The sequence below is a fragment of the Phoenix dactylifera genome, chromosome 14, assembly GCF_051530095.1.
Source record: "Phoenix dactylifera cultivar Ajwa chromosome 14, Ajwa_hap1_PhDact_Kaust_v1.1, whole genome shotgun sequence".
NCBI classification, from domain to species: Eukaryota; Viridiplantae; Streptophyta; class Magnoliopsida; order Arecales; family Arecaceae; genus Phoenix; species Phoenix dactylifera.
Window position 1 is genome coordinate 17,756,614 of NC_143203.1, and position 121,767 is coordinate 17,878,380.

Consider the following 121,767-nt stretch of genomic DNA (forward strand, 5'->3'; position numbering starts at 1 on the left):
GATATAGCACATGCTGTGAGTGTCACGAGCAGATATCAGTCAAATCCAGGCGAGGAGCACTGGATAGCTGTGAAAAATATCCTTAAGTACTTGAGAAGGACTAAGGATCTGTTTTTGGTCTTTGGGGGAGGCACAGAGTTAAAGGTAGAAGGATATACTGATTCAGACTTCATGACTGACCCTGATGATAGAAAGTCTGCATCAGGATATGTATTCTTATGCAATGGAGGATCGGTAAATTGGAAAAGTTCCAAGCAACCGATTATTGTAGATTCTACCATGGAAGCAGAGTACATTGCTGCATCGGATGCTGCGAAGGAAGCGTTCTGGTTCAAGAAGTTTGTCGAAGAGCTAGGAGTCATGTCATCAGATACCATAACCCTTTTCTGCGACAACAACGGCGCCATAGCACTGGCTAAGGAGCCGAGGTCTCACCAGAAGTCCAAGCACATAGAGCGGCGATTTCATCTAATTCGCGACTACCTCGAAAAGAAATATGTAGAGGTGCAGAGAGTAGACTCCACTGATAACGTGGCGGACCCATTCACTAAGCACCTGAGTCAGAAGAAATTAGAAGTCCATCTTGTAAAAATGGAACTTAAATATATGTCTGATTGGCTTTAGTGCAAGTGGGAGATTGTTAGAAGTATGCCCTAGAAGCCAACGTGGCTGACGCATATTTGTAATCTGGGGCATAAATTTGTAATTTGACACTTATTAATAAATAAGATTGGGTAATTTATTTTTCATTCATGTTTGTATGTGTCCATGAATCGTCCAAGAAAAAAATAGATGATGACACATAATTTCAAGAAGTTGAGAATTTGAGGCATGTGTCATTAGGGATTAATTTCTAAATGCTCCTGATCAATGGATCCATCACGAGGGACGGTGATCGATCTGCTGAGATTAGTGCACAGATCACTTAGTCAGATGGACGAGTCTCGAGTCCACGGTGTAGAGACACTGGAGTGATTATGCAAGTACTTGTTAGAGAACAAGGTACTGAGCGTGACCAAAGATAGTAGTCACATGGATGTCTATCTACTCGTCAGTGACTACTTATGATGCAGTTGTATGACTGGTCCTTTGATCTGCAATGTCTCAGCTATTCACTGTGAGGTTGCTGTAGTTTGACGAGCATGTGAACTTGGGCCCTAATCATTCGGGTTCTTGTAGTGCGAATTGACTGCAGTAGGTTCATTTTGGAATAGGGTTGCATCTAGATGGGATCTATCGACCTTAATAGATTAGGAGTGATCCTATGTGATTTATGAGACTGAGTTCGATAAATTTCTGGCCAGGTATTTTGGAAAAAGAGTTTTCCATATCTCGAACTGGAAGTCGTATAAATTTGACATATGACAGATGATGGGGTTTGACGAGATATCCATAACCTTCGTCACGTCGGAATCCATGATAGAGGGACTGTATCATACGCTAACTGCACCAAGAGGTTCAGATATTCCATTCTGCTGGATTGCCACCACATACTGCTAGGTGTCACTAGTGAATTGTGAGACTCGAAGGCATTCACTTGGTGATCAGTGAACCCTAAGAGTAGAACTGAAATCGTTTCAGTCCACTGAAAGGAGTTTCAGTGATAGATGGAGATCTCAATATTTCTCACTACCAGTCAGAATAGAACCTACGGGGTCACACACATAGAGGATTTAATTAGTCAGACTATCATAATTGTGATTTGGAATCATAATAGAAATCAATCATCAATATGATTGGTGATTGAATTAACCCACTAAGTGTTAGTGAGTTAATGGAAGAAGAATTAAGTGGAATTGATTGCAATTGGATTGCAATTGGGCTGATTTAATGAGCCAAATCAAATTAGGTTCGATCCAAATTGATTTGGATTCATGATTGGGTCAATTTGATTAAACCAAGGTTTGTGCGGATTTTAAAGACCACATGTCGTCGTAGAATGAATATGACTTAAGTCATGTTCACACTATGCGGACTTTAAAGTACACATGGCGTCACAGGATGCATGCTCCCAAATCAATTAATTCTCCTAATGAGATTAGGAATCCTAATGTGATTAGAAAATTAATCAATTGATTAAATAGACACATGTCATGCATCTATGAGCACAAGGATTGGACACTTGGCATTAATCCAAGGGTGGGTTCTAGTCCCATACTCCTAATAAGATTAGGAGGAGCCCTAAACCCAATCTATAAAAGGGTAGCAAGGGAGAAGGTATGAATTAATTCTCTCCTCTTCCTCTCCACGCCTCCTCTTCTTTCTTCCTCCTTCTCCATGGCAGCAAGGGGTCTTCATCCTCATCTTCTTCTGCGGTAGCAAGGCAAGGAAGATCCACGTGCAAGGTTCCTCCTTCCTCTTCCTCCAACGCGAGCAAGGTTGAAGAAGAAAGGGTTCTTTTAAGAAGGTATGTTGCAGATTTTTATCTTCTAATCTATATGATAGTCATGAGAGGTCTTTGCAAGGAGCTAGCACTCCGGTAGGACCCTATCTCAGATGATTAGATCCTCGTATGGATACCTGTAGAGGCCGGACAATTGTATGGCTCAAACAGGAACCTAGATAGATCATCAGGCTGCGGTGTTCTTCACCTGCAGAATTTTTGAAGATGAGATCTTCAAATTAATTTATTCTGATTTTAGTTTTAGTTTTATGAATCTTAATCAACCTTCCTCAGATCCTAATCTCCCTCTCTAATTAATTCAAAGATCTTCTAGATTTGGATCCAGAAAAATTTTTGAATTCTACGATCCGAGGCGCGTTCATGCGATGAACGACGTCCCGTTCGAATTCCGCTGCGAACGTCGCATCGAACGGGGCGTAACTCAACAACGACGCCTTGTGGACTTTAAAGTCCGCATAGTGTGAACACGAATTAAGTCATATTCATCCTACGACGACATGTGGTCTTTAAAATCCGTACAAACTCTGGTTTAATCAAATTGACCCAATCATGAATCCAAATCAATTTGGGTCGAACCCAATTTGATTTGGCTCATTAAATCAGCCCAATTGCAATTCAATTGCAATCAATTCCACTTAATTCTTCTTCCATTAACTTACTAACACTTAGTAGGTTAATTCAATCACCAATCATATTGATGATTGATTTCTATTATGATTCCAAATCACAATTATGATAGTCTGACTAATTAAATCCTCTATGTATGTGACCCCGTAGGTTCTATTCTGATTGGTAGTGAGACATATTGAGATCTCCATCTTAATATCACTAAAACTCTTTTCCATGGACTGAAACAATTTCAGTTCTACTCTCAAGGTTCGCTGATCACCAAGTGAATGCCTTCGAGTCTCACAATCCACTAGTGACACCTAGCAATATGTGGTGGCAACCCAGCAGAATAGAATATCTGAACCTCTAGGTGCAGTTAGTGTATGATACAGTCCCTCTATCATAGATCCCGACATGACGGAGGTTATGGATAACTCATCAAACTCCATTGTCTGTCATATGTCTAATTTATTCGACTTTCAGTTCGAAATATGAAAAACTCTTTTTCGAAAATACCTGGCCAGAAATTTATCGAACTCAGTCTCATAAATCATATAGGATCACTCCTAATCTATCAAGGTCGATAGATCCCATCTAGATGCAACCCTATTCCAAAAATAACAATCATCTATTAATTTCTTGGACGATTCATGGACACATGCAAACATGAATAAAAAAATAAATTACCCAATCTTATTTATTAATAAGTGTCAAATTACAAATTTATGCCCCAGATTATAAATATGCGTCAGCCACGTTGGCTTCTAGGGCATACTTCTAACAATCTTCCACTTGCACTAAAGCCAATCAGACATGTATTTAAGTCCCATTTTTTCAAGATGGACTTCTAATTTCTTCTGACTCAGCTGCTTAGTGAATGGGTCCGCCACGTTATCAGTGGAGTCTACTCTCTGCACCTCTACATACTTCTTTTTGAGGTAGTCGCGAATTAGATGAAATCGCCACTCTATGTGCTTGGACTTCTGGTGAGACCTCGGCTCCTTAGCCAGTGCTATGGCGTCGTTGTTATCGCAGAAAAGGGTTATAGCATCTGATGACATGACTCCTAGCTCTTCGACAAATTTCTTGTACCAGAATGCTTCCTTCGCAGCATCCAATGCAGCAATGTACTCTGCTTCTATGGTAGAATCTGCAATAATCGGTTGCTTGGAACTCTTCCAATTTACCGATCCTCCATTGCATAAGAATACATATCCTGATGTAGACTTTCTATCATCAGGGTCAGTCATAAAGTCTGAATCAGTATATCCTTCTACCTTTAATTCTGTGCCTCCCCCAAAGACCAAAAATATATCCTTAGTCCTTCTCAAGTACTTAAGGATATTTTTCAAAGCTATCGAGTGCTCCTTGTCTGGATTTGACTGATATCTACTCGTGACACTCACAGCATGTGCTATATCAGGTCGAGTACATAGCATGGCATACATGAGGCTCCCTATTGCCGATGCATAAGGGATCCTACTCATGCGCTGAATCTCTTCAGATGTTTTGGGGTACATCTTTTTAAAGAGATTTATCCCATGCCTTAGAATTTTCCATGCTGAACCTCTTCAGCACTTTCTCTATGTATATTTTCTGTGATAGGCCAAACATCCTCTTAGATCTATCTCTATAGACCTTAATCCCCAAAATATAAGATGCTTCACCTAGGTCTTTCATGGAGAACTACTTAGACAACCATAACTTGACCGATGTGAGCATGGAAATATTATTCTTAATCAGGAGTATATCATCCACGTACAATACGAGGAATACTATAGCCCTCCCATTGACCTTTTTGTACACATATGGTTCCTCTTCATTCTTGATGAAATCAAACGATTTGATCACATCATCGAAATGAGTGTTCCAACTTCGAAATGCTTGCTTTAGTCCATAAATGGATCTTTGCAACTTGCAGACCTTGTGATCACCATCACTGGAAGTGAAACCCTGAGGTTATGCCATATAGATATCTTCCTCAAGATATCCATTAAGGAATGCAGTTTTCACATCCATCTGCCATATCTCGTAATCATGATAAGCTGCAATGGCAAGCAACGTTCGAATGGACTTCAACATGGCTACCGGTGAAAAGGTATCCGATAGTCAATGACTATAACCTTTTGCCACCGACTATAACCTTTTGCCACCAACCTTACCTTATAGGTCTCTACCTTGCCATCCAAACCCATTTTTCTTTTGTAGATCTATTTACACCCAATAGGTACTATACCTTCAGGCGGATCTACTAAGGTTCATACTTGGTTGGAATGCATGGAGTCTATTTCTGACTTCATCGCATCTATCCATTTTTTGGAGTCGATGTCTAACATCGCTTCATTGTAGGTCTTGGGATCATTACTATGATCTCTTTCTCCCATGAGGAACTCTTCCTCTATTTCCTCTGTAAGCATACCTAATTATCTTTCAGGAGGATGGGAGATCCTACTGGATCTACGAAGTGGATGAGGTTCTTCATGTATTGGCTCAATGTGAATAGGTTCACTAGGCTCAATTGCTCGTTGCTCGTCAGAGACTTTTTCTTCGAACTCAATTTTTCTCCCACTGCCTCTATCAAGGATAAACTATTTTTTTAAGAAGATGGCATGTCGGCTCACAAATACTTTGTGATCCTCTGAGATGTAAAAAATTATATTCTAACGACTCTTTAGGATATCCAATGAAACGAGCACCAATTGTCCTAGCTCTAACTTGTCTTGAAAGTAGAAGCTAGCTCAGCAGCGAGAACTATGCCCCTTGAACCTTTAAAGGCTCCCTCAGTTGTCACCAACATATTCAACAATTCAAGCTTGGTGCATTCAATTTTATTCACATGGTAGTTTATAATAAACTATCCATATGAAGATGGCAACGATTGTAGGATCAAATCCGTTTGTAAATCCTTATGCATGGTCATGCCAAGCTTCTCAAGCTCCCCAAGATCCTTGATCATGGTCAAACCATGTTCATGGACGGACTGCCCATCGCACATCTTGGCTTTGAAGAGCCGTTTGGACACTTCAAACCTCGCTGCGCGACTCTGTTCACCATACAACTCTTGTAGGTGATCAAGTATGTCCTTAGCAGTCTTCATTCTCTCATGCTGGCATTGCAATTCGTTGGACATGAATGCCAAAATGTAGCACCTAACCTTATTGTCGTCATCCAACCATTTTGCATGCGTCTCACACTGCTCATTGGTTGCACGGGCTAGTAACACCGGAAGTTCATGGTCAAGAACATAAGCTATCTTTTCGCAACTCAGGACGATCTTTAAGTTGCAGAGCCAATCTTTGTAATTTGGTCCGGTCAACCTATTGTTATCTAGGATTCGAACTATCGGGTTGGAAGCTATTGACATCTGCAGAGAGTAAAGATTCTAATTAAAAATTTGTATTTGACATTAATTTGTTTTAGAAACTTTTAAAATAAAATTGGATCAAATTCTTTCACTATTTCTCAGATCTCTCACACTCCCCTGGTAAAGATATGGAAACATGCGACTTAGAATTTCGAGTGGGGTGCTGCGGTTCCACCAATCTACATGTCACCTCACCTAATAGTTATTGGAGATACATAGACAATGAGTGTACAACTCTTGTAAAATGCTTCGTAAGCATATTGAGTTGACCTAGTCTCCAAGTCATAAGGACCTCACCTAACAGTTATTGGACTTGTTCCTTGGTTAAGTCAGATCCACCGTATATCCCGCGAAAATAAAGCTGTGATTGGATCCTCACCTAACAGTTATTGGAGTCCAACCCCATCCTTACCCCACAACATCTCATGTTAATAGAGAGGTCCAATCCCCCGATGCAACTAGCTCACTGTATCGAGCCGAGACTAATCAATGCCGGAAAGATCTTAGCAACTCTACTACAGTGGAAGACCAATCGACTTAATATTGGATAATCAGATCTTAGTGATTTCAACTTTGACCTTTTCATAGGAGGTAATCGATCAATTGGCCAGGTAAGCAGGTGGGAGGCTCCCCTTACTCAGAGAGTAAGGTCCTAATTAAGTAACCACCTTTAAGCTTTTCTAGACACCAATTTGATCAATTAATCAAATATGGCTAGCTCAATGTATCGTTCACTCTCGATTGATTTAGGGAGGTTTTAGGTCTCTTGGGATTTACATCTAATGTAACCATCTACCCCATATCATATGTCATTCGATTTACATCTTATGTAAATATCACATTGGTTCAGGTTTACATCCTATGTAATTATGAAACCCTTTCATATATTATGTGATTACATCTTATATAAATGGCATAATTATTTCAGTTTACATCTTATGTAAATGTTCTATTGTTTAAGAATTTTATTTACATCTCATGCAAATAAATTTTGTTTAACTAATACATACATCTCATGCACACATTGTTTTAAACATAACCTTAAACAAGTATGAACATTATGATTACCACATGCATCTCATGTATACTTTTTTAGATCTAAAACTTTAAACCTATTATTTTAAACCTATTATGCTATTCTCTAGATTTCAGATCATGCATTACTTGATTTAAAATATTATAATCTAATTACAATTCTAAAATAATTTGCAAGATCATAACAAATAAAAATCTGCATGCTGAAAATTTCAGCAACCTGAAATTTCAACATGCAGAAAATCCAGCAAGCACAATTCCTTTAAAAATTAGATTAAAAATATGGTAATCATTCCTTAAGTCCTAATCATGCTTTCTAAAACCATGGCTCTGATACCATTGCTGAGTTACGCCCCGTTCGATGCGACGTTCGCAGCGGAATTCGAACGGAACGTCGTTCATCGTATGAACACGCCTCGGATCGTAGAATTCAAAAAAATTTCTGGATCCAAATCCAGAAGATCTTTGAACTCATTAGGGAGGGAATATTAGAATCTGAGAAGGGTTAATTAAGATTTATAAAACTGAAACAAAAATCAAAATTTTTAGATTTGAAGATCTTATCTTTAAAAATTCTGCAGGTGTAGAACACCGCTGCCTAATGATCTATTTTAGGTTCCTGTTTGAGCTGCACAATTGTCCGGCCGCTACAGGTATCCACACGAGGATCTAATCATCTGAGAATAGGTCTTACCAGAGTTCTAGCTCCTTGCAAAGACCTCTCATGGCTATTATAAGTTGGAAGAAATTCTGCAACATACCTCTTTGAAGAAGAATGCTTTCTTCTTCAACCTTGCTCGCAATTAAGGAAGAGGAGGAGGTAGCTTTGCACGTGAATCTTCCTAACCTTGATGCCATGGAAGAAGAGGAAGAAGAAGCCCTCTTTCAGTCGTGGACAAGGAGGAAAGGAAGAAGCTTGACGTGGGAGGAAAAACTCCTTCTTCCTTGGGCTGATTTGATCTCTCTTCCTTGATCCTTCTTCTTCTTTGCTTTTCAACACCTAGGAGGAAGAAGAAAGGGGATCCTTCACCTTGCTGCCATGAGGAGAAGGGGTCTCCATTTGCTGCCGTGGGAAGGGAAGAGGAAAAGAGAAAGGGAAGCGTGGAGAGGAAGAGGAGAGAATTAATCCATAATGTCTCCCTTGCTACCCTTTTATAGATTAGGTTTAGGATTTCTCCTAATCTTATTAGGAGTATGGAACTATAACCCACCCTTGGATTAATGCCAAGTGTCCAATCCTTGTGCTCATAGATGCATGACATGTATCCACTTAATCAATTGATTAATTTTCTAATCACATTAGGACTCCTAATCTCATTAGAAGATTAATTGATTTGGGAGCATGCATCCTATGATGCCATGTGGACTTTAAAGTCCGCATAGTGTGAACACGAATTAAGTCATATTCATCCTACGACAACATATGGTCTTTAAAATCCGCAAAAATCCTGATTTAATCAAATTGACCCAATCATGAACCCAAATCAATTTGGATCAAAACCAATTTGATTTGGCTCATTAAATCAGCCCAATTGCAATCCAATTGCAATCAATTCCACTTAATTCTTCTTCCATTAACTTACTAACACTTAGTGGGTTAATTCAATCACCAATCATATTGATGATTGATTTCTATTGTGATTCCAAATCACAATTATGATACTCTGACTAATTAAATCCTATATGTGTGTGATCCCGTAGGTTCTATTCTGACTGGTAGTGAGACATATTGAGATCTCTATCTCAATATCACTGAAACTCCTTTCAATGGACTGAAACCATTCTAGTTCTACTCTTAAAGTTCACTGATCACCAAGTGAATGCCTTCGAGTCTCATAATCCACTAGTGACACCTAGCAGTATATGGTGGCAACCCAGTAGAATGAAATGTTTGAACCTCTAGGTACAGTTAGCATATGATACAGTCCCTCTATCATGGATCCCGACATGACGGAGGTTATGGATAACTCGTCAAACCCCATCGTCTATCATATGTCTAATTTATTCGACTTTCAGTTCGAGATATGGAAAACTCTTTTTCCAAAATACATGACTAGAAATTTATCGAACTCAGTCTCATAAATCACATAGGATCACTCCTAATCTATCAAGGTCGATAGATCCCATCTAGATGCAACCCTATTCCAAAATGAACCTACTGCAGCCAATCCGCACTACAAGGACCCGAATGGCTAGGGCCCAAGTTTACATGCTCATCAAACTACAGCAACCTCACAGTGAATAGCTGAGGCATCGTAGGTCAAAGGACCAGTCATACAACTGCAGCATAAGTAGTCACTGACGAGTGGATAGATATCTATGTGACTACTATCTTTGGTCATGCTCAGTACCTTATTCTCTAACAAGTACTCGCATAATCACTCCAGTGTCTCTACACCGTGGACTCGAGACTCGTCCATCTGACTAAGTGGTCTGTGCACTAATCTCAACGGATCGATCACCGTCCCTCGTGATGGATCCATTGATCAGGAGCATTTAGAAATTAATCCCTAATGACACATGCCTCAAATTCTCAACTTCTTGAGAATATGTGTCATCATCTATTAATTTCTTGGACGATTCATGGACACATGCAAACATGAATGAAAAAATAAATTGCCCAATCTTATTTATTAATAAGTGTCAAATTACAAATTTTTGCCTCAGATTACAAATATGCGTCAGCCACGTTGGCTTCTAGGGCATACTTCTAACACTAGGGATATCGAGCTCAATAGGATAAAGACTACCGAAAGTTGCACCAGTTTGGCTCTATGGCTCAGTTGATGTCTAGGAAAACTTTGTTCCTCTAAGGGAGACACTTCTCTGTTCGAGGAAAGTGGTTCTTAAGTGGGACCTTTGCGAACACATCGTGACCCACCACTTACCTAGGAGCTTACCTGGTCGACTCAGTTCATAAGACCGGATTGGAGGCTTAGGTGTCTTCTTCCAACCAGTTAGGAGCTGTCTAGTGATTTTAGGGCAAACGTAAGGATTTGGTGTGTTTTATAGCCTACTTGACTGCGCTTAATTGATCAAAAGAGTTTTAGTGTATGCAAGAGTATCGTTATAGATCTCCTAAACTATTACCTTTTGACCCTAAAATAGAGCGCTCTATTAGGGCTCTTTGAGCCGAAATCCGCACGAATAGAACCTTAGGATCTGCTCCACCTATCAAAATGGCTGAAGAACAACCCAAGTTGCTTAAGGAGTACTTCACTCCTTCCATTTATACCTCTCCATCTTGTATTCGGTTACCGATGTCACTGCTGTGCAGTTTGAAATCAAGTCTAGTGTTATCCAAATGCTTCCTTCTTTTTATGAGCTCAACAACGAAGACCCATACAAACATCTAGATGAGTTCCTTAAGATCTGCACTACTGTCAATAGAGCTAAGCAGTAGCTCAAGTCATTGGAAGCCAATTCTATTCTTTCATAGGCCCAAATGCAACACGAATTTCTGAAGAAATACTTTTTCATAGAAAGAACAAATCAATTTAGGCGTGCTATCATGAGCTTCTTCCAATCTGATGGAGAAGAATTTTATGAAACTTGGAAGAAATTTAGAGATCTACTCTGAAAATGCCCGCATCATCAAATACCCAAATGGCAATTAGTGCAATGCTTTTATGATGGGTTGTCTGAACAAAACTATCAAATGGTTGATGCTTCTTGTGGAGAAACTTTCATGCTTAAGAGTGAGCATGAGAAATAGCAGTTGTTTGAAAATCTCAATGAAAATTCCCTCCACCATGCTTCCTCCTCTCATCAAGTACCCCTAAGTTTCCAAAGAAAAGGGACTATGTATGAAGTTAGCCACTCCATAGGTCTGTCTGACAAAGTGGATGCACTGTCCCGCAAGTTGGACCAATCAATGTCTGGAGGATAGTTTACAAATTTTCTCCAAGCACAAGTGTGTGCCCTCTGTTCTAGCCCGGCCCACCTTGTTTATAAGTGCCCTTTAGCATCTCAATTTTCTGAATTTGTGCAAGAACATGTTAATGCTACCCAAGCACAGTCCAGGCCAGGTAATGACCCATATTCCAACACTATAACCCGGGATGGCGCAACCATCCAAACTTCTTTTGGAAGCAGCATACTTCTAGTACTTTCCAACCTGATTTCTAAAATTTTCAGTCCTTCCAGAATGTTCATCCCTACCATCCTCCTACTCACTATCTACAATTTCAACATGCCCCTCCTCCACCACCCTAAAAAGATACTGCTTTTGAGGAGAAAGTGTTGACCGCCCTTCAAGGACTAGAAGCTAATACACAATTGTTGCACTCTCATACTCAATCTATTGCCAAACTAGAAACCCAAATAGGGCAACTCATTAATGCACTGAATAGGAGAGAGGAAGGAAAGCTTCCAAGCCAACCAGTGAGTAATCCTAGGGGCAATACATGGCTCAAGAGACTCACCCAAATGATATTTATCATGAGAAAGCTAACGTCATGACTACTCTAAGAAGCAGACGTATAGTGGATAATAAGATTGGGAAAAGAAAGCATAAGAAAAGTGAAGACAAGGGTATGACTGTGTCTAAAGAGAATCTAAACCCTTCTTCTCCATCTAGTCCATTTTCGGCACACCTTATACATTGAAGGTGAAAGAGTAGATACCCTATAAGCCAATCATTTGATGGGTTTCTCTTTGTAATCCTCCAAATCATGTACTTTGACACTCGATATATATCAATAAAGGCATTGTGTTTCATCATTTGCCGCTTATCTATTTTATTATTGGATGATGAACCCCATAAATTAGGACATTGGTTTTAGGGTTATGATGAGATCATACCAGTGAGACCTAAAATTCTAAAATCCTAATTTAGAATATTCCCAGTCAAATTGGTATATTGAGTCGGGGATCAATATTACCGGAAAGACTGGCACATCTTATGTATGCTCAATGTAGAGGGTGATTGATCTCACAATCACTTGTGTGAGACACTAATATAAAGATGTGGGTGCTCATTAGAGGAATGAGTTCACTGAAATGACCAGCAATGAGAACATCTTATGGATTCTTACTTAATTATCAAAAGATGGTTCTCATAGTGGGAGTTGTGCAAGTGATCCTTAGACCTGAGATCACCATGGTACCTTGTGCACTTGAAGCTATGTTTTGGTTTACCCTCATTCACGACATTGCGTTGTGTACGGGGTATTCTGGATATGGTGGATTTTATACGAAGGTTGTGAGTAGGTCAACAAGGAATCAGTCACTTCTAGTAAGAGAAGGTAACATCCTACTTACTCTAATCTTATGATGATTCAAGAAGCCTTTGATCAAAGCAAAATGAATATTAGAAAGAGTTTCTAATGTTTCATTGTTTGAATTATCATATAAAAGATTGAGAGAGACATGAATAAGTGATTGAGTTTGATATTGATCCATACTCATGCACTTATTCAGGATGTAGTATGACTGAGGGATTGAACTGCACAGTAACTTGCCACTGAAGGGTATGTTTGGATTTGTCCAATATATTCCTCATCTTCCGGGTAGACATGATACGTTGCTAGACGTCAATCATGTCTTGTAGGTTGATCGGATCAAAGAGTTTGATTAGATCAAAGCATCAGAAAGGTTCTGATTGCTAAGTCAGGTTTAGCACTAAATTGAACCTAAATTGGATTAGAGATATTCTAATCAGGTTAGGTCAACTTGCACCTGCACCTACTGCTGGCTAAGATAAGGAACCCAATGGGTCACACACAAGGGAATTGATCAAGGGTCTAATTGGATTAGATCATGTTTGCAAGATGAACATGCTAGCACGTGTTGCAAACCCTAGCTCCTGATTCAAATTAAATTTGAATCTGATTCTTAGGTTAGGTTGATCTAATATGATTAGATCATGACCTAATATGGGTTAGCCAAGAGTTGGAACCCATTTGGCTTTAATTAGACCTGATTTGATTAGGTTTAATGTTTTCTTTAAGTTGGTTAAACCCAATTGGATTGGGTTTGATAGGGCCTTCACTTCTGGACTATTGGATCACTCCCTGGATGAAGGATCTGGTCCACTGGTTGGCGCCTTCATCTGGACCATTGGATGGTTTTCTGGATGAAGGATCTGGTCCACTGGTTGGCGCCTTCATCTGGACCATTGGATGGATTTCTGGATGAAGGATCTGGACCATTGGTCAGCGCCTGAATCTGGACCACTGGATGTCTCTCTGGATGAAAGATCTGTGTGGATGGGATGCATCCCTTTATGATGCATCCCTCCATCTCTTATAAATAAGGAGGTGCCTTGGGGTTCTAAAGATCATCAAAGAAAAAGTCTCTCCTTCTCTCTCCCTTATCCCTTCTTTCTTACAAGCCTCTCTCTTTTGTCCTAACCTAAGACAAGAGGGTCTTCTTTAGGACAAAAAGGCTAGTGAATGTTTTAGAGGTAGAAAGGAAGAAGGAAGTGAAGGAAAATCAGCCAATTAAATCCTTTGGAAGGATTGAACAATTAGAATCAAGTTTTGGTGGAGCTAGAGTCTTGAACCCATTCCTGTGTGGATCAACATCGGAGGGTGAACATTTGGGCACCTTAGGACATCTTCAGACATATTGGATATAGCGTGATAGGTATTTTTCTATACCAAGATTATATTTTCTACATTATTTGGTTATACTATTAAGGCGATCTTGGCTTATTAGGATTTCATATAATGGATTTTATAAGAAAATTTTATAATTCCGTATCTTCCGCTGCGCCCTAGGGCACTGGGAAACCCAACAGTGGTATCAGAGCCACCCTTAATCAGTTTAACCAAATGATAATACATGTTATTATCTTGATGCTATGAGATAGCTAGGTTGTTTGTATGCATGATTAGTTTATGCCATGAGATAGTGTTATATTCATGTTGTAGCATAGTATAATTGCTAGTGCTAAATTATAGAATGTGCAATGAGACCAATATAGTAGTATGAAAACTTTGGGCTGACCCATTCTGGAACAATCGACTCAGTTAGTGTCTAGGAAGGAAGCCACAGGTGGTTACTTAATTAGGACCTCACTCTCTGAGTGAGGGGTGCCTCCCACCTACTTTTCTGACCAATTATTTGATTGTCCTTTATGGTTGAGCTTAATGTTAGTAAGATACTACTATTTGAAAGCCCTCACTAAATTCATAATTAAGTCGTAGTGTTAATTGCTTTAAGCTAAGCCATTCTGAATCAATTGACTAAGTTGGTGTCTAGGAAAGAGGCTACAGGTGGTTATTTAATTAGGACCTTACTAAGTAAGGAGAGCCTCCCATCTGCTTACCTGGCCAACTATTTGATTGACCTCCATGGAAAAGCTAATTGTTGATATAACACTATAAAGGTCCTTCCTTCATGCTTAGATATTATTATGTCAATATCTACGCTAGCTTGTTGTGATTCCCACAAGGCTAGTATTAGGGATTGATATTGTAATATCTTGGTGCATATGATGCATATGGCATATTTTAATATGTTGCCTTATTGTGATTCCCACAAGGGAAGCATTATTCAAATATGACTGTATAAAAATGAAGGGTTTGACTTAACTAGACACAATAGTTTGTTGTGATTCCCACAAGACTATACGTGTGCTAGAGGACAGAATAAAGTTGGGAATTACATGGGATGCAATTGGAAAGAGTTTCCTACCTTTGAACTTATAAGGGCTTGTTGTGATTCCCACAAGATCTTTTATAAGGAATTTGGATCTCAACCCCACTAAAAAAATTAGTATTTTCTCGTTCATCATACTTGAGGGTTATGATATTCGATAAAAATAGTGGGAGTAACAATTAGATAAAAGTCCTTGTCTGATTGAATACATGTCATCATGATTGGTCTGCTTATATTAGTGTTCTTTGTAATTATAGATTAATTCTGCAAAAATGACATCTTCACTCTCACTTAGAGGTATCTTAGATACAAACAAATTGACTGGTCCCAACTATGTGGACTGGTTGAGGAATTTAAAGATTGTTCTTACACAAAAAAAACTTTCCTACATTCTTGAAACCCCTGACCTTGGGTCAGCAGGGGAAGATGCAACTGAGGAGGAATTGGCCACATATCGTATGTGGAAAAATGACAGTTTGACTGTCAAATGTATCATGCTTGCTTCTATGAATAATGAGTTGCAGAGACAGCATGATAGCATGGATACTCACTCCATACTCCTTAACTTGAAGGAGTTATATGGTGAGCAGAGCAGAACTGCTAGATATGAGATATCTAAGCAGTTGTTCCGTGCTAGAATGATCGAGGGATCATCTGTGCAAGACCACTATTTAAAGGTTATAGACTTGATCACTCGATTGAGTCAACTTGGCTTTGCTATGGACAGTGAGCTCAGTCAGGATTTGATCCTGCAATCACTACCCGATTCATTCTCGCAGTTTGTTGTGAATTATCACATGAACAAACTGAATTTCTCCCTGCCTGAGCTTCTAAATATGCTGAAAACAGCAGAGTCTCACATCAAGAAGGACAAGGGTCCGATCCTTCTTATTGGTGAGAGCTCAAAGAAGAAAACGGGCAACAAGGGTTCAAAGAAAAAATTAAACCCTAAGACTCGCATCAAAAAGAAGAAGGAAAAGAAAATCTCTGGACCCGGTACCTGTTTCCACTGCGGCAAGACGGGGCATTGGAAAAGGAACTGCAAGAGCTTTCTTGCAAGTGTGAAGTCTGATGCAAGTGTTGCATCAAAAGGTATGTTTTTATTACATGCCAATATGACATTAAGTTCTTCTGATTCTAATTCATGGGTATTGGATACCGGTTGTGGTTCTCACATATGCAAATCTTTGCATGGACTGCAGAAAATTAGAAGTCTGAAGAAAGGTGACTTCGAGCTATATGGCGCTGGAGGAGAATCCATTCAGGCTGAAGCTGTTGGCACCTACATACTAGAGCTACCCTCCGGAAAGTTCTTGAAGCTAGAAGACTGTTATTTTATGCCAAAAATCATTAGAAATGTAATTTCAATTCCTTTGTTGCTTAAGAAAGGATTCGAAATAAATGGAAAGAGCAATGGTTGCTCTATTTCTTTATCTAATGAGTATTATTGTCATGGCACTATGGAAAATGGTCTTTTAGTATTATGTCTTAATAATGTTATGTTTCATATTGGCAAAGATAATAAAAGAAAAAGAGAGAATATTAATAATATCCTCCTCTGGTATTACCGATTAGGTCATATTAGTGAGACAAGGTTACACAAGTTGTATAAAGATAAATTCTTTGACCTTTATGATTTTGAATCATTAGGAACTTGTGAATCTTGTCTTATGGGTAAAATGACCAAGTCTCCATTCTCGGGACATGGAGAAAGGGCAAGTGAGTTGTTAGAACTCGTACACACTGATGTGTGCGGTCCTATATCAACTCCAGCTAGAGGTGGATACTCTTACTTCATCACATTTACGGATGACTTATCAAGGTTCGGTTTTGTGTATCTAATGAAACATAAATCCGAAGCCTTTGATAAATTTAAAGAGTATCAAAGTATGGTCGAAAAACAAACTGGAAAGTGTATTAAAATCTTTCGATCTGATCGAGGAGGAGAATACCTTTCTAGTGAATTTTTAGACTATCTTAAATTAAAGGGTATACTCTCTGAATGGACACCTCCATATACGCCACAATTAAATAGTGTAGCTGAAAGAAGAAATCGTACCTTATTAGATATGGTACGGTCCATGATGTGCTTCACAAATCTTCCAATTTCCTTCTGGGGACATGCCCTAGAAACTGCTGCATTAGTATTAAATAGAGTACCATCTAAGTCTGTATCTAGCACTCCATATGAGATATGGAAAGGAAAGAAACCTAATCTTAAGTATCTTAAGATATGGGGTTGTCATGCTTATGTCAAAAGAAATTTTGGACATAAGCTAAGTGCTAGATCGGACAAGTGTACATTTGTAGGTTATCCTAAAGACAGTTTAGGATATATCTTCTATAATCCTACCGAACAAAAGGTATTTGTTGCTAGGCATGCCACTTTCTTGGAAAAAGAGTTTTTCTTAGAAAAGGGCAAGGATAGAAGAATTGAACTTGATGAAGTTCAAGACCTACAAGGTGAGACACATAATAATCCTCAACCCGATGTACCCATGAAAGAGGTACAGCCACTACACACTACTCCTCTCCGAAGGTCAGAAAGAGTGCGAAATGCACCTGAGAGGTATGGATTTATCATTGAGAATAATGAAGCCCACATCATTGATAACGATGACCCTCTGACCTATTCGGAAGCTGTCAAGAGTAGGGACTCTGACAGATGGCTAGACGCCATGAAATCCGAGATAGATTGTATGTATACAAACCAAGTGTGGACTTTGGTTGATGCACCTGAGGGAGTGATTCCAATAGGGTGCAAATGGGTATACAAGAAGAAGATAGGAGCTGATGGCCAAGTAGAAACCTACAAGGCCAGGCTAGTGGCAAAAGGTTTCAGGCAAAAACAAGGTATTGATTATGATGAAACTTTTTCGCCAGTAGCTATGCTCAAATCTATTCGGATTATGCTTGCTATAGCTGCATACTATGATTATGAGATCTGGCAGATGGATGTCAAAACCGCCTTCCTTAATGGTCACCTTGAGGAAGAGGTTTATATGACACAGCCAGAGGGATTTGTCTCAAGAGGGAGAGCAAATCAAGTATGTAGGCTTAAGAAATCTATTTATGGATTAAAGCAGGCATCTAGGAGTTGGAACATCTATTTTGACATGATAGTCAAAGAGTTTGGCTTCATTAAAAATATAGATGAACCTTGTGTGTACAAGAAGACTAGTGGGAGTGCTATTGTCTTCTTGATATTATATGTGGACGATATATTGGTCATTGGAAATGATGTTCCAATGATGCAATCGGTCAAGACTTGGTTATCAAAGAAATTTTCTATGAAAGACTTGGGTGAAGCATCCTATATACTTGGTATAAGGATCTATAGAGATAGATCTAAAAGGATGCTAGGTTTGTCCCAGTCTAGGTACATTGATAATGTGCTGAAGAGGTTCAGCATGGATGGAAGTAAGAAAGGTTTCTTACCCATAGAACATGGCATACAACTCTCTAGGAAGATGTCTCCTAAGACATCTGAAGAGAGAAATAGAATGAGTTCTATTCCCTATGCTTCGGCAGTAGGATCGATCATGTATGCTATGTTATGTACCAGGCCTGATGTAGCTTATGCCTTGGGTATGGTAAGTAGATTTCAGGCAGATCCCAGGGAGGATCATTGGAAAATTGTGAAAAGCATTCTCAAATACTTGAGAAGGACTAGAGATGTTTTTCTGATTTATGGAGGATCAGAATTGAAACTAGAAGGCTATTCAGATTCTAGCTTTCAATCTGATCCAGATGATAGCAAGTCAATCTCTGGATATATCTTCACTTTGAATGGTGGAGCTGTGAGTTGGAAAAGTTCCAAACAGCAAACTGTAGCTGACTCAACTACTGAGGCAGAATACATAGCTGTTAGTGAAGCTGCTAAGGAAGCAGTCTGAATGAAGAAGTTCATCACAGAGCTGGGTGTAGTTCCTGAGATTGACGGACCAGTCCCAGTTTATTGCGATAACACTGGAGCTGTTGCACAGGCTAAGGAACCAAGGTCTCATCATAGATCCAAGCACATTTTGAGACGCTTCCACCTTGTTCGAGAGATAATCGAAAGACAAGACGTCAAGATTGAACGAGTAGACACAAAGAACAATATAGCAGATCCATTTACTAAAGCTCTACCACAGCAGCAATTCAATCGTCACCTCGATTGTTGGGGTTAAAATATAAGGGCGATTGGCTTTAGTGCAAGTGGGAGATTGAAAGAGTAGATACCCTATAAGCCAATCATTTGATGGGTTTCTCTTTGTAATCCTCCAAATCATGTACTTTGACACTCGATATATATCAATAAAGGCATTATGTTTCATCATTTGCTGCTTATCTATTTTATTATTGGATGATGAACCCCATAAATTAGGACATTGGTTTTAGGGTTATGATGAGATCATACCAGTGAGACCTAAAATTCTAAAATCCTAATTTAGAATATTTCCAGTCAAATTGGTATATTGAGTCGGGGATCAATATTACCGGAAAGACTGGCACATCTTATGTATGCTCAATGTAGAGGGTGATTGATCTCACAATCACTTGTGTGAGACACTAATACAAAGATGTGGGTGCTCATTAGAGGAATGAGTTCACTGAAATGACCAGCCATGAGAACATCTTATGGATTCTTACTTAATTATCAAAAGATGGTTCTCATAGTGGGAGTTGTGCAAGTGATCCTTAGACCTGAGATCACCATGGTACCTTGTGCACTTGAAGCTATGTTTTGGTTTACCCTCATTCACGACATTGCGTTGTGTACGGGGTATTCTGGATATGGTGGATTTTGTACGAAGGTTGTGAGTAGATCAACAAGGAATCAGTCACTTCTAGTAAGAGAAGGTAACATCCTACTTACTCTAATCTTATGATGATTCAAGAAGCCTTTGATCAAAGCAAAATGAATATTAGAAAGAGTTTCTAATGTTTCATTGTTTGAATTATCATATAAAAGATTGAGAGAGACATGAATAAGTGATTGAGTTTGATATTGATCTATACTCATGCACTTATTCAGGATGTAGTATGACTGAGGGATTGAATTGCACAGTAACTTGCCACTGAAGGGTATGTTTGGATTTGTCCAATACATTTCTCATCTTCCGGGTAGACATGATACGTTGCTAGACGTCAATCATGTCTTGTGGGTTGATCGGATCAAAGAGTTTGATTAGATCAAAGCATCAGAAAGGTTCTGATTGCTAAGTCAGGTTTAGCACTAAATTGAACCTAAATTGGATTAGAGGTATTCTAATCAGGTTAGGTCAACTTGCACCTGCACCTACTGTTGGCTAAGATAAGGAACCCAATGGGTCACACACAAGGGAATTGATCAAGGGTCTAATTGGATTAGATCATGTTTGCAAGATGAACATGCTAGCACGTGTTGCAAACCCTAGCTCCTGATTCAAATTAAATTCGAATCTGATTCTTAGGTTAGGTTGATCTAATATGATTAGATCATGACCTAATATGGGTTAGCCAAGAGTTGGAACCCATTTGGCTTTAATTAGACCTGATTTGATTAGGTTTAATGTTTTCTTTAAATTGGTTAAACCCAATTGGATTGGGTTTGATAGGGCCTTCACTTCTGGACCATTGGATCACTCCCTGGATGAAGGATCTGGTCCACTGGTTGGCGCCTTCATCTGGACCATTGGATGGTTTCCTGGATGAAGGATCTGGTCCACTAGTTGGCGCCTTCATCTGGACCATTGGATGGATTTCTGGATGAAGGATCTGGACCATTGGTCAGCGCCTGAATCTGGACCACTGGATGTCTCTCTGGATGAAAGATCTGTGTGGATGGGATGCATCCCTTTATGATGCATCCCTCCATCTCTTATAAATAAGGAGGTGCCTTGGGGTTCTAAAGATCATCAAAGAAAAAGTCTCTCCTCTCTTCCTTATCCCTTCTTTCTTACAAGCCTCTCTCTTTTGTCCTAACCCAAGACAAGAGGGTCTTCTTTAGGACAAAAAGGCTAGTGAATGTTTTAGAGGTAGAAAGGAAGAAGGAAGTGAAGAAAAATCAGCCAATTAAATCCTTTGGAAGGATTGAACAATTAGAATCAAGTTTTGGTGGAGCTAGAGTCTTGAACCCATTCCTGTGTGGATCAACATCGGAGGGTGAACATTTGGGCACCTTAGGACATCTTCAGACATATTGGATATAGCGTGATAGGTATTCTTCTATACCAAGATTATATTTTCTACATTATTTGGTTATACTATTAAGGCGATCTTGGCTTATTAGGGTTTCATATAATGGATTTTATAAGAAAATTTTATAATCCCGTATCTTCCGCTGCGCCCTAGGGCACTGGAAAACCCAACAGAAGGCTCCTTTCCCTCAATGTCTGAATGCACCTTCTTCCTTTGGCACGAAAGGAACTTCACTAGAAGAAATAATGGAGGTTTTCAAATAAGTCAAAATCAACCTCCCACTCCTTGATGCTATAAAATAAGTTCCGTCCGATGCCAAACTTTTCAAGGACCTTTGTACCCAAAAGCAAAAATCTAGAATACATGTGCCTAAAAAGGTCCTCCTAACTGAACATGTGAGCTCCATTCTCCAACACAAAACCCCTCCTAAGTTCAAGGATCCTGGTGGTCCCACCATCTCTTGTGTGGTAGGAGACAATTCTATTGAATGAGCACTCTTAGATTTAGGGACAAGTGTGAATCTTCTTCCTTACTCGATTTATAAAAAATTTGGATTAGGTGAATTGAAGCCTACTTCGGTGTCTCTGCAATTGGCTGATAGATCTGTGAAGATACCACGAGGGAGCCACCAAGGTGGTAGCCTAGTGGTACTGGGCGGGGATTCTAACCTCATGGTCCCAAGTTCGAGTCGCTGCGGCGACGATTAAAATGTGGCTTCGGCCACTGCTTGGACATGGGATATAGGACCGCTCTTGGACCGCTAGTAGCCGGGGTGGTGCCAGGTGTGACGTACTCACACTTGGGACTCGAGCCAGAGCCCAGAGGGGTAGCTGAGCTGGGCCCATGGGTGGGGAAGGCATGAGTAAAGCCGGTCGGGGTGCCCAACACACGGCCATTTCTGCCCGCATCGAATATTCTCTTGTCGGGACGGGGGCCCAGTGGGGGCTGCTATGCGGGGGTGGGCTTGTCCCTTCCTCCCCCCTACCCCTTTTTTCAGCAAAAAAAAAAAGATACCACGAGGGACAATTGAAGGCGTTCTAGTCAAGGTGGACAAATTTTATTTCTCAGTCGATTTCATTGTCCTTGATATGGAGCATGTGCCTAACCTTAGGCAACAAATCCCTATGATCCTTGGTCATCCCTTTTTAGCTACAGCCAATGCATGTATCAATTATAGAACTGGGGTGATGGATATATCTTTTGGAAACATGAAGGTCAAGTTAAATGTGTTCCATGCCTTTGATCAACCCACAAGAAAAGATGAGTGCTTCCTAATAGACAAAATGGACGATCTTGTAGAAGAAGCCATTCCCTATATTCTAGAAGATGACCCTCTGGAGGCATGCTAAGCCCATTTTGACATTGATAACTTTGATGTAGACAAGGCCATAGAAGAAGTCAACTCCCTGCTCGACAATCAGTCTCCCACAAATTCCCTTTCTTGGAGAACCCGACATGAACCTCTTCCTACTCTTTCTAGTGCACCACTTTGTCCCTCTATTGAGTCCCCTCCCGAACTTGAGTTAAAGTCACTTCCGGCAATGCTTAAGTATGCTTTTCTAAGACCAGAAGATACCCTGCCTGTAATCATTGCGACTGACCTATCTGACAAATAGAAAAGTCAACTTTTGAGCGTGCTCAAAGAGCACAAACATGCAATTGGATGGTCCGTAGCCGATCTGAAGGGGATTGATCCCTCTATTTTCATGCATCGAATTCACCTCAAAGAAGATGCAAAACCTACCCGTGAAATACAAAAGAGACTCAATCCTAACATGAAGGAGGTAGTCAAGAAAGAAGTAGTAAAGTTGCTAGATGCTGGAATCATTTACCCTATCTTTGATAGCAACTGGGTGAGTCCTACACAAGTGGTACCAAAGAAGTTGGGCATTACTGTAGTTGAAAATGCGAAAGGGGAGTAGATGCCAACACGCACAACCACTGGTTGGCGCATTTGTATTGACTATAGAAAGCTAAACTCCATGACTAAGAAGGACCATTTTTCTTTGCCATTTATTGATCAAATATTGGAAAGGTTAGCCTGTCAGGGTTTCTACTATTTCTTAGATGGTTATTCTGGATATAACCAAGTGCCTGTTTATCCCGATGATTTAGAGAAAACCACCTTCGCATATCCATTTGGGACATTTGCGTATAGGAAAATGCCATGCGATGCACTCGCGACATTTCAATGATGTACGATGGCTATTTTCTCTGACATGGTAGAGAAATTTCTGGAGATATTCATGGACGATTTCTTAGTTTTTGGTCCCTCATTTGATGATTGTCTCAGTAATTGGATGCGTTGTGTCTGGCTAAAAATATTAAACTTAGTGCTTGTTGGAAGGCAACCCAATTCTCATAAGTCATTTTTGCACATTTTTCTGTTGTATTTTTTAACAGGGACTCTCATACTGCTGATACAACTAAGGTATAATGCTCCTATCTTTCATATGCATCGCATAGTTTATTTTCTATTTATTTAAAAAAAATGAATGAAAGGCTAATTTCTGTGCATTAGTGCTAGAATGATAATACACAAAGTATATAAAATCTAAAAAGCCCAATGACTAGTCGGAAGTAAGACAATTTGAGTTCTTTTTATTAAAAGTTCTTTTAGTGAGTTGTATGATAATTTTTACTTTGAAATTTCACAACACACATGGCCTGCACTTCTAAGGGTTAGGTTCAACATTATGTTGTTAAGTCTGGTAGCAACCTTGAGTCCTGATGAATCATACCTATCTAATTCACTTTCATCTCAAAAAATAAAAAAAATAAAAAATAAATAAAAAAGGAGTGGATTTAGTCAGGTTCATCAAAAAGGGCTACCTATTGTCAAAGCTCAGCGGGCTTGTGATGAGCAACCCGAGCATAGGTCCATAGGGGAGTCTTAATACCCAATACCTTACGCCAACTGGTATGGGAGTTGTTGACTGAATGCTTGCTACATGGAGGAATCATCACAAGAGTAATAGTGCACAATATATACAAAAAAAAGAAGAAAAAAAATAATATGTATATTGACCTTGAAAAAGACAATAGTGTGAAAGCCATCGTTGTAAAAATTCGAGTAAACTAGAATATTACAGATAAAGCCCATGAGGTATTAAAGTAAACATCCACAACTCTCAAAATCCTATAAGATAGGATGATTTTGAATCAGTGATTAGGGTCTATCCGACCAATTCTTGGAAACTACTTGCTTTAGCAGTATTTTGGAGATCCGAAGCCCTAGTTTGTGTATGGTCCAGATTTCACCGAGCACTCAAGTATAAATAAGTCTTACAACTTTCTAACAAAAACTTAATGACTTCAACTTAAATTGCATACTGACCTAAGATTTAGGCTGACTTAATAATTAAAACTTTGTGTACTTTTGAAATTCTTGTCATTTATACATTTGAAATTAGATTTTAGGAAAAGATAAAATAAATTCTTTGGGTAGAGATAGAAGTTTGTGGGTCTCTTTGCTGAAAACCCTCACGAGACAAAACTCGTCCACTAGGGCTACCTAGGGGTTTAAAGCCATATTGCATACGGTAAATGCAATCGCGATTACTGCGAAAGTGAGCTATTTTTTTTTAAGTTTCTATTTTTAGTTTGCTCGAGGACTAGCAAAATGTGGGTTGGGGGTGTGATAAGTGATAAATAATGCATAAATTAACCCCTTTCTCATTGCACTTATCATTATTTTCATGCACATATTTTGTAAATTTAACCATGAAAAGATGTATTCTCCTTCACCATTGCATTTTAATAAATTATCAGAAGTGATTCCATCTTAGACTAATTTTTTTGTCATATTGGTCGAGTCTAATGTGTGCAGGTCAAGTCGAACCCATTCCATCTTAGGCTAAGACCAAGTCCAAGGTGAAAGGAGGACCAAGTCTAAGACTCCCTTGTCATCATGGACTCTTGGAGGCATGCATGATCAAATTAAGAAAGGGTGAGGCGTGATCCCATCTCTAAAAACGTAACAGCTAGATTTGGAAATTATCAGTCTGTACAAGTATTGGTATTCTGCCCGTAACTTTTGACATACATCTCTGATTAAGCTAAAATTGGATTCGTTGGAAATTAACTTAGAAAGGAACAAAAGTGTATCTCACGAGAATTTCAAAATTCAGACATTTCCATGGTCAAAAGTAGACTGCAATCAGAGACACGAAATCAAGGGCGGATTCTAGGGTGATTCTATTCCAAATCAAACTCTGCTTCGTGGATATATTTTATTAATTATTCTCCTTTTTGTGGAGGACGAGGAAGCCACCCCCTGCAGCCTTCCTCAAAGCCCTAGCAGCCAAATTAGGCATGGACTCTTCTAATTTTGTTCAAATCAAACCGTGATCTCCAAAAGATGTTGTGCTGATTTTTCTCTTGAAAAATTAGTTGATTTCTTTCCACAATGGGCCAAACCCGCCCTATAAATTGAGGGGCGCAGAAGCAAGAAGGGGACGTGAGAGAGAGGAGGAAGAAAGGAGGAGAATCCAGTCTTGATGGAAGAATCCCTCTGCACTGCTATTGTCCACATCTACATGGAGGGCTAATCTCTTCACTAGGGCAGGATGAATCCCTAACAAAGGCAACAACGGTTTTATATTTTTAATTTCTGTTCTTGGAGTTGTATGAACTTCATTGATCTTAATGAATATCTTTTTATCTCATAGTTAAATTATGTGATTTTAAGTATGATGTTTGATGCGTCACAGAAATGCTCTCCCAAGTGCAGGAGAATCGCACAAGTAGTAAATTCTCGAAAGTCCGAGGTCGAATCCTCAGGGAACGAACTATTTATGAGATTATTTAGTATAATTTTAGATGTAATTTTCAGTTGATTTTCAAAAAAACAAAGAATAAAAGGTAATTAAACAAAGTTCAATGAAATAAAGATGGTTAGGGATCTGGAATCTTCCTTGATGATATTATTTTCAACAATTAAATTCTGCGATTCTTGATTAAGGATCAATCAGATAGAATAGTTCTAATTATGGAGTATATAATATGAAAACATGAATTTAAGATCTAAGTATTTATCGTGCCAATTACGTCTACGACAAATCAAACATCGAAACAATCCATGCATCAATAAATATAAACCATGAAAGATCTATTTAATAGATAAGTATGCAAGAATCAAAAACATATTAATAGATGTAAATCAAAAAGATCAATCGTTCAGAATTTACTTGAAAGAAAATAAGACATTAAAGGTTTCTCCATCACCCTTCACCTAAGAAATCAGCCCTCCATTAAAAACATTAACCTCCCCATATTTTATTCTTTTTTTCTTTTTCTTTTCGAAAACAGGGCATCCCCTGTTTCCCTTTCTCTTTTTTTTTTCTTTTCAAATGGCTGGAGGCCTCCTCTGTTTTTTCAATGAACACCCCAGCCGAGAGGGATCCTCATATAGTTCGTGAGAGCCCTAATGCTCACAGGGGAATGGATGTGGATGGCTATGATGAGATCGCGAACTCGAGGCCTGCTGTGATGCTCGGATGCGCCGTGAACGGATGGATGGACGGACGCAGATGAGCTGGAGAGATCGCGAACTCCGAAAGCTGCAGATGCGGGATCTTTGGATGCGGACGGCTGGGTAGCGCGGATGGAAGCTGAGATTCGGGATGCTGGGAGGTTGCACGCTGGGACACGGACGATTGGGTGCAGAGACGCTCACGAACGGCTGGAAGGAACTGATGCTGGCTCATGAACGCAGGAGATGCACGGAAGGAAGGAGCATGGACGCGAACTCACGGACGCGAGCGAAAGCTGGGAACGCGGACGAGATGGGCGGAAGAAAAAATTCTTTGCTAGGATGCGGGATCTTCGGACACGGACGGATGAACTCTGAAGCTGTGAATGCGAGAGATCAGATCACGGGATCTTGGCTGGGAACTGAGACGCGGATGAAAGAGGCTTGGGTGCTAAATTGCAAGATCCTTCAAATGAATGCCTGAAATTGTGCATGAGGGCTCTATCGGGCTGAGATGCACGAGCTGCTGGCTGGGAATTGGTTGCAGTGAACTGGATGGCTGAACTTAGTCTCCTTCTAGTGTGCAACTAGAGTTGACCCATGCGGTCGGTTGGTCACCCGCAGTGATGCATCTTTTCTAGACCCAATGCGCATTTTAGCTTTGATTTACGATCACCCGCACCCCACAAAAATATAATATTAATGCAACACTTTTAGCAATAATACTAATTTAAGTGATGTATAGATCGCACTTTTGTATAGATCGCACTTTTGTGCTCTCATCACACCCCCCAACTAGCTTATTGCTATACTCTAGCAATTAACGAGCAAATAATAAAATGAGAGTGTAAAAGGTGTGGTTTAACCTATGACTTTTTGTTGAAGCTAAAGACATAAAACTAAGATATGTACCCACTTTCGTAGGGCATCACGATTGTACTTAGCACGTGCAACAAGCCGTTAAACCCCTACCCTAGTGGACGAGTGTTGTCTCGTGAGGGTTTGCAGAGATGTTACCCACAAACATCATGAATGATATAACATGACATGAGAACCTAATAAAAATGCGAAATATATTCTAAGCTAATACACATGTAATTAATTAATATATATTTTCAAGCATGACAACTATCAAAGTAAGAAAAATATAAAAGTGCAGTGTGCATAAAATAGTATGACTTTCTCAGAGTACTAATACTTCCACCACAACAGGGCACCGTCTGAGTTTTAGGTGCACTACTCAAATCCACAAGTGTTTTCTACAATTTATTAGAACTTGATCCATCAAATTTTCAGAATATCACATGTTGTCTAAATTTGTCAAGAATGGTTCGCATGTAATGAAAAAGCTATCAATCCCAACTAAACAACCCAGGTACACAGAGGTCCAACACAATGGAGTCAAACCAGTCATTACCACATGTCACTAGGTTCAGTCCGACCAACCCTATTCATGCTTATTTTTATTTTTAAACACATATAACGATTACAATAGTCCAACCCCATTAGGCTCTAGTATGGTCCATGTAGCGAGCTTTCAGCCAATGACCCCCGATCCAGTTGGCTCAAGACATTAGGTGAAACACCCCTCGGACTTAATTACTCGAACCAGACTACGCCACAAGGCCAAACTTGTCATCATACGGATTTTTTTTTTAATAATAATTATGCAAGAAAAGAGAAGGTAGACTGAACCATATAGATAGTTTTATTATATATGTGACTGCATCGTGACTATAGATCAACCAAGGTTGGATCATAAGGCACCTAAGTAATCTAACTGGGATATTCAACCTCTATCTGTATGTGAAAACCAAATCATGAACCTTATGGTACGAACAAGGATACTCGTACTTCTTTTACGGATAAAGCTAACAAAAATGCAGTTAACAAATGTGAACTCCTGAGGCCTTCCTATTATCATTAAGTACACGTGTGGGGATCTAATAATAGGTCTCTGATCAGTTATAGTATGGATGTGTTCCCTGCCTTAATAGTTGCACAAACTCGATATGAAAATACATGTGCATTTGCTCAGAAAAGAAAGTAATAGAATAAATCAAATGCAAAAACAAGTTTTTTTTTTTTCAAAATATTTCCCTCCCCCCAACTTAAACAATGCATTGTCCTCAATGTAAAAGATGCAAGAAAATTATATATGAGAGACAATAGAGAAAATAATATTGGAGAGAAGAAGAATACCTTGAGCTGTTGATTTTCAGAAAAGAAGACCTACAAAATAAGAAAAAAACTAGAAATAAAAGAAAAAAAATAATTCTAACTAATATACACGTACCTTGGCCGTCATGCTCAGTCATAAGAAGGCTCCCCAAGGGAAAGGAGTCCTCTTCTTCTGCAAAATTCTCAAGAAAAGGTTTTAATCTGTGTCCATTTACCTTAAAAATTTTGCCATCCTGTGGATTCTCAATCTCAACCACCCCATGTGAAAAAACAGTTTTTACAATGAAAGGATGTTCACCTTAATCGTAACTTTCCAAGAAATAGATGTAAGCGAGAGTCATAACAAAAAACTTTTTGTGCAGGTTCAAAAGATTTTCTTAGAATTTATTTATCATACCTAATTTTCATTCATTCTTTACAAAGTCTAGCATTGTCATACGCATCCCGACGAATTTCATTCAACTCACTTAATTGTAATTTTCTAGCTAAACCAGCATCTTGCAATTCAAAGTTTAATTTTCTAATGGCCCAATACGATTTATGCTCTATTTCAATAGGTAGATGACATGCTTTTTCATAGACTAGCCGATACGGGGACATACCAAGAATAGTTTTATAAGCAGTACGGTAAGCCTACAATGCGTCAGAAAGTTTTAAAGACCAGTCTTTGCGTGATGGATTCACCGTTTTCTCTAAAATTCGTTTAATCTCCCGATTGGCTAACTCTACTTGGCCACTAGTCTGCGGGTGATAAGGAGTTGCAATTCTATGAGTGATACAGTACTTCCATAATAGGATCTCAAACGGCTTATTACAGAAATATTTTCCCCCATCACTAATTATAACCTTGGGCATCCCAAACCTAGAAAATATGTTTTCTTTAAGAAAATTTTAAAACTGGTTTGTGGTCATTTGTTCGACAAGATACAGCTTCTACCCATTTGGACACATACTCAACACCAACTAAAATGTACTCATATCCAAAAGACGGTGGAAATGGGCCCATAAAATCGATGCCCCATATGTCAAAAATTTCAATAGTAGTAATGGGCTGAAGAGGCATCATTTGCTTATGAGTTAGACTCCCAACACGTTGACATTGGTCACATGTCCTACAGAACTCGTGGGCATCTTTAAATAGTGTAGGCCAATAAAAACCACATTGCAACACCTTAGCTGCCGTTTTCTTAGATGCAAAGTGTCCTCCGCAAGCACCGGCATGACAAAAAGAGAGTACACTTTACATCTCATGATCCGGTATGCATCTTCTAAAGATTTGATCATTGCAATACTTTAACAAATAGGGGGCATCATAATAATAACTCCTTACTTCACGCAAGAAATTATTCTTATCATTTGATCTCCAATGCTCCGGCATCCGGTTCGTGATAAGAAAGTTTACAATGTCAGCATACCATGGCATAGTAGAAAGTGCAAACAACTGCTCTTCGAGGAATGAGTCCTTGATGGAAAACTATGGCACCGAATCATTAAAAACTAGCTGTGATAAATGGTCAGCAACCACATTCTCTACTCCCTTTTTATCTTTGATTGTGATGTCAAATTCTTGGAGTAGAAGTATCCATCGTATTAAGCATGGTTTGGCTTCTTTCTTATCCAGTAAATATTTTAGCGCTGCATGGTCCGTGAAGATAACAATAGGAGCACCGAGGATATAAGAACAAAATTTGTCTAATGCAAATACTACTGCAAGCAATTCCTTCTCGGTGGTGGTGTAATTCATTTGGGCATCGTTTAAGATTTTGCTTGCATAGTAAATGACATATGGCTTATTATCCTTACGTTGTCCCAGGACAGCTCCTATCGCATAGTCACTAGCATCGCACATAATCTCAAAAGGTAATGACCAATCAGGTGGTCACACGATGGGCGCAGTGCTAAGCATAGACTTCAACTTTTCGAATGCCTCTTGACAGGTTTCAGTCCAATTGAACGGTGTATCAAGGGATAGGAGGTTACATAATGGTCGAGCTATGACACTAAAGTCCTTGATGAACCTCCTATAAAATCCTGCGTGACCCAAAAATGATCTAACATCTCTAACTGTCTTGGGTGCAGGTAGCTTGGCGATTAGGTCAATCTTAGCTCTATCAACTTCCATGCCCTTCGATGAAACAATATGTCCTAGGACAATTCTCTTTGACACCATGAAGTGGCATTTCTCCCAATTCAGTATCAAATTCTTTTCCATACATCGAGCTAAGACTGCTTGTAAATGTGACAGGCAATCATCAAATGAGTCACCAAAAATAGAGAAATCATCCATAAACACTTCTAAAAAATTTTCGTTCATATCTTCAAAAATGTTGAGCATGCATTTTTGGAATGTCGTAGGTGCATTACACAACCCGAATGGCATCCGATGGAAAGCGAATGTACCAAAAGGATAAGTGAAAGTAGTTTTTTCTTGATCCTCGGTGAAATTTTGATTTGGTAGTACCCGAAATAGCCATCGAGAAAACAATAGAATTTGTGTCCTGCAACTCTTTCCAAAACTTGGTTTAGGAAGGGTAGGGGAAAGTGATCTTTTCTAGTGACCAAATTTAATTTTCGGTAGTCAACACACATGCGCCAACTCGTCAAAACGCGAGTCGGGACTAACTCACCCTACACATTTTCGACTACCGTCAGACCTGCTTTCTTTGGCACGACTTGAGTAGGACTCACCCACTTGCTGTCGGAAATCGGGCAAATAATACCCACATCAAGCAATTTAAGGACTTCTGTTTTAACCACGTCTCTCATTGTAGGATTCAGCCTACGCTGCATTTGCCTTGTGGTTTTTGCATTATCCTCCAAATATATCTGATGCATGCAAATCAAAGGGTTAATCTCCTTTAAGTCTGCAATCGACCATCCAAGCACTTCTTTATGACTCTTTAGGACCGTAAGTAATTTTCCTTCTTGATCATTATCGAGCTCAGTCGAGATAATTACGGAAAAAGTGTTATCGGATCCAAGAAAGGCATACTTGAGTTCCCTTGGTAAGGGTTTCAGCTCAAGTATGGGTGCTTGTTTCCGAGATTGTACAATTTTTGTTCCTTGTGAAGGCAACTGCTCAAATTTCTCTATTCTCGGTCTCCACCCATTGACCATCATGATATCCGAATTATCTAAAACAGGTGGGACCACATCATCAGCAGTACCTTCGGAACACCAATCTATTAAACCATTGTCGGCCGATTCAGTAAATATTTCTTTTAACAGATATTCTTCCGCAATGGTTTCAACCCATTCAACCTCTTTGCTTTCTTCATGATCACTGGGTTGTTTGCCTATACTAAAGACGTTCAGTTCTAAGATCATATTGCCAAAAGAAAGCTTCATGACACCATTCCTACAATTGATCAATGCATTAGAAGTTGCAAGGAATGGACGTCCTAAGATGACCAGAATCTGAGATGATGAATTCGAAGCCGGATGTGTGTCCAGTACGATAAAGTCAACAGAAAAATAGAACTTGTCTACTTGGACCAACACATCTTCGATAATCCCTCTAGGGACCTTCACTGACCTATCAGCTAATTGTAAGGTGACAGTTGTTGGCTTCAGCTCACCCAAACCGAGTTGCTCATATACCGTATATGGCAACAAGTTCACACTCGCTCCTAAATCTAGCAATGCTCGCTCAATCCTAAAATTGCCAATGATGCACGAGATAGTTGGGCAATCTGGATCCTTAGATTTAGAAAAAATGTTATGCTGTAAAATTGCACTCAGATTTTCAGCCAGAAATGCCTTCTTCTTAACATTTAATCGACATTTGACAGTGCACAAATCCTTCAAAAATTTTGCATATGAAGGCACTTGTTTGATTGTATCAAGAAGAGGTACATTGATTTTTACTTGCTTAAAAAGCTCAAGAATTTTAGAGTTTGGTTCAAGCTTTTGCAAGGGCTTTAATCTTTGTGGAAATGGTACTGAAAAAGGATATTTGATTTTTTCAGCAGATGTTGGTGCTTCGGTTTCTTCGTTATCCTTTTCTTTTGTCTTGGGAGGGTCAGAATCAGGTATGACTTGTGTTTGTTCTGCGACTGGTCGGTCAATAACTTTTCCACTTCGCAAAGTTATTATACTCTTCGCTTGTTTTTTACGCGAAGTTGAAAATGATGCATTGCTACCGCCATAGACTTGAGGGTTAGGTTGTGGTTGAGCTGGTAGCTTATCCTTCTCTTGAGAACTTAAAGCAGTGGTCAGCGTTGTCAGTTGATTTCTTATTTCATCATTGATTTTAGCTTGACCTTGCATGAAAGATTGCAAAGTTTCTTCGAGACTGGGTTTTTGAGGGGGTGCGTGTGCATAATGAGGTTGCGAAGGTGGAGGAGTTGGGTTATATACTTGTTGAGGTTGGTCATTCCTCCACCTGAAATTTCGATGGTTCTTCCATCCAGGGTTGTAAGTACCCGAAAAAGAATTATTAAAAGATTTTTTATATGTATTCATAACATTGGCCTGATCGTTCAAGACTTTCTTGAATGCGGGTATTGTGGGGCAATCAGTGGTGAGATGGCCAGGCATCTCACAAATCCTACAACACTCGCTGTTATGTTCTACGGTCTTGACGGGTTCAATCCTTCTAAGTTCAATTTCCTCTACCTTCCTAGTAAGGGCTGTCATTTTAGCCTGAATATCATCCTAAGTACTAAGGTTGTAAAGGCCCCCATGTCCAATGCTAGTAGGCTTAGGCAAAGGTTTATTCACTCTATCTCCTGTATCCCATAATTGTGCAGTCTCTGCGAGAGAGTCTAAATAGTCCCATGCCTCATCGGGTTGCTTTTCCAAAAATAGACCATTGCACATAGTCTCTATAAATTGTTTTAATTGTGGAGACAACCCTTCGTAAAAGAAACTAATAGTTCTCCATGTTTCAAACCCGTGATGAGGACAAGAGAGAAGCAGCTCTTTAAATCTCTCCCAGCATTCATAAAATGTTTCATGGTCTTTTTGTTGGAAATTACTAATGTGCCTTTTCAAAAATTTAGTCCTTAGTGCGAGAAAGAATTTTTTCAAGAATTCTCTTTGCATATCATGCCATGTTCCTAACGATCTAGGTCTCAAGGAGTTCAGCCATGTTTTGGCTTTATCCTTTAAGAAAAAAGGAAACAAGGTCAATTTAAGGACGTCTTCCGATACATTTGGCACTCTAAATGTGACGCTAATTTTCTCAAAATTCTTAAGGTGAAGATAAGGGTTCTCGAATTCCATCCCATGATACTTGGGCAGCAATTGAATTACCCCTAGTTTGATTTCAAAGTGTCCAACGTTTTCAGGAATAATCATGCATGAAGGTTGACTAGTCCTAGTAGGGTGTAAGTATTGTCGAAGTGTCATAACTGAGGGTCTACCTTCATCACCATGGTGACTTCCTACATCATCATCAGCCATCTCACCAGATCTGAGATTTTGCGAAAAAGTTTCAATAATATGATCTAAGAAATTATCAAAAGTTTTTCAATTCAAACGCCCAGTGTTGTCCCTATTCCAACCTAGCATACAAAATTTAATTTTAATTTTTTTAAATGATCATCCTTGATCTTTTCTTAAAGTTTTTATCAATTTTCAATTAGCAACAAGGGTTAATAAGGTATGATAACAATAAAATTCTAATTCTAAAAAAAAATTAAACATAAAAAATTTAAAACAGACAGCAGCAAGGTTTCATATTAATCTAATGGTCTTAAAAGTCTCAGAATGTCAAGAAGACCGTTCAGATGAAGGAAACATGCATCCTACACCATCCGACCAAATTTGAGTTCAATCAGACGGTGAATTACTCTGATATCAGAGTTTGATGCAGACTATGCAGGGAATAAAAAAAAAGCAGTAAAGATTTTTTTTATTTTCAGTTTTAATTTTAATATAAGGTTCAACCTAGCTACTAAGATACTAATTAAATCTAAAATTATACTAATAACTCAGCTCCCCGGCAACGGCGCCAAAAACTTGATGCGTCACAGAAATGCTCTCCCAAGTGCAGGAGAATCGCATAAGTAGTAAATTCTCGAAAGTCCGAGGTCGAATCCTCAGGGAACGAACTATTTATGAGATTATTTAGTATAATTTCAGTTGTAATTTTCAGTTGATTTTCAGAAATTAAAAACAAAGAATAAAAGGTAATTAAACAAAGTTCAATGAAATAAAGATGGTTAGGGATCTGGAATCCCCCTTGATGATATTATTTTCAACAATTAAATTCTGCGATTCTTGATTAAGGATCAATCAGATAGAATAGTTCTAATTATGGAGTATATAATATGAAAACATGAATTCAAGATCTAAGTATTTATCGTGTCGATTACGTCTACGACAAATCAAACATCGAAACAATTCATGCATCAATAAATATAAACCATAAAAGATCTATTTAATAGATAAGTATGCAAGAATCAAAAACATATTAATAGATGTAAATCAAAGAGATCAATCGTTCAGAATTTATTTGAAAGAAAATAAGACATCAAAGGTTCCTCCATCACCCTTCACCTAAGAAATCAGCCCTCCATTAAAAACATTAACCTCCTTCAAATGAATGCCTGAAATTGTGCACGAGGGCTCCATCGGGATGAGATGCACGGGCTACTGGCTGGGAATTGGTTGCAGTGAACTAGACGGCTGAACTTAGTCTCGTTCTAGTGTGCAACTAGAGTTGACCCATGCGGTCGGCTGGTCACCTGCAGTGATGCATCTTTTCTAGACCTAATGCGCATTTTAGATTTGATTTACAATCACCTGCATCCCACAAAAATATAATATTAATGCAACACTTTTATCATTATTTGTTAGCAATAATACTAATTTAAGTGATATATAGATCGTACTTTTGTGCTCTCATCAATGTTTATACAACTGTTCTTCATTATCACTAAGTAAATATAAGATACTCGATGCTTAAAGAAGATGTGGTGTGCTGCCATCCTAGATTAGGATAGACATTCATGCCAACTGAAGATGGATTATTTTTAAATTACTTTTGTGAATTTCTATTTGAATGCTTATTAGGCTTGTAGCCAATTTGCATGTTAATCCAAGCACAAAGTAAAATTCAATTAATCATTGTTGCTATATTAGTGGTGAATTTCTTATCCTAGGTTCTTCTAATCATATTATTTTCAAATTGCTCTTCTTATTAGATTACCATAGTTTAATCTTTTTCACAAGCTCTTTTTCATATATTTTTAAGAAAACAACTGTACTCCAATCTCTATGGATCGATATCCGTAATCACTATCCTACAAGATACGTGCTATTGTGTGGTCTTTAAACGTGACTATCAGGTTCGTCGCCGAGCCGGTCGCCGCTCGGTCCTACTCCTTTGTCGGCACCCATGAGTACGTCGCCCCTGAGGTCGCCGCCGGCCGCTCCCACGGCAGTACCATCGACTAGTGGGCCTACAGCGTCCTCCACTACGAGCTTCTCTATGGCCAGACCCCCTTCGCCGGGCCCAGCAATGAGGCCACCCTCCGCAACATCGTCAAGCAGCCCCTCACCTTTCCCCCGGCTCGCGGCCCGGCCATCTCCGCCGCCCGAGACCTCATCTTTAGTCTGCTCGTCAAGGACCTGGCCGACGCTTGCCTCCACCTACCCCCCCCCCCCCCCCCCCCCTCCCTCCTCCCGCCACGATCACAGGTTTGCTCCCTCCCCTCAACCCCCCCTCCTTTTTTTCTTCATTTTCTCAAAATTACGTTTTCTTTGTGATATGTTTAATTTATCATCTTAGGATCTTCCAAGTTGAGTTCGTGGGTGGTTTTTGGGTTGGGATGAGAAAAGAGGCTCTCTTATATTCTGTTTTTCGAGGAGTGGAGTCATTAGGAAACGGACCTAGCACCAGGCCTGAGGTAATGCCCAAACACCTCTTCTTCTATTCGAGTCTCCTCTTCTTAAGCGAGCAGAAGCAGCAGCCAGGATCAGTTTCCCTCTCGATAAATTACTCTCAACCAAGGAGGAATGGGGATGCTAAAGAAAATAATTTAAAAAAAAAAACTGAAGGCTAAAGCCGACGCTTATAAGCCTCAGCTTTGAGGCTTTTAGCGATGCTTTTAAAAGCGTCGCTAAAAACTGACCTTTTACAATGTTTTCCAACAGCGCCAGAAAAAATTTTTTCCATTCAAGTATCACCGACGCTTCTGCGACGCTTTGTTTAGCGTCGGTAGAATTTTAACCGATGCTTATAAGCATCGGTAAAGGTCATAAAAAATGTCAGAAAAGATATATTTTCTTATAGTGTCGAGACGAATCAAAACTTGTGCAGGTGTGAGTTAGTCTGCTACTATTCCAAGAGTCGAGCTCCCTTTTCAAATTTTGCATTCAATTTTTTCTTGGCTCTTCTTACTTCTTCTTCCCAGAAAATTGAAAGATTCCATTGGGTTAGACCTCCCTGCGATCAGGCTCGTGATAGCAAGCTTCGGGCTAACCTTGGGCTTGTTATATGCAAGAAAAGATTTTATCATATACCTGCATGAAGAGGTAAAATTCATTCATAGGATAGTGTTTCACATCTCATTCCAGATATGCTTTTCAATTCTTTTTTAAGTTTCATGTATTACTTATTTCTCTAATTTTTGATATACGTTGAATTTTATTATATGCAATTATTAGTGATTTTAACATAATTTCAAAATTAGATTCCGATAGACTGGTCAATAAGTCTCCTCGAGCTCTGTGTTAAGGTCATTATGCCAAATAAATTGGTTGTAACAGCAGTTATTGTTAGAAAGAAGACAAAAGTTATTGTTGCCTGCCAACGGCTAAAAAAAATCTCTATGTTAACCATATTGTCTACAAAGATCTCACCCAGTCATTCACTTGGCCAGATTCCTTAACATATAATTTTCCAAGCAAACTCTAAAAATCATACAAATAATTGATAAAAATGCTAAAATCCTAGAGCACTCATGACTTTAAGCACAGTCAAATCGTTTCAAGCTCTCGTGAATCTACACATCAAAGTCGCCAAATAGAAATCCGACATTGATTTTGGGTGCAAAAGGATTTCGTTGGTCTTTGAAATTAAGGTGGGTGGTGGTTTTCTCTCTCTTGACGAAAATAACAAAACAATTTTTGTTGAGATTTTTAAATGCTTGGAGATTTACCAATTAATATTTCACCGACGACCATCCTAAAACACGATGAATTGAAATGGTAATCTATTGTGATAGCTTATCTAATTCTGTCACAAGTTTGTGCATTATCTTGTAAGTTCACTAATCGATATGTTTTAATTCACACAAAAACTAGAAAAAGACTGATATCTAAGGCTGCAAATGGGTCAGGTTGACCCATAACCCGTCCCAACCTGACCCATTTTGGAGGACCCGTGGAGCCGGATCGGGTCCTTAAATTAAACCCGTTCTATTTTTTGGATCGGGTTTGGGTTTACTGAATTCAAACCCAACCCAACCCGACCAGGGGCAGCCCAATGCATTTGAAGACCTATGGCAAAATCACTAAATAGGCCTTTTTTAATAATAAAAAAATAATAAATGTAAAAAAATAATAAAATGCACTAGATGAGTCATGAGACCCTTAATTGGCATCAAGGAATTAGTTATGGATTCTATTGGGACTTAAACTCAATCAAGAGATGTTCTCCTACAGAGCTTCTTATCCCAACATGATCCACCAATGAGAATTGATATGGCATGTGAAGAGAAATACTTGATTAAGGCTTTAAATAACATTAACAACCCCATATGGGAAAAGTACTCTCCTAGAAAAATCAAATTCAATCAATTAAGAACCCTATTTTACAATTTACCATTTCATTTCATCAAACTCAAATTTGTCTGTAGAGACAATTTTAAAGATGACAAATTTTCTCCGTATCAAATTTTTTTAATAAAATATTGCATAGAACAACCACTGATTGCATACCAACAATAATGCATGCAAAAATTTTCTTAATTATCAAAGGCATGTGCAAATGTTCCATGTCTACTGGAAGTAAGATTTATTGTTTCAAGGAGGAAAGCTAGGATTAAGCTATAATTATCCTTTTCATTATTTTATTATTTTCCTTTTATCAGTTTACGTTACTGTTTTATTACTTATTTTATGAATTTACTATCTTACATTGACATCAAACTTAAATCATTAGTGAGTATCGTTGCTCGTTAGGAGTTACCGAATAAAGAAATCCCCTTCCTCCTCCAAAAATTATACAAAAAAAAAAAATCCTTCTCGGCAGCAAAAAAAAAAAAAAAAAACCCGGAAGGCTCCTGTCTTCCTGAATTCTGACCCAAAAATCCTTCTCGCTAGATTCCGGAGTCCCCGGCCTCTTGCCCCTTGGTTGGCTCTGCCTCTCCGGGAAAGTCAATCAGAAGTCAGAAGACTGGACGCTGAAGTCAAAAAAAAAAAACAAAAAGAAAATCAGATCCAGAAGTCAGAAGCTCACCTGGAGAGGGTGGAGGGCCGAGAAGGAGAAGAGACGTCATCACGCCGGCAACGCCGCCTCCCTGATCCCTCTTCGGCCGAGTGTGGACTACGAAGTGCCGGCCCGATGGGGAGGTCCGAGGACGGCGAATGGGTGAAGCCACGAAGGACGGAACTCGGAAGAACTAAGAAGGACCGACTACCAAAGATGGACTCCGGACTCGACGGAGGAACTCAGGAAGACAAGAACCGAGAAAAAGAAAGCCGGAAGGAAGAACTCAAGAACTGAAGAAGAAGAGCTAAAGAGTTTAGAACTTTAGACTTTAGAGGGCCCTCAGCCCTCGTGACTACGGCGGATGGTCGGAACTCGGATGGAGAAGATGGGCTATGGTCCCAGGTCCTATCATCCTTTGGGCTATGGACGGGGGACGGCAGACGAGCAGATGACTAAGACGTCTTGTCCCGTTACTCCCGTAGGCCGTATTACATGCCTGGATGCTGCCATGCTTGATGCCTACGAGCCTACGCTGGTCGTTGGAGCCTAGAGGCTGGAGCGCTGAGTAGCTCTTTCGGAGCCGGAGGCCTTCCTTTGGGCCAAGGCCTTAGGCGACTGCCTCGGCTCTGAACCCGACCCGACTCATTTGAAATATTAGATAATTTTGGATTTTCAATCCTATGAGCTGCCCCGACCTGATCCGATTCAACCCGAATCTATAAAATTATTTGGCCCGTGAGGATGCAAACAAGTTATGTTAAGGCCCACCCCAAGCCCTGTATTCCTGTGAAAATTGAAATCGTGCCCAGGCCTCGTTGAGTTAGAGGCCAAAGGCCTAAAGCCAAGCGGACGTTTATAAAAAGAAAACGAGGCCCGCAACTCGCGACTCACGAGGGTTTCCAATACCATGGAGGCAACTCAGGCGAGGGGGACAGATGGACGGATGGGCGAAGAGCCGAAGAAGGTGCGGGAGAGAAAGGGAGGGTGGAAGAGAGAGAGAAAGAGCTAGTAGATGGAACCTGGCTGGCCTGGAGGGCATGGGGGCGATGGAGGTGGGGAGGCCGGTCTCCCTGGCTTCGGCCTTCATGGTGGGATTGCGGCTTTTATGAGGTGGAAAGAGCCCATGAGGTTCATCTCAACCATGAAGTGAACCTCCTCCAGCAACTAGGCCTCCACACTACAGGAAAAACTACCTTTCCCGACTTTTGGCTGCCAACACTAAGCAGAAACGTCGGTAATTTTGGCTAAGTGCCAAAATTTGCCGACGCTTTTAGGAAGCGTGAGTAGGTATGGGCCTACGACGACGCTTATAAGCGTCGCGAATGCTCTAAGGCTAAGACGACGCTTATAAGCGTCGTCGGAAGCCATTTTGGGCACAGACCTATCCTGGGCCGACGCTTTAAAGCGTCGGCGGAAGCGACCATTTTTTTCCCCTCCCAACGACGCTTTAGAAAGCGTCGTCGGAGGCCATTATCCCCCCTTCTCCCTCCAAATCACTAACCCCTTGCCTCCCGATCCCTAACCCCTCTAGCCGCCCCCCTCCCTTTCTCTCTTCGCCGCTTGCCCCCTTCCCCCTCGTCTCTACAAATTCCTAACCCCCTACCTCCCGATACCTAACCCCTTCAGCCGCCCGCCTCTTCTTAACCCCCTCTCCTTCTCTCTCCGTCGCTCTTTCTTGATCTGAGATCGATCTTCCCTGACCAAATCCTCCTCTTCCTCAAATCCCCCTCTTCCCTCCCCATTTCCGACCTCCTCTGCCTCTACTACTCTTCCTCCCTCTCCATCACCCCAGGCGGTGGTGGGTGGGCTGGTCCCGTGGAAGGCGGCCTCATCATCGGCTCCCCTCCTCTTTTCCCCGCTTCTCTTTGTGGCATCGAGAAGCATCACGCAGAGAACGTCTCCGGCGATGATGCCTTCGCCCACCCCTTCGCCGCAGTCGAGTCCGACATCGATGCCGCCCTCCAGGTCCTCCTTCTCTTTCTCCCTTCCAGGGTTTCTTTTCCCTAATTTTCCCCTAGTGGCGCTTTTTTTCCCTGATTGGTGGATCTGTTGTGTAGAAATCGGAGATGGCGACCTGGAGAGAAAAATAGGGCGGCGGCGATGGCGATGAATGCTGAGATCCGGCGCACCAAGGCCCGGTTGATGGAGGAGTGCCCAAATTGCAGAGGTTGACGCTCAAGAAGGTCGGTTCCTCTGTGCTTTTTAATTAAATATTTCCTGAAAATTGCAGAGGTCGGCTCCTTTGCAGAGATTCTTGTTTTAGTTTCTACTTTTTGAATTATAGATTGCTTGTTCAAGAAAATTCGGATGTTTCTTGTCCGTCTAGGGGATCTTCTCCGTCTGAATTTGGAAGATAGAATTTGCCAGCACTATGTCGAATCAGTAGACCACTTATTTTCTGAGTGTAGTTTTTTCTCTACCATCTGGAGATCAATATGCTTCTTGTTTGGTGTGCTGAAATCTCATTGAACCTTTGAAAGATTGTGCTTGGACTGGACGAAAGAACTTTTTGGAAAAAAATATTTAAAAGAAAAAAGTCTTTTTAAATATTTTTTTTCTTTAAAAAAATTTATAACGACGCTTTAAAGCATCGTTAACTTGGATCTGTAGTTGACGTTGAGTTAAACCCGACGCTCTAAAGCATCACTAGATTGATTTTAGCGACGCTTAAAAACGTCGCTAAAAATCCCTTTAGCAACGCGTTTCAAAAGCGTCGATAATTTTTTTTCCACCCCGACATAGCCGACGCTTTGGCGACGTTTTGAGAAGGGTCGGAAATAGTATTGTCGACGCTTATAAGCATCGGTAAAAGCCTAAAAAAGCGTCGCCAATTAAAGCCTCTTTTTCTTGTAGTGCCAGCTCCTGAGGCACGAGCACGCCCTGGTTGCAGATGAGAACGTCGACGGGGTCGGTCTCCTCGGGGGCCCGAGCTACGACGGCAGGTCCCGGACATCAGCGGCAAGGGCGGCGGGGTCGACGCCGGTGGTGAATTGGATGGCGTCGTGGGCCTCATGAAGGCGCGTGGGGTTGCGTGCAAGGATGGAGATGCAGGCGCCCTCGGCGGTGGCGCAGCGGGTGAGGGCAAGGCCAATGCCGCTAGACCCGTCGGTGATGAGGATGTGGCGGCCCTTGATGGGGATCCGGACGTGTCGTGGGCGGACGACGACGGCCAGGAGGAGGATGAGGAGGGCGGCGAAGGGGATGACGGGGAGGAAGAGTAGGAAGAGGGAAGCCATGGATGGGTTGATGGAAAGAAGAAGAGATTTCCAAACAAACATACAATATGGCGTTTTAGTTGCCGAGACTCTTGTGCACTCCGCTGCAAATTAAATTGCTACTCTAATTGTCGTTCCCTATGCTTCCCCTTCGCACGGAATTCCTTCTGCAAGTGGACAGGGCTGCAAATGGGTTGGGTCTAGTTAGATCCTGAGTGACCCCGATCCGACCTAATTTCTTGTTCGGATCTTAATTTGGATCCAGACCCAACCTAGTTAAAAATCGGATCGGGTTGGATTGGGTCCATGCCTACAAATTTTGACTCGACGGGTCACTCGGGTCGGGTTGGGTCTGGGTTCGAGTCCGGATCTATGTATTTTTATATTCAAAGTTCCATTATATAATAGTAAATAACATCAAACAAAAAAAAATGCGTCGGGTCGTGTCAGGTTTGGGTCCAGGTCGAGATTGGGTGGACCCAACCCGACACAAAAAATAGAACGGGTCCAAATTTAGGACCCGACCTAGCCCCACAGGTTGTAAAATTCGGGTCGAGTCGGGTTGGGTCACGAGTCGATCCAACTCATTTACAGCCCTACAAGTGGACCCTCTTTTGCCTCCCTCCCCCCGACACTTCGGAAACCCTACCTTATCTCTTCCACCTCGCCATCCCCCGAAACCTCCTATTTTCTAAAACCATAGCTGGCTATTCCGAAGCTCATCGACGATGATGACAAGCGGTTTGGATATGGCCTTCGTTGAACTCATTAAGAAAAACAATAAGTCAGTCATCGGCAACGGCAACAGCCAGAGGAGGGGAAGAGGGTTGAACTCCTCTTCCTCCGATTCTCCAACCGGCCTAGGAACCACCCCGCACCAAGCTCTACATCTCCAGCTTGGATGAGGTGTCTCCAACGAGGACATCAAAGAACTCTTTTCTTATGTTGGTGACCTCAAATGTTGCTGGATCCATTATGATAGGAGCAGAAGATGAAAGAAAATGGCTGGAGTTTTTTTTTCAAGGTGAGTGGATACAGTCCTGAGGTCCCTTGAGCAGCTATTCAGGAACTTTATTTGGGGAAGGTGCAGTGGCAGAGGTGGAGTCCATTTACTGGCATGGGATGTTGTGTGCCAGCCAACTAGCTACGGAGGTCTGGGGGTGCAGTCCCTGATGAAGACGCGGGAGGCCCTAGCGGCTAGACATGCAGTTAGATTTGTGCTTGAGCCCGAGAGTATGTGGTTCTCGCTAATGAGGGCCAAGTATGGTGCCTTGGCTCCCGGGGTGCAAGCTGGTCGTCACCACTCACCGATCTGGAGGGAGATTTGCACTAGAGCAGGGGTGGTGCTTCCAGAGATTAGATGGATCATAGGTGACGGTCGGTCTATTAATGTGCTGGAGGATAGCTGGGTGACCGAGCTGCCGATCTGTCGCATGCCGACCATGGTGGATTCAACGAGATTAGCAGGCTGCAAATTTAGCTAGCTATTGACCTTAGAGGGGGGTCGATGGAGGGAGGAGATGATTCGGAAGGTTTTTGGGGAGCAACTGGCGGAGTCGGTTCTGTCTCTTTCGATTTCCGTCGGTGGGGGGGCGACAGGCTAGTATGGGTCCCGATGGGACGAACGCGGGTGCGTGCTAGAGATCTCCATGCCTTGATCGGTAGGGAGCCAGCTCGTCAGATTGAGGGTGGTTGGATATGGAGGTTACGGATTCATCCGCGAGTGGCGTTATTCATCTGGAAGGTGGCCTGGGGCTGCCTTCCTATGAGGAGCTTGTTAGTCCGGCATGGCATGGCGGTCTCTTAGTGCTGTGAGGAGTGTGCAGATATTGAGGAGACGAACGAGCATGTCCTTCTGCAGTGCCCCAGAGCCAGAGAGATATGGAGGAGGTCACCGGTCCTACTATTCGACTCGATAGTCTCTGCGCAGGATATGATTCAGATGCTGAGAGCTTCCACGCAGAGTCCCCGATATACTGAGGTAGGAATTTTGGTGGCATACTTGTCCTACCACATCTGGTTGGATAGGAATGCCAGCCTATTTGAGGGGAGGAGGTCATCCCCGAGGAGGGTGGTGGACAGAGCGACGCTATATGCGAGGGAGGTCCTTGCGGCTACCATTCGATTTTCTTCTGGGATAGTCAGGGACATCTGGGGTACTTTCCACGCTGCTTCAGCGCCCCGATTTGCCCTTGTTTCTTAGGTACCCCCACCCCTTGGCTATCTCAAAGTAAATTTCAACGGCAGTCAGTCAGTGGATGGTGTGACTGGAGGGATTAGATTTGTGATCAGGGACTATCTTGGTAGGTTGATAGCAGCAGGAGGGCGGCGCACGCTAGGACTCACAATGGTCAGGGCAGAGCTGCGAGCTGCTTGGAAGGGTATATCCTATGCGTGGCAGGTACTTGGTGTGGAGCGGGTCTGCCTTGAGGGAGACTCATCTGTGGTTATCGACTGGCTCTGAGGGGTGGATCGGTTTGGGGATGGTCATCCCCTCATTCGGAAGATCCGTAGGGTGGCGCGATTGATGGGCGGTGCTCAGATAGGACATGTGTTCAGGGAGGCGAGCAGAGCTGCAGACTAGGTCGCCTCTTTTGTTGCTCGGCATTCCGGGGATGTTACTTGGACGTCTGTCTTCGACGTTCATCCTTATTTGCAACTTTTACTTTTCCGCGATTTAGCAGGCTGTACTCATGTTAGAGTTATATGAAATGAGTAGCTGCTTTTACCACAAAAAGAAAAAGGGTGAGTGGATACATGCTCTAGCTATTGTAAAGAGGTATAGTTTACGGAGGGTGTGTACAATAAAAGTGCTAGCCTTTAATTTTGGAATAATAGTTGTTATTGTTACAATAAGAGCTATTATCGTTACAGATAATATGGAATTTTTTATCAAGATCTGAACCCGAATCAAACCCAAATTTTTTGGGTTGGATTCGAGTTATACAAGGACCTGACCCGACCTGAATGACCCGTTGGGTCAAAAATTATAGTCGTGGACCCGAAACGACCCGACCCGATCTTCTATTGGGTTGAGTCTAGGTCTAAAATTAGGATCCGAACAAAAAATGGAATTGGGTCGGGGTCATTTATGATCCGGTCCGACCCGACCTATTTACACCCCTACTAATATCCTCTGCGTCCATGGCCAAGCTAGCTTTTAAGAACTAATAATAATATAGAATCAAAGGGTGGTAATATATTCAATATGTGTGAGAATCGGTCCAATTGGCCTATCCTGGATTGAAGTCGGCAATGCCCATCAACTTCAGTCGAAGAGGATGCATTCCTCTGCCCAATCCTCCGGCTGTTGGATAAGGCCACAGCAATCGTGACCGGTGACGACTTAGCCGGGCTGGTAAAAACGGTCGGCGGCCGTTGGGGCCGCTGCAACTGACGGTCAGCCTTGTCCTTTTGCCGACCGAATTTAAACCATTCTGAAATCATTCAAATACCTCTTATCCCTTGCAATGGATCACCACCGAGCTGCCTCATCTTTTCTTCCTCACCTCCGACGGCCATCGTGTCGCCATAGCCGAGCTCCGCCACCCCCAAAACTCTCCTTCTTTCTCTAGCTCACAGGTTCCCTGTTCCAAGCTTCATCAGCCTCTCTTCTTGCCGGAATCCGTCGGAATACGCCATGGTCGGCCGAATCTGCCATAGTTGTTGCATGTCGGTGAGTCCCTTGCTCCCTCTTTGAGGTACTTTGGCCAAGGAAACTGCCACAATGGCAGCTAGAGACGCTGCCCCTCTCTTCACCTCCCTCACTCTATTTTCTATGCAGGCGATCGGAGTGCCACTGCACAACGGAATCGCGGCCATCTCACCGGAACACCATGCCGCCTTGCTCCACCCTCTCCCTCCTTCTCCTTTGTATGGACATGAACTCAAGCATCTCTCTCTGTTTTTGGGCCAAACCGAGATCTTTTTTCTCAAATTTTTTTTCCACCTCTGCCAGCCGTCACCGCAGTCACCACCACCACCATAGTGGTCGTCGCTGCCGGCTCTTCAGTGTTGTGCTACCAGATCTCTGCATCCCCTCCCTTAGCCTCTCTTCTTTCCTCTCTTCCTTTTCTTCTCTTCCTCCTTCAAGTTTTCTTCTTCTTTTAAGTTTTTCTTCCCATCTTTTACTCCCTTATTTATTAATTTCTATAAAAGAAAAAAAATTCTGATTTTCTTCTCTAGTTGTTAATTTCTTTTTTCTGCCCATGGTCCAAATGAAGTAATGATTTATGCCACTGATAGACTAGACCCAGACCCTTGACTGAACCTGAACTAAGACTCTCCCTTCTTTCTATTTTATCAATGGATCCTAAATTGAGTTAGAATCCTTTTAATTAGTCTAATTTTCTAACTTAGGAACTATGATTTGATCAGGTGGAAACCCGGACCCAAATAGTGAAGAGGTGTGAATGAGACCACTTTATTTACTTTAAGAAACCAAAATTCCTACCTCCTAGTAAAATTCATGCTTTGATCCAAAGGATGGTCCAGAACTGGAGATGTTGGTCTAGTGTCGATAGGCTAGACATGGACTGGACCCTATCTTAGGACCTTTCAAGTTGTTGTATGATGCTTTATAGAAATCTAAGAAGATATTTAATTATTTTAGGTCTTTGGACGATTTTCTGAATTGGTGGTTTTCGAGAGATTTAGGGAGGAACTTGTATGTTACCTCTACCACTAGTGTTTAATCATGATCCAATTTGCACTATTTGAAAATTAATCTATTGCTATTATATTGTGCTGAAATTAAGTATCATATACATGTTTCATGAAATTGATTTGTAAAATATTGGATCAAGTATGATATGAATTACTTGGGCATGTATCATATTTTATTGCATAGATAAATATGTTGATAATATTGTATTCTAATTTTGCCACTCTCTTATCTGACTATGATCACACGGGCTTAGGGTCTAGTCCACACGGGCTTAGGGTCTAGTCTCCTTTCGAGCCTCTAGTAGGGCGATCACTGGCGCATGCCGGCTGACGGCATATTGTAATTAGGAGTTAGTTTTCTTTTGGCCTAGCCAGTCAGGGTTTATCGCTAGCACATGTTGATATAAGCATGTTCTCCATGTGATTTCAGAATTAGTTTTCTTTCGGGCCTCCAATGGGGCGATTATTGGCACATGATCGGCGGACAACATGTTGTAATCAGGATCTAGTCTCTTTTGGGGTTTGCCATAGGCCGATTGTGGCCATAGTCGTAGAGACTAGGAGAGTGGAAAGGACGGTCCAACCTTGGTTGATTTGAAAATGCCAAATGCATTATTTAGTTTTTGAAATCTATATATATATATATATATATATATATATATATATATATATATATATATATATATATATATATATATATATATATATATATATATATATATATATATATATATTTGATATGTTTCATGTATTCTTTGGCATATTGTTATTTATGGAAAACCATGCAAAATTTTTTCTTACATAATATACTTGATCTTACTAAAGATTTTGGTAATTTACTAAGCTCTGAAGCTCATTATCTTCTTCTATTTTTTTTTATAGATGTAGTCAAGTAGACGGTGCTTGGGACCCAGCAGTAAGGAGCTTAGAGTTTAGAAAATATTTATGTAGTATGTTTTAGAATAATTTGATGTATTCTTATTATTAATAATTATGGACTATTAAATAAATTTATTAGATTATTTATTTCCATCACTATCTGAGTTTGAAATGACATATTTGTGTGTGAATAAAAGATAGGCCTCGCATTATCTCCTAGGCATTCCTCTGGGATTCATGTTGTCGTGTCACACGGTTAACTCAGATAACATGCTCGGAGGCATGACAGTATGGCTTAACTTGATTCTTTGCCGAGGACAAACAGATACAGTCAGCTACATATCATATCTGGTAGCATCTTTTAATCTGTATATCGATCATCTAAGTGGGCTTTATGTTAACAAACTTTTCCCTACCTGTGGGGTAAGATCCGAAGAAAACCTTAATCATTGTCAGTGTTGTGGTTCAAATTTGGCCTGAGGGTGACCACGCCGGAACAAGCCGAGAAGACGCCGGCCGGGATGGAGAAAAAGGGCCACCTCGTGTGCTCCAAGGTACCTGCACAAAGCCTTGGCCGATGATTCCGGTGCAGGCCCTCCAATGGCTAAGTTAACCGGGCATTTAGAGAAGTATTTGAGTGCCTTGGATGGACTCTTGTAGCTTAAAATAGCTTATAATAGCTTGCCGAAGGCCTTTTCCTATTCTCTTTTTATAGGGCAAGGGTTTTGGCCGTTACCTGAAATTTTGGGTCGGTTCGTGATCAATTGGCCATCAATTAGGGGCGGCGTAGAGCACGGAGGTCAATCCTATGGGTGGAGAATTCGGGAGATATCTTTCTGAATTTGTTCTGAGAGTCCACCACGTCATTCTAAGCGGAAGTGGTTGAGAGAGCACTCACTCCGAGGCATTACCTAGTGGTATGCGAGGGGCCAGTCATCAATGCCCTACCCCCTGAGGTGGCCGTCATAATGACCGGCCTTTAACACCGCGATCCAGGAAGATCTGTTGAGGGAGCTTCTGGGTCTACCATGTGACACGATCTGGCCGCTTGGCCGCCTGGGCATTGAATATGCGGGATCTTCGATGAGATCAAGGTTGACAGGGCCGAGGTTAGCTCGACCTTCAATGGGGTCTAAGGTCGGTCTGGCCTCTGGCTGAGGTCGGCTTGGCCTTCGGTAGGGTTTGAGGTCGGCCTGGCCTCTAGCTGAGGTCAACTTGGCCATTGGCAGGGTCCGAGGTCGGCATGACTCTTGGCGGGACTGAGGTCTAGCTTGCTCGGCTCTCTAAGGTCTGCTCGGCTAGAATTGGGTGACTCCACGCCGGAGTAGGACAATCCATTTTGCCTCTCATCATTTGCCCCCCAACTTTCGAGTTCGAGTCATTCTTTATTTCGAGCGAAGGAAGTAACCAAGTTGTCGATCGTCCTATGCTACAGCAACATGTCTGTGAAGGTGTATATGTCGTGTGGGCTGCATCTCTCTTATCTTTGGAGCTAATCGACTTCAGGCCGAGCTTGGATGGTTCGAGCTATCACGTCATTTCCAGCGGAAGTGGTTGAGGGAGCTCTTCAATGCGTTGTACGCGCGCTCCCTTTCGAGGTATTATCTGATGGTATGCAAGGGATCAATCATTAATGCCCCGCCCCCCGAGGCAGCCATCATGATGATCGGCCTTTAACACCACGATCCAGGAGGATCTGTTGAGGAAGCTTCTGGGCCTGCCATGTGGCATGATCTGGCTACTCGGCCGTCCGGACAGGCCAAACAGAGCCGTTGAGGTAGGCTATATAAGGCGTTCGGGATGCCTTAGGGCCCCCATCTATCCTTCATTGCTCTCACTCTTCTTCTTCCCGGCCGTCGTCCTCAAGCTCTTCTTCGAGTATTTTTGGTGCTTTTCGGTGAGTTTTGCAATGGACTTTTGTCCTTCATCTTCAATTTCGGGTGGTCTTTCTCTTTTTTCAGCAATCATTTTTAGTGAAATCTTGGGTAGGGGTCTTTTTCCTTCTCGGTCACGCGGAGAGTTATTCCTTTTTTCTTGATTTTCGGTGAGCAAGGCGGAACCCTTGATGTCAGATGCAATGGGTTCTCCTGCGAGAGCTCCTGAGCCCGATGCAGATCCATCCCGAGCTCAGACTTCTTCGGATGTGGAGGAGGTCGAGCTCGAGCTAAACCACAGTCCGGGCGGGATTGGCTCGAGTCTGACCGAAGAGGAGCTGGGCTTGGTTCGGGCCCGATTCTTCTTCCCATGCGAGTTCACTCTTGAGCTCCCAGGGCCCAGGCTCGAGTCACTGACCCTCCTCGAGGTCAGATCGGGGCGTATGTGGAGACGCTCCAAGCCGGGTTGAGGTTCCCTCTTCACTAATTCATGAACGAGCTTCTAACGATTTATCGCCTCGTACCTATGAAGCTCGCTTCGAATTCATGGAGAATAATCATTGGCTTCCTCTCCCTTTGCCTTGCTCATGGTCTTCCCACCTCGGTAAACATCTTCCGAGGTTGCTTTGTGTTAAAGGCAAGCTCTGTAGACAAAGAGTGGTGGTACTTCTCTTTTTGGAGAAGCCACATACTCCTTCGAGGTACTCCCTCCCCCATTCATAAGTGGAAAGATAGATTTTTCTTCCTTACCTCCAAGCGGCCATGGGGGTTTGACCTAACCTGGAGCTTACCACTGACCACGGTGAACAACAAGGCCCCCAAGTTGTCACAGTCCGAGCAGGAGACTCTTGACAAGCTGCTCGGCCTGGGAGGTACTCTGAGGCTTCCTGACCTGCTCAGCAAGGAGGCCTTGTTGAATGTCGGTCTGAGCTCGGCCCATCTCGAGGGTAAGGGCAACGCGGTCATTTTTCTTTCTTTTTCTTTTCTCCTTTCTTATACTCAATTTTCATTAAGATTCCTGCTATCAGAAATTGCAGGAATGGTCTTCAATGATGAGACCTTGATGGCCAAATACAACAAGAGGATGGCCGCCTTGGGTGGAGCTCAGCCTGAGTCGAGGTCAAAGAAGCCGAGGGCTACATCTCCCTCCGGTGCCGTGCAGGGCGAGCCCGCTCGTGTCGACACAACCGGACCTACTTGGCCAAAGAAGAAGAAGCCCCAATGGCCCAAGGCAACGAGGGCCTCGCCGACCAGGGCTAGGGAGCCCTCATCACCTGGGACCAAGCAGGCCCCACCGACTGAGGCCAAGCAGCCCTCGCCTATGGAACAGGCAGTCGCAGCGCCTGGTGGCAGAACTCAGAGGGCCTGCAAGGTCATCCGATCATGCATGTTAGGTTCCGACCCGAGGAGTGGACTCGAGGTCCCGACCTCTCTGGGCCTCCGAGCTCATCAAGAGCTGACCCCGCTCCCTCCGAGCCTAGGAGGACACCATTCCCACATACGTACGTATATGCATATAGATATATGTATATATATACGTACGTATATGTATATATATATATATATATATTAATATATGTATATGTATGTATCTACACGTACGTACATGTATATATATATCTATATGTATACATACCAGGGAGAGAGAAAGTATTAATTGGGGGGTTGAGAGGGTGAGTTAATGTGGGATTGTAAAAAGACATAAAATACCCTTAAGAATTATAAAAAGTAAGGATATTTTTTTTACGAAAAAATGGATAGATTGATAACCTACCATAACAGAGAGTAGGTTATCAATCCCCTATACATACGTACGTACGTATATGTACGTATAGATTCATACGTACGTATATGTACGTACATATATATATATATATGTGAGAGAGAGAGTATTAATTAGGATGTTGAGAGGGTGAGTTAATGCGGGATTGTAAAAAGATATAAAATATCCTTAAAAGTTATAAAAAGTAAGAATATTTTTGTCCAATGAAAATGGGTAGATTGATAACCTACCACAACAGAGAGTAGGTTATCAATATATATATATATATATATATATATATATATATATATATATATATATATATATATATATATATATGAATGGAACGATTGCGATTCTCTGCTCGTGCGTTATGGGGCGGAGACTTCGTGGCCTTGAATGAATGGCCTCCGATCTCGCTCAACCGCCGCGAGCATCGCGGCGGTGAACGGGCCACAACCATTTCGAAGACCGCCTATAAAAAAAAAAAAAAGAAATAAAGAAAGAACCCCGAAAGGCTCACTCGTTCCGGGAACCCCCTCCTCGTTGTTCTCTCCTTATCCTCGAATCAGGATGTTGCCAAATCTGGGCACTCCGGCAACCTGATGTTCGCCGCCGTCCTCGCTCATGCTAGCTACCTCCGGTATCCTCCGCCGGTGCCTCTCCTCGCCGGACTTCACCACCCGCACCCCCTACTCTCATTAGTGAGGTAAGATCCGTCTATTCCCCCTTTCTTTACTGCCTTTCCTCCTCCCGATCCACTCGGAAGAATAGATCAAATATAAGAAAGAAAGAAAGAAAGAAAGAAAGAAAAAGAAGAAAAAGAAGAGGAGAAGGAGGAGGGGGGAATGGCCACTCACCGGTGGATCCTTGACCGTGGCGTCGCCGGCCTCGGGTCAGTCCTCTCCCGAGTATCCCTCTTCTCTGTGGGGAGAAGAGGGGGCTGGCCGCCGTAGGCGCGGCCGCGGTTGCTGCCGGCCGCAGCCCGACCCCTCCCGAGAGGGGGAGCTTGCCCTCCTCCCTTCGTGAGAGAAGAAAGGAAAAGAAAGGGGGGATCTCCCCTTTCCCTCTTCACAGGAGGAGAAAGGAGAGAGGAGAGGTTTTTGAAGAAGTTGGGAGAAAAGAAAAAAATATGGTAGGCCAGACCATTTTAAGGAAGAAATTATATGGATCATAGTTACATCTAAATGTGAAATTAGGTTATTGGATTCAAGACCCAATAACCCAATCTAAAATCAAAAAACCCTTAGGGCTCGTTTGGTTCGCGGGAAAAGAAGGGGGGAAAGTGTGGTCAACGGAAAAGTAATTAGATGCCTCTTGTTTGGTTGGAGTTTTCAAAGAAGAGAGAAGGGAAAGTTGAATTCCCATGGGAATATGATTCCCACATTTCATGGGAAAGTCTTTCCCATGAGAAACATGGGAAAGTTACTTTTCCATGAGGCAGGAATTACTCCATTTTTACTTTTTCCCAAAAAGTCCCTTCAGCATTAAAGAAGCATTAAAGAGACATTAAAAACCTAATTTTTATTAAGGGCATAATAGGAATTATACATAACTTTCCTAGGAAAGTGGATGGCCAACCAAACATAAGCATTTTGGAAATTTGTCACTTTCCCATGGTCAACCAAACATGCCAAAAGTACTTTCCTAGGCATCCTCTTCCTAGGAATTTGTTTCCCAGGAATCATATTTGTAGGAGGAAAAATGCTTTCCGCGAACCAAACGAGCCCTTAGTATGGAAGAAATGACCTTAATAGGCCACGGGCTGAATTATTAAAATAGGCCTGTAATCAAATTGGGCTCGGTCCGAGCCAAGTAGTTGTGAACTCAAAACTAAACTAGGCCTAAAAAGCCCAAATCAGATATTAAAATAAAAAAAAGGGTGCTTGTGACAAATTTTTTTTGGTCCCACTAATTATGGCATGGTAATTTTATCTCCAATTGTCTTCCCTAAACATTGTGACTTACACCAAGCACCTTGCATCACATGGCGGAACTTTTCATGTCTATGAAGTAGAATCTCTAAAGCATTACTCAAAAACAAATGCATAATATGACCATGATCCAGTGGACGTCAGGGTCAAAGGCACATGATGTTTGGGTGCAAACCAACTACACAGAGTTGCTGATGGGTTTGGTCCGCTCCTAGTTTGGCATGAACGTGAGCAAATTGCTCATGGTCTACATTCTAAACATACCCAACACACTAATTGAGCTTGGTTCAGATAGGACTACATCGGACCCGATATTTGATTCTGTTCGCATCGAGATTGAAACTTCTAGTTCTCTTTAGGTGGGATTGGTTCATTGAGGTTAGGTTCCATCTAGTTGGGAATTAAGCTGCTGTGTAGTTTAGAGGCCAAATCCAATACATTTAAAACTTATATTGGAGATCAACTCCATGGCACGGTTGAAAGGGTATTAAAATAATAAGAATGATATTGAAAAGACTGTAATTACACATGTTCTAGTGAAAAACGTGTTTACACCATATGTGAAACGTAAAGCATACATTTTTGAATACTGAGCTCCACATCAATGGATGAGCTCTGTACGCATTGATGGTAATTTTTCTTTTTTTTTTACTAAGTTGATATTATGACAAACCTTTGAAGAAGAACTGTAAGCCATCTAGTTCTCCATGAAGCCGATGCGAACAGTTGCATGATGCTATGTTCCAATTTTCCATTTGCTCGATTGGAAACTTCAATGAAGATGATGCATCAAGTAACAACTTTGCTTTCAAGTATTTGCAGATGTTTCTCTTATTTCGCACTTAGTGGAGACTCTCTCTCTCCATCCAATCACTCGAGTGAAGGAAGGATTTAAACCCAAATCGTTAGATCTCATAATCTATTAACTATACCGATTGTACTAGTTGATATCCAGACACATGTTAACGAGAACAATATCTAGTGAAAATACATATGATACTTCTAGCTCCGAAATCGAAACGAGAACAATATCTCTAGGTCTATTCAGTGGATGGGAGAGAGAAAGCCCTACCCCTCCAAAATTTATAAAAAATCCTAATAATCATAGAAAACTTGAGTATGTCATATCGTGAAAAGTATTGATTGGACTCTTCTTGATAGTTTATTTCCCAATTGAAAATTGTTTCCAAGTATGCCATATATTCCATTAATTAGGAAGGTTTATTATGCTCAAGTTTTATTCATTCCATAGTTTTCATTTTTTTTCTTTTCTTTTTCTTTTTTGTTATAGTTGTACTAAGACCTACTCCTAGAGGCAGTGCAGTAGATCTTTAGTAGATTATTTGATGAGGAGTCAGAAAAGAAGAAGGCAACGACGAAGAAGAGAGCATTAGAGGGAAGAACAACAGAGGCGTTACAGATGCAATTGTGCTAAGACCTACCCATGAAGGTAGATTGTTCGATGAGGAGTCTGATAGAGAAGAGAGCATTGGCGGGAAGAACAGGAAGGGTGGTGCAAGAATCGAAGAGGAGGGGGATGGGTAGTTGCCAACTTGCCATTCCATCTGGATGAGGATTCACCCACCAACGTTCTATTGAAGTGCGAGCAGAGCCATGCACCGCCGTCGTGGTAGTAGGACTCCGTCCTTGACCCTTGGTGAATGCTGCTAACCACAACCCACCATGGCTGGGTGGCGAAATCCTGAAACCACCTAATGAGCTTATTGTATAGTGTTGCGGGGCGGGAAGGGGCCTTGAATTTAGTCCCACATCGGCTAGTAGTACAAAGGTTCTGTGCCTTAAATGGAGGGTGGAAATCCTTTCCTCTCGAGGCGTCTTTTGAAGGACAAAACCGTGAGGGCAGTGGTCTCCCCCCATCTGCGCTGGATGCACGGGCCGGAGCGCCCAAAAGGCAGTGGTCTCCCTCCGTCTGCGCTGGATGCGCGGGCCGGAGCGCCCAAAGCGGACAATACCTCGGGAAGAACGCAGTCCTCTTTCTCTGCTAGCTTAATGTGGGCTATGCTGTTGTGTGAGGCTCCGGCCAAAAGTCGTCCCCGCAACAGATGGCGCGCCAGGTAGGGGGCGCCTCCTCCCACCGTTGACTACCCCTTAGGATTGCGGAGGCTCAAGAACCTTTCCGCTGGGGGGGGCTATGTTGCGGAGGAGGGAGGGGGCCTTGAATTTAGTCCCGCATCGGTTAGTAGCGGAAAGGTTCTGTGCCTTAAATGGGAGGTGGAAATTCTTTCCTCTCGAGGCGCCTTTTGAAGGGCAAAACCATGAGGACAGTGGTCTCCCCCCATCTGCGCTGGACGCATGGGCCGAAGCGCCCAAAGCGGACAATACCTTGGGAGGAACACAGTCCTCTTTCTCTGCTAGCTTAATGTGGACTATGCTGTTGTGTGAGACTCCGGCCAAAGACCGTCCCCGCAAAAATATAGTACTAATATTAGTAGCAGAAATTAGCTTTCTCTCATCTTTGCTTTCAAATTGATCGATATTTTTTGTTTGTTGATATGCTCTATTTCATATATCTCCTATTTGTCAATATGTTTTTATGCTTCTTATTTAATATTTTTATGTAAATATCTAAGAGTTTATAATTATTCCATCATTCGATGTACCTCGAGTAAGATTTGTAACAAAAATATCAATTAATAGGAGTCCGTCACATGTGAAATCACAATTCTAAATGGATTATACACGAGAGCTGTGGTTGTCTACAATTTCAGGTCTAGCATCTTTGCCCTTTTAGATCTTTTATTTAATCCATGCATCTTGAGTTATACCAGTAGAATTTGGGTTGGATACAGTGATAGATATTCGAAACATCACCATGTGGGGTTGGTTGATGCCCTTTTTCCTCTCTTCTATCAATTAAATTAGTCATTGGCTCTTGTTTTCCATCCTTCTATGAATTTTAAGACATTTTTTACTTCAATTAATTTTAAATTTTTATTATTTACAATATATTTATGCCAATTAAAATTTCTTGCTCGGCTATTAAATAAATTTAATTTAAATTTTTATTATTTTCCATGCATCGTACAAGTATCATACTTGTTCTCTATTATTTGGATAGATAGACAAATACTCAAAAAGTATAAAATGTAATGCATACTCATAATTTGTGGACAGCAGCTTATTTAATAATCAAGCTTAGATCATCCAGCATCATGACATAACAAACTAATAATATGATGCTACCACATCATGTTGAAGATCAAATTGAATCTTAATTGGATCACTCTGTTCAATAAAGAGAACTTTAGAAGTGTCTAAACAACAATTCATGCACCTTTTCATTTTAGAACACATTGAAATAAATCTTTTTATCAATTAACAAGTGAAAAAATGTGACCAACTTTAAGTGGTTCATAAATCACTGCATTCACTGCACTAACCATTTCCGTTGGTGATGTGAATCCATCATTTTTCATATAAAAGAGGTGCAGTATTCTGCTCATCTTCCAAAATAGGTCCTTGCAAGCTCTTGGAACCACACTTCCCTCATTCTGCAACACAAGCCTCAGCAGTTCTGCTCTGCTAGAGTCAACAATGCTCTGAATCTCCATAATAGCCTCTTCTTCAGAAGCCGAACCAGAACCATGAGCAATACGAAGCAACACACTACTCAGCTTCCCTTCTTTGCCTTCCCTCTGTCAATATACTCATTAGTTTCAAAATGAAATACGAATCCACAAGCATAAGAAGAGCTTCATAGCAAGGATATTAACCTCCACTAATATCGTAACGTAGAATCAACCCTAAGCAATATATTACCCAGAACTAGAAAACTACACAGTGGTCAATAACTCAATATAGTAAGTTCGAGGTTAGTCTAACTCCTAGGAGGCAATCCCACTTTATTCCATTTTAGCTGCTGCTATTTGAACATGCCTTCACTTGTCCTTGTGATCAAAAGAAAGAACACTATAAATTTTTTTAAGACATCTTGTTCTTCAAGGGAGCAGGTATTATTTAGTTATATGAAACATAAATAGAATTAGGAAAGATAAAGTCGAAACTATTGGGTAGGACAAAATAACAATTGAGGCTATAGGGAGAAAGGTTATTTATAAGTAGAAATTTAAATAGTTTTGTTGGAGAATTTTGTTTATTACCATGTTCACTCTCCATACTTTCTCAATATTTCAACAGTTGCTTGATAGCTTCGCTTTCATCAAGGTCATCCCTATACTAAACAGCAAGTGCAATTGTTTTTCATGTACGTTTTCTATAACACCGAAGGGCATTGCAACAAATGGAGTAACATCCACAAGTTCTAAGAATTTAAAGATGCAAATGATTAGACAAGATTCTAGAGTGATGCTGGAAAAATAGAGGGGAAAGACAACAACAAACACTCCAACACCAACTAGTAATTTGAGAATAGTTGTAAACCCAAAATTCCCAAGAACAAGAACAATGGATAGATAAAAACTCACCACCCAAAGAAATCCACCCAAGGGATACAGAATTTGATGGAAAAAGAAAACTCACCACCCAAAGATATCCACCCTAGGGATATAGAGTTCTAGTAATCACCACTCACAGATAATCTCCTCGAGATACAGTGCAAGAATACGCTCACCACCCAAAGAAAAGCATAGAGATACAGAATACCCAAAAGAAGAAAAACAAGCCAAAGGCTTAATTTCTGAATTCATTCAAACTCGAATTAAATTCTCTCTGAAAACAAAACATAGGGCATGCTTTTATATAGACACGTTTGGAATGTTTTTCAAGCAATTACAATCAATAATCCTAAACATGAGGAAAAAGAAAAAATACCATAAGAAAAAAGATCATAATAAAAACGTGAGAAAAAGCATCCTAAACTTGGGCAAAAAAAAAAAACATCATAAATAGGCGTTCCAAAATTGGCCTTTGCCTAGGCATAAACTAAAAATAAATTGTAATAGAAAAAAAAAAATTTGGCTCCCCCAATTGAAAAGGACTCTCCTTAGGCACCTATGTCAAAATCGCCATAGACAAAATATCTTTTTGGCTCCTCCGGTTGAAAAGGACTCTTCTTAAGCACCCGTGTCAAAATCACCATAGACAAATTTTTTTGTTGGTTCCCCCGTTTGAAAAGAACTCTCCTTAAGCACCTATGTCATGCTTCCCCGATTGAAAAAGACTCGTTCTCGAGTCTAGACCAGCTTCATGTTCATCTCCATGATAAGGGGACAAGTCAGATATACTAAATGTAGCTGAGACACCACAGTCTCCTAATAGTTCAACCTTGTAAGCATTCTTCCCGACATGTCGCAGCACTTTGAATGGAACATCATCTCTTGGCATCAACTTTCCATACTTCTTAGTTGAAAAACGCTCCTTCCGAAGATGAATCCACACCAAGTGCTTCATAATGTCTCGCTCCATTTTAGGCCAATAGAAATGAGACGCCACCAACTAAAGAGTTTTGTCTCACCCAAAATATCCAGCTAGGCCATCTCCAAGAGCTTCTAGAATAATTGCCTCTCGCAATGAGCATTGAGGAATGCATAACCAATTGTCCTTGGAAAGAAATCCATCCTGCAAGACAAAATGATTAAATGGCCCTTTCATGCATTCAGTTAGAATAGTATCGAAATACGGATCATCTTGATACAACTCCTTGAGAACTTCAAAGCCAAAGACCTTCACTTGCATGGTAGACAGCAAGGAATATCTTCGACTTAGGGCGTCGGCCACTTTATTCTAAAGTTCGGACTTATGCTTAATGGTGAATAAAAAGATCTGCAAAAATTCCGCCCACTGTGCATGTCGTCAGCTCAACTTGTGCTGCCGATTGATGTATTTCAGTGCTTCATAATCAAAAAAAGAGAACAAATTTCTTGGGCAAAAGATAATGGCTCCAATGATTTAAGGCTCGCACGATGGTATGGAATTTCTTGTCATAAGTAGAATATCGCCTCCAAGACTTACTCAACTTCTCGCTGAAATAGGCAATAGGCTTACCTTCTTGACTAAGGACAACACCAATCTCCACATTAGAAGCATCACAATCTACTTCAAATAGGCCTTCAAAATTCGGCAATGCTAACACAGAAGCTTCAGTTACCTTTTTCTTCAAAACCTTAAAACTCTTCTGAGCTTCTTTAGTCCACAAAAAGACTCCCCCTTTCAAGCAATCAGTGATAGGAGAAATAATAATACTAAAATTTTTCATAAATCAACGATAAAATATATCTAACTCATGAAAACTTCGAATATCATGAATAGACTTCAGAACAGGCCAGCTTGTGATTGCCTCCATCTTGCTTGGATCCATCTTAATTCCATCACCTGAGACCACAAAGCCTAAGAAGATGAGGCTAATCATGCAAAAGTGATACTTTTTCAAGTTCGCATGCAACTTTTGCTCCTAAAGCTTCTCAAAAACTTGATGAAGATACATCAAGTGCTGATCAATGTGCTTGTTGTACACTAAAATATCGTCAAAGTAAACCACAACAAACAAATATGGCGCATAAAAGGTTTAAACACATGATTCATAAGGCGCATAAAAGTGCTAAGGGCATTTGACAATCCAAATGGCATAACCAAGGTCCGCCGTACCGGTACCGGTCGGCGTACCGGTGGCCGGCCGGACCGGTACGGTACCGGTCCGGTCCGGTACGTACCGGCCGGTACCGGGTGGTTTCAAAAACCACAACGCGCGGCGCTGTGGTTCAAAAAATAAAAATAAAAATAAAAATCGTACCAGGTGCCGGTTCGCACCGGTACGAGGCCGGTACGGATAAAAAACCGGAAAATACCGGTTTTTTTGCCGTTCCGGTACCGGTCTAGGACCGGATCGGTACGTACCGGCCGGTACGGGCCGGTACAGCATTCCATGGGCATAACCATCCACTCATGCAATCGATTTCTTGTCATGAATGCAGTCTTCCACTCGTCTCCCAGCCTCATTCGGATCTGATGATAACCGCTCCTAAGATCAATTTTCGAAAATGTAGAAGCACCATGTAATTGATCAAGTAGGTCATCAAGACGTAAAATTGGAAACCGGTGCTTTATTGTGATCTTGTTCACTGCTCTACTATCAATGCACATACGCCAAGAACCATCCTTTTTAGGCACAAGAAGTGTGACAACTGGGCCTGGGCCACCAGATGGGCCGACCTAGACCCATGTCGGCAGCCCATCTGGAGGTCGCCACCTTTTTCTTCGGAGAGAGTGGGCGGTCCAGCTGCCGGGCGGAAGGGGCCACAGCTGCCTAGCTGCTGGAGGTGATGCTTGGAGGCTGCCACCTCCTACTTCGGAGAGATCCAGCTGTCGGGCGGAAGAAGCTACAACTGCCCAGCCGCTGGAGGCGATGCCTGGAAGCCACCATCTCCTACTTCGGAAAGGAGGGTGGGCAGTCCAGCTGCCGAACGGAGGGCTGGACAGATGCCCAGCCAATGAGCGGTGCCGCTGAACATGATATTCACCGCCTAGGAAGCCCCAAAATCCCCTATAAATATGGATCTCACTGTTCTCCTCCTCCCTGAGAGCGAAGTCCTTGAACCAGAGAAGCTGGAGCGAGGGACGTCGCAGCCACTCTCCGGAGCAAGGTAGACCCTAACCCCTATTCCTTTACCTTTTGATAACGAAAAGAAAGAAAAGAAGAAGGAAGGGAGAAGAGCCTATCGGGGTTCTCGGCCACAGATCTTGCGTGGTGAGCTTGGCCGCAGTCGTGGTCGCAGCCGTCGACGGCCGGAGGCCCTTCCTCCCCTTCCTCGGGCGCGGTGAGCTCGACTGCCACCTTCCTTGGTCGCGGCAAGTTCGGCCGCAGCCATGGCCGCGGTGGTGGGTTTCTTTCCCCCACTGCAGTAGGGAACGAAGGAGCAGCCGGCTTTGACCGCGGGCTCGGCCACGAGCGTCGGCCGCAAGTGCCGCCAGCCGTGGCTCAGCCCCTCCCGAGTTTGCCTTCCTCCCTTTGCAGGAGAAGAAAGGGGGAAGGAAAAGAGGGATCGGGAGAAGAGAAGAAAGAAAGGAAAAGAGAGAAGGAAGGAGGGAGGAGAAGAGAAAATAGAGAAAAAGAAGATTCGAAAAGAAACAAGGAAGAAAAAGAAAAGGAAAAGAAAGAAAAAAAGAAGGGAAAAAAAAAAGAAAAGGCCCGAACGGGTCGGATCTGGATTCGGATCCGAAACCCATTAAGCCCAATAAAACAAAATGGGTTTAGCCAAATTTGACTAAACCCAAGCCTAATTAGACTGGGCTAAGTCTAGATGAGCCCAAACTGTAAATTGGGTCAAATCCGAACCCAATTAAGCTAGGTTAGTTCCAGCAAACCCAATTGAATATGAATCAGGCCCAATTCAAGCCCAATTCAACTAATTTGAGAACAAATTGGCCTCAGGCTGACCCTGACTCAAGCCCAATCCTTTAATTAAAAGCCCAATTGACCTACGTAAACCCAATTTTGTTCTAAATCGAGCCCAAATGCTTCAAATTAGGTAAATTGGACATAAAATCCAAGCAAGTAAATTCATGTTATGACAAATTTAGAAATTATGAATAAATAGGAAATAATGTGGTCCCTATGTTATTAATTTAGGTGATCAAGGATTTGTCGCCCAGACGTAAGAAATTTGAAAGCGAATTTCGGTAAGTGACCTGTCTTAATCTTATTGTAGATCATGTATCACGTTTTATAAGATGAACAAATACTATTCATGCAATTTGAATTGTATATATGATTTGTGAAAAAAGTAAATAACATGCCTTAATCTTATTATTTTATGGATCATGTATACGCTTGCTTACATAATTTATAAAGTATTATTTATGCGTTTGAATTATGCATAAGATTAGTTGTTTGAAATACTGTTAATGAGTTTTCACTCTACCTATGAGTACTATTTGCGAGAAGTACTACGTACGGGCTCTCATATGCTATGGATTGGCCCCACCAGTGGGTAAGAATAATTGAGCATATAGACCCCGCCAGTAGGGGAGAATAACTGGCTAACGATCTTTGCTGTGGGAGTTAAATACGGCCATAACTATAAATCTGAGAGTATAGATTTATAAAACTTTGTTTATAAAGTATTATTTATACTTTCAAATAAGGATCAAGCAAATATGCATGATTTACCAAAGATAGCATGATTCATGATATGGTGTTACAAATGCATTAAAATGATATTTATAGCAGGATCATGAAAGTAATGGTTTGAGGTGCTATTAATCAGTTTTCAATCTACTTATAAAGTATGATCTATGAAAGTTATAATTTATGAACTCTCAAATGCTATGGATGGCCCCCGCCAGTGAGTAAAAATAACTGAGCATATGGACCCCGCCAGTGGGGTTGAATAACTGGCTAACGATCCTTGCCGTGGGAGTTAAGTACGGCCGTAGCTATAAATCTGAGAGTGTAGATTTCAAATCATGGAATAATGGCACAATTTTATGATGAATAATCATATTTATGAAACTGCATGATTGTACATGCATTGATTTATAGCTCGGTTTGAGTATATATTATATATATGAAAACTTGTATTTGATATATATGTTAGCTTCTCAAACCCTGCATAAACATGTTTAGCATTAGATTGATCCGGTAAGATTATACATGATTACTTACTGAGCCGTATAGCTCATACCAATTTATTTACATTTTTCTTTCAGATCACCGCCAGTGATAGAGGCGAGAGACACTTTTTGCATCAAGGTTTCTTTTTGGGTAAAACATACATTTGTGTACATAAACTGTTTTAGAAACTCTGTACTTTGTACCATCTAGTAAGTTATACTAGAAATGTTATATATGAAAGTTAACCAGTTTGACTGCCCTATTATGTGATTATGAGGTTTCGTGCTATTGTGGACGGTAGTCTGCAATAGCATGGCCGTGTCACGGATCAAGGTCCGAGTCGTGACAAGAAAAGCTGGAACCGCACATGGACTCATGCTTTCCCTCACTAACCCCTTAACAATTAACTCATCTTCTTGCCTTTGTAACTCTTTTTGCTCCTTAGAATTCATCCTATATACTGCCTTGTTTGGGAGACTAGCACCGGGTATGAAGACAATGCAATGTTGTATATCTCTCATAGGTGGTAGTCCAAATGAAATTTCATCGAAAACAATATCAGAAAATTTATGGAACAAAGTTTTCATGATAAGGGGCAACTTACGCTTCTCCTCATTCTCCTCTAGAACAATAAGGGCATAGGTTCTACAAGATTCCACTATGGCCTTTTCAATTTCAATCTTGGACAAAAGATTATTTCTCTCTCCTTTAGAAGGCTTGGGACTGCTCTCTATCTTAACACAATCTTCACCCCATCCTTTATAAAGGAATACGTATTTTTGAACCCATCATGTATCACTTTTCTATCATATTGCCATGGATGACCAAGTAATAAGTGACATGCATCCATAGGTATAACATCACAAAGCAACTCATTGGAATATTTCTTGCCAATAGAAAATTCAACAAGGCACCGCTTATGAGCCTTTACCTCATTACTCTTGTGAAGCAAAGAAAGCTTGTATGGTTGAGGATGATCTTCTGTTTTAAGCTTCAATTTCTCCACCATTGATGCTGCCACAACATTCTCATAGCTCCCCCCATCAATGATCACATCACCGACTTTGCCAAGGGAAGTACATCGTGTATGAAAGATGTTGCGAAGCCACTCGTCATCCTCTACATGTGCTGCGCTCATGCTCCTACAAACCACCAGAGATTCTCCTTAATCGGCATAAACCACTTCCTCTTCTTCTACCTCATCATATGTTGGTTCATCCAAATCTTCGGCTTCGACTTCGTCTTCGCCTTCGTCTTCCTCCACAAGAGAAGTAATTTTACAGTTACGACAATCAGATGCAATATGGCCTATACCTTGGCATTTGAAGCATCGACGACCGATAGGAGGTAAGGAACGACTAGAACCAGCTGTTAGACTTTCTGCCTTTGAAGGAATTTTTGACAAGGACACCTTGGTGGAATTAATCTTGGAAAGTCCAGCATTCCTTCAGTTAAAAGGAGTGTCTCGACTTGTAGGGCGAAAAATCTCTCCCACGTGGCTCCTTCAATTGCTTCTCCATCTTTACTACAAGCTTGCATAGCTCGTTAAAAATCCAATAAGGTTGCAATTGTACCACGTCACAAATTTCACAACGTAACCCGCCAAGATAACAGGCTATGGTTTGCTCATCAGGCTCCACAACATCACACCACAACATTAGATACTCAAACTCAGCAGTATAATTGATAAGTGCTAAAAATACATAAATTAACCAATTTATCATAGCACTTATCATTATTATTATGCACATATTTCATTATAAAAAGATATATTTCCCTTCAACGTTGCATTCTAGTAATTTGTCAAAAGTAATTCAGGTTTGTTTGATTTTGGGTCGAATTCTACGTATGCAGGTTGGGTCAAACCCATCATCTGGTTCATAACCATGAAGCCTGATCACGCTAGAGCACACGTTGCAACCAATCCGAGTCCCTCTCTAGAGCCCGTTCAAAGAACAAAGCCGGGATCTCCCGCGCCTCACGAATCAGTTTCTCATCCCATGAAGCATGCTCTTATCCCCTCATGAATCCAGCCTTACCCCTTGCTTCGGAACAAAGTCTCTAGTGTCCACATCCCATGTTGTTCTCATACCTTCCACGTCATTCCTCTTCCGAACCAAGCCATCTTCCCTTCCGTCCGCATGAACCTAGCAACCGCATTCATCCCACGATGCGACTTCATCCTCCCAAGCTTCCCAGCCTCAAAACAGAGCAACCCATCTTCTTTAGAAGCTAGCAGCCGTCCGCGATTCAAGGCCCCTTCCAGATCAGCTGCCAGCCAAGTCCCAAGCATCCAGCTTCATCTCTTCCGCATTCCAACTCCCTAGCCCTCCTTCTATCTCGGTTCATCCTTATCTTCCCGTTCACGTATCCTCCAGCTCATCTTATCTTCATCTTCCGAATCAAGCTCATCCCAAGTTCACGTGCTCACCTCCCCTATTCCGAGTCCATCCTATATCCAAAGCAGCCTTATCCCACGGACCAACCATCAGCCGAATCATCTACGGATTCATCTCAACATCCATGGTCTCCTCCAAATCCCGAGCTTATCCTCCCAAGATAGAGCCAAGATCCCATCTTCTCCGGATTGTTCGCGACAGCCTCTTTCCTCTTCTTCGAATCAAGCCAGTGAACCTTCCCAAATTTCCCTTGCGGACTCAAATCAACTTCCGGATCCCCTGAGAACAGAGCTTATCCTCTTCCTATCGTATCTTCACAACAGTCTCCACATCCCAGCCATCTTCTGGACTAATCCCAGCAAACTTCCCACGCCTATCCTCTCAGGTCTCCCACGAATAGAACCAAGTCAACCGAATCCAACATTCTTTCAGATCACCTCTTCCCAGCCGAGATTCTCTCAGCCTCACACAATCCTTTCCTCCCCTATTTTAGCTTCAAAACAGAGCCAATCTCCCATGTCATAGCTTCCAATCCCTCTTCCCAGATTTCACGAAAACAGAACAGAGCAAGGGAGCTTGATCTCTAGCATCCATGGATTCCGAACTCCCCGTTAGGATCAAATCACGTCCTCCACAGCTCTGTGATCGAGTTTATCTTCCCAGATTCACGAATCGGTTCCTAGCTTGCATCCAGCCATTTCATCCCCCTGCGTCCAGCTCTCATCCACAAGTTCCTCCCAGCCGTGAACATCATCCCTGTTTTCAGCCAAAGGATTCCCAGCTTTATCCGCGATCTAGCTTCATCCTCCCGAGCTTCACGAACCGGCAAACTCGGCAACCATCTCTTCATCACGGATCAGCTTCTTCCGGATTCTTCACGTCCGTGGATCACAGCCAGCAGTCGTCCGCGATTCAAGGCTTCTTCTGCATCATCTCTCAGCATGATTCACCGAATCCAGCTCCTCCCAATCTCCTTGCTATTCCCTGCATCCAAGGATCAATCGGCATCCAGCTTATCTTCTTCCAACTTCCGGATCGGCTCCAATCTCGTCGTCCAAATCTTCCATGCACGCGTCAGTCGTTCCTCTACCCTTATCTCTTCACTCAAGAAGCTTATCCTTCGCACAATAACAGAGGCTGGTGAAGCTATAAAAGGGGAGGAGACGAACCCCATGAAAGCATCTTTCGGAGGCTGAATCCCATAGAAGACAATAGGGAGAGAATACTTTTGGGTATTATGGGAAGACTTCCCATGGAAAGAAAAAAAAAATGAAATGGAACGAAGGAGGGGAGGGGGAAACAGAGCTTCTTCTACCATCGCATCATCACGCTTCCTTCTCCGACTAAAGACACCAGCCATGCCGTCTTCCTCCTTCACTGCCGTCGTCCACCACTCCATGGAAGGCTGAACCCTTCTCTAGGGCTAGATGCAGCCCTAGCAAAGGAAGACGGGTTTTGTTTATTTAATTTCATATTCTTGAAATTGTATAAACATTCTTGTTCTTAATAAATATCCTTTTACCTCATGCTTAAATTCTGTGATTTCAAGTATAAAGTCTATACAAAAGTTTTTCATGATCATTGAAGTAAAAATAAGATAGTTCATGCTTAAGAAAGATGCGATGTCCTACCACCTTAGATTAGGGTAGACATTTCATGCTAACTAAAGATGAATTATGCCTAAATTATTTTTGTGAAATTTTATTCAAATGCTTATTAGGCTTATAGCCGATCTGCATAATAATTCAAGAATAAAATAAATTACAAATAACCCTTATTCCTGAGTTAGTGGTGAATTCCTTGCCCTAGGTTCCCCCAAACTGATATCATTTTAATTGTATTTCTTATTAAATTATTTAGTTTAATAGTCTTCACAAATTCTCTTTTTCAAATATTTTTAAGAAAACAACTGTACCCCAATCCCTGTGAATCGATACCCGTAATCACTATCCTACCAGATACGTGCTATTATGTGGTCTTTAAAGTTGATTATCAATAATCTTCCACAGATAAATCTTTTTGCTTAAAATTATGAAATCTAAGAAAAATATTTTTTCTGTAATTATTTGAAAGAAATTTCTGTCTTAGCACCTTTCTCATCTTTTTTCATGTCACAATTTGTTTTTTCCCTTCACGTGCCCTCTGCTTCTTAAGATGCTCCCACCAGACAGAGGTGTGTTTCTTCAACTTGATAGCTACAATTTTTATCTTGCGATCTTCTGGTACATCTTTTTATTCAAAGACACGCCCCACCATATGCAACCAATCAATAAACTCATCAAGATGTGCCCTTCCTTCAAAATTAGGAATATCAACTTTGATGTCGAACTCTTATTGAAACTCGCGACTCCTTCGAAAATGATTAGATGTCAGGCTATGATCATGATGAAAAGGATTGGTCTCTTCTCCCTCATCATGTGAATCTTCTTCCTCTAATTCATGATTTGGGATATTATGTATCAAAGTGTGAAGACGCGCCAAATTTTGTTAAAGCCAACGCACTTCTCTCTACAATTCTTCATTCGCAGCATCACGAAGATCCCGCTCGCGGTTTGGCCCTTCAACTTCCTGCCCTCTTCGACCACGACCTCGAGTACCATGACAACTTGGGACACTCTAATACCAAATCTGATGAAAAAATAGAGGGAAAAGACAACGAACACTCCAACACCAACTAGAAATTTGAGAATAGTGATAAATCCAAAATCTCCAAGAACAAGAACAATGGATAGATAAAAACTCACCATCCAAAAAAATCTACCCAAGGGATACAGAGTTTGATGGAAAAAAAAACTCACCACCCAAAGAAATCCACCCTAGGGATACAGAGTTATAGAGATCACTACTCATAAACAATCTCCTTAAGATACAGAGCAAAACCGCGCTCACTGCCCAAAAAAAAACCTAAAGATACAGAACACCCAAAAGAAGAAAAACAAGCCAAAGACTTAATTTCTTAATTCACTCAAACTCGAATTAAATTCTCTCTAAAAACATAATATAGGACATGCCTTTATATAGGCACGTTTGGAATGCTTTTCAAACAATTACAATCAATAATCCTAAACATGAGGAGAAAGAAAAAACACCATAACAAAAAAAAGACCATAACAAAAAATGTGAGAAAAAGCATCCTAAAGTTGGGCAAAAAAAAAACATCATAAATAGGCATTCCAAAATTTGCCTTTGCTTAGGTATAAACCAAAAATAAATTGTAATAGAAAAAAATTCTTTTTAGCTCCCCTGATTAAAAAGGACTCTCCTTAAGCACCCATGTCAAAATCGCCATAGACAAAATTTCTTTTTGGCTCCCTCATTTGAAAAGGACTCTCCTTAAGCACCCGTGTCATAGAGGCATCAGTAGGTGAAAGTGATACTTTAAACAATCAGCAAACATGTCTTAGGTTAAAAGATCTTCTTATTAGAAACAAGCAAGATATACTCAAGAAATTTGGTGACTGAATATTAAGTCATATAGCCTAATGAAGAAAGTTCTATATCAAAGCAATATGCAAATTAAAAATTAAATGCCATTATAGATTTAAAAAAAATTGAGGCCTCACAAGCGTCAATGAATCTCAGGAGTATGGGTGAACCAAGAATCATCAGTATTAACATAAAATGTTGTGATACTTGACATATCCAAACTATTTAAAAATGTAGTTTTATAAAATTTGCTTCCATAAATGATATTATTGTTGATATTTGGAGCTTAGAACTGTTAATGTGGTGTAGAATGTGTACTTTTACAGTGGGGAGTAAAACAAAATGCACATCCAAAATCTGAAGTTATTATGTTTATTAGAAAAAGAACATATATTTTAAATGATCAATACTTGTTTATTCATAAACAGAAAACTATCTAATATAATCTTCAACAGGAAATATTTCTTTTTATTTCACATCTTTGAGCATCTATCCACAGCAGCATTCTATGTACTGACATATACCGGATGGTACAGGGCATATGGTACTGACTTGGTATGGTATCAATAGGTATGAAGGCTCAGCCTGCCCAATTTGACATATGGTACAGGTGGTATGCCAACTCCAACAGGGTACCATGTGTCAGTACGGGAGCTACCATAGCATAGCAGTAACATAGTAGTATGGGGTCCAATAGTGAGACTTAAAATATTGATTCATAAAGTTGAAATTTCTCACATCAAGGTTTACCAAGTGTTGGCACATATAGCACCTTGTACATATTGCATAGAGCCATCTTATGTGTGTGCAATACACAAACCTTGCTTCTCTGTCTCTGAAGAAAAGTGCATGTCAGGGTGAAAACTATGGAATGGTGAAAAGGCAAGGCAAGTAGTTTTGCTAAGAATGGTGGAATGAGCTTCCATTTGTAGTGGGTTTGCACCTGACAGTAATAAATTCTTATCTTTCCATACTTGCCTTAGATAAACCAAAAAATATATGAAAGAGTCCGCATTATTCATTTGTCAATCAATAGATTGATAAAACATGAGTAAAAAAAAAAAAGAAATTGGCATACAGAATAAGATCTTAATGGCAGTAGAGTGGAAAAATGCCCCTAGAAACTTGATAACATAGAAACTGATGGCAAGATATGCCCAAAGTGATCGATACCTAACCAGATATTGAATATTAAAAGAGAGGAATAGATGGAGAAGCATCCAACAGAATTAAAGTGGATGAAATGAAATGTAGTGTTGTTTCTAGATAATGACTTAGGAAAAACATTGTAAGATAGCAGTAAGCTGGCATGGTCAATAGTTTGGAATATCAGCACAGAAGGAACCAAAAAAGATGTTTTTAATAGGTGGAAACAAGTTTGCATATATATTTATGATTAACAGGCATAACTCCATGAAACAGCAAATCAGAGATGTCTATTGGTAAACCATAAACGGATAAACCTGTGTTTCTGCGTGCACAAAACATAATGATAAACAGCATAATGCATGTTGTTTGATAGCATACGTCTTAGTGGTTATTATTTGTATGCATGCACTCACATGTATACACACAGAGAGACATGCATGCATGCAGGGGGATGGAGAAAGGAAAACCAAACAAGTTTAAATGGAGGAAACTTTCAAATGAAGGTGGTGATATAAAATTTGAAAATGAAATCTGTCAAAGAACTTAAACATGGATGGGAGATAATAGATAAATAGAAAGGTTGAATCCAATAAAAAGTACAAGGGAACAGGCTTGGAAGCTTGACTATCTCAGGTACATTATGTACATAAACATGCTCATGCATGTAAGTTAAGAAGACATACTACACTACGCTTAATCAGTTTAACTCCCTAGATTTCATCTTTGAAGGTTCTGTATGATGTCCATGAAGCAATAGCTCCTTGGTAATCAGATCACAATATTTCATTCAACGAAGTATATAATGAACAAGGAAGAGAAAAATAAAAATATTACCTCAAAACTTTGCATGTCATTAAGTAGACGCCCACACAAGCTCACTAGTTTGTATAGATTATGATACTCTGGATCACCAATGGCATCAACTGAAATCTCCGGTCCAACAAAATAGAGTGCTGGGAGTATAATGGGTCCTAAAGCAAATGATACATAACCATTTGCCATATATTCATCCATTGTGGGCACTGTCTTGGTCTTCACCCACTCTGCCTCTTTCATCATTGCTTTCACCAAAGTAAGCCACTGTCAATTATAAGACCAAATGTTACAACCCCCTCAAAAATACTTAGCTGAAATTAGAATTGCGACATAAGATCTCACTATCTCAACTAAATGGTCGGTGACGCTACGCTTTTGCAATGCAGATGCCTTGGCTCCGAGATCATTAATTGTACTGCAGATAGCAGAATAGATAATTTTGACTTGTTCCGAGCAAAATTGTTTTTCATGATTTTCATCCCACCTGTTAGAGATTTGAGGAAAAGAGCATGATGATCTATAAACCTAATAAGTTAGCCAGCACTATGGTAACACCAATGAAAAAAGAACTAAGTCATACTTCTCAATCAATGATATAAGATTTACTAATTCCTCTCTAGATCCTCCATGGTCAAAAAAGTCATCAACAACGGTGGTTAGCACGCCATTTTTGGCCCAAGACATACGAGCATCAAAACTTTCAGGGGAGAATAATGTAGCCGCAGCTGAGAAATAGCAAAATGTCTGTTTCTGCCGAGCAAATTCTAGCTGATCCAATCTGTTTTCTTTGACCCAACTGTGCAATTAAAATTATCAACATACATTGAACTAAGAAAAGGAATAGGCTTGTGTTGCACTTAAAAGTGAGGAAAGAATATCTACCTCTCAATATATTGGAGTTCTTTGCGGTATATAGACTGACATAAATTGAAATCTTCCAGTGCCAGTTCTAACAGATCCTTGTCATCAACGCCAGAAGACCTGATAAATGGTTCAATGCATGAATTGTAAGTGCAAATGCAAGACAAGATTTTCTTTCCTGACAAGTTAATACGTACGTATATGATGTTTTGAGAACCTGAAAGTTTTCAACTTTAAAGTTCTCAATATAATTCTTGTGCTCTAGGCGTTCCAAGTTGGCATAAAAGGGAAATTTAAAAGCATAATCCACCTGAGATGATAAGAATTTGAGTTATGAAACTTCCGTTGCTATTTCCAGATGTTTACAAATTTTCTGTCCTGAACATGCAAGTACATTGAGCTTTTACAGGCTCAAATCAAAAACTTGCCTCCTGAGAAAGAACTTGGAGTCCATGCTCTGAATTGGTGGATAATTCCTCTCTCAGAAGATTACTTGACCAAGAACCTAGTTTATCGAGAATCTGCTCCATTGGTAAGATTTTGATTTGTGATGCCTTGTATAACTCTAGAACTGTTTTCATATCTTTCAGATGTCCTTGGATTGAATTGAAGAAAAAGCTTGAGTCACCAAATTGAGTTAAGGCAGCTGCATCACATGTCAACACATTAAATCGACACTCAAGATAGATATATACAGTATACACTATACACCACAGTAACCATGATTTAAAACCCTCTAGCTTAAGGCAGAAAATACCTGGTGATATATCAAATCCATTCATACGTAATAGACGAAATGCCATGGCACATGTACCCATGTCTGTATTGATCTCTTCATCATTCTTCAACCAGCATCTGAATGATAGCTTAAGTCAGATTTGTAATGAGAATGTTACAATAATACAAATTTTAACTTTTTAGCATGTTTTAAGCTCTACCTATATATTTTGTCCAAAACATTCTTTATCTCATAACTAAAATGTCGAGCAATTCCAAGCCTCTCAATTTTGTCAACCACACAAAGAAGTGTGTAGATATCTATTGGATATGAAGTAGGAACTGTACAGAATCAAAAGCACAAAGTTACAAGCATGCAAAAGTATGACATATAGGCAATGTAATGTTTTCAATAAAATAAAGCAGCGGCATTTACCTGAACTTCCAAACTTCTGTAGAAGTGAACGCAAGTACTCAAGGGCTTCAGCATCATATATATGGCTCAGTGCAGCAGCCGTTGTGGAAGGTGAATTGAACAGAGATCCATTTTCCCTCTGATATTTCATAACCTCGTGCCAATCCTGTGACTTGCCCAATCCTTCTGCAACATATGCCAGATAGGCTTTCCTTCCCTCAAAACTGTTTCCAGTCACTCTGAACAAAAATACACAAACTACTACATTTTAGCCACCACACGGAGATAAAGATGTGATAATCACCTATTATACATGATAAAATGAAAGAATTATGTAATAAATAGTGCTTAAATTCGGAGAATTTCATACTATAAGAAATAGGATGTGGCGACACTCTATTAGACTGTTCTGCTAAAGATCATTGGATGCAACAAATTAGACAAAAAGGTATGTAATTATGTATTATACAAAGGTTATCCAGATTTTTCTTATGATTCTTCATTGGGAATAAAATCCAGAAAGGAGCATGAGATACTAAGTAGTTTGTCACTTCTCACATTTTCAAGTTATGGTCTGGAGACTAAGCATCTTATTAAAAGAAGAAAAAGAAAGAAAGACTAAGCATAGAATTGTTCTAAATTACTATCATCCCTTTCCTGCAAAGCAATAATTCTGCCCAAAAGATTGTACAAGTGAACATTCTTCTCATAATAAAAATAAGAAATTCAAAATAAATGATTTATCATCCTACAGTGTTTTACCACAATGCCAATACGAAATTTACCATATAACTGTTATCTGTTTTAAACATTGAAGATTAAAGCAAGTTTCCATCTACTACCTTGCATGTGGTCTGCATATCATATAAATGCGGGACACAACAAATGCCATACAACTGTATGAACTGAACAATTACAGCTATAATGCTTGATGTAACAACTCAAAACTTTATCCCACCCTCATATGATCCCTTGATTCAAGTGATTGCTGTGTAACCATGTCCTTGTGACTCTTCTAGCTCTTCCTACCATAGCACCTCTCATCAATTGCAACCAACCATCCCATTCTCTCCCGTATGAGATCACATGCGTGCAACGAAGCTCACTCTTTCATGATCACAACTAGCCATGATTATTATCTCTCTCTCTCTCTCTTATAATCATGGTCATGCAATATACCTCCCTTATATGAAAGCATAATTGGCCTCCTTAACCACATGTTTCATTCAAGACATCTAACATCTCCTTTCTCTTATGTGATACGTATAGCCATCCATCCAACCTCTTAACCATTGAGAATCATAAGCATCCAACCAAATTTCTTTGGATATGAGTAATCATACAATTTGACTCTCTCTCATGAGAAACAGATCATCAATCTGTTATAAATCAACATCCCATTTTTTCCTCCTAATGGAATGATCAACAATTATCTACGTTCTCTTTCTCAGATTTCAAAAAACCAACGTGGCAAAATACAAACAAGAGTGCAAGGTCTGCGCCACCCATGCTAGCTTATACTGACATATAATAGTCCATACAAGGGCATATACCGTTATGATTCACATGTAGATTTTTCATGCTTAATCATCATGAATAACCTAATCTTTGTTTCTTCTCCTTCTCGTTCATTTTGTTACGGATCAACATCGCTTTTTCCTCTTCTGTTGATGGAATGATCAACAATTATCTATGTTCTCTTTCTTGGATTTCAATATACCATTGTCAAGGTTCATTGAACCTGTATTGGGATCCATATTGATCGGCAGTCGGTACAATGTGGCATGGGTTCGTACCATGCCATTCAGAAATGTACCCTTTTTTTTTCAATTTTGAATTGAAGTTGGCAAATGATTTGTCGATTCCCGAATGAAGTCCATGCCATGTTATTCCGATACGTACCGGTTTATTTTTGCCAATTTCCGAGTGAAGTCGGCAAAATAATTGGCAAATGTTTTGCCAACTTCACTCAAAAAATGGCAAAAATAAAAAAAGGCTTCCGAACCTAGAGAACTCTCTCAACCTCTCCTGCTCGCTTCCTCCCTCCCTTCCTCCCTCTCCCTCACCCTTCCTCCCCCTCTTTTGCTCTTTCTCCTTCTCCCTCTCCCTCTATTTCGAACCAAAGCCACAAACCATGCTGGTAATCGACCAGTTCGTTCAGTACGCACCAAACCGGCCAGTTCAGCATGGTTCGGTAAACCATGAGGTCCATCGTGGCAAACTAAAAAAAAAAACACGCATAGGTTTGAACCACTCATGCTAGCTTATATTGATGCATAATAATTTGTACAAGGGAATTCCATTATGATTCATATGTATTCATGCTTAATCATCCTAACAATCAAACCTTTGTTTCTTCTTCGCTTTCTCAGATTTTAATATACCATCGTGGCAAACTACAGGCAAGAGTGCATAGGTCACCACTCATACTAGCCCACATTGATGTACAAAAGCATGGGCATTCTGTTGTGATTCACATGCATATTTTCACACTTAATCATCATGAACAATCTAACCCTGTTTCTTCTTCTAATCCATTTAGAATTATAAGCATCCAACCAAGTTTCTTTTGAGTATTCACAACCTTCCATTCTCTCTAATTAGAAAAAGACCACCAAACAATACAAACTCCTCTTTTATTGTATTATAGATCAACATTCTTCTTTCCCCCTTATACTGATGGAATGATCAACAATTACCTATGTTCTTTTTCTCAGATTTTAATATACCATTTTGGCGAACTGCAGACAAGAGTGCATAGGTCTGCACTTCTTCTCTCTTATTCTGTTATAGATCAATATCTTTCTTGTCCCTTTGTGCTGATGGAATGATCAACAATATTTTTGTTCTTTTCCTGATTTTAACATGCTCTTCTTCCCTTCTTCTCTTTCATTCTCTTATAGATCAACATCCTTCTTTTCCCTTTCTGCTGATGGAATGGCCAACGATTACCTATCTTGTTTTTCTTAGATTTCAATAAACCATTATGGCAAACTAGAGATAGGAATGGATAGGCCAACAATCACCTATCTTGTTGTTTTTTCTTAGATTTCAATAAACCATTATGGCAAACTAGAGACAGGAATGCATAGGTTTGCACTTTTTCTTATCCTCTTTTATTCTTTTATAAATCAATATCTTTTTCCCCTTCTGCTGATGGAATGTGCAAACAATTAAGCTGGAGTCACGCAACTGCCATATGCTTATCAGGAACTCTCCCCATAAGTACGCAAGACAGCTCATCATGATATCATAAACAAGCAGCGAAATAAATTTAAATAACTAACGTTCAAACTTTAATTTAAATAATTAAAACAAGATTAAATATCTCACAAACCAACAATATTCTAAAGTCTTGCGTCAACTTTAATAAAATCCTAATCTAAACTAAAGATACCAAAACGCTGTCTCTAGTCACTCTCCCATAACGAAACCCAAGACAAGCTAGTTCTTCGGATCTATAAAAATAGTAAGAAATCGTATAATGAACTAGACAACCTAATAAATCATGAATACTTTAACTAAATAAATCAGGTACTAAATAGAAAATAAGCATATTGAATTCCTTAATTCAAACCCAGATCTAGATAGATAGCATCATCAAAATATCATACACGCACATCAAATCTTTCTCAAAATTTAAGTTTCATTCATAAATTTCAATTCTTTCAAAATATCGTGATACCGTGCACCATCTTGCGGCGTGCCATGCACCATGTTGCGACAAAGTCCTTCAGGACCGCATACCTACTTGCGACATTGTCGCACGTCTTGTTACGACATAACCCTTCAGGACTAATCAAGTGCTAATATATTAGCCCCCACGGGTGGAATTCTTAACATGGTCAGGCTAAGAGTTCAAAATAATCATACAGTTTCATATCTTAATTCGACAGAAATACAAAAAATCAAGCAGTATCGAAATCAATTGAACAAGATCAATATTTCTGATCATGCATCATCATACTATTCCACAATAAAACATATCCAATAAAATATATCATTGATCACATTCATTTATCATTAATAGAATGATTCAAAATTTATTACTATAATAATTTAATAATTCACCAATAAATCTAGAATAAGTGAAGCATCAATTACCTTGCGAGCGAAACTAAATAACAAATCCAATTAATTCCAAAAATTCCTCTCAGAGCTTGGTATTTTAAAAATTATATTTTCTTCAGAATTTCTCCATAATTATTTTAAGAATAGAAATTCTAAATTCCAACACTCTTAGGGCTGGCCAAGCAGTAGCACCTAATGTCCCGATCAGTCCAATCTAGGTCATCCAACTGATCCACTACCAATCAAGAGTCATGCTAGGATGCAAATAACACTATAGGAAGTATTAGTGGTGCAATCTAGCGGTGCCTGGGTCGGGTTAGGGGCTAGCACACCATCCGACAGCCATACATCAGGACCCCCTTCACCAGGTCCGATCAAAATCATTAAGAAAAAGACCCTTTTCTTGATTTTTTTTGGATATTTTTTTTGGATGTTTTCTGATGTTTCTATGATCATGGCTTAGGCTAAATGATGCATCTTATTTCTTTAAAATGATACAAATCATAAAATGAATAACATAAAATATCTTCAAATTTCAATTACATACTTTTAAAGCACTCTCAAATATCTAAAATTGGATCGAGTAGCGATGCTTCTCGTAAATATTCGAATCATCGGCATAATGAAGCAGATCAACCCACCCCTCTAACCAAGTGGTGTTGTAGTCTTGTATGCTCAACCCATTAGAAACTTGCGCCGGATTATAAGCAATCTCAAATCTCTCGCTGAAGCTCTGGCTCCGAGAGGTGTCCTCCGGCTGATAATACGGCTGTGGAGAGACCCATTTGAATATGTCGGAAGCAAAATCCGACCCATGAGATGCTCCGAGTTGCGTAGGATAGTAGCCAACGAAAGATGCCTCAAACGCACCATTCCATATTCGATCCGTATGGATCGTGTAGCTACGGATAATATGATCTAGTATACGACTTGGAACCTGATACATCTATGGATCCTACTCCACATACGAGATCTTCTGCAGATGCATCATGTCCTAAATGACCTCGAGAAGCTTGTCTCCTATATGCAATCGTATCCTCGTGGGCTCTAGCAGGTTGTCTACTATGGTCCCTATTCTATGTAGCATGCGTAAACCGGAACTCACTGGTGTATCAAAGACTAGCCTTTAGCTGTGTCTCATAAACAGTGGTCTTCTATCCTCCACTCCCTCCATGGCTAGCAAATCCACCATAACCGTTATTGCTGCTACTCCTGGACTCCTCTTCGACACTCCATTGGGGCCTTTTATTTTTCTTTTTTGATTTACTGGATAGCTGCCTTCTTACCCTTTATGCCCCTCTCTGTCTGGCTATATCGCCCTCTTGACCGAGTCGACTGAGTACCATAGTATCCTCGTGTGAGCCTCTCTCGATCATCTCTCTGAGAGGATGTCTCGAACGAGAAAAAAGTAGATGGCGGGCTCCCCTGTGGCTGCGGCTGATCAGTTATGGGAAGGCATGGAATATTCATCCTAAATGTATTTTAGCCTCAACTGCAGATTGTAGTAGACATACACAAGGTCGTTGAGGCGCTTCTGTATCAAACAGTTTCTCTGCTTGTTGTGGATGAGGGTGAAGGTGGACCAATTGTACCAATAGCCACTCGAGAAGACCATCTAAAAGAGGATACGGATAGCTATCCGCCATGTAGTTGCAGAAATATTGAACAAAATAGATATTACTCATGACAGCTGCTCACTGTCCAAAACTGTGGCTGCCCTCTCTAAATAATTTGGTCTGTGAAGATCATCGTTCCTCTATGTTAATATTAGAAGATACCAGTATACTTACATATACCACTAAAGTTAAGTTACATTTTCTAGACATAGGGCCGCGATTTATGGATCAGACTCCATCTTGTAAATGATATTACGCAGAGTTGCCAGAAGTTCGTCATCCATCCCAATTTCAGGTACGTTGTACTGAAACTAGGAGTTCAGATAGTATACTGCACATAAAGGAGACCGTCTAAGCAAAATTATATAAGTACAGGAGCAGTCTATTTTTCAATATTCTTGCTTACCTACTAGATGCAAGTCCCTATCCATTTAATAGTCCCACTGCCGCTTAATGATGTCGATGTACTCCTGGGCATGGGCTGAATCTGCCTCCATAATCTGAGCCTTTGCCCTCTCCATCATGTGATACAAAAAGCCCATCTGGAGGTACCTCTCGCTATCCATGACCCGCAGCACTTCATATAATGGTTTGATATCCTTCACTATCGCAGTGGCCCGCTGCCAGAATGTCTGTCTCGTCTTCAAGTTTTCAATCCTGCTTTCTTCGGTGTCGTGCTGGGAATATCTATTTTTCTGCCACTCGGAATTGACAAACATCTAACGTAAGATTGCTTTCTTCTCAAGAAAGCTATCAAGTGCAACGTAGTTGGTAGTAAACCATGTGACTCGACTGTCTCCATTGTATACTGCACCCTACGGATCTTCGCAATGTCCATCAATATGAAGTCGATACAATATGCAGCACATAGGGTCCAGAAAATGTGGTCGTCACTCCATCAAGATCCCTCCGGCGGCCTTATATTGTGATCCATTATCAATGATGACCTGCACAACATTCTCCTCTCCTTCCTGATCAATCACCTCTTCCATAAATTTGAGGATGTACGTGGAGTCGTACACTTGATCCAAAGCATCAACCGACTTATGGAAGAAAATCTTCGTATCACAGTATGTCAAAAAGTTGATGATGCTCCACTTGGTAGAACAGGTCCAACCATCACACATCACAGTCGGTCCATATGTGGGCCACTTGCTTTTGTAGAAGGCAACTCATTTTTCTAGCTCCTTATTGCTGTCAAGAAGCTCACCGTAGATGTTCTTCAAGCCTGGAGGATCTACACCAGGACCGGCAACCTGTAAAAAAAATGGCGGACCTGTAGTACGTATTGTCTGCCACATTCACTGGAATGTTACTGAAGTGGAACCAGGATCCAATGGCTCGTTACATATCCTTCTTCTTATCTTCTTCAGCATTGAGTCAATCCTCTGCTGCTTCGATTCTCTGCTAGAGAATGCATGCAGATCTAAATCATGGATTGCCGCTCCTGGTGGAATTTCTCTTGATGACTTCTTTCGGCTACCAAAAGCCCCCAAAATAGATTCAATCCGGCCACCGCCTCTACTGACACCCTCCCTGACTGAGGACGTCCTCTGCAACTCTGGATCTAGCCTGCTTCTCGCAGAACTAGAGCCCAAATCAAGTCCTATGCCTGGTCACCTCCTCCTGCCACTGATCATCCAGGTCCACCTACATGGTAGCCTAGATCTGTGCCTCCTCATCTTCAGGAGGGGAGGCCTCCTCTGACTTTCTAGAGTGATAGGAAGGTGGCTTTGCCGCTCGGCGTTCTACCTCTGTCTGCCTTCTGGCAGCCCTCTCCTTGGCTTCTTTGTAATCAACGAAGTTCTTCCTCATCAGCAGTCGAATCTCTTTTGGGCATGCGGGGCACGTAGCTACTTTACCAAAATCACTAAGTGCTACTTCAATCTGGTCACCCCTCCTTCCTTTAACTTCTGATGGCACCAATTGCACTGCTACTGGTGCCGGCCCTCGAGCATTCGCCCATGCTTCCAACCAATATCACGCTCTGCAGGGTTCTTTGTTGTTGATGGGTCCATTCCTACAAGGACGATATTTTTTTTTACCTTAGAAAATACATATGATTTATCTATTTTGCAATTTGGCATGATCTCCTCTTATTTTGCAATTTTTGAGCTATTTTTTCGAAGCCCCTAAAAAAAATAAAAAAAGAAGATAGAGGAAAGAAAGCACATCTTAATTAGCCTTGGCCTGAATCAGCCTTTTTTCCTCTGGCCTCTGCTGAATGAATATTCTCCAAGGCCTGAATCAGCCTTTTGCCTCTGGTACGCTTCTGTTGAATGAATTTTGGGAAGGCCTTCTTCGGCCTTCCCATGTGATGTTGTTCAGCTTTTATAGCCGAACGAAATCATTGTGGCCAAAATGGCCATAGTGCGCGCTATGGCCTTTTCAAAAAGCCACAGCACCTGCGCGCTATGGCTTTGGGCGGCTTTGGGCCAAAAGCCTAACGCCCACTGGAATCAGTGCGAGCCAACCGGTTCACACCGATTCCTAGCCAAACCGGACGGAACCGTCCGGTTTTGTCCGGTATGCCTCTCGTACCAGCTGGTTCCGGCCCGGTAACACTATAGTTCCAGCCCCATAGGGCCGAAACCATTTTGTAAAGCTGAACCGGACTGGTCGGCGCCGCTACCGATTCGGTACGTGCTGAACCGATCCATACCGACTGGTTCAGCATACCTTGTCCTCAACCAAAATCTCCAATTAGCATTTTGCATTATTTTGGTTAATTGGAAAAACATAGTTCCAAGTTGTTTTTTCTTCAATGATTTTTTTCATAATATTTTATTGGTTATCACCCAAAGACCCTTAATATTTAGTAATTTTCATTGAGACTCAATATTCATCCCTCTTCTTCTCACCTTTACATTTGCTAGTGTCCTCACTTAACCTCTAATTCTATGTTATGCAATTTCGATATATCCAACCTATCCATTGCTTACTAAAGTCCGACGCTATATAGTAAGACATCTTTTAATATGATTATGAATTGCAATCGTCATGGGAAAGTTACTCAAACTGTTGTAACAAATTAGAATAAATATACACATATGAATATACATATCTGTTGTCTAGTTATATTGTTTAAATACTTACAGACTCATACAAATAGCATATGTATAGCAAGAGAGTCTTTCATAGAGATACAAGATTTTAGAGTAACATGACAAACAATGAGATAATCAAGTCAGAATATAGTTTACTATAGTACACATGTTCCGTCATGAGAAGATTGCTTTGGAGAAATTGGAATTCAGACATGAAGAGAATTCTAAGATATAGATGACCAAGGGAATCCCATACCTTTGTAGTTCTAAATCTCTCAAGTAAAACATAGCGTCTATGTCATTTTGGCCAATAGGAAGATCTAAACCCATTTCAATGGCATATCCAAGCATTCCAGGAAATATGATATCAAAGCCAATAGGAGTATGCAACTTCCCATCCATAGCAGATGAAAAATAAGATCCAATAAAGTGGAGCCCTGCATTCGAGGAACAATGTTCTATTTTAATGGGCATGCAGTAGAAAAATGCATATGATCAGGTGTGCTTTGAAGATACCCCTTCTAACATGTTCTTCACCAACATTCCATCGCTTTAGTGCAAGTACACAGGCTAATGTGGAAGAGAGAGCATCCTTGACAAGAGATGGGTGGAGACGATGAATTCCCCAGGAGCCATCAGGATGTTGATTCTCTATTATCCAGTTAAGACACTCTGGGAAGCATGGAACCTGACGAAATTCTGGCAAGGGGACCATCGCTACCCATGCAGTGTCATAGGAAGAAGCTGAAAGATCAACTTTATGTAACTGTTTTCTGATTCTTTCTTTTGATACTTCAGTGCCCTACAATTTGATTTGAAAGTTTTGATTCATGCACCAAATGCATTTGATCAGATTTAAAAGAACAGCAAATTGGCATCTTACCTGAACATTGGCACTTTTACACTTCTTCAATCCATCATCCGAACATGCTGTCAAAGGTAAAACAAAAATCAAGAAAAATATGGAAATCAGTGAGGAGATAGGAAATCAAAGATCAAAATGAACAGAGCTGAATCAGTGAAACATACATGTTAAGGGGAGAAAAGAAAAACGAAAAGAAAGAGTAATTATTGATGGCTGCCTAGCAAATAAGTTATTAGCATAAACATAAATAGTTAATAGTATATGGCATAACAGTTGTTACTTGTATCGTGCAATGAAACAAGTATGTTATGTTTTTTAATTGTTTCTGAGTCATGATTGGATCGTGACTTGTGTTTTCTCCCTCTCTTTCTTTTCTCTTCGCCACTTTTCTCTTTCTTTTCTCAATAAAATTAAAAAAGTATAAGTTCTGGGTATTTTCTTCTTTCTTCTAGATATAATTTGACTGCATTGCCCGGAGGCCTATTGTAATTTAAGCCAAACCTTCCTTCCATAGCTCATCACAGCAAGACGATGATGGTTTTGTATAAAATTGATAAACAGATGATCTCAGCCATCTGTTGAATTGAACCTTCAAAATCTGATCATCAGATAGTAATCCATCTTCCAAGTGTTACAGTTGCACAGACAAGTCACTAAATTTAAAGACAATGTAATTATGTATAGCAAAGTAAATGGTTCTAACCAATTATTATCATTATTATTATCAAACACCTGCTTAGGTGTTACAGGGACTTCAACTGAAAGAAGAAGATCCATCCCAGTTGAAATAAAAGAAAGGCATTTTTCCCATAGTCAGGTCCAGAATAGCCTGCTCTGATAATTAGAAGGATTTGCTTGGATTTTCCCTATCCTGTGTTCCTCATTGGCAGCGTCAAGGGGGTCACCTTGGCCTCTACCTAGCCTATTGACTCCTTGAAGTAGGTTAGTCCATCGACATATACTCCACTTTCACTTGATCTTGGAGGTTGCCTATTGGTAGCGATGCTTCCCATAGATCTACAGCCGACAGCAAGTCTCAAGGTGGTGTAGCTTGATAGTTGCCAGATGCAAAAGCCTCCTCTCTTCCTCTCTTACCTTCTCGATTAGGTCTGGTTATGGCCCTTACGATTGCAGATAAATTGCAACCTAAGAGCCCAACAGATGATAAAGGTAGAAAGAACGAAAAAGAAAAGAAAAGAAGTCACCTCTGTTCTTGATATGAAAATTTCAAAAATGAAAGTGGTGCACACCAGGTTAGCCATGTCAACCTTATTTTCAGCATACACATATGGGCTTTTACAATGAACCACACCCACCACCTTCCTTAAAGATATAATGGCGAAAAGCATATTTTCTTATTGTTTGAAATAGGAAGATGGTAGATTGACAATGCTGAATAAATGGTTCAATTTCAAGTGAGGCTCATTTCTGTAACTATGTTGTCAGATTCCCATACTCGAGTATCAAGGCATAGCATACAGCTAGCATGGGTGGGAGTGCTCTCCGTTTGGACAAGGCATCAAGGTGTAACAGATTTTGGCTTAGTGCTGTGCTGAAACTTCTGCACCTGAAGCTCTACCCAAGTCATTATGGCTTGTATTGGAGAGTAGAATATGAGTGGATGCCTTAATGCTGACCCAAGGGCTCTTAATTTACTCTTGTTGACATTTCCTAACTCATGGTTTTTAATGTCAACTAACCAATTGATCTGAAAAGCTTAAGAATGGTTCAACAATGTATATCAGGCTGAACATCCTCACACATGTAACCCAAACCATGCATGCAGAAGGAGAAACACGCCAAAACATGAGACAAAATCGAGACAAAAACCAATTAAGTAAATAGAAAAATAAATAACTGGCTTGGAAGGGACTTGAACCCATGACCTTAAACAATTAGCTCTCATTCCACGTTGGCTAACCAGTAAATTTGAAAAGCCAAAGCTATTAGGGAATGGATGAATAATAAAAATCAAGCTTAACAACCCACCCCACTTTCCTCCCCCTAACATGCACTATCGACTATGCACGTGGAGGGACAATCAAGATAAGACATGAGACAAGCTATAAATGGCGATTGGGTTGATAAATAATTGCCCTTACAGGGAATTGAACCTGAGAATTCTAGCAACTAAGCTTTGTTGCTTGTTAACTAACCGCTTGACCTCAAAACTCAAACTTTTAAGATATTAGGGAATGAGTCATCAATGTAATATCGAGGTTAACACCCCATCTCATGCTGGCCTGGACCACACACTTGGAGAGAAAAACAAATTGAGAAAATTAAGAAAACAATTCAAGATGAGAATTAGGTTATTAAATAAATAATTGATTTGGAGGATATTTGAATTTGAATCCATGACCTCTAGCAATTTCAGCTTTAATATAATGTTAACTATCCACTTGAACCCAAAAGCTTAGCTATAAGAAATAGGTCAACAATGTAAATTAGGCTTCACATCTAGGACCCAAGGAAATCAAATAATAATTCCCAGCAAGATCCAAACCAAGCAGAGATAGAATAATTCAATGGTTCAACAAAATCTTTGATGATAGCAAACTTAATGTTGAGCCCGCCCATGTTTGGCACTGTTATAGCTACAGCACATATTTGTAAGAATGATTTTACCATTGGAAAATTTGGCTCTTTCAATGCTATTAGTACCAAGGTCTGTTGTACCGCCTCCTACCACCCGATACGGAGCATACCATACTATACCGGAAGAAAACCGGTACGAAACACACCTCAATTCGGCGTAAGCCCCATACCACCCGTACCGAGATGCGTACCGGTCCATATCGTGGTGTACCGAGATGAAAATTGAGAAAAATGATTAGAAAACTATGTTGGCACATAGGTGTACCGTACCGTATTGTACCGAACTGATAAGGTATCAATACAGTACCCAGTACCGAGATATAGACCTTGATTGGTACTATTCTTGAGCCAGTTAATTGTAATAATGTCTACATAGCTACACTTGTTGACCCCCTAATGGATTTTGATGAATACAAAACACTAGAGTATAATTCCATTTATCTTAACAACTTAATTGAGAAATTCATGTGTTTTATTAAGAATATTGTTAAGAAATGTCTAGGCAAGTTCCCATAATTTTTATGAATTTATTGAAGAATTTTTTGAGATGAAAGAAAAAGTTCAGGGACAGCCGAGACGTCTCCTGATAGTCTCAGAGACGTCTCTGGCACAAATAGGAAGAACTGGCACGTCTGGAGACGTCCCCGGCACCTGCCAAGTCGTCCCCGCGATAGCGGAGTCGACTCTCTCAGTAGCGGAGTCGACTCTCTCAGTGGCGGCAGAAAGGCAGTTTTCAAGAGACATGCGCGAGACGTCCCCACCATACGCGGAGTCGTCCCCGCAAGTAAAAAGCAGATCTCCGGAGTCGTCCCCTAGATAGCGGAGACGGCTCTCTCAGGGTTTTCCAGAGAATGATTTTTTCGGTGATAAGGCAGCGGAGACGTCCCCTGAAAGAGCGGAGTCGACTCTCTCAGGGAACTCCAGAAGACATGTTTTTCTGAGATAAAGAAGCGGAGTCGTCCCCGAGGGAGCGGAGTCGTCCCCATTCAAAAAGTGCAAACAAGCCGAGACATCCCCGTAAAGTGCAGAGACGACCCTCTCAGCAAATTAGAAAGGCAAGGATTCAAACGGTACAATTCCAGAGTCGTCCCCGTAAAGAGCCGAGTCGTCCCCAGACAACGTAAAAAGTAAAATCTTGTAGCGGAGACGTCTCTCGTTGAAGCGGAGACGTCCCCGGAACGCCTGGGACGCGACTGACAACTTTTCAGGTTTGGTTTGAATTTCAAATCTCCTTCACTTTATCTCTAACGGCTATATTTGCTTTTTGGGCTATAAAAGAGACCTCTTAAGTGCTTCAAAACAACTCTTCACCAACCCAAAGCAAAATCATTCAAGAGAGAAGAAAGAAAAAGAGGTTCAAGGGAGTTAGTGCATTCAAGTGAAGAAATCAAGTGCTTTCAAGCTTCCCAAGTGATTTCAAGCTCAACTACTCTCTTCCGCTCGTGCATTCAAAGCTCACACTCAAACCTACGCGATCCACATCGGAAGAATCACCATTTTCCACGCTTTCAACGGCAAAAGGATTCTTCCAGGTTCTATTATTTATCATTGTCATATTTGCTTATTTAGAGCTTTCCAATTGTTTGTAAAACTCTTTTAACATTGTGCTTGTTCCAGTCAAGGGACTTGGAACAAGGGAAAGGCGTCCCAAGCCTAGGTTAAATTGGGGGTTTTAGGGTTTGTTGTGAGCCCGGTGTAAAACAACGAGTTGGATAGTGAACTCGCAAAACTACCGTACTGTAATCGTGGATTATAGTGAAAATTCCCAAAGGTGCTTTGGAGAGTGGATGTAGGAGCAGTGGAGGCTCCGAACCACTATAAAAGCCTGTGTTTGCGATTGGTTGTCTTCATAGCTTTATTCTTGCTTTAGCTCTTATATTTGTGTGTTTTACTTTTAAATAGTCAAAAAGTTTTTAAAACACCCAATTCACCCCCCTCTTGGGTGACCATCTCTGGGCAACAAGTGGTATCAGAGCGGGTGCTCTGTGTATTTCTTGAAAGACCTAACCGTCTTAGCCAAAGATCTAGATGGCAACACGCTTTAACAATGTTCCTGCCGAGGGGCAAGCAACCAATAGACCTCCACTCTTCAATGGGACAAATTATACCTATTGGAAGACTAGAATGAGAATCTTCATTCAAGCACAAGACTATGCCTTGTGGAGGGTTATAGTCAAGGGACCACAAGAACCATCACACATGGTTAATGGCATTCGAGTTCCCAAACCTGAAGAGGATTGGGATGAGAATGATGATAGGATGGCTCAACTCAATTCTAGAGCCATGAACTCATTATTTTGTTCTTTAGATGCAAATGAGTTTAATAGAGTCTCCACATGTAGTTCCGCTAAGAAAATTTGGGATAGGCTTGAAGTTACCCATGAGGGTACAAATCAAGTCAAGGAGTCCAAAGTGAACATTCTAGTTCACAAATATGAGTTGTTTAAGATGGAACCCAATGAAACCATCACATGCATGTTTACATGCTTTACCGATATAATTAATGGTCTAAAAAGTTTGGGTAAATCTTATACTAACCCGGAACTTGTGAGTAAAATTCTCAGGTCTTTGCCAAAAGCATGGGAAGCAAAGGTCACGGCGATCGTAGAAGCCAAAGACCTCAACACCTTGGGGCTAGAACAACTTTTGGGCTCGTTAATGACGCATGAGCTCACGATGAAGCAACATGAAGATGATTTGCCAAAGAAGAAGACAATTGCACTCAAGGCTACTTCGAGTGTGTGTGAAGAAGAAAGTAGTGAGAGTGAGGAAGAAAGTGAGGACGAGGACTTAGGTTTGATAGTTAGGAAGTTTAAAAAATTCATGAGGAAAAAGAAACCCTTCCCTAGGAAAAAGTTTGGAGGGAGAAATGATTGGGAAAAGGAAAAAGAAAAAGAAAGAAACCCAATCATATGCTATGATTGCAAGAGACCGGGACATATTCGTTCCGAATGCCCTCAACAAAAGAAGTACTTTGGAAAGAAGAAGAAGAAGGCATTGAAGGCAACATGGGATAATAGTGACACATCATCCTCCGAGGAAGAGAAGGAAGAGACCGCCAATTTATGCTTCATGGCGTTCGAAGACGACGAGGTATGTCAAAACCCAACTATAAATTTTACTTTAGAAGAATTGTATGAAGCTTTTCAAGAACTTATGGGTGATTGTAGTATGTTATGAGCAAAGAATAAAGAATTAAAAGTCTCCAATCAAAAACTGAAGGAAGATATTGAGAACCTATTAATTGAAAAAGAGAGCATTAAAAATATTAACACTATTGACCTAGAAATCAAAAATTCAAAACTTAGCATTGAAAATGAAAAGGCAAAAACACTAATTAAGGAATTAAATCTAAAAATAAAATCCCTACTCAATAATAATACCTCACTTGCACAAAATGTTGAATCTCTTAAACAGGATAAGGAAGAACTAGTTAAAGAAAATTTGAATCTTAAGAACGAGGTACATAAGTACAAACCAATTGTTGAAAAATTTACACAAAGCTCTGAAAAACTAAATCTTATTCTTTCAAATCAAAGAGTTGTTTTCAATAAAGCCGGATTAGGATATAAAACTAACAAACAACAAAAGTATCTAAAGAATTTCTTCATAAAAGCACAAGATGTAAAAATTGAAAAACCTACATGCTTTCATTGTGGAAAGAATGGACATAAAGCCTACTCTTGTATTCAAAGAAAGATCCAAACTAACAAGAGTACATTTGTGAAAGCCAAAAACATAACTAAAGTATGGGTGCCTAAGGGAACCAACCACACTAACCACGAAGGACCCAAGAAAACTTGGGTACCTAAGAGCTTCACATGATCATTTTGCAGGTATGCCTTGCAGCCGGAAATAAAAAGAGAATGTGGTATCTTGATAGCGGTTGCTCAAGGCATATGACCGGTGACAAGAGTCTCTTCGTCACCTTGGAATCAAAAGAAGGAGGAGTAGTCACATTTGGAGACAATGCTAAAGGCCGAATCATTGGTGTTGGTAAAATCTCCATATCACCCTCCTCATTTATTGATAATGTATTGTTAGTTAATGGACTAAAACATAATTTATTAAGTATAAGTCAATTTTGTGACAAGGGATTTAAAATATCATTTGAATCATCACTATGCATAATTAGTAGTCCAATTGATAATGAGATCATACTCACAGGACATAGGCATGGAAATGTTTACATGGTAGATCTTGATGATCTCACCATGAAGGATGGCCAATGTCTTGTAGCCATGAATCCCAAAGTCAATGAGACTAGTTGGTTATGGCATCGTAGGTTAGGGCATGCTAGCATGGATTTAATCTCTAAATTAATTACAAAGGATCTAGTCAAAGGACTACCAAAAATAGACTTTGAAAAGAATAAAATTTGTGCTGCATGTCAATTAGGGAAACAAACAAGAAGTTCTTTCAAGTCTAAGAACATAGTCTCAACATCAAAACCCTTAGAACTAATTCACATGGATTTGTTTGGACCCACTAGAACTGCTAGTCTAGGGGGTAAGAAATTTGGTCATGTAATCGTTGATGATTTTTCACGTTTTACATGGGTTTCATTTCTTGCACACAAAGATGAGTCCTTTCCCGCTTTTATCAATTTTCATAATAGGGTTTCAAATGAACTCAATCTTAAACTAAAAGCAATTAGGAGTGATCATGGTACCGAGTTTGAAAATCAGTATTTTGAAAAATTTTGTGAAGAAAATGGTATCAATCACAACTTCTCGGCACCTAGGACACCCCAACAAAATGGGGTGGTAGAAAGGAAGAATCGCACACTAGCAGATATGGCTCGTACCATGTTGTGCGAATCGGATCTACCAAAGTATTTTTGGGCTGAAGCAATAAATACTTCATGTCATATTTTGAATCGTGCTTTAGTTAGATCCATCTTGAAGAAAACACCTTATGAGCGAATAAAAGGTAAGAAACCAAATATAAGCTATTTTCATGTTTTCGGTTGTCGATGCTTTATTTTAAATAATGGAAAGGACAATCTAAGCAAATTTAGTGCTAAATCAGATGAGGGGATCTTCTTAGGTTATTCCTCATCTAGTAGAGCATACAGGGTCTTCAACAAGAGAACTCTCGTTGTTGAAGAATCCATTCATGTTGTTTTTGATGAAGCTAATGGAGATTCTTCTAGAAAAGAAGATGGTGATGCAGGTATACTTGAAGACCGAATGAAGGAATTCTCCATTCAAGACAAACAACATGAGGATGAGATCAAAGAAGATACAAATCAGCAAGGTGAAGAAGATCAACCTCCATCAAGAAATCAAGATCTTCCTAAGGAATGGAGGTATGCACATGGTCATCCAAAGGATCTAATCCTTGGTGATCCTTCACAAGGTATAAGAACTAGATCCTCTCTAAGAAATACTAGTAATTATCTTGCTTTCGTTTCTCAAATAGAGCCTAAATCACTAGAAGAAGCTGAAAAAGATGACAATTGGATGAATGCTATGCAAGAGGAATTAAATCAATTTGAAAGAAATGAAGTTTGGACTCTAATGAAAAGATCCCCTAATGTTTCAATTATAGGCACCAAATGGGTATATAGAAATAAACTAGATGAAGATGGGATAGTAATAAGAAATAAAGCTAGGCTAGTGGCCAAAGGATATAATCAGGAGGAAGGAATAGATTTTGATGAAACTTTTGCTCCTGTTGCTAGATTAGAAGCTATTAGATTACTTTTGGCATATGCATGCTTCATGGATTTTAAACTTTATCAAATGGATGTAAAAAGTGCATTTCTAAATGGTTATATAATGGAGGAAGTTTATGTAGGACAACCTCCAGGTTTTGAAAATCACTTACATCCAGATTATGTGTATAAATTGCATAAAGCATTGTATGGACTTAAGCAAGCTCCTAGGGCATGGTATGAAAGGTTAAGTAATTTTCTAATTAAAAACAAATTTAAGAGAGGAAATGTAGACAAAACCCTCTTTATCAAAAGAAAAGGAAATGACTTATTGCTTGTGCAAATTTATGTGGATGATATAATTTTTGGTGCTACTAATGATAATCTTTGTCAAGAGTTTGCCAAGCTTATGCAGGGAGAATTTGAAATGAGCATGATGGGTGAGCTCAACTTCTTCCTTGGGCTACAAATAAAACAATCAGAGGAAGGCATCTTCATCAGTCAATCCAAATACATCAAGAAAATGTTGGAAAAATTCAAGATGAAGGATGCAAAGGAAATCAGCACACCCATAGGCTCAAGTTGCAAGCTTGACAAAGATGAAAAAGGTAAAAGTATAGACTGCAAATTGTACAGAGGTATGATAGGCTCTTTACTTTACCTTACTGCTAGTAGACCAGATATATTATTCAGTGTTTGTATGTGTGCTAGATACCAAGCATGTCCTAAGGAATCACACTTGCAAGCTGTTAAGAGAATTTTTAGATATCTAGTAGGGACATCTAATGTAGGCTTATGGTATTCTAAACAATCTAACATAAATTTAATTGCTTATTCCGATGCTGATTTTGCCGGGTGCAAACTCGACAGAAAAAGCACAAGTGGCACATGTCAATTCTTGGGTGCTAATTTGGTTTCTTGGTTTAGGAAGAAACAAAATTCAGTTGCCTTGTCCACAGCTGAGGCTGAGTACATAGCAGCTGGAAGCTGTTGTGCCCAAGTTCTTTGGATTAAGCAACAACTTGAAGACTTCGGTATCAAAATGGATAATATACCAATTAAGTGTGATAATACAAGTGCAATTAATTTAACAAAAAATCCTGTTCAACACTCTAAGTCAAAGCATATAGAGATTAAGCATCATTTTATTAGGGATCATGTGCTGAAAAATGATGTGATGATTGAATATGTATGCACTGAAAATCAATTGGCCGATATCTTTACAAAGCCCCTTTGTAAAGATAGATTCAACTTCTTAAGGAATGCTTTGAGCTTGTATGATCCTAGTAAATGAATTGAACTTGTATTGCATTGCTTTGCTACTCAAACTAGTAATCCACCTCAAAGTAAACATAAGTGAAAACATGAATTCATCTAAGCTAAATGACGAACTGTTTGACTTTCCGGAGGATGGTTACCCTCCCTTGGACTCTTCATGGAGATATTTTCAGAGCCTATTTCATAGGTATTCGAAATTTGGTCAAACATTCCTCATTTCAATATTAATAATTCAAAAATCATTATCAAATTATTATAGGATGTATTATTAAGGGGGAGGATCACAAACAAATTCACTCTGAGTTTATCAAAAGAGATCATGTTGATTAGGGTGATTAAACAAAAATTGGGAAAAGATAGAGTTCAGTCTGAAATTTTTTCAGTGCCGGAGACGTCTCTGGCAAATCGCAGAGACGTCCCCCCAGGCGAGACGTCTCGCCTTAGTCGCGGAGACGTCTCGGGGACCGAACTAGGGTTTTTAAAATAAGTGAAACAGCTCGAGCCGACCCGAGCTATCTTCTCTCATTCCCGACCAAAACCAAAAACCCTAGCCTCCTTCTCCACATTTCCTTAGGATTTCCACTCAATGGCACCCAAAAGAGCTAGGACGACCCGTGGAAGGCGACCTAGGGCAGCGGCCGACGGTGAGGAACGGAGGGAAGAACCTTCCGCGCCGTCTCCTCCGGTTGCTCCGCCAACCACAACCATCTCCTGTGCAAATCGCACAGTCACGACCGGTAGGTATATAGATTTTTCATTTTTAGATAATGAGGGGTTCTCTATTGGAGAGAGACTCCGAGCCCAAGGGTGGGAGCACCTTTGTACCCTTAATACCTCGACCTACCCCGGCCTAGTTAGAGAACTTTTTAGCAATATGGCCTTAGGGGACCTAGGGTACACTGCATATGTCCGGGGGACATTAGTAGAAGTCAATGAAGATGTCCTATCCACTGTCTTGCAAATCCCCAAGGACGGTGAGGCTCCAACCTCACATCCCCAAAGGGAGTCAGCCCTAAATTTACTTTTAGGACGAGAGGACTGCGGCCCTCTTGATGTTGTCAACTCCCAAGACCTAAACGCCGAAATGAGATTACTTTTAAGTATTGTCAACCGGGTCTTGTTTCCCAAAACCGGTCGCTTCGATTTTGTTTCGGAGCGAGATTTAGTTATAATGCACCATATCCTACTAGGGATTCCTCTAAACCTCCCTAGACTCATGCTAAACTACATTGCCCTATGTCATAGGTATTCTAGGTTTAGTTTACCCTATGGCATGATCTTTACCTTAGTTTTCAAACACTTTAAGGTTCACATTCCCGAAAATGAACCTGCAAAGCCCTTGAGAAACACCGACTACTATAATGAGGGCACAATGAGAAGAATGGAGTTTCATAAGATAGATGGATCTTGGGTCAAGGTTCCAAAAAGAAAAGCACAAACCCTAGAGCCTGAGATCCCACATCACGAGTCTGACCATCACTCTCCTCCACCTAGCCACATGGATATCCCTGATATACCCTCCAGCTCAGCTGGACCTTCCACATCCATGCCACCACCTCCTCCAGTCAGTGGGCCTTCCTTCCTATCAGAGGATCAGATGCGCACCTTAGCATCTGTCATTTGCCAGCAGATGAGGGAGGAGATGAGATCCATGATCTCCACTGAGTTGGCCCCCATCAGAGCTTCACATGAAGGGCTTCTACAAGAGCTGAAGGAAGTTAGAGCTCAAATTTAAGCTACAACGCAAGAAATGATTGGTGTGGGTGCCACCCAAACCTGCAGGTCAATTGAGCTCAAGGACAGCTTGAAGACCATTTCCAAGAGTCTCAAAGAGTTGACAAGCCCAGGAGGCAATGTGGGCACTTTAGTTGCCCAACTTAGAGGGAGGATTGAAATGGCAACTAAAGAATTTGAAGCACTTGTGGCAGCCTTCCACAAGTCACAGGGAGATCAATTTAAGACCCTAATGGATTCAATCAATGCTTTTATAGATGCAGCTTGTAGGGTTTATGAGCAACGTCGCCGATAAGGGACGTTTTGTAAATATCTAGGGATCTTCTTTTTGTAAACCCTAGGCTATTTTGAAACACTTTTTGTATTAGAAATCAATACTTGTAATGATTTCTTCTTTTGACTATGTACTGACTTCAAAGGTTTACAATGACATATGAATGACATACAATTTCTTTTGAAACCCTGTGTACATTTCTAACTCTGTGTATGTGATTGTGTATGTGATTTTGTGATGTGCCATAAAAATCTTATCACATACCTTGAGTGTTCAAATTTGATACAAAAAAAAAAACAATGCATATAAAACAGAGGGAGCACATCTTGTGATAACTATACTAAACAAAAAGATGAGTCTGAAATGAATTCCAAAACAAAGGGGGAGTGATATGAATGACTGAATTCATTAATAGAAATGACTTGGACAGGGGGAGCACAACTTGAATATTCTTAAGTGGTTCATGGAAATATGCTGAATCTTACTAGGAAGTATGCTTTAAGCACCTACAGATAATTTGTCCCCTTCATTGTTGATGACAAAAAGGGGGAGTAGAACCATAGAACCAATATGGATAAGGGGAGTAGAACCAATATGGATAAGGGGAGTAGAACCAATATGGATACATTGGAATGCAAAATACAAAATTCATGCTTAAAAGTTGAATTAGAAGAGATAAAATTGAAGAATATTGGCTTTAAGATAATTGCCCTTCTGGAAAAGAAAGGGGGAGTCAAAAAGAACTTAGCTTTCAATTATCTTGAGCATCAATATTTCATTTCACATTATATCTAGTTCTAATCAAAACATTATACCTGTACATCTGAGCAAATACTGTGTATATGTTTAAATTTCGAATTTTGCATATACTCAGTGTTTTGTCATCATCAAAAAGGGGGAGATTGTTGACCCCCTAATGGATTTTGATGAATACAAAACACTAGAGTATAATTCCATTTATCTTAACAACTTAATTGAGAAATTCATGTGTTTTATTAAGAATATTGTTAAGAAATGTCTAGGCAAGTTCCCATAATTTTTATGAATTTATTGAAGAATTTTTTGAGATGAAAGAAAAAGTTCAGGGACAGCCGAGACGTCTCCTGATAGTCTCAGAGACGTCTCTGGCACAAACAGGAAGAACTGGCACATCTGGAGACGTCCCCGGCACCTGCCGAGTCGTCCCCGCGATAGCGGAGTCAACTCTCTCAGTAGCGGAGTCGACTCTCTCAGTGGCGGCAGAAAGGCAGTTTTCAAGAGACATGCGCGAGACGTCCCCACCATACGCGGAGTCGTCCCCGCAAGTAAAAAGCAGATCTCCGGAGTCGTCCTCTAGATAGCGGAGACGGCTCTCTCAGGGTTTTCCAGAGAATGATTTTTTCGGTGATAAGGCAGCGGAGACGTCCCCTGAAAGAGCGGAGTCGACTCTCTCAGGGAACTCCAGAAGACATGTTTTTCTGAGATAAAGAAGCGGAGTCGTCCCCGAGGGAGCGGAGTCGTCCCCATTCAAAAAGTGCAAACAAGCCGAGACATCCCCGTAAAGTGCAGAGACGACCCTCTCAGCAAATCAGAAAGGCAAGGATTCAAACGGTACAATTCCAGAGTCGTCCCCGTAAAGAGCCGAGTCGTCCCCAGACAACGTAAAAAGTAAAATCTTGTAGCGGAGACGTCTCTCGTTGAAGCGGAGACGTCCCCGGAACGCCTGGGACGCGACTGACAACTTTTCAGGTTTGGTTTGAATTTCAAATCTCCTTCACTTTATCTCTAACGGCTATATTTGCTTTTTGGGCTATAAAAGGGACCTCTTAAGTGCTTCAAAACAACTCTTCACCAACCCAAAGCAAAATCATTCAAGAGAGAAGAAAGAAAAAGAGGTTCAAGGGAGTTAGTGCATTCAAGTGAAGAAATCAAGTGCTTTCAAGCTTCCCAAGTGATTTCAAGCTCAACTACTCTCTTCCGCTCGTGCATTCAAAGCTCACACTCAAACCTACGCGATCCACATCGGAAGAATCACCATTTCCCACGCTTCCAACGGCAAAAGGATTCTTCCGGGTTCTATTGTTTATCATTGTCACATTTGCTTATTTAGAGCTTTCCAATTGTTTGTAAAACTCTTTTAACATTGTGCTTGTTCCAGTCAAGGGACTTGGAACAAGGGAAAGGCGTCCCAAGCCTAGGTTAAATTGGGGGTTTTAGGATTTGTTGTGAGCCCGGTGTAAAACAACGAGTTGGATAGTGAACTCGCAAAACTACCGTACTGTAATCGTGGATTATAGTGAAAATTCCCAAAGGTGCTTTGGGGAGTGGATGTAGGAGCAGTGGAGGCTCCGAACCACTATAAAAGCCTGTGTTTGCGATTGGTTGTCTTCATAGCTTTATTCTTGCTTTAGCTCTTATATTTGTGTGTTTTACTTTTAAATAGTCAAAAAGTTTTTAAAACACCCAATTCACCCCCCTCTTGGGTGACCATCTCTGGGCAACAACACTCAACTCCAGTCAGGCCCTAGACATATTCTATTCTCGTCTAAGGCATCAGTTACGACTGTTACTACCCATAAAGGTGCTCCTTAACTATCTAAAGTAGCTGAGGATCAGAGGCCACTGCATAGAAAGACCAATGATAGCATTACATATATCCCTGCTTAGTGTTAAATCAACCATAACAATTCTTCAAAGTACTTATGTCTGTTTAGAACAATTCATGATGATGCTGTTGCCACAGGTGATACTGAGTTCAAACACTAGGGATAATTAACTATTGGCATGGATTAGCTCAGAATAATGAAATTGTGTTTCAAAATTATAATCCATCCGCCTATGTGAGTCTCGGGAAAAAAAAGAGGACCAACAATGTGCATGATCTGGGATCAATTTTAAAATTATAGAATGTAAGTAATAAACAAATAAAAATTTAATGAAGACAGCTAAAAATATGATTTACGATCCTAGATTCCTAGCTACTAAAAAAATTATAACAATATGCTAAACCATTACAAAGGTTTATGTTTTTAAATATTGAATAATATAGCATATCCTATTTTGCTTTTTACGAACTATCTATACAGTTTTGTATCTTTTTCAAGAATCGCCAAATCGGTACCGGTCAGCATACCAGTCGAAGCCGGTACCGGTTCGGTACGGGTTCGAATCGGTACCGAACCGGCCACAGCGCGCTCGTAGCGAGCGCGAGCGCGCGCGAAAATGCCACAGCGCACTACAGTGGCATTAAATGCAACTGTAGCACAGCTACAATGGCATTAAATACCACTGTAGCACATCTACAGTGCATGGCTATAGTGGCATTAAATACTATTGTAGCACAGCTACAATGGCATTAAATGCTATAGTGGACCAGACTCAGTGTCGGTTTGCACCGAGTCCTGGCCGAACCGGACGGAACCGGACTGGTTTCGTCCGATTCAGCCTTGTACCGGTCGCGGCCAAAACCGTTTTTTGTAACCGAACCGGACTGGTCGGCACCGACACCGGTTCGGTATGGGGTACGGGCCGGTTCAGCCTACCTTGATCTTTCCATTCCAAGGTATGCCGAACAGGTGTACCAGTTCGCGTACCGGTCGGCTACCGGACCAGTTCGGACTGTCACGATCCGGACCCGGATCCGCGACACGGCCGTGCTACTGCAAGCTACTGCCCGCAATAACACGAAGCCTCGTTACTAATAATTCATAAACAAGAGGGTCATTTCATTCATAAAGTATTTCTCCAAAATGGAGCAGTACAGAGCTCTAAATTTGTACATCATCAAAATGAATTTTTCCACCCAAAAGTCTTCCGGCTCTCTGCTCCTAGTACCCTATATATCTGGAAGAAAAAGAACAGAGGATATATATGAGCTATGTGGCTCAGTAAGTGACCATGTACTATCTTACCGGATCAAGCATAAGAATTCATACGATTTGCATCATTTCAGGAGATAGCAGTTATAGCCAAATACAACATTTCATAAAGGATATACACAAAAACTCGTTATAAAACAATGCATGCTCTGGCCAGGCAAGTTCATAAATGTCACGGCCCGCCTGCGCGGGGCATGTGACCATCGGGCCCACATGAGAGGGAACACGGGATTCCCCTGCCAGATGATGGCCGGTTCCGGGGTCCGTACGCGCGCGCATGCGCCGCACTTAACCCCTCACCGATTTTGCTTCTCCCCAAAACACATCTGCAGGATTTGGAAACACCCGCCTCATATGCCCAGGCTCTGGAACGAGCCTCATAATCATGTTTCAAATATCATTTTCATACAATATATCATAATCATAATTCATACCCAATCATATCTTTATGAAGAAATGCTATTTAACTAAATTCATAAATCACATGCAATCATATGCTTGATCCTTATTTTGAGAAGATACACCATATCAAATACTATTTCATCATTTCATACTTACAACTTAAACAGTAATTTGTAGTCAATAAGATTTGTGCAGGGTCACTTACCTCGGTTCGCTCTCGGAACCTTACTCTTGTCCTGACAAATTCTTTGTACCTATTAAACAGTTCAAAATATATTTTTCATTATTCATCAATTTAAAACCTCGAATTAAACTTGAATAGATCTTAAGTCCCAACCGGATAATTGAACTAAAATCCACTTATTCACTATTTATTTTATTTTTATTTTTCTTTTTCCTTTCTTTTTCTTTTTCTTTTCCTTCTCTCTTTTTTTTCTTTTCTTTCTCTTTTCTTTTTCTTTTCTTTTCTTTTCTTTTCTTTCCTTTCCTTTTTCTTTTCTTCTCTGTTTCTTCCCGAACCTTCCTTCTCTCTTCTTTTCTTTCTTCTCTTCTCCTCCCTTTCTTCTCTTCTCCCGATCTCTCTTTTCCTTCCCCCTTTCTTCTCCCGCGAAGGGAGAAAGGTGATCTCTGGAAGGGCCGAGCCACGGCCAGCGGCACCTGCGGCCGACGCCCGCGGCCGAGCCCATGGCGTCCCCGGCCGAGCCCGCGGTCGGAGCCGACGGCTCCCTCGTTCCCACTGCGGTGGGGGAAAGAAACCCACCACCGCGGCCATGGCTGCGGCCGAACTCACCGCGACCTAGGGAGGGGAGGAAGGGCCTCCAGCCGTCGATGCTGCGACCACGACTGCGGCCAAGCTCACCGCACCAGATCCACGGCCGAAAACACTGGTGGCCTCCCCTCTCTTTCTTTCCTTTTCTTTCCGTTTCCCTTCTTCTCTTCACCGAGGCCCTCTACCCCATTGAAGAGACGGAAGGGGAAGGGATTCCGGCTCGACTGCATCCCCCGGCCAAGAACCAGCAGCGGCTGCGTCCGAGAGCAGTGAGCCTTCTTTCTTCCCCTTCCTCTCTCTTTGTTTCTTTCTTTCTTTGTTATCTCGAATAAATCAAGAGAAGAGAAGGCAGGGTGGTTTGGAATTTCTTAAGCGGTAGTCACCGCTTTAGCAGCACCGCTTCAGTGGCACCCGACAGCTGGACTCCTCTGTCCAGGTGGTAGCGTCCAAATGGGCTGCCAACCATGGGCTCTAGTTAGCCCATTAGATGCCCTGGCCCAATGCTCAAACATGGGCCCAAAAGGATATTGGGCTCAGATTGGGCCCGGATATTACACGGACCGAATCGAATCGATACCGAACCAGTACCTTGGTTCGTCCGCGATGTGGCCAAAATAGCCACAGCATGGCCATAGCGCATCCGCGCTGTGCTCAAATCAGGACACAACGCTCCATGCTGTGGTCAAATCAGACCACAGAGCGCGCACTGTGGTCAAATCAACCATAGCGCGCTCTAGCAAAAAAAAATTGCCGCATGCCTCAAGTATCGGCCGGTACAAGACGGTTCTGGGCCGGTACCGCTTGTTTCCAGCTCCATAAGGGGGCAGAACCATTTTCCACTGCCGAACTGGACCGGTCAGAGACCGAACCAGTTCGGTACGGGCTAAACCGGCCAGTACGGGCCGGTTCAGCATTTCTTGTTCCATTCCAAGTGTTGGCACAGTACAATATGATGTGTGTACTTTGCGAACCTTAAGTAGCATGAGCATTGTGTATTTTTTAATCCTTTCTCCAAAGGTTCTTACCAAAACCTCTAGGTCTTAGGCAAAATTTCTATAACAACCAAATAAAATGTCACATAATCATACATGTTCCAAACCTCAAGGCACATACATATGTACATATATATTATGGCACTCTACAAGAGATTTACAAGGCATGCACATGGACATGGGTGGCTCAAATATGATGTGACCCAGACAAACATAATTTAAATGCTCTCTTTGGCATATTTTCAATCTTACTTCAATAGTTTCCACTCATTGATCAACAAATTTCCAAAGGAGAAGGAGCTTAGAGTTTGAAGGTGTCCGTATATCATTTATAAGACTCCTATAAAATGTTTTTTTTTTGCTTTTCCTTTTCTCTATTGCTTATTTCTCCATAATCATTACTAATGATGCTTCTAGATCTAGTATTATCCACTGTAGTAAATGGATGATTATCTTAGAGACATGCATTGCAAAATCATAGTGATTAAATTCTTGGTTAAACCAAAAATTCAGAATACCATGCAACCCTATTTAGTCCTTCATAACAAATAACAAATATGGTGAGTGTTACAGTTGGAGCCCAACAAAACCAAGATCATATGTACAAGATACATTATGAGGCATTCATGATGTATCGTGTTTCCTTTCTCATACTTAATGGTTGTATACTTGTATATTATCTTAGCATAAGATCTCTAACATAATATAATGTCTTGATGCCCAAGTACCCAGCATAATACCCATAAAAACATTTTTGGAAATTCAGTTGATTATTTTGCAGAAGCATGCAAGAACTACAGGTGCAGTTTCTAATCCTTAAAACTGGTCAGCGCAAAAGATGAGCTTAAGTAAACTTGCTTATATGGCTTTCAATTGCGTATTGGTGACTACAAATTGGTGGTAACAATTCCCGGTTGCTAGAATCAAGATTCCAAACCAACATTAGGTGTTAGAGTACACATTTGTTAGCTTGACTAAGGATCTGATTTTGCAAAATTTATTATTAGGAAAGATTTGTTCTTATACATTGTAATTTTTTATGTCTGCCATCTGAGAGATTCATGTGCAAGAGTCTCTGATATTGACAATTTGACAACCACGATGCAAAGTCTAAGTTCAGGAATTAAGTAGAAGTAGACAATCGCGTGTTTAGGACTCTTGGTGGCTTATCAATAGGTTTTTGAAAATAAATAGGTTTACTTAGTAAAACCAAAACTTGGTGGCTTATCAATAGGTTTTTGAAAATAAATACATAAACAAATGCTTTGGCAAATGTTATCCAAGGAGTTGTGGCACCTGATCTACATGTTACATATTACTTATGGGGTTGAGAATAGTTAAATTCTTCAAGAATAATTTGAGAGGTCATTATTGTAAAAGGACCTAATAATAATTCAAATGGTTAAATCAGCATATGGAGTATCTCTCAATATTTTTTGATTTCAAGGACTTTCTAATTGCATCATTTATCTAGATCCCAATGCAATGGAATGAGACCAATCAAAAAACATTTAATTGATTGTGCACTTTTCTTCCTCTTTCTTCCTCTCAAGTTAAGCCTACTTATAGTATAAATTGGTTTATTTCATAGCTATATAACAAGCTGGATGACAAACCCAACATGCAATGGGCTAGAGATTACCCTACTTCAGTGCGCACATCTGCTAATACGGAGCTGGACCCTAAGGTATTATTTCGTATCTCCTTCCTACTTCAGTAGACAATGGAAACCCACTAAAGGTTCAGTCACAACCAAAATCTGGTTCAAAGGAGATATTTAGTGGGACCCCAATGGTTAGATGCTGAGCGTCGAGCATCCAGATTGCAGCTGTAAAATCTTCTTCCTTGACTTGTTTGACTCACCATGCAAGATGACAACTAATGAAGCATGGACATGGGTACAGCATTGGGACATGACACAATACAGATGCATTATTAGAGAAAATATTGAATAAGTAGGATACAATATGATTAGTACAGAACAATAAATTTATATATATATATATATATATATATATATATTACCTCTATATGTTAAAAAACATCCAATTAGGATAGTGGTCTGCGAAGATAATATGGTCCATACTTTATATAATAGAATCAACTTCCATAAACTTATCATTTAGTCATCATTCAAATGCAAAGAGACCAACCTGTGCTCTCCATTGTGATACCAACATCACAAACTCCAAAAGTAACCATTTATTATTAAAAGGAATATATTCTAAGAAAAGAAAGAACAAAAGGCACCCCCCTCCATTCCTAGAAGAAGGAGGAAAGTATCTAAGTGTATCCACTAAGTATCCCAAGTGTTTTTCATTTTTTTTTATTTTGAAATGCTGGATATTTAAAGACATAAATATGGGATGAATATCCCCAAAGTATCTGACAAGTATCATATCCAATACTTATCTGATATCATACAATATGAATTGTCCACGCTTCCTAGATGACAACCCTATACTCTTAAGCACTACTTATGATTAAGAAGAGTTACATGTGCTCCATAATTTCACAATCTGAAAGCATAAACTGTGATTTATACGCTATTAATCTTTCCTGTACCATGCTTTTAGTGAGATGATTTTTCTCTTTAACAACATATTTCAAACTGTATCAAAAAAAACACCATATTTTAAACATGATGCGAGATGCTATATGCAAAAGTGAAAAAAAAACTTGCACTAGTTATGCATGAAAAAGTGAAATAAAACTTGCAATTTATGCAGTGCCCTCTCAAAGAGCTATACGCAAAAGGTTTTCATTATGTTAACTTCCATGGAACATATGTTCTAATATGCATGCTTACAGTATGACAGTGAAGATACTGCATGCATAATGCAACAATGTCTAAAATTTACCGGTACCGGTTCGGCATACCTTGGTCTAAATTATTATCCAACACATCGGAAAAGACTAAAGAGGGATCAAGAGAGAAAAATGGTACTTAATTGTCTTTGTTTTTTCCCTTGGGAAAGCGGAGGAGGTTATCCCCCACCTAGCCACCTGTCTGAGAAAATTGTACTTAATAATCATCATCATAATGATCCTTTTAGACTGATGTAAGCCAGCAAGATCACTTGATGCAATCTTTAATACATTTTAACAGTATATCTTTCCGAATAAAAGTTACAATAAGAACTAAATGATTTTTGCAGGCAAGAAAAAAATCCTCCAATTTATTATAGATCTGACACAAATAAGATGAAAACCCAAGAATATATGAAACATAGCATCAGCTTGCTTATCTTTTTTAAATAGAACTGTTGCAACCAAGTCCTAGAAAACTCATTGATGTGCCTAGATATTCATTTTATTTAACTAAATGGAAACAAAGAAACTACTTGGAACTTTTCATACCTTTCAGACCTTCAGGAGCAGCTGCTCTTGTGGATTGTGTGATCCTCAAACTAGGCACACAAATATTTCGACATCCAATGCCACAAATGGAACCACCGATAGAGAAAGAAAGGAACTGCATCATCACGGAGCTATGGTTTGGAATGTGTCACTGTGAAGAGGGAAAGACATGCCAAAAAAGACCAAAAGACGAAAACAAGAGGGTCAAAAAGTGAAAAAAGTGGGAGAAAGAAAGTATAATTTTTGAGGATGTTTTAGATAGTATTACAAAATATAGACTATTGTGTCCAATCCGATGCAAATAAAAGACCAACAACTTCAATCAGAACGAAATAAAGGGGCTTTACAACCAAATATTAGCGATGATTAGTTATGAATCATATTTTGACAATATTGTTTTGGAATTAATTGTATATGTTTTCTCCAAAAACCGTACTATTTCAAATAATGTGTTGCTTTAAATGGTAAAATTCAAGGCTTTAAATCCCATCCTAGTGGTTGTGTCGGTCGAGGTAAAAACCCTCCATCTCTCTCTCCTTCTTCTTTCCTTTATTTCTTTCCATCTTTATTTGTTTCTTTTTCTTCTTTATTTCCTTTCTTCCTCCTTTCCTTTTTGTTCTTTCTTTTTATTCTTCCTTCCTTTATTTCTTCCCTTTTTCTTCTTTCTTTCCCTTCTTCCTTCTTTCCTTCCTTTCTTTTTATTCTCCCTTCTTTCCTTTATTTCCTTCCTTTTCTTCTTCTGTTTTTCCTTTCTTTCTTTTTATCCTCCCTTTCTTCCTTCCTTTCCTCTTTCTTCTTCTTTCTTTTCTTCTTTCCTTGCTTTCTTATTCTTCTTCCCGACATGGCTGGTTTTCGGAGTCCTAACCCCATCCCAATCCTATTTTCTCAGGGGGATAAGACGAGATGGGCAGGACAACCCCCATCCCTCCAGGATTTAAAATATTGGTAAAAAATTCATATATTTTCCTAAGTGTGAGAGAAATATTGCAATAAAAGAGAAAAATGAGGTATTCTAATCTCTACCTTATCTTTTTCTTCATATATATGTATGTATATATATTTTCATTTACATCATCTTAGCAGGACCCTACTTTTTCTCTCCCATCACTCTTCTTTATTTTTCTTTTTGCTTTTGTTTTGATAAGGACTTTCTTTGTCTTGCAGTTTAATATCCTATTGCTATCATGATAGATACCCTATAGAGCACCTCTCTCTCTCTCTCTCTCTCTCTCTCTCTCTCTCTCTCTCTCTCTATCTAGCATATATTGTTACTCACATTCACATTTTGCTCTTTTTGTTATAACTCCCTTATCTCAAGACAAATAAATCAATAAGCTATTGGCTTACATTGCTTCTACCTCTATTGAGGTTCAATGGAGATTGGAGGTACTCCCCATGGAATAGGTTTCCATCCCCTAGATGTCACTGTCTTGACCTGCTTCATAATGTCGAGCATTAATCTTTTATAAATTTAAGATTAAATTAAGTAAATATTTCTTGTTAGGTCAATTTATTATCTTTGAGAAATTTTTTCACCTTGGCAACCCGTATAATATAATCCTGTCTCAGTCTCTAGCGATGCTATTAAAGTTGTTCATTTTGTGTCCGCTTGATGCAGACATAAGGGACATCCAAAACAGATGTTTTTTGCTTTCAGTTATTCAAATGTTACAGCTCAAATGATGAACAATGCACACCATGCCTATCATGGGATCTACACTAGCAGGATTAAAATCTCGATAAATACCATGAGAATCTTAGCTCGACACTCTCTGCATACACGTGTGCCTTCGTGTGTCTAACTGGCCTAATTTCCCTTAAAAGATGAGAAACTGTGCATACCCCCTTGAAAGCTTGAAGCTTGCTTGCGTGCCCGTACCATTATCCCCCATTGCAACAATCTAAGCTGGCTTTAGCAAGGGTTCAAGTGCCAACGATTCCAGGTCATGCCTCTCATGCTATGATGTCCTCTGCCAACACTAGGCTTGCATGCGAGCTGCAATAACTTGCCCTTCGCATGTTATCGACCTGTGCCGGTCTGGCACGATTAGATACAGCTAAGTACCCCCAATTCCATTCTTATGATTCAGAGTTTCCATGAAAACCAATGATCAAAACTGCACATCCCAAAACAGAAGGGTACACACAGTCTTTCCCCTTTGAGAAAATTCATGAAGAGATGAACTGAACTATGCTCACTCCTGATAAGAAATAAATTCCATCCCTCAACCAAAGATCGACTAATAAAGTAACTGATAGTAGAGAGGGGGAACAAAACAGATGTAAAATCCAGTTCCGTACTTTTGACACATTTACAATCTGTTTCGTTTTTCTTGAGAAAGATTGACATCCAATCTGAATAACCAGCCCAAGTTAACTGGTCGGCTCAGCACTCCGGATCAGATTGTAATTACTATTAACAATCGAAATATCAAGAAAGAGGGGGGAAAAGATGAAAGAGAAACATTACCAACACCTAACGAGGGCGACAACCCATCATGTCGTCGAACGGGTCCAAATGACGAGATTGCGCCTGAAGGAACAAAGATTAGAAACCGACGCCATGAAGAATCGAGAGAGAGAAGAAGAAGCCACGGGGAAAGGTAGAAGCCCGTCAAATGAAGGGGAGAGCCTCGACAAGGACGCTCTCAATGGCACAAGACGCCATAGGTTGTGGTCCCCACTAAGCGTCCGGTTTGCCTTTTTATTGAGGGAATATGTGTCCAGTTTGTAAAGGAATCTACATTATATACATATATATACATATATAATTTTTTTATTCTCAATTCGAGAAGCCTGGGTAAAAATTAAAATGCTTTAGGTATCGAATAAAAAAAAAATTATATATATACATACATGTATATGTACGTATGTATACATACATATATATGTTTATGTATGTATGCGTGTATATATATAGATTTCTGTGCTGGCATGGTTAATAATGTTCTGTACCGAGGCTTTACTCAAACATTCACCTGACTACATTGCTTAACTACGTATAATTTATCAAGCAAAGCTCTGAAAACCATAAAATTAACTTGATAAAAACGCTAAAATCATAGAAATCTCATTGACCTTAAGCACAATGAAAACTTTTCAAGTTTGTCCGCCGAGCATTTGCTCTTTCAGATAGCTGCGCACTGCACAATAAGTCCCTACATACAGGCACTCGAATCCGCTGGAAAGCCCCTCTTTCTTGTTGCACCAGCTGCGCCTCCGCATCGCCGACTCTTCACCGCTAGAGGACGGAGGCACTGCACCAGCCGCGCGGAGCAATCGGAGGAACAGATTTATGCCGACTGAGACAAAGTCTCGCTTAACAAGTTGAAAAACAAAGCCAGTGTTTCAGTTGGTGGAAAGAAATCTAAGGCCAATGGAGGAATCTGTTGTTCCCTTGATCTCGAACAACCATATCCTCGTAAAAAATGGATTAGCATTACAAAGTTAAATATCTGGGCTGCCAGAGTCATAATTTGGCACTGAAAGAATGAAGATGTATGATTTCTTTAAACTAAACTATACATGCATTTAGTGAAAGTCTAGCCTCTCCATACAAATCCATCCCCCTCCTCAGGTACATAGCCAATTGCAACTCATATACATTTCCATAGATCTGAGTAGACGAAAATATACATGCCAAAATATGAGACAGGTCATTTGATCATATCACAAATCTTGGAGACATTAATATCCTAGAGGACTTCTGTTCCATGACAAATATGAAGGATCACCAAGTTTCCTGCAAAATTAGAAGGAATAAATCAAGGACACTACTAACAAGAAATATAACATTGCTTTTGCAACATTCAAACTACTTTCAGTTAACTTTGACATCAAGTTCCAGAGTCAAGAGTGTATTGTACCGAATCAAATGTTCACTACATTCCAAAGCCTCACTAGTACCAACTCATCGCAAGTCAGATGTACAGATCAACCTAGCATTGCTTCGTCCTAAAGCATGTTTACCATCGCGTAATGACACATGTATTGATACAATTGATACTTATTTGACCATTTTTTGTTACCTTTTTGCTTCCTAGTGTGGCTAATTATTTATATACCAAAATGCATGCTTTTCATGTGAATATGCACATGCCAGATAATTTGTAGTGTTAGATCTAGATGTGTATTGATCATTGTATAGCCAAAACAGTTTGCATGAGAAAACAAAAATAAATTTATGAGGGTTTGGAACCTTTCCTTGCCTATTTGCAACATGTGTGAGCACAGCATGGTTCCACAACATTTCCTCCAAGGACAACTGATACAACACTAATATGTGATACTATATCCACAAGCTGTATGATAGAACCCAATTTGACTTGGTTCAACCCAACCTGACCAGAACCACTCGAATTCAGACCAATCCTAATTGATATAGCTAACCAACAGAACCTAAGAAAATCAACCAGACCAACATGACATATTAGGCTCAACTAGATCCGAGCCACCCAACTTCCTTGAAACTTGATTTGGAACAAACAAATTAAGCCATCAGAATTGCAGTTCAAATCCAGAGGCATCAACTGTCGAATTGCACTCACCAACCTAGAGTTTATCAAATCGTGCTTTAGACACATCCCAGTCTCTTCGTAACATATGTGCCCCTGGGAGAAGAAAGATTTTACGGCATATATTTTTGCATACCTAGAGAACATAATAATATCTTTCTACATGTTATGCCAGTACATAAACAGGCGTTAAAGATTGTCCTCAAGCATATAAATGATTTTATGCATTTAATGGGATGTTAGACCGCTGAACAGCTAAAATTATACAGATTTTAGAAAATATCATTTACATAAAAGTGACAATTAAAAATAACAATAATTAAACACAATCAGTTACCTAATTAGAATTTATATGTTCATTCTATGGGCTTAACTTACTATCAGTTTTATAAAAAAAAATAATATAGAAGTCATAGGAGGTACCACAATACAGACATAATGTAGCGGTAGTAGTTAGTCCAGACAAGAATAAATAGTGTTTTGGTTGCCATGGATGAATGTTAAAAAATACAAACAGGAGAGCATTTAAATATAGAAAGGTTAAAAGTGAAGTTAAGAAATAGTGAATCAAAGAGAACAATAACCTTCCTTAACTGGTGGAGCTACCAAAAAACCAGCTCGATAATCATTAGAATAGACCATAAGGTCAGATGCAAATGAAGCAAAAGATTACTTTTTCTCACATTTTAGCATGTTTAGGTGTATTTATATGAACGAAGATCTAGGTCATGCAATGCCTTGAAAGAAATAAACACTCTTTAAAATAAAACAAAAACCATACTTTGATGTTTTAATAAAATTTTAAACTGATAGTCGAATAAATTTAATATTGCAAACATACACTTTATAAACATGTCCCAACTAATCAGTTAAGTGGATTATACAGCTGCTTAAGCAACAAAGTGGACAATAAAATGGCCAGGCAGATTAAGGAGCAGCTAAACAGGAAGCAGGCACCATTGAAGGGTTGACGAACAGAAAGCCATTTAAGTAGCCATTTAAGCACCTAAGCATCCATTTTTGGGTGTCAGCACAATACAAACCATACAATATTGTAAACCTTGACTGCCATATTGAGCACATACAAATGCTAGAAATGTAGCTATCTGGTGCAAGTACAGTAATGAGATATGAACAATTGGCTAAAAAAGGCACAAGAGATATTGACAATGAGGTAAGAAATAATGACAATGTTGTTACCTCATAAAGAAGACACCTCATTCAACTAATATTATTCTCCCGAGTAACTCAAAACTTGTCCAGGAGGAAGCAAGTAAACCTCGAAAGAGATGTGCTAGACCCTCAACGAGGTTTCGGTATGATACACATGTCGATTGTATAATAATCCATCTTTTCCATTTATACATGTAAATAAACTTCATCTTGACACGAATGATCCACGGATTTGACCTCTTCCCATATCACCATTGGCTAAAATAACATTTTGAAAGGATCTATGATTTTACTGTATAGCCTTTCAACTATTACTGATTTAAAAAAGCCACCATAGAGGAGTTGTAGTTCTTAGATATGGATCCAATTGTTTAAGAGAAAGGTTAAGTCTATTAACGATATTTAGCCTAATCTCATACCCAACCACACAAGGTTTGTCTCTCTCAGTAAACAATTGGATCAACAACTAGCTACATAAGCATACTTTAAACAACATTGTAAAAGAGCTACATACGTCTACATGGTTTACTTTCTCCTCCCTGGATGGGGCCTGACCCAACTCCAATGGTATTGGTTTAGTCATTCATGAATTAACAATACCTACACACTAATTTTCTTGAACTGATCTAATATCAACTACTTCTACCAAAGTACCAATTACTCTTCATAGTGTCATCCATGTTTTGATGTAGGATCTAAGGATTAATTAAAGAATTCTTTAAGATAATGACCAGTCAATGTTAAAATTTCTGCATCTATGAAGATCTTCCCAAAAAGTTGTCATCACATTGCAATTTATGGAAGCAAAGTTTCATCTAATAAGATAATTATGTGTTACCTTTCAACATGATCACAAATGGATGTGCTTTAATAAATAAAATTATTCTTCTCAAAATATAAGCATGTCAACTCTGCAAATAAGAAAGTGTATTACCAAAAGTACATACTTTTCCTCAAGTACTCGAGATTAGCTATGACAAAACCATCTTTAATCTTAAGAGCGAAGTTGGCATTGAAAATGTTAGATAAAGTTTCTTCTAATATTGGTTGTTGCTGATGGACATCTATAGCAGTACTCACCTTGGTTTTACCAAGTATACCACTGTGAATGCTGCAGCCAAAAAAAAGCATGATCCTCCAACAGTGAGGTATGCAATGCCAAGGAAGTCATTCTTTCCTCCAAGCCAGCTTGTGGTAGAAAGCACCAGTTTCTTTTTACCATTGAAACTATAAGTGTTGTAATTGTTCTTTAATGTCACTGTTATAGAATCATTAGCTTTAAGGTCCACCTCTATCTTCCCATACAACTTTCTAAATGTTGGAAGGGCTGCGGTACGCATCCAAACAATGAGGTCCTCCTGCTCGCTCAACTGTTTACGTACGAAACAAAGAAGATCAATATAGTGTAAAGTCAAAAGATATACTTAATAGCAAGAAAACTCAAGGAAGCGCATTTAGAAGGCAAGCGAAATTAAGCCAACAGATATAAAGTAGGGACATCTGAGAGAGAGGTTTTGCTTATAAGGGCAAACGATTAAGGAAGCAAAGAGGACAGCAGTTAACTAGAATGATGGAGAAATAGTGCGCATTAGTGAAGATGTAAGAGATTTATATTATTCTCCATTCAAGATCAACCCACATGGTAGCAATAGCCTCTCTATAGAGATGCTGGAGAACTTCAGTGGTCTTAAACACAAACCCCATGTATGTCTTGTACGAAATATAAGCAGGAAAATAAAGAAAAGACTTACGGATTTGTTTGGATCAAGTTTTGCACCGCCAATTAGAGATCCATTCTGGAAGTTCTTAGGATAGACATCCTTTCCAAACTTGTGGTCCCTATCGCTCTTCCAGGAAATGCCCTTCTTATTCACCATTACATTTTCATTGCCCTGTTTGAAGCTGTAAGTATCATTAAATAAGCTCCAGGCTATGAGGCCACAAGGAACAATTGGAGAACCATCTGCTGTGGTTTTTTCAGGATCACAACCACTAGTCTCACTTGCCTCATCAGCAGACCTCAACTGTGCATCATTCCGGCTCTTTACATACCTGAATTTAAATGAATGTACCAATTAAGCAGAAATCGTATCTGCATCTCCATAACTTATACATTTTCTTGGTTGAGAATCCAAAGCACTCTAGGTTATATTTTCTTTGTTGAATATATAAAGCATTGCTCGAGATATGGTGTTTATATAGAAACTATTTAATCCAATGACGGAACTACTAGTAAGGAGTATGTCACGCCCCAGATCCGGAGCATGACACGACCGTGCTACCAAGGGGTACAATCCATGATAATACGAAGCCAAACATTACATCTTAGATTTCAAATCCATCTTAACTTCCAAATTCATCTCAAAGAAAATAGAATAAATAGGAATCCAATTTCATTATCCACTAAATGCAACCAATATTGGTTCAGAGCAACTAAATCCAAACATAAATACCAAACCCATAATCTTCAAAATTTAAAAAATTCTAAGCTACAAATTCATAATCAACTGAAGAACTAAAGTTCTATTATACAGATCGCCAAGCTTGCTAGCATGAACTCCAAGCTCGAAAAATTCTTCGTCCCTATTGACCCTATTTGTCTAGAGAGAGAAAAATAAAAATAGAGATATATGAGCGACACAGCTCAGTAAGTAAATCTTACATTACCTTATCGGATTCCAGCATATGTTTTTTTTCATGTTAATGCATCATTTAGGAAAAATAACAGATTTTACAAAATATAAAGCATTTCTTAGTACAGTATATTAAAACAAGTCATAAAACAAATCATGCATGAACAAATCATCCATATTTCATAAACATAATTCAAAGTTCATTTTGAAAATATATACATAAATCATTCTTCTACCATTTAGCCATATCATAGTTCAAAATATTACTCACAGATATTCATGCTACGGTCACTTTATATCCATGTCAGGGTTCGTGTTCGTAATCAACAAAGATTTTTGCTTTGTATGCCAACTTTATACCCACTGACGAGGCCTGTGTTCGTATGGATGCTAACTCCGGATGTCAATTTTTCTAATTATAAGGATCATACATAGCTATATGAGAGCCTTTAGAAAACTTATATCTTTTTCTTAAAACATACACATATATAGACGAAAAATCCTAAATGATATGATCAAATTCATATTTCATAACAAAGCTATTTTCGCCAAAATATTTATAAAACTATTTTTCGCAATAAAGCATGATACTTCCGCAAGCAAATTTTATGCACGAAAAATATGATCATTTGAAAAATAATGAGAGCAAGATCTACTTACCGCTTTTGTCTTAGACTGTGAGACTTCGCTAGGCAACTCCACTAGACCTATTTAAAGACATTAAAAGTGAGATTAATTTATATTCAAATTAAAATAATAAGAAAAGAAAACAATTGGTTGGGTGACAATGTTCGGCGGCTCCAGGCAGGTCAGGTCTAAACAACTCGATCAATGAATCATAGAATATGGACTCGATCAGGGCTAAGGTCGTTTGACAAAGTCCATCATCAGTAAACTCCAGGAACACTCAACAGGACCGAAATGATCGGTCCAATAGACAGTTCGGACACCAAGACAGTTTAAGGACTCATTTCATGGAGGTCAACTCGGGTTCGTAAATCGAGTCGACAGGATCCTATACTGGGATCCATAATTTTTTTAGAGAGAGAAAGTAGAGAGAGGAGAGAGAAGAGAGGCTCTCTTCTTTCCTAAAATAGGGGAGAGCCAATCTCTCCCTCTGTTCTTGGATCGGACAGTGGCAACCACCAAAGCGGCTGAACCCCCAGCGACGACGGCCACAGGCAGCCCTTCGGCCGCGGTAACACCAACAACGGTGGTCGGCCGAAGAAGAGAAAAAGGAGAAAAAGAAATCATCACGATCAACCCCTTAATCAACCTTTACCATAGTTATTTTCCTCACCCACAACCGCAAGATCACATGGGTCCTAGACAGCGGCAAAGCTCGGCCAAAATCAGAGGCCGAGCTTTGGTGATTCCGGTGGTGGAACTCAAAGGAGGAGGGGGATTAAATAGGCGAAGTCCCCGAGTTCTAGATGAACTCATATTTGCCCTAGGAGTCTCCGATTTCTGCCAGAATCGGAGGAGGAAGAAGACTCCTATCTGCTTGCATCGTGCCACAGGGCACGGGAGCCTTAGGTCTGGCCACTTCGGGCCGGCCCACAAGCCCAAGTCAAGTGCGAGTCGGTCAATGGATAGGGCCCTCATAGAGCAATTCTTCTTAGACTTACATGGCATTGATATCAATATTTGAGGAACTATAACATGTGCTGAGAAATGGAATTTGTGTCAAAAAGCAAACAACATTATGTAACGATTATTTATCATTTCATGAATACACTTTTAAAAGGAGAAGCTAATCAACTTTGCTCAAAAGCTGGTGTTATGCATACCTCCTATGGTTCTGATAGAAGTTATCAAGTTGATAGTACACATAAATAGGCTGATCCATATTCTTGAGAACCTGCAAGAAACAGCAGTTTCTTGTTCACAGCATTCTAATCATTGAAGAACTAATTTTTTCATTAGATACCCTCTATACTCTGACCTTATAAATAAATAGAAAAACAAAAAGTCACAGCTATGAACTAGTCACACTACAAATTTCATGTATTTAAGAGATCTCACTACCTTAAGAGTTCTGGTACAGGTCTTATCGGTTGCTGCATTCTGCATGTATGCAACCTTATCATTAGTCATGTTCTGTGGTATGCATGCACTGTCATACCAATCAACAATTTCCACAACCTATTTAAGGAAAGAAGCATATACACATTAATGATAATGTTGCCACTTGGAGGTCAAACAGCTAAAACAAAATTAATTCAGCATACATCATGGGAAGCCATAAGCGAAATAACGCCAATGGGGACAAAAATGATGCCGACAAGTGTAAATACCGAGATCACCTACAGAAAGATAGTGCAGCAGCTGTCAGTTAGGTCTGTCCAATCCATAAGCTACATTTAATACCAATAACTTGTCCGAAAGTCATGAGGCTGTGAGGCCATCAGAACTAACCCATTGGGGAGTAAGGATCGGTTTGCAAGCTGGGAGTTCTTGCTGAGTAAATTTCGAATCTGAGCATGCAAGAAAACGAACAACAATTATAAGTTACTGTTGCAAATCAGGAATCGTTTGTAGCATTCTCATCAATAATCAATTGTTCTAGTACATGGATTAAACCAGGTTATCAAAAAAATCAAATTCTTTCAAGTCGAAGGATCAAATCAGCCTCACTAGCAGCAAAGGAAGAGGAGTTGAGCAAGTCATTTGATGCAATCAGCAAATTTCAAGAGATCCACAAAAACCAAAGAGTGTTGTAATAATCTACCTAACCAAACCATTTGAAACAAAAAAGGGAGCTTCTTTGGCATAATCTTCATCCTCAAAACTAGGATACGAGAAAATCTCAACAACAGAATAAAAGGCAAGAAAAAAGCCCAAAAAAGTGATAATTATGGATCAAAAGTATCTATAGTGAGATCTCGAGAAAAACCTACCGAAAATAAAGGGCTCAAAACCAAAATAATCATAAAATTTCTTCCAAAGAACAGCCGAAAAAAGAGATTTTGACGAGAGATTACACTTGGGCCTCTTGGAATTCCTCCTGGGCGCCGACCCTTCCCCCGATCCCGATCCCGAGCTCGACCCGGCCGCAGAAGCCCCCAAATTATTCATCATGCCACCACACTAAAACAAACCTCCACAAGAGGCAGAAAAAGAAGAGGAAAAACCCCCAAATCCTTCTATAAACCTCTCTGTTTTATCTTAAACTAGCCTCTCTATCTCCCTCTCGTTTAACTGTGTGGAAAGAGTAGAAAAGAGAAAAGGGGAGAGAGAGAAGAGACGGCCGATGGACCGGAAGGTCAACCTACCGGGTCGGAGCCGAGCGACGGAGAGACGGGGCGGTCAACGTATGGGGTGGAAACAATGACGTGGTTCGAAAGGCACCAGGTCCAACGAGATGGACGTTTTTTTTCCCTCTTAATTAAAAAATATACATATAAAATAAATATTTATAAGGATTAGATATGTATATACGATATTGCATGTGTATTGCTTTTTTTTATATCTATCCTTATAAATATTTATTTATATGTATATTTTTTAATTATATATATAAATTAATACTATCTAATGCCATTAAAAATAAATAATTTAAAATTAAAATAATTTTAAAAAATATGTACTAATAGACATGCAAAAAGAAAATTTTATAAAGTTATACATATTTATAGTAATTTTGCGAGAGTACTAATGCAGTTTCATATATTTAGAAAAATATATATTCTAGAAAAATTAAAAAATAATCAAAATTCTGCTGAGATTTACGAATATTTTTATGACTATGTTGAATCGACGAGTCAAAAAAAGACCAAGTAATATTGTCATTTTTCTTCATTTAAGATTTTAACTCATTCAAGTTGGAATATTGGATGATCATTTTGGTAATTATATTCTCCCATTTGATTTTGATTTAATTAACATTGTAGATATAATGATATCTATATATTCTTCAATATTTTTAGGTTATTAAAGCATATTGAATTTAAATTAATTATAGATGTTAGATCGATAAACAGCTTTTTGTGATTTATAAATGGTGTGTTCTTTGATTGTTAAGCGAGAATCTCACCAAGACATCGTGATTTCTTCTATAAGAATTGTCATCAACATGGGATCATATGGCATGATAATACTAAATTTTTTTTGCTCTTCTCAATTAAGAATAACTAAATTATTTTCTGTAGAATTGATTTACATCATTTGAGTATATGCCCTAAGATCGATGTTAGCATGCCGCATAGTTCCATGTTGATATCAATTCTAATGGAATAAATCATAATGCCTTCATGAAATTCTTGTCTCAACAAACAAATAACAACTCAACATTTATAAATCACTAAAAAATATTTTAATGATCTAAACATTTATAATTAATTTAAATTTTACATGCTTTAATCTTTTAAAAATAATATATATATATATATCATAGACTCAACAATGATAATTATATCAAAATTAAATAGAGAATAGTATTGTCAAAATGATCACCTAATATATCAACTTGACCGAGTTATGATCTTAAACAAAGAAAATTGACAACATGACTTTGCATTTTTTTGATTTGTGGATCTAACTGAATCATGAAAAAACAAATAAAATTGACTGCATGACTTAGCATTTTTTTTTGACTTGTCGATCCAACCGAATTATGAAAGATTCGGCAAGTGTCAATCAAGTGTTGACATTTTTTAATAATTTTTTTGAGTGTATACCCTCCTAAATATACGAAATTGTATGAATACTATCGCAAAGTTGCTATTTGCATGCATCCTCTTATAAATTTTCTTATAGGTCTACATGTAAGAGTATTTTAGTCATTTTAATTTTAGACTATTTGTTTTTTTAACGACGTTAGATGGTATCGATATATATTAAAAAATAAATAAAGGTGTAAATACAAAAAAAATATTTTATGAGGATATACATGCAAATAGCATCTTTATGAAAATATTTATATAATTTTGTATATTTACGAGAGTATACATGAAAAAAAAAATCTCAAAAAATATATCATATATTGATAGAGAGAATTGATTAGTCTAAGGCCACCGGATCACCGAAGTTGATGGGATGCAACGAGGAAACGGGGTGTTCTTATATGTTACTGTTGATTTTGTTTTCTGTGCTTCTTCTTGCTAGGGAAAACTTTGTTTTATAAAGTATTAGAAAACAGAGTTTGTTTCTTTGGTTTTTCAAGTATCAAGCTCGAGTCTGGATTAAGGTAACGACTCCTTTGGACTCCTAGCGGCTGCTTTGTCCTAGACCAATACAGGTTGAGCCTTCAATAAGGGCCACATATATTATATATTATAATAATAATAATAATAATAATAATAATAATAATAATAATAATAATAATTTAATAATAATAATAATAATTTATTATATAAATTTAGTAAATGTATTTAGTTTTTGATTTTTTTTAATTAACCTGGCGACATTATAAAACCTGAATTAAATTTAATGAGATGTATTAATTAAAAGAGGCAATAGTTTGGTAGGGAGAAGAGACCGTTACTGAAAAATATAACAGGTATCAAATGCAAAAGCAGCATTAATGTAGATTAAGGTTGTAGCTTCCAATTATAGTATTTAAATGCAAGAATACTTGCAATTGTATTTGCTTATACTAATTAGAATTTTTAATTTTTTTTTTGCAAAGGAAGAAGCATTTTGATAGAATGTAAAGTTTGTGGCAGCATTTGGTATTAAAGCTGATCATGGGTGGAGGCTTAAGCATAGAAAATATCAAATTTTATATAGGTCCAGCTTGAAGCCCGATAAAAATGAATAGCGTTTAAGCCAGAGGCCCAGCCTATGATCAGCTCTATTTGGGATGTATGTCGCACACACGGTTAAAATATGGATGGCCTTCTAGGAAGTTAGCTTTCTCTTGTTTTTGGCACAAATCATGGTAAAAGATGGTTGACATCAAAATAATGGACATTCATGCAAATAGATTAGCTTGCTGCTTCGAGTTTTATTTGCAGATTATAATTTCCAAAGGTAATCAGAACAATAATTTGCCTTTGGTGATCCAGGATTCAACCTGAGATCAGATGGTCATGGAGCTCATTCCTGCCCTTGACCCATGGCAAGACCTCCTAAAAATTCTAATTTTCAGACCAGTCTATCTAAGGATCTTTCGGGCCATCAAACACTGAGGATGGGCAGACCCACTCAAACTTCTCACTTGAAAAATTCCAATCACCTTACATCATGTGGTTGAATATGAAACACTAAGCATAGTTTCATATTCAATTAACCTCGACGACAAGTATTGTGATTTACACCAATCACCTTACATCATGTGGCAGAACTTTTTCTGTGTCCATAAAGCAAAAGCTTCCAAACATTGCTCAAAAAACAGATATGTGCAATGCACGAGGTACACTTTTTACTTTTTTTAATTATTTTTAAAATATAATATAATAATATAATAAATTACAATAAATAAAAAGTTTCGGTAGTTAAGTTTTTATTGCGTATTAAAAAATAAACTTTAACAATTAGTAAACAGAAATTCTATCATTAATACTAGCGTCTATATGAGTGGAGTTCTACACAAGCTAAGTCTTTATAGAGAAGCTCTTATTATTACCATTGGCATTATGAATACCGACACTATGTAATGTATGAGATATGATTTTTACTTCCTATTCCAGTTATTTTTAAAATGAAATATAGTAATTGCAATAGCCAAATTTTGGTTGCACATTAAGTAATGAATTTAATGATGGCCAAGAAGAAACTTACACCATTAATACCAAATTAGTAATACCAGTCTTGTGTGATGCATTTGGTACAGTTTCTTTTTCTTTTTTTCTAATTATTCTTAAAATACAATATAACAATTAAATAAATCATAATAAATATAAAGTTTCAAACTTTATTAACATCTATTGAACATTGGATAATAAATTTTAATTAAGAAAAGATATGTTCCGCATTGTAAAACAAATACATAGGAGGCTGATAATGGGCGAGTAGGGTTGGATGCGGACCAGGTTAAAAATTTACCTATCCAAGGCTATTTATTAAATAGATTAATTGTGTAGATCTAAAATTGACCTATTTATTAAACTAGTAATTTAACCCAATCTATATAGCCTATTAACTAAACGGGTCGAATCAGGTTAAATAGGTGAAATAGGCTAGGTAAATTTTTAACGAGTTAACGATCTAAAAAGATTAAGCAGGTAGTACTAAACAGGATGGAAATGAATTACATAGGTTTTAAATGGATTAAATGAGTCGTGAATGAGTTAAATAGATCAGGCCATGACATTCACTCAGGTCAAAATGGATTAAACAAGTTAAAAGTCTAAATCTGAATCAGACAAATTAAATAAATGGACATAGATCCATTTATGAAGCGAACCATATTTTACACCAAACCTGCACTTGCTTAAAGCATGTCGGTTGTGAGCTGGATTTGTCACCTCTAGTTGGAATTCTCCATCCATGACTGAACCAGTTTGGTATCGTTTCAGAGTTCTCAAGCATAGTGAGGAGCTTCCATTTTGCTTGTTGATTAAAAAAGAAAATGGAAAACCTCCTTCCTCTGGATGCACCTCGCTCATCTCAACACACACACACACACACACACACACACAGAGAGAGAGAGAGAGAGAGAGAGAGAGAGAGAGAGAGAGCGGGTTAACATTTGCTAGGCTTGGGGGAATGAAAGAGGAAGAGAAGTAGGTGGATGCAAACGTAGGGATGACCAGATGTGGGGGGAACTTGTGTGGACTGGGTTTAAGACAGGAGAAGTAGAGGTTGGTGGAGAGTTGAGATTTAGATATGAGATAATTGATTAACTTAACCCTAATAATAATGACTCTAATGCAATGATCTCATCCTTCACATTGAGGAATCTATGTTTCGGTTATGGAGATCGTAAGGGATGTGGGTTCAATGAACCATAGCATACTGAATCCTACCAAGCCTTCTTAACTTAGAAAGAAGAGGGTTCGAGTTGTATCGCTCCTGCAAAAGAATGATTGATCTTCTTTCGTCACGTCGACTATTGGATCACAGCTTACACATATTTTAAAGCACTTCATTTTTTTTATCAGCCTTCATAAACTTCAAAGCGGCTATTATGCGATCCAATGGTTGATATTGTGAAAGAAAGTAAATCATTCATTCGCACGAAGAAAAATACAACTTGAAGCCTTGGTTTTCTCACATTCTCCTCGTAAAAGAATAATTATAATAAAATAAAAGTGGCAGGTGAGAAGGGGAAGAAGGCCTATTACTTTCCTTTTATTAGTTACTTTTTCAAGAAAATCCAAGCTCTCCATTCTCTTTTCTTGGTAAATAGAACTCTTTGTCTGCCAAGTTAAGAAAGCTCTGAAGAGCTTGAACATTATGTTACCTTATGGGTGGCAGGATTTGGTGGATTCGATCTCATTTCTTAGCTCTACTATATGCTGAATTTATGGACCAATTTAATGACTTCATTTGTTATTTTTTCTTTACATTCTTAAACCAATGGATGGAGGCTCATGTGATTGAGATCAGTGAGCAATAAAGAGGGTTATTTTTGGTTCTTGGATTGACCCCAATCCAAATGCCCCCCTAGACTATATTTGGCCACGAGTTGAAGAAGAGTTAAATAGAAAAAGTTCCTTTAAACTTTTTATTCCTATTAAACCTTTAAAAAACTAGAAAATTAACCAATTTATTCCGAGGGCAAAAAATAATTTAGAAAACTTATAGAGGCTTTTGTTCCATCGAACCAAGAGTAAAGTATTCCACCCAATATGTTGGAGTAGTTTATTATAGCATACAGTGGATTAGGACTAACTCAGCCTATCTACTCCAGATTGCTAACTTATTTTGCAACTGAATATAACCCTAATGGCTCCTTACTGAAACCTCCATTGAGTGTGCCTCGTCCTCACTGTATAGCCAAGTCATCTGCTTTTTACTATTTTTCTGAAACTTTACAGCATCCACTAAATCAGTTGATCTTGACTACTTTGTTGCTGCTGAAAACTTTTACTCTTCCAATTTCTAGACATTTATCGGCTTACATCTTGTGATGCTTACAGCATGAAAAATCTCACTATGTCTTGCTTAAAGTAATCTTATAAAGTAGACAAAAACATGAGCCTCCATCCATTGATTTCATGCAACCATACGTAGTATGCTCTGGAACTTAAATATTTACAAATACAAAGGCTTATATGGCCAGCGGATGGCATCATTATTGATTGGAAAGGCATTCCTTAGAACTCTACAAAAGCAAGAATATTTAGAAATATGATGAGAATTTTGGTTGATCAGTGAATGTGTCACTGTTTGTCAAAGTAGATGGAACGAGTTCTATTCTAAGCTACATGGCTCAAATTTCTTGGCAATAAAAAAAAAAATCAATGCATGGCTTCATATTTGAATGGCCAATTCACACGAGGATTCAAAAGCACTTACAATATGGGTACACTTGCAATTTCTTTTAGAATATCAAAAACGAAGCATGATAAAACAAGCTTGCTTTATCAATCTTGTAGAATAAAGTTTGTAATAGGTGCACAATTATTTATATTGCCTAAGACATTGTGCTTACTCATAAGAACTATATCTTGGTGAATTAGCATGAGATTTATAATCTTTGTTAGTAGATTAGCCATTTTAACCAACTTGTTTAGATGGACGATGTTTTGTTGATGGCATTGTTGTGATCACATACCATCCAAGAATCCATTACCAGAGCAGCCGACCATATATCTATTTTAACGGCTAGCTTGGTCACCTGGGTGTATTGGCTTATTCATATCAACCATACAATCAGCTAGGTGGATACTAACAAACTATTGCAATGTGAGACTATGGAGTGACACACTAAATTTAAAGATTTATGCTGAATTTAAATATTAAAACTGAAACTTAGGTTGATGAAGAGCCTGACACTTAATTATATTGAAATATCTGTCACATTCATCTTCATTTTACAAGTGGCAATCAGGTTAGATCGATTCAAATACGGATCAAATCAAACAGAATAGATAATCCAATCCAACCTGTTTATTAAATAGATAATCCAACCTGACTTGCATATCCTGTTTACCAAATAGAATAAATCAAGTTAA

General features: G+C 39.8%; 2 protein-coding genes, 1 long non-coding RNA gene and 1 pseudogene across 4 annotated transcripts; 1 reads left to right on the plus strand and 3 right to left on the minus strand.

Moving 5' to 3' along the window:
• Positions 1–39,169: 39,169 nt before the first annotated feature.
• On the minus strand, positions 39,170–42,456 carry LOC149751379 (3-dehydrosphinganine reductase TSC10B pseudogene; annotated as a pseudogene).
• On the plus strand, positions 40,713–41,680 carry LOC148714899 (uncharacterized). The gene is made up of 2 exons (XR_016398275.1): positions 40,713–41,403; positions 41,547–41,680. It is a non-coding gene; the product is annotated as an uncharacterized LOC148714899 (long non-coding RNA).
• Positions 42,457–56,762: 14,306 nt separating the features above from the next.
• Positions 56,763–106,066, minus strand: GA2 (Terpenoid cyclases/Protein prenyltransferases superfamily protein). 2 transcript variants are annotated; one of them, XM_008810908.6, is made up of 15 exons: positions 105,854–106,066; positions 103,384–103,534; positions 82,479–82,525; positions 82,112–82,397; positions 81,852–82,032; positions 72,883–73,100; positions 72,668–72,788; positions 72,487–72,584; positions 72,158–72,375; positions 71,927–72,039; positions 71,751–71,849; positions 71,449–71,664; positions 71,211–71,352; positions 70,887–71,132; positions 56,763–57,205 (listed from the first exon to the last, which is right to left on the minus strand). In XM_008810908.6, exons 2-15 carry the CDS (start codon positions 103,505–103,507, stop codon positions 56,882–56,884), a joined length of 2,433 nt encoding a protein of 810 aa, XP_008809130.3. In that variant the 5' UTR covers positions 103,508–103,534; positions 105,854–106,066; the 3' UTR covers positions 56,763–56,881. The 2 variants fall into 2 exon arrangements, with proteins under 2 accessions (XP_008809130.3, XP_026665757.3); XM_026809956.4 differs by having other exon boundaries at positions 71,220–71,352; positions 105,854–105,976.
• An 821-nt stretch (positions 106,067–106,887) lies between these two features.
• LOC120106278 (ALA-interacting subunit 3-like) lies at positions 106,888–115,064 on the minus strand. Its single transcript, XM_039119254.3, has 8 exons — positions 114,688–115,064; positions 114,122–114,180; positions 113,935–114,009; positions 113,732–113,848; positions 113,494–113,564; positions 110,822–111,122; positions 110,151–110,440; positions 106,888–107,125 (listed from the first exon to the last, which is right to left on the minus strand). The coding sequence occupies exons 1-8, from the start codon at positions 114,782–114,784 to the stop codon at positions 107,071–107,073; spliced, it is 1,065 nt and encodes a 354-aa protein (XP_038975182.3). The 5' UTR covers positions 114,785–115,064; the 3' UTR covers positions 106,888–107,070.
• Between the last annotated feature and the right edge of the window lie 6,703 nt (positions 115,065–121,767).

Coding starts and splice junctions, on each gene's coding strand:
- GA2 (XM_008810908.6), bottom strand. CDS start 103,507: ATGATGCAGTTCCTTTCTTTCTCTATCGGTGGTTCCATTTGTGGCATT. Junction 82,398..82,478: donor GTAAAAGTGCCAATGTTCAG/GTAAGATGCCAA, acceptor ATCAAATTGTAG/GGCACTGAAGTATCAAAAGA. Junction 73,101..81,851: donor AGAGATTTAGAACTACAAAG/GTATGGGATTCC, acceptor ATTTTTGTTCAG/AGTGACTGGAAACAGTTTTG.
- LOC120106278 (XM_039119254.3), bottom strand. CDS start 114,784: ATGATGAATAATTTGGGGGCTTCTGCGGCCGGGTCGAGCTCGGGATCG. Junction 111,123..113,493: donor TTCTATCAGAACCATAGGAG/GTATGCATAACA, acceptor ATTTAAATTCAG/GTATGTAAAGAGCCGGAATG. Junction 110,441..110,821: donor AACTTGATCCAAACAAATCC/GTAAGTCTTTTC, acceptor GTACGTAAACAG/TTGAGCGAGCAGGAGGACCT.